General features: G+C 39.7%; 2 protein-coding genes across 2 annotated transcripts; one reads left to right on the forward strand and one right to left on the reverse strand.

Moving 5' to 3' along the window:
* Positions 1–8065: 8065 nt before the first annotated feature.
* On the reverse strand, positions 8066–13137 carry ppic (peptidylprolyl isomerase C). The gene is made up of 5 exons (XM_061259931.1): positions 12988–13137; positions 11660–11773; positions 10294–10387; positions 9049–9233; positions 8066–8724 (listed from the first exon to the last, which is right to left on the reverse strand). The coding sequence occupies exons 1-5, from the start codon at positions 13093–13095 to the stop codon at positions 8596–8598; spliced, it is 630 nt and encodes a 209-aa protein (XP_061115915.1). The 5' UTR covers positions 13096–13137; the 3' UTR covers positions 8066–8595.
* A 12247-nt stretch (positions 13138–25384) lies between these two features.
* On the forward strand, positions 25385–92657 carry prdm6 (PR domain containing 6). The gene is made up of 8 exons (XM_061261772.1): positions 25385–25502; positions 25962–26463; positions 29627–29934; positions 58184–58311; positions 64626–64750; positions 76992–77334; positions 87954–88130; positions 92361–92657. The coding sequence occupies exons 2-8, from the start codon at positions 25974–25976 to the stop codon at positions 92473–92475; spliced, it is 1686 nt and encodes a 561-aa protein (XP_061117756.1). The 5' UTR covers positions 25385–25502; positions 25962–25973; the 3' UTR covers positions 92476–92657.
* Positions 92658–101428: the final 8771 nt, after the last annotated feature.

Below are 101428 nucleotides of genomic sequence, written 5' to 3' on the forward strand. Positions count from 1 at the left end.
TCAACAAATTCCACAGTGTTAAATATGCATTCCCATGGGAGTAATCGCAATTGCCACGTGTGAGTTTGAAATCTGAGGTGAGGACTTGGATTATATTATTAACATGGTTTTACAAAGTGTTCATTTAATCTCTATTTTTAAATCTCACTTTCTACTCTCTCTATTCATTATAGGACCAGTACAAGTTTTTTTACTAATATTTCACAAATGAACTGTCCAATGTGGCTTAAATCAAAGCCACCAAATTGTCCGCTGCTTAAGCTTAATCCTATTCATTTTCCATTGGCTGGTAAAGCCAGAAAATGTACTAATTATTGTCATCATTAAAACCTTTGAACTTTAAGAAAAAGGGCCCAATGAACATGTTATACAGTGGCAGGTATAGCCACTGTCCCAGGAGGTGAGTGGGTAGAAGTCAACAAGCATTTGTCTGCAGGCCAAACTTTATGTTTAATTCCCTTCTGCGGGCATTTGTGAAACAATGTGATTCGGAAAAAATGAATACAAGCAGCGGAAAAAAAAAGAAGGAAGCATAAACATACCAAATACTATAAAATATCAAATGCATTAAGGTAAATGTCCTAAAGGCATCCCAGGCTTCAGGACATAGCATCCGAAGGGAAGCTCTCTCTGATCCTATAATATCACCTCAGCACACCCCAGCCAATGAGTGTCACAGGCTACACAGTACTACAGGAGAGATAACATTCACTGGAGAAGAAGTGTGACTGGATGAGCTAGCATTGAACTGAAAAGAGGTGTGTCTGGATGAGCTAGCAGTGACCGGAGAAGAAATGTATCTGAATGAGCTAGCATTGACTGAAAATTAGGTGTGTCACTGGATGAGCCAGCATTGAACAGAAAAGAGGTGTGTCTGGATGGGCTAGCATTGAACAGAAAAGAGGTGTGTCTGGATGGGCTAGCATTGAACAGAAAAGAGGTGTGTCTGGATGGGCTAGCATTGAACAGAAAAGAGGTGTGTCTGGATGAGCTAGCATTGAACAGAAAAGAGGTGTGTCTGGATGAGCTAGCATTGAACAGAAAAGAGGTGTGTCTGGATGAGCTAGCATTGAACAGAAAAGAGGTGTGCCTGGATGAGCTAGCATTGAACAGAAAAGAGGTGTGTCTGGATGAGCTAGCATTGAACAGAAAAGAGGTGTGTCTGGATGAGCTAGCATTGAACAGAAAAGAGGTGTGTCTGGATGAGCTAGCATTGACTGGAGAAGAGACGTGTCTCTGACTGAGATGGAATTGACTGTGTCTCCAGTTGACACTGACGCTGAAGTAGAATTATGGAGCATCACCAGGAGAAACTAATGCTGCAGTTACATGAGGAACCCTGCCCTACTTAAGCCCATACTGTACTTTGTGTGACTGCTGTGGTTCAAAACCCCAAGGCACCAAAAGCTACACAGACCGTTCTTAGAATGAGAGCTTTTCCTGTCTGAAACAGTTCCATCCAAGAATGGTCTTTTTAAAAGTAATGAAAGATATGGCCAGCTGGACACTATTGAATTGCACTAATGGTGCCCCTCCCAGTCCTGGGTGAAATACGTAATTGCTGTGGATTCAAATACTTTTCTGTGCTTGATTGATCTTGCCTAGTGCAACCAGAGGACCAGAAGGCGGAGTTAGCATTTTTTGAGAGTATTTCATGGGTTCCAATTCACCAGACAAGCCCAGTAAAGCATACTGTAGAAATGTATTGGAATCCAAAACTTTGACCCAGATCTGACAACCCTTATGCCATATCACTGTCATGACGCTTTGAGCCCTAGGGCACTTTCCAGAATATATATGACATTTTTTTATACATTTAAAAAACAATGTAATCAAGGCTACGCAAATGGAACCCAAAATGTGCACAAATGGAACCCCAATGATAAAAATGTCCTGAAAAATATCAGTTTCCAGTTTTACAACACATCCAAATACAGCAGAGAGATCATAGGATCTCCAAACAGACTAAATATCTACTTCATCTGATGCACTGATTGTACATCTACAGCGTGTCAGAACTGTCAATATGATAATACAAGGCTTAATTGTATAAGTCTGGGGAACTAGGAGCACATGGTTATAATTGTCAGACAGTATAACAGGGTTAGGCACTGTCATTACTGGGCAGTCAATATGGCAGAAACTGAAAAGTGATCTGTAAACGATTTCACTGTCAGAAACCTGTAGAACGATACAAGAGGATCCGAGCTTTTGAGTGTCCCGTGTTCAATGAGCACACAACATGGACGGCAGAAAGCAGTGTGGAATGATGAAGGGGAAATTGGCCTTGTCACCAGGGCATCGCAGTCTTGGCAGGAAACATTTCCACATGGAATGTGATCTCCATTACTTCACAATTTATCTCATGCAGGATTAGACATCTTTGAGAAATGTTCATTTGATGAAGCATTCGGTCATTCTAACGGCATGGCAAAGCTACTTGCAGAACTATGCTAAATTGTACCAAATATGTTAAAGTTATTTAAATATACATATATACATTAATGTATTACTGTGGTCAGTGACCTGTAACATTCCTCATAAATTGCCTGACTTGCAGCATAACTTTCATGGAAAACAAAATGGGCCTATGCTTTCTGCACTGACCGTTGTTTTCAATTGTAAAACTGTTGTAGAAGGTATTAGTCTTGCTCAGGCTGAAATATAATCAAATATGTGCTTAGAGCAATTCTATCATTGAACAGTATTCATACTGTTGGTCAAAAGTCAATGATATACTTAAATAATGGCAGCTAGTATCTAACTAATTCCAGGGATCACTATTGGAAGGATGAGATCTGAAACCCTTGTAATTTGTACATCACGGCTACAGAAGAATTTTAATGTGAAAGAATAGACACTGAAAACATGAAGGACTATGAGTGACGAATGGCCGTGTAAAACCATAATTGCGCGCTGAAGGGTTTCTGTTGGCCGTGCGATTCGCGCTGTTGTGTTCCAGGCCGGCCAGATTCAATCAGGCAGAGTTTAAGCTGCTTTCTGGGAGGCCAACCCGTCTGCTCTTGACCTTTCCAGTAAACTGTCCCATCAGCCTGTACGGCCGCTCCTGGGGGACCCCTATGAGCTGCTCGCTACCGACGGTAATGAAGCCTGTCATCCCTCCACGTCCGCTGCCAGCTGCAGTGGTCAGAAACCCCCCGGCTTCAGGCCGATCTTTTGTCAATACGGCACCTCTGCTCTGGACTGACCACAGCTCAGGCCACTGTGTGTCTCTCCTCTCTCCTCTACCATCTCCCCGGCCTGGCCCCCGTAGACCGGTCTGAAGACAGATCTGTCTTGGTTAGATGCACACACACTCGGTTAGACACACAAACACACGCGTACTGTATGCGCACACACACACCCACACGGACACACAAACACACACACACACACAAAACCTGTTCATTTACACTCACATACAAAACACACACAAACATGCACACACAGACACAAATGTTGCTTTACATTGTTATCAGTGAAAATAAAATTATGCTACACTGTTGTTAATATCATTTTATAAATGCCAGTATCCATGCAAAGAAACACTGACATTGCCTGTCCCCAATTTAAATATTCATCATATTTTCTGACTGCTTGAAGTCACTACTCAAGCAACAGTAATCACTATGTACTTGAACTATGAACCAGTTTGAGTAACATATGTGTCAGGTGTTTTCTTCCAGTTTCTTACACAGCATTTTTGGTAATTATAACAATGGCCAAGGTAAACTATCGTGCTATGCAAAACCACTGACTGTAACTCAATTGCTCACATTTAATTGGCCTTAAAAGATTATTTTTGGGTGGTCTCTGGGTGTATTAATAAAAATAAAGTTGCTCCTGCTTTTTAAGCTGGCATTCCCAGCTATTAGTGCAATATTAAAGCATAATACACCTCCGGATTGCACTTTATTTTCAAAAAGGGCTTCTATTAAATCTAACCGCAACAATTGTGTTCTTTAATTGTGGCAGAATTTATTAGGTGTTCATTTTTTAATTTGTTTTTATCTGGAGTTTAGTGGTTGCTGAGATTTATTGGAAAACAATGGATGGCCTTAACTGGAGTGGATAGTGATTGTGCCATTTTACAGGGTTTAATGATCGCATTTAATATTTGGGTTGAGAAAATAGTTTGCCGAACCCCTTGTGAGGATTTGCAACAGTGCTTTATTATATTAGGAAAAAGTAGGGTCAGATCAGACTATCTTTATGAAATGTCAAACGCCACAGCTTTATAACAAGTCCAGCATTCACATATAACAAACATGAACAATGTGTGATTAATTTAAAGCGTACATCATTCTTCCATTCTATTTTTTTCAATATGGAACAAAGCGAGAAGGATTAATGTCCAGGTGAGCGTCGGAGCGCGGAGTGAAAACGTCGCCGTCCGAATCCCGAGGCAGTCTCCGGAGAGTTCTCTCCCTCTCTGCATCTGACCTTTGTGTCCGTGGCTGTTTTCCGCCCTCCACCATCTCAACGCAGAGACAGGGGAAAGGAAAACAAATCGCATTGTGTTCTCATTAGTCCGCATTCCTGTCAGGACAACCTGTATCGCCTGTCAGTGCCAAACATTTAGTCAACCAAAGACACTCCACTATGAGAATTGGCCGTTTGGAAACCTCAAGTGTTATTGGTCCTTCCTGGGGAAGCAGCAGTGTAATCTAGTGACTAATGCGTGGTGATGCACCAGTCCATGTTTATTTGATTTGTTCATTTTTATTCCTCAACTTAATGAAAATGTTACAGAAACTGATACTCTGAAACATTAATGAATTGAAGGAATTATATTTTCATGTTTTATATTTCAAATATAAAATATAAAAATATGAAATATTACTCCCTCCAATGTTCTCTGGATGAAGAAATAGCTGTAAAGTTATAAAAAAATCATAATTTTAAATCTGAACCATTGGTTTTTAATTTCAAGATGGCTACATGGATAGAATCATAATACACCATTGTTCCATTCAGACGTCATGTTTTTGTTATCAATGTGGCCAGAGAATTAGAGATGTCCCTTTTTTAATGTCCAAATTATGTCCATTTTTGAAAAAGCAAGGGCTTGAAAATACAGCTTTTGAGATATAATTCTAGTGCTGTATGCACTGCATAGCATCTTAGGTATCCGACCACCCAATTTTTAGGTGAGCAAAAGTATTGAAACATAGAGCATGTAAATGAAAGTAAATAACACTTATTAGGCAGCATATCCCTTGGCAGGGTTCCCTTCAATCAAAGTCCTTTGTTGTGTTGACTTCTGAATTCATCCTGCTGCTACCATCATTATTATACCAAGTTATATCATCAAAAAAGATTAGTGAGCTCACTCCAGAAGCAGCCATGCAAGCCCAAGCCATGACATGTCCTCTACTGTGCTTCACAGATGAGCTCGTATGTTTTGGATCATGAGCAGATCCCTTCTGTCTCCACACTTACACTTTCCCTTTCCATCACTTTGGTAGAGGTTAATCTTGGTCTCATCAGTCCATAAAACTTTGTTCCAGGAGTTTTGTGGCTCATCTCTGTACGTCTTTGCAAATTGTAATCATGCCTTCGGATTCTTACTACTGATGAGTAGTTTGCATCTTGTGGTACAGTCTCTATATTACTACCTCAAATGGTTGATTGAGATACCATCACCCCTGCTCTGTGGAGATTGTTTGTGATGTCACTGACTGATGTTTTTGGGTTTTTCTTCACAGCTCTCACAATGTTTCTGTCATCAGCTGCTGTTGTTTTCCTTGGTCGGCATGTTCAATGTCTGTTGCTCAGTATGCCAGAGGTTTCTTTCATTTTCAGGACATTTTAAGTTGTTGTACAAGCTGTCCCCAATGAATCAGAATGCAATGGTTCTGATTTCCCTCTTTTCTAAGCTTCAAAATGGCTTGCTTTTCTCCTGAGGACAGACCTCTGGTCTTCATGTTGGATTATCTTTTGTAACACATATGCAGCACACATCTGGGAAAGAAGAAACACCTGCCAGTCACACGTTCCAATACTTTTGCTCACCTACAAATTGGGTGGTCTGATACAAAACGTTATATGTTCTAAGTTGTTAAACAAATCTAAATAAAAATACCAGGAAATAAAAGCTGAAATTCGGATCTGTCATAACATGTACATCTTTTGACCTCAAACTCCATTGTCTTCAGTGTATAAAAACAGTAAACACAATAGTAAAGTTTCCATACTTTTGAGGGGACTGTATTTTAACTTGCTATATATATCCTCAAAACTTGTATAATTTAGTAAAACAAAATGTCTGGGCCACAATGTCATTTACTTAATTTAAAGTGTATCATTATAAAGCATTATGACATTGTGTTTTTTATACTGTATGCTGTCATTTTGTTTCTACTACTGGTGGTATGATTGATTCCCCCACTGAGGATCAATAAAAATATTCTCATGTACAGTGCATACTAACCCATCATCTAAATCCTTGCAGCACCATATTTACATGCAGAATAATACTAAATCTGGACACGTCATTGAAAAAATACAAATAGACAGATATTTTTTAGTTGAATTGTTTTATTTCTTTGAAAATATTATTTCCATTTTCCCAGGAAAACTCTACCCATAGTTATAATAAAATTCCATAATATGGCTATGAAGTAAAATAAACCATCCTTGACGTCAATCTTGTTTTGCTCTGCTCATGGAAATAACATTTATTATTATTACTTTTTATAAATGAATATTACCTGTAGCTCCTGCTAGCCACACAGCTTCCCTTTACTCCAGATGTCAAACTACCTTGCTTGCAATACCTAAAACTTTGTTCCAATATTTAAATCAGTTTTTAACCTAAACTTCAAAATAAATGATAGTCAAAATGTCTTTATTAATTCAAGTAATGACACTTTATTGTAATTTCCTTACAAACCCTGGTGGAAATTCCAGCTTGGTTCCAGCCTGGTTTTAAGATGCTCCAGCTGAACTGAAGCTAGTTTGGAGATGGTCAAGCTTACAAAACATTGGTTAAGACAGCAACCATGCGGAAAATGTCCAGCCAGTGGGCCAGCATGGTACCGACAATGAACAATCACCAAATTTCAGCAGGGGCAGAAGCTGGTTACCAGCTAGACTCCATCTACCAAGGTTGGTAGCTGGACTTTCCACCACAGAATACAGTACACAGTGGACCTGGGTCTTATGCAGTACATACGACCAATAGAGCATTTTAATAAAATGTAAAGACATTTATGAAAATATCTGAAGTCTACGGTTTCTGGTGCACCCAACAGCAAATAAACATAACTACAGTCATGTGAATAAACAAAACAAAACAAAAAAACTGACAAAAACAGTCAGGTTTTTTTTTTTACTGATATTACTGATTTTTTTATAGACATGCAGCCCTTGCGTGAATGACTCTTGGTTCAACTAAAACAATTATATGCTTTATGTTGTACATTTATTATTAGCTATATTGAGATGGTGATTACAATAACCTATATCTTGACACAACTTGATGAGCCAAGTACCATAACCTACATTTTCTCCCCAAGCTATGGCTAGTTTGTGTCATCCATTTTCACGGCATATTTTAACACATTAATTCTCATTTTTGCACCATTACATAAACACTGCACTTAAAGGGATGCTGCAATGATAAAAATGGCTTACACATAAAATATGGCAATAGTTATTTTTTCCAGTTATTGTGCCAAGTACCTCGTACGCAATGCTAAATGAACTACACTGTACAGTATCTTGGAAAGCTCAGAATGAGGTCAGGCAAGTATACAGTAACTCAGAGATTAGCCGGCTGCCAATGTCACTTGGCAATCGTTACATGACAGGCAACATGTAGCAGGGGGTAGGATGTTGGGAACATTTGACTGAAGGACTGAATTTAAACATCTAATAATATACGTAAATCTAGCACAAGAAATTATGGCATACGGCACACAAGTTGTAGCAGGTCTGCTAGCAATGAACAACAGCAATAAACCCAGGTTTTAAAGCTTGTTGTATTTGTGCTTTTACATGCAAGTTTTCAGACATTATGTGCCAGTTTTTGTGGGGAGAATCTAGGAAAGAGAATTGGGACGGGGGGGGGGGGTGGTGCTCAAAGTCTGATTAGACCATATTCATTAGTTAACGTGATTACTCACATGAAACAAATATTTTTTAAAAGCTGTAAACATTTTCAATGAATAAACATAGTACATCTTTACATGATATGTTAATATGCATATGTGGCAAGTATTTTGTTGGCACCCACAATGCTTCCTTCCTGGCACTTAAATACTGCATTTATCCCAAAATGAATGAAAATAACGTACTTGCAGAGCATAATGTTTGTTAAAATACTAAATACTACTTTTCAGCATGTGTCACAATGGTAAAGTGCTATTTAGCTGATGCATACATGGGCATTTCCTTTTTGCTTGGAAAGTAGAATATAAAAAGGTTGCATACAGTACCTTAAAACTGGATCTTGCATGTGTCATATGTCTGTCTCTTATTAGAACAGACATATCTGCAAGCCTTCCAGTGAACCTCTGTAAAAAGCGGAAATTAGCCACGTCTATAGCAGGATGCTAGCAGGATTGGTGTTATGAGCGCATAGTGCTAATCCTACCAGCCCTCCACTTCTACCACAAAGGGCTCCTTGACTTCAATCTTCCCGCTGTTGACAATCACACATTCCGTATAGGGCAGGTTCCTTTCATTTGTGTCCTGGAGCTCGACTGTGTGAACCACAGACTGCAAAAGAGAAGACCCAACAATGAACATGAGAGTTCACTCAGAACTACCACAACACATTTCATTTAATGTCAGTTGGAAAGATGACACAGCTTGTCCATTTCTTGGGCCTACAAACACACAGGCTGGAGTTAAATCAGCATCTGTCCTTAACTGTGAGCCACAATACACGCACAAAAAGTTAACAAATCTGCCAAAACTATTTGACAAGATGTAGGTAATTGCTGATCTCACAAAAAAATGAATTTGTGAACCATTTCACTCATCTGTAAGTCAAAGCATTGATATACATTGTAGAGCTCCCAGGAGGAGCTGTGGACGTACCATGCCATCCAGGATCTTCCCAAAGACGACGTGTTTGCCGTCCAGCCAGGGAGCCCGGGCGGCGGTGATGAAGAACTGGGAGCCGTTGGTGTCGGTGCCAGCGTTGGCCATGCTCACCCAACCCGCTCCAAGGTGCTTCAGCTTGAAGTTCTCATCGGGGAAGGTTGTGCCATAGATGCTTCTGCCTGGAGCAGAAACAGGAGATCACAGTCCCGGGTATGTGACTCGATATGCGGGAGCCTGTGTTGAACTAACACTGAAATTTGACAAACACGGTCTAAAGAGTTCAGCTTGGCGATTAATAAGCTTGCGAATGTATCTGAAGAAAATAACTTGCCATTTAATCCAGAGTCAATGTGAAGGACAATTGTTGACAGAATCATGGCTTTTGTATGTGCTGACCTGTACCTCTTATAAGATAATTCGGATTGCTTATAACACAGTATGTGATACTTCACATTTCTGCTGTGACCTACTTTAGTTGTCAAGAACATCACTTGGCATTCCAACAGTACAGTACTTCTGATTTCCCAATGTATGCATCTCTGAATTACAGTACATCATAATGTCTCAAAAAGTAATACAAGAATTGCTGAATAAATAGATATATTTTCATTTTGTAAGGGTCAGATATTGCTCTGTCAACTCAGTGGTAATGTTACCATTTTAATGTTAGAGCAAATTTATCTTTGAGCACCAAAACCATTTGCTTTGACTGGTGTGCAAATCACCAACTTTTTGGAAGGAAAATTGTCTATTAATTTAAAAGTACTGTAAACATTTTTAAAATAGCTAACATTGAGCTTGGGTAAGATGGCCCTCAGTTTCAGTTTTAGCTAATGTGGAAGGGGAAATAGTACCAGGCTACGCCACAGGCTACTCACTATAGTCTACAACCACAATTTCTGAGTTAAACGTAGTACATTGTTACATGACATATTTTGTAACATATCATGCTTCCTTTCTGGCGCTTAAACACTACATTTATCCCAAAAAACAGTTCAGTAGGCACCAGTACAATTCAAGTATTTCAGTGACAAGTTAACTAATCATCTGCACATAAGAATGCTCGATTGTTTAGCTTTTTGTGTTAATTTCATGAACACGATTTGCATGTTCCTGCCTGTTCAAAGTACACTGATTAAGGTTTCGCATTTTAATATGGAATGACAAGTAATAAAGTGTAAGAATATCTTTCATGTTTACGTGCACAATGCTCCTTCATGCTAATGAAAATGTAGCTACCTCCTGTTCCGTCCCCAGCAGTGAAGTCCCCTCCTTGGATCATGAAGTCTTTGATGACTCGGTGAAACTTGCTTCCCTTGTAGCCATAGCCTTTCTGAAAAACAAGGTCTTTTTAAAGCACTCACACAGTGGCAATCAACACATTGAATCTAAACAGTATGTGTATGGGGTAGAGCGGGTTTGATCAATGCGGTGTAAAGCTACATGGAGGTATGCTGGATTCACTGCAAACAAGATGTCCAAAATGCTGCCTAGTCTTGAACAGCACTGGATTCATATAAAAAATCTAGGCTATGTGACTCATGTAATCATTTTTCTTCTCATGAGGTGTCCTTACAGTGGTGTCCCAATAAGTCCAGTTGCATTCAATGGAAAAATCATATCATATTACGAATAGCAAGGTAAGGAAGTGTTGCATCCCCCCTAGTTGCCTTCATGGAAATTGTTAGGAAGTTTGTAGTTATTTTTAGAATCATATCAAGGTAAATAGCAGGTTAGCTGCTAATTAGCAGTAATGTGCTGCCTTGCAGTAATACTCTTATAAAGAGAATAGTGGATTTGTTTATTTTATTTTCTGCACTTCGGAATTAAACTAGCCGGCTCTGGATGTGGGTGTCATAAAACGGCTTTGAAAATGTCAGGTGTTTAACTGACAATTACCGTAATTAGTTTCATACTTCCCCAGTCGAGGCAGTGCCTTAATGGGGTAAATAACAGTGTGCATGTACAGTAAACATAGCCTAACTCTATGAGGGGTGGACAGACTGTCTGACCGACATATCTGCCTGGGAACTGCTGCTACAGTATATTCACCCAAATCATTCTGAAAGTATGCACTCCAATTACTTCATAACATTTGTTGGACCAAGAAATATTGTGCCTCAGCTTATTTACACTTCACTAACTACAAAGCTTAAAATAGTATAAATTGGCAAGTTTTTCCGACTAGAGTACCTCCTTTAGCTAAACTGCAAGATGCCATAACATGTTGGGAACCTTTTCAAAAGTGATAAAGAACTATAAACAATAATTTCCAACTTTGTACTAAAATATGAATTACCTTAAGGACATACAGTACATTTTATCATAAAGTAAGTTTCCGAAATGTATGTCTTGAATGATCACAAGTCCACTGGCATAATTATGAGTCAGCAATGTTATTAGTGTCTGTCAATACATAATTGCATGTATCTGTGCACAAGTATACCGTTATTATACAGTTATTATACTAGTAAGAACACTTTTATCACTCCATTAGTGCATACTGCACACAGACATCATTCACTCCTTTTTGAATGAGATCCTCTAATGCAGTCTCGCTTTAATGAGTTTACATCACCATTAAGTCTCATTATTAATAAAATACCTCTCCTGTGGCCAGAGCAACAAAATTATTCACAGTCTGAGGAACCACGTCTCCAAACAGACCAATGACAATCCTGCCAACCTCCTGCCCGCCCACCGTTATATCAAAGAACACCTGAAAAAAGAACATCAAATGAAAACAAGGAATGTGCTAGTCTAATCAAAATATTATGTGCAAAATTAACCATTACCATTATTGCAATATTATTGCACTACAACTATTGCATTCAAACACAGCCCTTTCTCTAGAGTAGAACTTGGTCCCCATATTGAATCTGATCTAGCCATAGTTAAGTATGGGGAACTGGTGCCTGAAAGGGTACTAATGGTGAAAAGGTTCTGGATACATTACTTTGTATACTGCCCTACACCAATGAACAACTTTACAAATAAAAAGACCCAAAATGAACAAATAAAAGCAACTGTCTACTGTGAATGTGTCCAGCTAATGGGCTTATTTTTTCCACTCTTATCATCACGATTCACACAACTACATTTAAGAAGACCTACCCAAGTATTCATGATTTGCATCTAGCTTTCTTCATAATTATCGTTTGATAAATAATGTCACATACTATAAAATCATCAGCATATTTAATATAATTGGCCTGCTCATATTTTTTTAAATAAATCCAATAGCCTACTCACCTTATTTTATCAAACAAAATAAATTATAAACTAGTTTTTTTTTTACTAGTTTCTTTGGTTTTAAGTAAATCGGTGTAATCTGCCTTTAAATAAAAATATGTCGTTCATGTCGGCACAGGAGTTGTGGAATGTTTGGAAAATACCCGTTTAATTGATCCATCCATGCATGTCTTGCTTTACTTAGTTGCTACTGCATTGCAAAGATGATAGGCAAGACAAATAACAGATACACAAATACAAAACAACGCAATTAATCTCAAACAATCCGACAATATATTTTAAATAAAAATATATGCTTATTGCAAACACGACATTAGAGATACGATTCTATACCATGGCCAGCTCAAAATTGTAGCTATTCCCATGACAGCTTACATCATGCCCCTGACGCCTATTTCCCAATATAGATGCGATAATTCAAACTGTCTTGTTTTTCAAAATAATCTCAACAATAATTTTAGACGTGGAATCACTGAAATTAGGATTTACAATTCGATTCACCGAGTTCAACCCGCAAAAACGTAGCCTACACTTAGGCTACGTCAGCAAAGGCTACAGGAGCGATAGCTACGGCTAGCAAGCTAATTGTATATTGTAGAGTAGGCTGTTGTGGCTCATCGTCCTGGTCTTCCTTACACAGAATTACAGAGAAATGCGACAAGCGCAGGATGTAACGCCTACCTTTACTGTGACTTTTGGTCCTCTCCTGGTTTTGGAACATTCAACATTTTCAGAGAACGAGCCTAAAAAGAGGAGCATGAAAAGGGCTAACATCGTTCGAGGCTCCATTTTTTTTTGTGTGTAAAATAGCCGAGGTGGAATTTTGCGTCTCAAGACAAAAAACTAGCATGTGCTTCCTGTATTCCTGAGGTCCCTCCCTAAAAAGGGCAGCGGAACGTAAATGACCATCATTCACTACTATGATCAGCCTAGAAAGGACTAGAATAAAGGACCCGCTGTGCAACTTTATAAAGTCTACATTTAGGAGCTGACAACGGCAGTCTTCCCTGCATGACAGGCATACATATTTCAAAGTCAGTCTTAAAATAATTTTGGGTTAGGAAAACTCGATAGCACCCTCGGACCCTATGGGAATGTAAACGGGATGTAAATTTTTTTGTTGGTTGATAAGACCATGGAAATTGAAATTTGTAGGCATACTATGCAAATTGAAGTGTTAGGCTATGTGCCTGTTCGGTCAGATATTAGGTTAAATCATGAAATGAAAAGTAGCCCGCCTGTATCTAACCTAGAACTGACAACCAACAACTGTTTTTTTTAATTAACCACCGCTGAAGACTTTTTCCCATCTAACACCATCAAAACAACGGAAAATCTGAAACTGTATCTGGTTGTCATCTGCAAAATGTCCTTTCATTCACGTGTAGATATGTGTTCTTTGGACAGTGAGCCAGCCAGGTTATCTGAATCTGACATGCTTACATTAGTCAGACTCTAGATTATATTAAACTGAATTGCACAGCCTTTTACTGTAAACCATACTTATATGGTTCATATTTTAAAATGTCTAAATGTCTTCACCTAAATCTGCCTATTTAAGTTCAGCAATGCAGGGACAAGAGTATATGACAGTTCTCATGGCTTTTGTCAAGATTTATGTGCTATTGTTTAAGTACTTAAACTTCCTCACTAACACTCTGTCTGCACACTGTTTTGAATAGATAATGTATTTGTTTTGGAGCGTTGATGGAAATCTTTACTTTCCAGTTTTGTTCAGCCTTGATGGACTGAGAAGCCAAAATACTCATGCTTTGTACAAACTATGCATATTTGACTGTCATTTTTAGTGTGCAATTACAGGTTTGATGTATAATTAATGTTGGACTGAAACTTGGCAGAAATGTGACACATTGGCTCACTTACTATTTTATGGCAGCTGTATACATTTTTTTTTTTTTTGCTTTTTCACATCAAACTGTACAAACCCAGATTAAAATTAACCCAGTACCTCATAGTTATTGTAGAAATTTCCATTTAAAAATCTTCCGACCGCAGAAGTTGCAAATAGGTTCAATAGGTTGTTGGAAGCCATTTAACTTTTCTAATCTTCTACTATGTAGTACCCTCAAAAAAAATTAATTGGAATGTGACTTCAGAGTAAGGTCCAGTGTAATACAAAGCATTTTAAATGGAATGGTCCAAAGCAATGTAGCCTGCTGTTAGTACAGTACTGCATATGGGTGTATGGAAGATCAACATTTAGGTTGTAGATACTATAACCAATGGGGGCTGTTATCTGAGTTTGAACTGTTACTGGAACAGGAATGTTTCTCCATATTGTATACTTCATCCACCCATAGCAATTTCTCTGAACATAGTATTCCAATTAATGTATGAGAAATGGTGACAATACAGTGCTTTTTCGGCACACAGTGGGATAAGGAAAATAATCCTTGTGGAAGAAAACCGTCCTCCCTCAGTAACACTGACATTACCTTCCAGGGCTCCTGGCCTGAGTCACCTTGGGCATGATCAGGATTGAACATATCACTGCAGCATGACTGTAGCTGTCAGTGCCACCTGGGAGTTACACCGTGAGTACCTGGGCAATATATACACTCAGTGAGCACTTATTTTTTAGATGTATACTGCTGTAGCCTTTTCACTTAGAGCTATGATGTGTTGTGTGTTCAGAGATGCTCTTCTGCACACCACTGTTGTAATGTGTGCTTATTTGTGTTACTGTCACCTTCCTGTCAGCTTTGACTTTGTCTGCAGAACTGCTGCTCACTGGATTTTATTTTTTTTGCACCATTCTTTGCAAACTTTGCAAAATCCCAGGAGATCGGCAGTTTCTGAGATACTCAAACCACCCTGTCTGCCACCAACAATCATTCCACAGTCAAAGTCACTTAGATCACATTTTTTCACCATTCTGATGGTTGATGTGAACATTAACTGAAGCTCCTGACCTGTATCTACATCATTGTATGCAACGCACTGCTGCCACACAATTGGCTAATTAGGTAATCGCATGAATAAGTGGGTGTAATAAAGTAAAAATGTTCAAAATAAAGTGCTTGGTTAGTGTAGGTCATGTGTGCTGTATGGATATGTAATGTATATTCCAAAAAAGAAAGGTCAGGGCAGAAAGGGGTCTGAAATGGAGCTAGTCATGCACACCAGTGGTTGGTTTGCTTAATTTACAAAAGAACATCATACCAAAGTAAAACATGCTAGTGGATCGTTTATATAATAGGGACGGTTTGCATATGTACTTGTAGTAGGTAACTTTTTAAGGCCAATGGAATCACAAATTACCTTGAAAATCTACGGGACATTTTGACAAAACACCCGATTCTCTCCCTTGCCAGGAAGTTCAAACTTGTCTGCAGATGGATCTTTCCGAATGAAAAGGGAGTTAATATACACTGTCAGCTTCCATATCGGGTGGCCTGTATAGGAATTAGGGCCCTTTTCTATACATAGTCCCCCATTTCAGGGCACCATAATATTTGGGCCAAATGGATTCTCACGTGTTTCCAATTAGTACGTCATGTTCAATTGCTTCCCTAGTGCAGCTGCAAGAGAGCTTTCAATAGCTTGTCTCAATTCAAGGCTTTTGATTGCCTTTGTAGTCTGTTATTGGTATTTGTCAACATTAGGAACAATAGGCGTATGAAAATAAACACCTGTCCGACAGATCAGAAACACTCTTCAGTAGGCAGCCTTCGATGTGTCAGTGACTACTTAACAAACAGAACTGTAGACGCTACACTGCAAGATGCAAACCACTAGTTAGCTGCAAAAACAGGATTGGCCAGGTCTGTAACCTAGAAGAAGTACCTAAAAGAGCCTGCAGAGTTCTTGAAAAATATATTGTGAACAGATGAGAAAAATAATTATTTGTATCAGTGATGGCAAGAGCAAAGTGTGGAGGCCAAGAGGAGCTGCCCAAGTTTAAAAGCACCCCCCCATGTCTGTGAAACACGGTGGTGGGGGTGTTATGATTTTGCATTGCATTGCTGCCGCAGGTGCTGGCGCACTTGTCTTCAGTGATTATGTTACTGCTGATAGCAGCCGCAGGGTGAATTCAGCATCTTATCTCCTCAGGTTCAAGCAAATGTATCCAAACTCAATGGACAGCATTTCATCCTAGAGCAAGACAGTAATCCCGAGCATACAGTATTACTGCAAAAGCAACAAAGTTCAAAGCTAAAAACGCTAAAAATTTCTGACTGACCAAGTTTTTTACTTGATCTGAATCCAATTGAACATGTGTTGCATATGCTGAAGACAAAACCTAAGGCAACTAGCACCCAAAACATGCAAGAGCTGAAGATGGCTGCCATACAAGGCTGGTAGAGCATCTCCAGATATGATCTTTAGCACCTTGTTATGTCTAGGTATGTGTCAGACTTCAAGACTTAAAACATGACTGCTTTAATTTACATGACATTAATATCTCCCAAAACATTATGGTGCCCTAAAATGGGTGTGGGGGCTAGGTATAAAAAGTGCAGAAATTTCTGTGGTGACATAAAAGCATATAAAAATATCCTTTAATAAAATTTGAGAATCTGTACTTACGCGGTAACCACATTTAATTATTTAATTACTAGTCAAAAATTGTGGAGTACAAAGCTAAATCAAGAAAAAAATAGGACCCAAACATTCCAAACGTCATGGAGCTGTATATTTCACTGTATAACTTTTTAATGAATACCCCTTTTCTTGTTTCAAACTTTGTCCCAGCATTCAAGATTCCCAGTAGATGGCCCTGTGATCAAGAATGAATTTCAGCAAGAAATGTCTGCTACAAATGACAAAACTGACCCACAAAAAATATTTCAATGTTCTGCCTCTTTGTACTTAAATCTGATTACACTGTGTATTATTGCCATGCATGTTTGAATATTTGTTTGGCGCATGATTGAATTGATGGTTGTGTAGTGCATGTAATTTGCACATTCAACTTGCGTGTTCCGATTTTAGACGCGTCTTCAATAGCAGTTCAATATTTTCAAGTCCAATGAACTGATGTTCTAATTCACACTGATGCATTTAATCATTACTCATTCACAGTAAGTATAGATTAACTTCAAATTGTACTATTTGTGTTTTATACTCAACTTAGGTTTTATAGTTTAGACACCAAAATAAATAGTCTTGGAGAGAACATTAAACTTCACTTCACATTAAACGCATTGCTTCTCTATTGCAGATCAGCAACATAGAGAAGAATTCATTCTGAATTCATTTTTCAGGGAGGGGGTGGGTTGATTGAGCACATTTTGCAGGATTAGCAGTCCCCCTTCCCTGCCTATCCTAACCCCACCCCACCCTACCACAGAAGTAAAAAACCCAAACATAAAATTTGCACAGAATGAAGAATGAAGAATGAAGATAAATGAATGATACAACCATTTCCTGCCTTTGTGCAGAATCCATCTGTTTCCCCACAACTCTCCTCTTTTCCACTAAGCATGTTCTTAATGGATTGGGAGGGTTCAAAGCCCTTGGTATGCCCCCATAACCTGATATAGTCAAACATAAAAGTATTTTGTAAACCAGATTGGAAGTGATCGCGTATGATATTGTTAAGTTGGGGGTACATAGGTTGATTTGTCTCTAACCAATTATGATATGACTGTATGAAAGGTATTTATTTGATTTTAGGCCTGGCATACACCGATGTGACTTAAAGGTACAATATGTAAGATTTTTGTGTTAAAATATTGTTACAAGACCATTATAAATCCCTTTCTATCATTGAAAAAGGCTCACTGACATGTTGTGGCCTGCGTTTATAGTCCTTAAATTCGTGTTTAAAAATGTGCAGTTGACGGGCCGGCATTCTGTACCAAATCATTGCATAGCTGTACAATAATTCAAGCTCATTGTTTGAAAATTGGTTCTAATTGCCATAGCCAATGGCTTTTCAATGTCAGCACGTTCACAGAGAAGGGGTGGGATAAACGGCCCTTCGTGTTTGTTGTTGTTCCTCTCTTGACCGTTAGAAGTCCGAAATTACCTATTGTACCTTTAACTCAATGGGATTCAGGTTGGACTTTGGTCAGGGTTGTGCACAGGTAGTTAGATTACTGGTCCCATTAGCTAATATTCTTCATGTTGAATAGAGCACATGAGCTACCATCGGTGCATTTATTGAGGATAGGTTGCTAGTCAGGCTCATGGGCAAATTCACGTTGCTAGCTTTGGTTGAACATTTTTGCAGCTTTAAAAAAATGAAAAACATTTGGGGCCTGATTGAGGAAATGTCTGTGTTGCATGACCTAACCAGTGAAAGCATTCTTAAAACAGAACCATAAAGCCCAAATCTTGGCAAGACATTGAGCATCATATTGGAATACACAGCAACTAAGTATTACATTGTCTGTGTACTATAAATCAAGACAGTGGGCCAAAAATAAACCGGAATCTTCTGAACTGTTATATTTAATCCCAGTGATGTCTGTGAGAGGTAGGCTGTATAAACCCATATACTGTAGTGATATTACTCCAGTTATGCTTCTAGGAAAATGTTTCAGAATTGAATACAGCTGAAAAATGAAAAAATAAAGCCAAACAAAAGAAACAGTGGTCCAACTAGTTTCCTTTCCCTGAAACTTAACACGCAAGCAGCTAGGTCTTTGCCCACTCAGTCTAAAACATATTTCTATTCCATGGAATGTTCAGCAGCAATAAAATTAAAACAACTTATTTTCTAACTTCCATTCTTTACACAGTTCTTAAGCAAACAGTGGAGCCATGTCTTGCTGTGTTCAATATTATGTTTCATGGAACTTTGAAATGTTGTTTAATGCCCATACTGAACATGCTGAAATGAAACATTGAAACATTCAGCAAATGCTGAACATGGCTGCTTAACAAGACAAAACTATTGTTGTGTAGTTGTGCTACAGTGAAGTGTACATCTGATGTGTACAAATGTGTTACTTAGCTGACACTTTATCCAAAGTGACTTACCATTGATTAGACTAAGCAGGGGACAATCCCCCCTGGAGCAATGTGGGGTTAAGGGCCTTACTCAAGGGCCAAACAGCTTTGCGGATCTTATCGTGGCTACACCAGAGATTGAACCACTAACTTTCCAGGTCCCAGTCATATACATTAGCCACTAGGCTAAAGGCTGCCCTAGTCCTTTGTTTTGTTCATAATTTTGAGTTTTGCATTCCTTGGAAAATTGTTCGAATTGTGAACACATTTTCTATTGATATTATTAAATAATTATTTTGCTCTTAGGGAAATAAGTAAATTGCTTATCACTGATGCAATGTTTCTGTGGTTTGCAGTGTATGAATAGTTATTACATAGTTGAGTGCTATGTCAGGCCTTTGGTACTGTGTGGAGCTATACGTGGCGGTACTAAAGGGTAATAACATGCTCGTTCTACTAATGGATGGGTTGGCTGTCCTATAGTTGAATATTTACACCTGTCATTGCCAGTTGCTTTCCCACTATTGTCTACAGAGTTGTTCCTTAGTTTGACATCAGACAGTGCTGCAACTTCAAAAACAAGTGTCTGATACAACTGACAACATTATTAAGTAATGATCATAGTAACCACATGCCAACTGTCGGCTAGCAATACATTTGTTGAATGCCTTGTTATACAGTGGCTGTGTATGGTTTCATACATAATTGCATAGCTAGCTTATAGAACACTTTTTAGAAAAATAAATGGATGGTTTGATGTAAGTAAGCGAGAAGGTCCAGTACCATTGCATGGTTGAGGTGTCATGCTGGAACCCCTTGATTGCTAATAGTGCAGTGTTTTCAGCTAATCTATATCAGGTTTCAAGTAAACCTTCAGTTCTGGCGTCTTAAACAAATTTACGTAGCCTTACTCCAAGGTATGTGGAAAATACATCATAAATTGATATGATTATCTTCAGGATTGTCACTGAGAATATAAAGACTTGTCATCAAGGTGCATCATCTATATTCAAACCCTCTCCATCTTTGTCATTTTTCCAGTGAATAAAAGATTTCATTTTAGAATTAGACGTGAACTCTAAAATGTGAAGTCCTGCTTATAGCGGACAACTGGGCTACTTAACCTTAACTTCTTGAACCTGACTGTTGATCTGAATTGAACATCAGTTTGTAGTTTATCTGCTATAAATCATTTGAGCTGGAAATGTGTTGTGTGATACCACTAATATGAATATGAGGGAATTTCTTCTTTTTAAACTTATTTCTTGGTCAGTAGTACAGTACAAGCCTATAACACGATTCGGTTAAAATTTATTTTATCAGCATTGCAACCCTTCTGTTTACACATGACTTTACCGGTAAACATATGGCAGATGACTATATTACAACGACAAGCCTAGATACTGTACGTGATTAATTAGAAGCTCAGTCTAACTTAATCGATTGAGCCTACTAAAACGAGCATATAACGGGGGTCTGAATAGACCAGGATTGAGAAACAAATGATTAACTGTGTTTAGGCAAACTGAAACAGAAAGACTCGCGAGTTAAATCTCAGTCAAATAATCTTTCCCAGTTCCAATGCAGAGTGCAAACAAACAAATCAAATTAAATTAGAAACAGAACTTTAAATATCAAAACATATATTACACTAAGGACTAAAGGAATTACCGTAATTCTCAGAGAGTCTTTTCTGAATATATTTGTCCCATGTGCAGTGTACTGGAACCACCCTCACCATGGGATACCAAGTGACCAACTGTAGTTTGCTCGTCAAATAAGTGGTTTATAAGATTCCTGGGTTGTTTAATCTCCATATGAGTGTAGTGTCCAGAAGACAAGATTCTCCCTTGTGCGTTGTTTGAAGGGGCATCGTGGTCCACTCAGGAAAGTTTTATTTGACAGTGACACTCAATTTGATTGATTCTCCTGACTCTGAATATAATTTATTCCAGTCTCGTGGCCCCATTATTTGGAAACAATTTAGTTTTTACATTAGTCAGAATTTCCAGATCCATACGGGATCATATAGAACAATGTAATGTTGTCTTACAAATAAAACCAGCCTTGTTTAGATAAGAAAAAAGTCACGTCTAATAATAAATGGCATATTAATGGACAATCAATGGTAACTGTGGCTTTCTAAGAGAAACATTGGATTTACTGCATAGCAGTGAGGATCAGCCAAAATGGTCAGTTGGAAGGCTTGATGCTGCTGTTTTAGTATTGAAACCTTTGTCCTCAGATTTAAAGGTCCATTAGTTCAAATCCTGGATAGCATACTGGTGTTGCTTCTTTAACATGTTTGAATGCTGCCAGGAAAACCTTGTTTTGTAAACTTAAAATATAGGTTCACCTTAAGAGCTGAAGTTGCTTTGGCAAATTATAACATTACATTAATCTTACAAATCAGCCATCGAATATGCCAAGACACATGGGTCATATGAAATTAAAATTATGATGGATAGTCACATTCAGCAACAATCATTGTATGATTATATCCTTAATTTGAATAACATTCAGTAATTGTATTTTTTTAGAAAGGCTGTTTCCTGGTTTTAAAATGTACATAATCCTGTACTAGCTAATAGAAATATGTGACTGTATCATCTCACAATTGTAGTGCCAACTCTCTCTAATGCCAGTAGTTATCTGTGGAAAGGAATATACTAGAAGAGACAACATCCCTCTCATCTTTATGAACTGATATGGTTTTTGATGTTGATATAATAATATATTTGTTTGCCATCCATTACAAAACAAAATACACATACAGCAGCATTAGTAGTATAGCAGCAAAATAATTACTAGTACACTTACAAAATGAGCAAAAATATATTTGTGTATATTATCAGAACCCACTTGTTATTGTAAATAAGAAAACATGCTACGTTTAAAAAGGTATCACTGGATCTGTTTGCTGCAACTTGTCGAATGCATATCATTTATTTAACCTGCTCATTAACTGACATAAAACTATCAGCGAATGTGATTTCTTTAGGCTTCCTAATGTCTGGCTCTGTAGCGCTGAGTAGAGGGGTAGCTGCGCCCTCTTGGGTTTCCCAGAAAAGATAAGCGCTGTTGCACCGGCTGTCAGTACATTCGTCAGTTTTGCAGTCAGTCCCATATGTGTCTGAATATGTGTATGCAATGTATGCATTCACCAAATTTGTACTCGTCCTTAAAATATTGACGCAAATATTATGTGTGATCTTTGTGCTTCATTATTAATGTTTGTCACATTATTATAATGGACATTTTGCACTAAAATATTGCCTGCTATGAGATCTAATATTTGCATTATGGGGACAGCAAAACTAACGCAGTTCGATTCCATGTAAATTAGGAGTGAGTTTAGGCTCGCCGACCATATGTCAAAAAACAGCAGTGACCTTAATTCATATTCTGACAGGAATCGATGTAAATCCTAATCAAAATATTTGATTACTTGCGGGGTCCACTAGTATTTTAAAGACATATAAAGTTCAGGACCATGACATACAAGAACAAATATAAAGAATAGAATAATATCCCAATAGTTCCAAGATCTCTTTGCGGACCCTCTTTCTATATTTAAAAGGTCTAAATACGGAAAAGCGTTGTACTTTCATATTGCACATATCATAAATTAACAGTCACCTCTGCACATAAGAAACATTGAAAAGGTATCCGATACATTTTTTTCCCGTTTATACCCAGCAGCAGTGTCGGCTGGATACACAATCATCAATGCCACAAACTACCTAAATTATTCCCAATAAATGCTCAAAATATGGTTGAAGTGCTCTTTAGACGGTCAAGTTGTTCTAAGTATTAAAAGGACATTTATTACCTGCTTCCAGGACAATTTGTTCTGTGCAACAGAAGTTAAGGCCAGATGATGCCAAATAAATAGCGTATCACCAACTCCCATCTGAATATACGTCTATATTAATGAATTATATACCCGGCAACCCGTGACCTTAGAACCATAATCAGGAGACATTCGGGGCACAGGGAGAGGCTGTTGAATTCTTTATCGGACTCCTGTCAAAGAAGGCCGTCCATTTGTCTTGCAGCCATCAGGCGAATTAATTAACAAGAAATGTAAACGTTTTAATTGAATGTCAAACGGAATACAGTATGCAAATACTTGGGACACCTATCTTGGCTCTTTCAAATCACGATTATGCAAATGTATAACAGGCTTCTCCGCTGGAGATCTAACAAAAAAAAAAACGCCTCAATAATTATATTATTTTTCCCAAGAAAATGATGAATTTCGGCACCTAATTTATTGATCGGGGCTCCCACTCCAACGTGTTTTACTTTAGCGGTCATTAATCAATGAATAAAAACACCAATGCGCGTTTTATAATTGCATCTTATTTTTTTCACTTATAGACTAGAATGTGGTGTATGAACAAAACTAAAAATATAGGATTATTTTTAGTTGATTATTTTAAATAGGATTTTTCTATTGCCACTGTTTTTGTGTCAGATGTGTAATGACAAATACAAAAGGTCTGTACTCAAAACAAAGCAAAGCTAATATCTTTAAAATATGTACAGAGAATGTATATTTAAGCATCAGTCACATAGCCTATATTTTATACATTATTATGATTTGTATTCATTACCATTAATAAGTGGTGAACCAACAGTCTATACAAAGTATTAATTGCAAAATGTCCACATTGTTGTGTGAAAAAAGAAACTGAATGGCCAAATATATCGAGTTGAATCTGGTCGAATTAATGGACCACAAAGTCAGCGATGGACACTTTGATGGACAAGTATGTTATGAGTCATCGTGCTCCCGGAGGACCAAATTTAATCAGACAGCTAACGGTCCATTTCACAATTTGATTCGAAGTTTGAAATCTCGGAATTTTGCGCTTTAGTAGATGTTTATGAACACGTTAACGATTGAAATCTGACTGGCCGTATTTAAGACTGCTTATGAGTGGATGGACTGTTTCGGTTGTAATTAGACAACGACTGGAACAGGCTATGTTGCTTAGACTTTAAACACGTATTGAGCGTTTATGCTATTAGTTCTGGAAAGCCCAGGTCTAACCGCTTCTTACTGTGCTTGAAGTAGCCTTCTGAAATCGTCATGCTGAACACAAATAATGGTGTGGTAAAAGTCATAATAACAGTCCCAGCTATATAAGGTTTTAATCCCTTATTATCCTATTAATTAGCCTAAATACAGTACTAACTCGTTAACAAAGGTAAACAAAGTTGTACCGCTTAACCGAGGAATGTCTATTTTAAGGGACAAAGACCTAACTTATAAGGAATATAACTATAAAATCACATTTAGACATACGGTACTAAGACATTTTGTAGGCTGTTTTTATTCACATTCTTTTACAGTGAAATGGTTTCTTCGGCTAGAATTCATTTTCAGACGATTATGTTTGTGTTTTGGTTTGTTATCAATCTGAGGGCCCTAGATGACGGATGGCCTTGTCAAAATGACGCCAGTCAAAACATTTTACTGCCCTTCTGGGTGGAATTGTGTAAAATGCCCTACATTTAGATATACAGACACTATCCAAACAGCAATAACTTTCTCAAGCGTCTGAGAGAGGGTGGGAAACACCAGCGCTGGATAACAAGTTGCTGCAACAATGCCATGAAGTCCGTTATCTTGAAGAGTGCCTCTTTAGCTAATAGTACGAGACCAAATATAATGGCAAATAAAATGAATACCCAGCGTAATTATTTCTTTATCACGCAGCCATGTGTAAAAATGATTAAAACAAGCGTACAAGTATAAAAGTCATTCGTAAAAATAAAAAAAGCGAATTCGATTAAGCATGCAGCGCACCTTATTGCGCTTTTGTGTATTTTTCAAAAAAGAAAGAAAACTTGAGCACATGCCCGTAGGCTATAGCATGCATATACCATCGATATATTATTTTAGCGTTAGCATTATTGGTCCACTGTGTCTCTTTTATAGAGGTGCTTAAAAGTTTACGTTAGTTTTTTAAAGCCCAAAATCTAAGAATAGTTTTGGCAAAGACAGATGTTCGAATACATTTTTGGGCCAGTATGAACTCCTTCGTCCCTTGTGTTTTATGCTGTCGTAAAACCCACGTGCCCTTCCTCTAGCCTGCGAGTGCTCAGAGGGCAAGCGAGTGGGGGGAGCTGAGATTGTTCTTCGTGTGTAGAGCTGGATAACGAGCACGGCGTATCCTCCAGTCAATACTATTATGGTGTAGGAGTCTGGGAAATACTATTTGGAATCACCGTCAGGGACAAAGCTTCTTATTTGCGTAAACTGGGTAAGTCTATTGCTGTGTTGTGGGTTCATATTTTCATAAGATTAAAAGAACTTGGATGTTTAACTCATAAAAGAAGCGCACCCCCGTTAGCATAGGGACTGCTCCAATGATTCTAGGGATGATAGCGGAACTAAAGCGCTGAATCTTATATGATGGCATTACGAACACGTGTGTTTGTTTAATGCGCAGCATATACTGTGCATTACATATAAATGATTAAGCCAGGAGGCATTGCTTGATTTGGTATGAATTCTGAATGGAATGCGTGACTTTGCGGTTTGTATTTTCTTGTTCCTTTAAACATGTCTGTATCTGACAAAGTTATCCTATTTCGAAATGACAACATTAGTAGTCTTGCGTAATGATGAAATTCAACTTGCACCGAAGATGCAATAAGGCACATGAGTGACCAAAACATTCCAAAGACCGTGAAAACTTACTATCTGTTGTACGTTGCAGCCGCGTATAGAGATGCTGAAGCCCGGTGACCCCAGCGGATCTGCCTTCCTAAAAGTGGACCCGACCTACATCCAACACTGGCAACAGCTTTTCCCTCAGAACCAAATAAAGAACGGAGCCCTGGCGCAGCTCCAGCCGCTGGAGAGAGCGACCCTCTCGGTTGAAAGTCTTCGTCAGCGCCCTAATCTGATCTCATCCACGTCGTCTTCGTCGGCTTTAACGCCATCCTCGACCTCCTCCACCTCATCGGCTTCCTCGCTGGCAGGTTTAACTCAACTATCCGTGCCGCAAATTGCACTTTTTGGACAAGCATTGTGCACCGATATCCCTACATCAGACAGTGTTAACCCTCAAGCGAAAGAACTTTGTTTGTCGTCCAACTGTAAAAATGACAGAGGATCAAGGTTTAAATTTACCTCAGAGGAGTTAGACTACTACCTCTACGGACAGCAGAGGATGGAAATAATTCCATTGAACAATCACACCGGCGACCCCAATAATCGTACGTATTCTCTCAAGAAGACTTATGGATCTTACCTGGGTCCATATTGAAAACGCATGTTTAATATTTTCCAAAGCAGCAAGTAAAGTGTCCTCGCACATGCAGTATTACGTTAATTTCTGCTTTAAATACTACTACCCGGTTAACAACAGGTATATATTCACCCCTCTCCACCCATTGCCCAAACTTATGTCGTTTTAAAGTCTGAAGATGACTATTTGTTACAATGTTGGAAGTTTACAAATATTGTGTGGAATTTTCATCTTGTTCATCAAAAGTTCTAAGAAATAGGCTACATTCGACTTTTGACTAAGAAAAATCGTAGGTTTTCGCTATGTAGGCAATACCAGCTCCACTGTGAAAGTTCCAAGATTGAGACCTTGCTTTAAAAAAACTTGACTTGTGTATGTGCTCGTGTTTGCGCGCGGGCGTGCGCACGATTAACTGCGTTAGAACGTGGTAGTTGTAGAATAGTGTTTTGGTTCAATTTATGAATAATTCAGGTAATTATCCGAAATAGTTAAAAAACATGTAATCCACTAAAACTGAACAATCTCAACCATATATGGTGCAATGGAAATTAATTACAGTATACACCTGAATTACTCATTTTCATTCTTTGAAAAACATGGATATTCAATTATAGACTGCTGTAGGCAACACAAATAAGGTTTTAATGGTCCATAGACGGTCACATAATGTTTTATTTCCTCAGAAAGAGCAAATTATATGATAAATATGAGCGGCATGACATTATTGTTTCATAGAAGTCCGAGTAGTTATGATCTCGGACAAAACATGTGATATTGATTGCTGTTATCTTTCGAGCTTTGGGGATGTGCAGTAAAAGAAAAACAAGATTTGAACGACTAAGTTCAATGAAGTGTGCGCCAACGTAGATAGCCCACGCATTAACAAAATTGATTATTTCCCTTCTTCGATTTAGGCTCACATACGTTTTTTTTTCTGTTCTATAATACTACATTTAAATAATAAAATGGGATAAATAAACTAACCCGGTGAGTTAATTTGTACAATAGAACTTTGCTTTTGCCAACAACCCTTTCGCCGTCGCAATATTTATATTTAAGTCAGACGTGCCATGCTGCAGCCTACGTTTATTTACAAGAAACCCAAACACGTGATTGTCAAAAAATATTGTATCATATCAAGGTGATTGCTTTTGTCAAATCATGATTTGTATGCGTCTAGTCTGGCTGCACAAATATGGCGATTTAGATTTACGGCTTTCTATATTTTCTGTTCAACTTCAATATAAAAAATACGATAAACATATATAAGAGGTATAACCCTATATATTAAACCAGGGTTTGAAAAGGTGGTGACTGTTTATTTAAGGTGATAAAACGGCCCATCAGCAGTAATCTCCATCGATATATGCCACAAGGAGATGAAGGATGGGGGGACAAGCCACAATTAATTGCTGTATAGTTTTGTAGAAGAGAGTGGAGTGAGTGTGCATCAGAGATCGATCTTCTCCATTGGCCGCTATTCATCATCCGAACATGGTATATGGAAGTCTCCCGGGGACAGTGAGAGTTCTTTATCTACATTCAGTATTCTCTCTCCCATATTTCAAACCAATCTTGGTCATTTATAACACAGCCAAAGTGTGTATTAGACAATGAAACATATAATTCGGACTAATGTTTTGTATTTGCGTAATTACCACCGTCTCTATGAAAAAATAGGATTTTTTTTTTTTTTTTTGCATATACCAATATATAAATTGTAGCGTTTACCTCTGGGAATGGGAACTAGATTAGACATGTTCTTAGTGGAAAGCAGTCCAAATTGAATTCAGTTAAATGAAATGTTTCGCTAACGGTTAACACCAGCTTGACAAAGATAACACAATCAGATAACGGTTTAGTGGCGGCACTTTAGGGTATACACTCAAAATGCTTCATGATACACATATGTTCTCCTCGTAAAATTACTAGGCCTATAGGCTACATTTTGTGGTTCATTTTTTATTAATTAAGTGAAATGCTGGTAACATATGGCATTAATAGTTTGTTTTAGAACAATTTTGTAGATTAAATTGATTAAATTGTTCCATGTAGCCTAAACTGGAACCTACATCTGGGAGCGCTTTGTGAGATAAACTAATTAAAATTATTTTTTACAGATTTTTCTGCACCAACAACAGTTTCTCATCCGAGAGAAAACCATGTTTTACCAACATTATCATCCTGGAAGGAATATTAACCCCACCTACTAATATACAATTTACAACAATATATTTGACACCTTGGTAATGCAAGAGAGAACGTTTCAAAGTATTAATATTGGGTTTAATTAATTAACTTTGGACGTAAATACCAAAGAAGCAAGCCATAATTAAATTAGAATACACGCACCGAAACAACTTTTTTTTTTACTATACATTTGATGAGCATTTACCACGTTTTCCTTTACCTGGATTTGTTACTTAACGTATGTCGTCGAGCGAAGTTATGTCCTACTAATTTCTTTGAGGCGAATTCCACACGCACTACGAAATCATCCCATTCATTTGTTTTACCTTCATTTAACACATTGTGGGCAAATTAAATTAAGTGTTAATTTTAATGTTATTCATTTACTAAATATTTTCATTAATTCCATTCTTTTTTTGAAACTGTAGCATGAATCTAACGTTTTCAATATTCAACAGCCCGTTTTCTGGTTAATATCGTTCAGAATGTTTTGCTGGACGTTGTAACATTCTGATATTTGCATGACGTAAATATTTGCATATTTCTTTTCAAAGCAGGAAAGCGTGAAGGTTCACTCGAATTCAGCGTCCTGAGTGTAGATGGGACGCATTCCTACCCAGCCCTGCGGTTTGTCAGATAGCATAATGTCCAAAACATATTTGAACCTTGTGCAGAAACTGTCTCAAAACCGCCTACATTTTCTGACTCCTGCATTAGGCAGTCTTTCTCCTCTTCATTTTAAAATGTCACAGTAGGGCTTGTCACAGTTTGCGCCCTCACCACGTTTAACCCAGTCAGACATGCACTAGTGCGGGGGGGTGCTCCCTCCCCCCCCCCCCACGTAAGGCCCGGCGTAGCCCCCCTGTGCGTGCTGACCGCTCCCCGCCGTAGCCCCCCTGTGCGTGCTCACCGCTCCCCGCCGTGTGCCTCTCCCCCCGCAGGGTGCGACATGTGTGCGGATAACCGGAACGGGGAGTGCCCCATGCACGGGCCCCTGCACTCCCTGCGCAGGCTGGTGGGCACCAGCAGCGCCTCGGCCCCCGTGCCCCCGCCGGAGGTGCCCGACTGGCTGCGGGACCTGCCCCGCGAGGTGTGCCTGTGCACCAGCACGGTGCCCGGCCTGGGCTACGGCATCTGCGCCGCCCAGCGGGTCCCCCAGGGCACCTGGATCGGGCCCTTCCAGGGAGCGCCGCTGCCGCTGGAGAAGGTGCAGGCGGGCCCCGCCCGGAACACGCGGCACCTGTGGGAGGTGAGTCTGACGCCGGGGGGGGGGGGGGTGGGGGGTCAAGTGTGTATTTCCTGCACTGAATCATTCCAATGTAAATCTTGTGGCGTATTTTTAGTCGCAGAGACTTTTGATTATGTATTAACTTGAGATCGTAATGAATTACACTCATTTTTTTATTTTGAAAGGCCAAATTGAAAGTCGCTTTGAGAGTGACCCGGTGTACTGAGAACCGACTCCGAGAATCTGTGGTTTTACGTCCAGCTTTGTACATTATTGATTCCTTAACATGCTCCATACTTTTCACAATATTTTCGTTTCTACAGAGCTATACACACATATACAACCATCATAATGACTTGATAATATTCAAATTATCACTAGAAAAGTAACCCATTGGCGAGATGCATATGCGTTGTTGAAATAACGTTAACTGTGATGCTGTTCCTAGGACCCCAGTTCACTCCACCGCTTCTAATGTGCAGATGTATTGATTTTTGCTCTCATATTCATGATGCAGAGTACACTGTCACCACCTGTATTCAGAGGGTCAGATGGTCACAGTTCTAATTTGCATTGCCCTGCTTGGGTCAAGAGCGAGCATTATGAGTGAAAAATACTCGTGTGGATGTCCTGCCAAAATTCACCATTCTTTCAGCCAACCAGCAACAAGCCTGTTGGTCACCGGTACTGACCATATATACTTATGTTACTTGATTCATTTCAGGGTAAAGAGAAAAGACCAGTCTAGGATCTAGAACATACAAAGTATACTATAATTACTGCCTGTGATAATTACGCGTTTTTCACAGCGGTAGCGTCTGTTTATCTGCAGGTCAATATGTCAAAGCAGTAAAAGCGCAGCTTGTTATTTTGACAAATCAGCACGACCTTTCGCGCAAAATTATCACCTGAAGTAATAGCTTTTGAAGTACAAATGGACGGTGTCAGTCCTTTTAAAGCGCTGTGTGGTGTTTGACTGCTGTGACCTTCATACACCTCAGGGCGGCTGTTCTCCAGGCCCCTAAGGCCGAATAAAACACCATTACGGTTAAATATGTTCTGTGTGAGAGGGCTTTAAGCGTGGACTCTGCCCAAGAACACTGTAACAATTCCTTCAGATTAAACAGGCAAGGTGGGCGGAGGGGATACCTCAAACTGCAATCCAGCCTTCGCACGTTGCCTGCAGTTCTCTATCGCCAGGAAACACAGCCCGTGTTAAACTGTCCTAGAAATCATTATTGATAAAAGGGCACACGGTTCTTGTCAGAACAGCTCTGTGTTATAGACAAAACAAAATGAGGCAAGGCTCCTGAATTTAGTCACATTCTTTACCGGCCCAGGAGACATGACGACACCGGTGTGTTTTCGTTTGGTTACGAATTTTGAAAAATGGAAGGTCCTTCCTATCTTACTACACAAACCTTCAGATTCGGGGAGTTGATACTGTACGTTTTGAAAATGGCAAGGGAGATATTGTCTTCGCGTGATTCTTTATCAAAAACTTTTCAGACTAGTATTTCACTTTTCATGGTTATTCAGTCATGTTGTGAACAAGCATGCCATGTACAATGTAGAGAGGGTGCCAGACAGATTTTTATCCAGACGGATTAAAATGGCTGAACTTTAAGAATTTGACAAAAAGGTGAGGTCAGGTTGATATTAGTTGATGTATGACTGTGGCCTTGTGGAGACAAAGCCAAAAGATTTAAGGACCTAATTTATTTCAGCATGGCTTGTTTATCATGGCACAAGGCTTCCCACATTTGGTGACAGTATATGGTATATGTTTTATTGTAGAGTTCATATATAATTCCAGACACAGTCTGGCCATTGATGTGACATGAGAAAACCTGTGTGTTTAAGTGCCCGTGAAATGTGTTTTTCATTGGAATTAAATCACCGTGCTAATTGTGAAATGCAACAAAAGAACCAATCGGCTTCACTAAATCACTTCACAGCTTTGATCCGGCCACTAATCAAAATTGACAAAACTAATTAATTGACCGGTAACGTTTGGCGATACTGACCGGCAGCTTTGCAACAGCGTATAAAGCCAGCCTTGGTGAAGCGGTTTATTTTTAATCAGTGGGTGTGCCTGAGTTTTTGATTAATATCCAGTCCATAGCACTTCGGACACCAAGGTTATTATAGCTACAAACTCTTTTCACATGACATCATTTAAATACAAGCTGATCTGCCACAGATTGACTTCTGGTGGACTGGAGTTGACCCCAGCCCTGCCCGACAACTGCAATGGCCAGCCGTGGTCCCAAAGCGCCCCGGTTCCTCTGGGTCTTCATTTGATCTGAATGGTGTTTTTTTTTTTAAACGGCGGACTGAAATTGCAGCGTACTTAAACTACCGCACAGCTGTTAGCCGTTGTAGTGCCCTGTTTTAACTTCATATTTTTGGTTTCGAGTCTGCTAAAAGTGTAAGGAGTGTAACCAAAAAAAGGTAATGTTTTCTTTAGCTTAGCATTGCTCAAGACTGATTAAAAGGCTGCGGTCATAGGGTTTGATTGCAGTCTGTTTTCATTGATGAAAATCTGGGGGTGATGACGTTGAATACAAAAGGCTGTGCAGGTTTAGATTAGACGCTAATAAGAAGTTACAATAAGGGGCATCCTAAGTTGAATTTTTGCCATAATACGATCATATTTTATTATACAGTATGACTCCAATTGTCTGAATGTCCCAGTTCTACAATGTAAGAGGTATCTATTCTCCTTTCAATACAACTATTTTCTCCTGGTTTTTCAGTTCATATTCTGGGCATTCTGGTTTTTCATCTATTAAGTCAATACCAGTTGTCTTACTTAACAGGGGTTGAGCACATTTCTTGCTTAAACCAATTAAAAGTCTTAAACATTCAGGATGTTGTCTTGAGCATTAAAACATAGAAAATAGGATGGCTTGAATGTACACACATATTGTATCTGTACTTTTTTCTGGTTGGACCACTATGCGGTCATATAATAATTTTCCTGGCACTATTTAAACCTAGAGGCTTTAATTTACGTCATTCAGACTTTTAATTTTAAATTTTTGCCGTGTTCACACATAATGAAACAAGACAGTTGCATCTCCCTGGCCCGTGTCTGTATGTGCACTTATTACATCTTAAATGGCTATTTTCAGAAAGTTGGAGTATAAACCCATCCTTTCCTGCGGTCAGATCACAACTTTAGCTAAGCTCACTAGTCTTAAGTCAAACAACAGACTGTGACATACTTCTTAAGAGCACACTAATAAATGTAATAATTATCTGAATTTACTTATGTGAAACTTACTTTGACATTCTTGCAAAACCAAGGATCGGATCTAAATTCCTATATGAAATGTCCTTGTGAAGAAAGTGTAAGAGACGAATGGTTTGCGAGGTGAATCGTTCACGTTTGTTCTCATATTTGTACGTGCCACCTGTGCTTGCGTCAAATCACCAGAAATATTTTAAATATATGAATTAGCTTGCATGAGATGGGCATAAACTTTAGCTTACATGACAAATGGAACATGAGGAAGCAGTGCCCCATAAACAAGCAGATTGTATTGCTTGCTATGTTTTTAAACAATTCTGCTGATTGAGTGCAGTTTTCCCAAACGTTCAGGGATTTACTGTATATCTACTTTGCCTTTATCGCTGTTTATTGATATACTGTATCGATAGTAAGTGTAATACTGCATTTTAAATACAGTATGCTTATTTTCAGTAATATGTTTAAAATGGCACAGGCTATTTTCAAAGTTTTTTCTATTGCAACAATGTTTGATATCATTTGCCTAAATAAATACATTTGATTAGAATCAGTTTATTTTTTGATAGTTTAGTCTATAGTTTTATTATGATAATAATGTAGGCCAGGCCAAAGTAATGGACTTGGCAAACCTAGTGCATACATGATGTTTGGCTTGCTGTTCTAGTGTTGGCTGTCTGATTTTTTCATAAAGGGTTTTTTTCATTTCAAAAATATTCTTGTGTGATGAATGTGAGTCACTAGAAAAGAATATTATTCGCATTTTAAGATTAGCGGAAATGGTTCTTTTTTTGCCAAATATTTTTGCAGCATACTACAGTTGATTCTCACCATTGTCATCCCCACAATCATTAAATCAGGTCTCTCAAAATAGAAAGGAAATTAATGTGTTACATTCCAGAAATAACTAATATCCTGTGAGTCACTTGAGATGTATTGTGCATATAAAGATTGACATAAATAGTTAAAACTTGGCTGAAGATGGGTATTATAATAAGGATATTAATTATGCCAACACAGCAATACTTCTCACACATGTTTTCAAACACGGTGTACAGTAAATGTTTTTTCTGTGGGATTAAAAGGTCATATATGGTTATTTTTTCTGCAAGTCTTTCACATAAAGGATATAAGTATATAGTTAAATGCAAAAGTATTTGGACAGTGACACAATTTGTTTTTATGCCTCGGTACTCCAGCACATTCGAAATTAATGAAAACGGAGAATATGAGGTGAAAATTCTGTCAGCTTTTATTAGAGGGTATTTACATATATATCAGGTGGTTAATGTAGGAATTATATATACTGTCGTGCCCCCATTTTAGAGGTGTACAAATAATTGTCAATGCCAGTAAAACATATCAGGCACAACTTTTGACATTGCTTTGCATTATAAAATATTGTGTTGGTACTATGGTGCTGAATTCATAAGCAACACAGATATGCATAACATATGTAACTTTAGGCCGAAAATACTTTGATTCAGTATGATAACAAGGTCAAATTGTATGATTTGGACCTCAGAAATCCTGGTTTGATATGAAACATGTTTGGCACTGAAATACATATTTATGAAGAAGCAACATTGTGATGAAGACTGTGAAATAAAATGTTTTAATCCAAAAAACATCCTAATTATTTTTCCAGTCATCCTCCAAGTTGTGGTTATTTCATTGAGAAGTGCTATAGGTACACGTTTCCTTATGTGTTAGCAGTCTTCAAATTAATTCTGCATAAATACAAATTACAAATATTCACAGCCAAATGATCCCTGTAACATTTCGTATAATATTAAAAAATATATAATCCCCACTAGATGGATATGAACTGTGGGAGACTGATCATTTTTTGCCTGTATTGCATTTGTAGGTGATCCTAAGCATTAGTTGAAGCTTACTGTAGTTATATACGCAGTGAGTATTTACAGTTAAACATTCTTTGCAGAATATGCTTGGTAGATAATTCCCAAAGGTGTTGTCTATTAAATGTTGAATGGATTGCATCATTCAATAAACTTTAAAAGATAATTTACATAGTTTTTAGAAATTCTGGCCATTGGCCATTCATAAACTTATTATTTAGCTGCTACATCTTTATTTTTCAAATTTGATTGATTACATTACTTATATTTTACAGAAGGTCAAATATAGAAATAAACATTTTATGCAGTATTTCAAATTCCAGCGAAGATAGCTAGCTGTTTAGTTTTTTCTTTCTTTTTGTTTTTAATGTGAGCAAATGCACAGACTCAAGCAGTGGTCTTCTTCAAGGAAGAAACTCATTCTTTCAGCACAGGAAGGTGATGAATCACCTTTTAGCTATGTGAGCATGCTGCTGGAGAGGTCCCTAATTGCAGAGATTATAGCCATTGTTTTTGTTTCTCATTGGCGCACAGTAGCTAGCTCATTGTTTCTGGATATCCCCATTAGCCACATGAAAACAAACTGCACATTTTCACTCTGCCAGATTGCTTTTTGGAAATTGTGAGCACACGCTTCAAAATTGAGCTTTCGAGGAAGCCGTTATTAGCTTAAACATCAATCACGACTAAATCGTGGAGTCTTATCCACAAAAAAGAGAATTTGTTCCCTTGTTGTTTTGGTGGTTGTTGTTTTTGATTTCCTCACAAACTTGCCAGTTGCCTGGTTTCCAGCATCACAACCAAACATGCAATGCAAATGCATTCCACCACAGCGCTTTCCTTTCAGTCCCTGCTTACACTTGTTTGGATAATTTCCCTGCCACTCCAGATGATACGTCCAATGCAAAGTATTTCTGAATGGCTTTTGAGGTGATTCATTATTGTGATATACCATGTATATATTCTCTTTTCTCTTTGTTTTTTTTATTTTGCTATGGGTGCCAGCACTAAGCTTAGATGTGGTTACCGACCGCATCTGGTTTGCTTGCTGTCTGATGAAAAAAGTACAATCCTAACCAAGTATGACAACTTGAATGTGGATTAAATCAAATGTTTGATCCACTCGCCACTCGGAAACCACAAACCCATTGCAACTTTTTGACTGCTTGTAATGAATTGACCTCTAGATATTTGACAAGTATGTTCTGAAATAATTATTCAACATATCAGGGACTTAACCATGGTAATAGTTTAGTCTGTAGATAAAAACTACTGTAGAAATCCAGTTGAGGTGGAGAATCAGATAAAGAATGCTTATAGACTCATGTACTGTGGGCTCAAGAATTATTGGCACCCTTGATAAATATGCACAGAAAGCACTGTAAACTAAACAATTACTGTTATTGATATACACTTTATCTTCCAACATGTGTAAAGTAGTGTGACTTGTTAATGATTCAATGTAATCAACCAAAGTCTTACAGTTTTCAAATTTAAAAAAAATTTTTCCCCAAAAAACAAGTTCCAAAGTTACTAGCACTCCTGGTTTTATAATTTGTGCAAAGGTGACAGCCATGAGGCTTTTCCTATAATATAAGTTTAAAGAAGACGTTTGGATAGATTTTTGACCATTCCTCCATGCAGAACTTTTCAGAATCCTTGGGATATCCCCCTCTTCAGACCACATATTTTTCATGGCATTTAAGTCAGGAGACTGAGATGGCCATCACAGAACATGGTTGTGTTTTTTACTTAACATTTTTTGTGTGGATTTTTATCCTGCTGGACAATCTACCCATGACCAAGGCCCAGCTTCCTAGCAGAGGCAACCAGATTTTCTGCCAAGATTTCCTAATACTTTGTTGAATTCATTGTGCCATTGATCTTAAATAGTGCCCCTGCACCAATCGCTGCAAAACATCTCCAAAACATCTCCAAAACATAATGACCTACCGCCATATTTGACAGTAGGTATGAGGTGCTTCTCCTTGTGTGCATTCCATTCTGCCACCAAACATGTTGACGGTGTGTACGGCCAAAACATTACATTTTTGTCTCATTTAATGACAGCACTCTCTTCCAGTCATAATTCCAATGAGGTTTGGCAAACTCAGGATAGGTTTTCTTTATTCTGCTCAGTTGACACCCCTCCAAAGAGTTAGTTTATGTTTTTTAGACCTAGTGACCCCAAGACACAACCAATCTCCTTGGGATACTTATGGCCTCCTTCACCATCTTAAGTCAGTAAGGATAATATGTACTTGCATCCTCTTCCTGGCAAGTTTGCAACCATTCTAAATGTTTTACGCCTTTTTATTATTACCCTTACAGTACTACTGTAAGTGGTACGTTTAACCATTTATGTATTTTTTTGGTACCCATTACACATCTTGTGATGGTGAATTTCCATTTGTGTCTTCTGAATTGACAGTTCTTTGGCTTTTCCCATGCTGATGGTTGACAAAGAGATTTTTGTTTTTATTTTTTATGAAACAGGTGATGGAATGACACAGTATAGTTCCTTCAGACTGAGATTAACTAAATTAATGTAAAAATGTTATTTTTGAAATTGCCATATCACTTTGTTTGATTTTATCTACAATAATTTTTAGGGGTGGCAATAAATTTGGCACCTGTGGTTTTCATTAATTACAAAACATTGAAACATGAGAGTAAATGTATTGAAATAAAATAATATAGTTTTCCTGTATTTTTGACATAAATTTAGATCATTATCCATGTTGCTTATTATATGAAGGCTTTTTCCTACATTTTTGTTAAAGGTGCCAATAATTCTGGAGCCCACTGTGTGTACTGTAATATGATAACTTTAGTTATAGTATGACAGATTTTCAAACTTGGCTCTTCTGATCTGCACATTTTGTACCACAAAAAACCCAGCGGACCATGCATCATTTGCTTTAGCTTCCAGTACCTGCTTGAATTTGAAATTTGGAAATCATTGCCTCCTGAAGAACTCTTTCTACTCTTGCCAGGTTGTCATTGTAAATACGATTCTGATCTTATTTGACCTGCCTGGTAAAAAAAATAAAGGTTAAATAAAGAAAAATGAAATTAGGTTGACCATGAACTCGCTTTTACACAGTCATAGCCCTACAGTTGTTTCTTTTAATAATGATGTCTTCCTGAATGGAGTCCAACATGGTCTTGAATTCCTTTTTTATTTCGTTTTTGGTTTTACACATCTGTCATATTCGCCCGAGTATTTGTGCAGTTCTTTCTTTTCCGAGAAAGATCACTCACTCTTCTCACCGTGCTCCTATTAAACCAATTTTAACACGTATATATATATATATCTTTTTTTTTTCCCCAACTGGGAATGTTCAGTTGTGTTTGTAAGTCCGTCTCATAGCTGCAATGTTGTCTGTCAGTTCAGGAGAGCAGAGGAAAGTCGGTCTCCTCTGACAACCGCTGCCTCTGCTTCTTTTTACTCAGCAGTCCACCGGCTCAGCTGCAGTCCGCCGGGTGAGCAGCAGTCCCCCCCCCTGAACGGGGGGTACACCTTCTGCGCGAATAGCAGGCACTAGATTGAGGCAGGTCGTCCTGAGGAACCGTGACGATCTCGCCAATTTAAGCCCTCCTTTTCCTGGGTGATCTTGTGGCCTGGAGGTGCTAGCCCAGTGGTCTCCAACCCTGGTTCTGGAGAGCTACAGGGTCTGCTGGTTTCCACTGTTACTCTTAATTAACACTTAACTCAACACTTAACTCACCTCACCTCACCTGGTTACCTAGGTCTCAACATGGTGCTGATTTTAAGGTGAAAAGAAAAACCAGCACACCCAGTAGCTCTCCAGGACCAGGTTGGAGACCTCTGTGCTAGCCCGTGGGGTGGTAGTCAGGATCAGCAAGGGTACAGAATCAATACCAGACAATGGGATGCATCCACGTACTAGAACTGAAGTGGTTGTGGTTTTGTTGTTACGCCAGTTTCCGGTCTGTCTATGGGATCTATACCCTCTTTGTATGCATTTGAACTTTGTTGCAGGGGTGTAGAGCTTACTATGACAGTGATTTATGATGTAAGTGAAGGATTAGTTAGTGTAAATTAGTGTAAGATCTGAGGTTATGAATTGCCTGTACTCAAAGGAGGGTATAATTATTCCTTACCTTCAGCATTCGTCAAATGTAATGCCTGTCTTTTTAAATAAGTCATCATGAATGTGCTCTGTGGTATCGTTGTAGAGCTACAATAACAAGCTAGACTTTTTTGGAAAAGAACAGAATTTTATGAAGCACAGATATCTGAAATATAGTTGTGCTCTTTACTTTAAAGCAGGAACGGCGATGGCCTCCCGTAACATCTCTGACAGCATCGTATATTTCCCAGGCCCGCCGCGCGGAAAGTGGCAGATTTTGAAAAGACAACAAGGATGAGCTGAGCTGAGCCAAAGAAACAGCCGCAGAGCTCCGAGTGCTCCTCGGCTAATTGCCGTGGAGGCAGGAGAGCTGAATGCAGCTGGCAGCCAGTGAAGGAAGGGGGAAGCTCAGAGTAGCTGGGAGAATACCAGTCAGCCAGTCAAGTTTGAATGAGTTGGAAGGTCTGGATAGCGTTGACGGAGCAGCCAGTCAGGCGGCATTTGTTAGTAACCCAGATGAAAGAGGATTGTGGCCTGGACAACAAGCTGGGCGGAGCGCTCTCTCCTTCTGATATTGATCAAGAATAACCAGACTGTTGGAGAGTGGACACAGTGTGGTGAATCTGAGTGCTGTGTGCAGCATTGATGCAAGGTTCGTTGTGGTGTGGCAGGGAGTGACTGGGATTTTTGAGGACTTTTTGAGGACGGGGACAATGTGCTGTTTCACTGGGAATTCAGCAGTTCAAACCTGGGGAGGTTTATTTAGGTGATTCATCCAGTTAAGATTTGGTTTTTGGAAAAAAACATTTTGTTTAAAAATTTGAAGTCAGTTTTTCTTGAACTCTTGTTGCTTTCAATTACCAGTGGTGATTGTTACATCGGCATTATGGGGCGACATTGGCCCAGGAGGTAAGAACAGTCGTCTGGCAGTCTGAGGGTTGCCGGTTCGATTCCCTGAGCAAGGCACCTAACCCCCAATTATTCCTGACAAGCTGGTTGGTGCCTTACATGGTAGAAAGAGGGTAACTGATAGAGAAGGGATTGCATCTCCGAAGGTGCCATGGTAGGTATAGGGCTTCAGAGATGGCCACCCTAGACACTGCAGCACACTCTGCCGGGGCATGCTTTTCTAATTGCTGAGATTTCCATAGGCCCCTACCATTAATTTAAATTCCACTCATTTCTGGTGTAATTCAAGGGGGCTGATTTAGAATTAGCTAAATATGCAGTTGTGAAGTTTGGACAGATACTTGCTTAAACCACTAAAGCTTGTAAGGATGTATATTGTGATCATAGTTCTTAGTAATTGTACTTGTACAGTCTTTATTATTTTTCAGGCTTAAATGAAGGAAGTGGCTCTTATACTAGCATTCTTGGATTATTCATTATGATAATATAAGGCACTGGCATTTATTTAGCACAAAGTGCTTTAAAGGGAAGGTGTTAAGCTTTCAACCACCACCAAAGTGTCACAGGAGTAAAGCAGAGAATGGTATGGCTGCTTGTTGGTTGTAATCTACAGAGTCCAGCGAGTGAAAGGGTTCAGAGGACCGATGATGACTGAGATTGGGGCATACGTCTATTTCCCATACACTGAGGCTGTTCCAAAAGTACAGTTAGCCTTATAGAATATTCACAGTTGGAGTTGCCCTGTTGACAGTTACCCAGCCCTGTGAAAGTAATATAATAAATACAATTGTAATTCCCATTTTGTTTATTTTGTGTGATTGAAATGTTATATTTGGGGTGTTATGGAAGGTTTCCTATTTCCACCAGTTAAACAAATTCCATAATATCCTGATAGTTTATTGAAACTTCATGAAATACAGCAGGTTTTTAGAAGAAAATGGACTAGAAAAACCATCCAATGTTGCATCATCTTGACCTGATGAAAGTGGTATATATTGTTACGTATATGAGTTATAATTTTTTAAGTCCTTCATAGGAAATGTGCAATATAATCTTGTCACCTTTTTCATGACATTGTACTTTTGTTTATCATAATTAGCAAAGGGACACCTCTTTGGGTAAAAGGTTTACTGTGCCTACACATCATTTGCGAATGAGGTCAATGTCATTGGGCAAACTGGCTCAATGTGGTATCTGAGATTCAAAGTACACACGTGTGATATGATGACCTCAGAATGATTTATTTTACATAAATGATAAAATAAATAATAAAATATAAAATATAAAATTATTTTATATAAAATCCAAGTGAAATTGACAATACAATTTTACTGAATTTAGTTAGTCTCAGTCTAAAGGAACTATATTGTGTTATGCCATCACTTCCTGTTTCACTAGAGCATAAAAAGGAGGTAAGAAGCATGCATCCATTTGAAAACCATCAGCATTTATTCTTTGAAAAATGTAAGACTTGGGTTGATTAATTTAATCATTAATAAAGCACACTACTCTATTTTACACATGTTGTAAAATAAAGGTCAATAACTATTATTTTTTAGTTTACAGCATTTTTTGTGCATATTTATCAAGGGTACCAATAATTCGGGAGTATATACAAGTGCAGTCCGTATGTATTCAAACAGTTTTGGACAGGCTCTGTACATTACATTACATTAATGGCATTTTGCAGATGCTCTTATCCAGAGCAACGTACAACAAAATGCAAAGTACCCATACCCATAACCAGGGATAACCAGGGAGACCCTAGAGGGAAGTACAATTTCAACTGCAACTCTGTAGTCCAGCACATTGAATTTGAAATAAAACAATAAATGTGAGGTTAAAATGTTGGTAATGTTCTGGCTTCTCTGAAACTGGAGTATCAAACATACTGTGACACATGAGCGAGCCACCTGTTAATGCTATGATACGTGAAATGCCCACATTAGGAATAGCTGAAATATCTTGAAGGGAACTAATTTCATTTGAATTCTAACAAAGCAGGTCACCATGAGCCAGTATGCTAACACTACCCAGGCTATGGTAACAGTGCTTATGTCAGCCTACTAACTATGGCCCAATGTAAATAATTGAGATGTCACAAGCAGGAATATGTACATCTCTGCCATGTTTACATGTATCCAAGACCTGCTTCCTCCTCTATTTCTGGCTCCCGTTGGATGGCCCTAAATCCATGTCAGCATGGTGAGGATTTGCTTTCAACATGCAGATGAATTGGCACAATTAGTTAAATCTTCCATAAGCCAGAGGAAAGCAACAATTACGACTCGAGTGCCTGTGTATTATGGTGTAACGTAATGCAACACTGCTAAGGCAAGCTCTGAGGCTGGAACTGTATGGTGAGCCTCCAATCGTTGTTCCAAGTTTACAATAAGGCATGCCATATGCTGTTGGAGAGCTTATACTGTCCTCTACTGGGTAAGAGATCTCAATCTCAAAATTATTTAAAAATATTGGAAGCAACAACCCTGTATACAATGCAAACATAGGTGACGCTGAACTGTAACCATTTTCACAATTACAGTGAATGTTAGAGAACATCCAAGTATTTATAGTAGTTCAAAGACTGTTTGAACTACTATAAACCCTTTTAGTGAAGAATGAATCCCCCGTAAACCCTTGAATGAATGCCTGCCTGTCTACAGTGAACGGTACACTTTTCCAGTGTTTTTTAGTTAACAGTATTAATTTACATTACATAAGAATTACGTTTCTATGAATGGCGAAATATGTTTGAGGTTACCGATGGCATCTACTGAAAAAAAATATGAGCTCAAAAAATCTCCCACCCACACCCATTACCTGAATATCTGATGGCATCAGTCATGACTGATGGAAATGGTTGAACACTAAAAGTCCATATGTAAATATACAACAGTATATTGTATCTATGAAATTATAGACAAAGCAGTGTAAAAACTCTCAGGTTATTAACGGTACGTGTCTGTGGTCAACAGCCAAGGCTGTGCAGCATCTCTTTGCTGATGTGACAGAGTTCCATGACATCACTCCCTTGGCCAGTACCAGTGGGTGTTCTTGGGAAATAATAAAGTGTTTAGGCCACAGGCCAGGATAATTATTTTTATTTTCTGTGAGCCAGTGTGGAGGTGACATGTTTAACGTAGGTTCACTGACTCAGAAAGCTACATAATTTGTCATTTCAGTTATTTTATGGGCCATTTCCTCTCTGATCGTAGACTCTGTTGTGTGAGAAAGCCATTTTAAGATGGAGCCATTTTGTTTTTAAATGCGCCGGGCCACGTAACCAAACATACTCTTTGAAAAAAATTCCAATTAGTTTCAAATTTATTTTTCCAGTAGTAAAAATTTGAAAGCTGGAAGTAGGTCTGATTGAAATAAATTGGAGCGTTTTCATTCTACATTTACAGAGAAAACAAACATTGTACGCATTTAAAAGCAATAGACATTTATTCCATAATTAATTTGTATTTGCTTTTCATATGTACTTATTCAAGCATACTTTCAGTGCTTGCGTATTACCACATTTTCTGCTTAATTTAAGCAGCGGCAGTTCGTAATGATGTAGCTTCTGGAAAATATGTCGCTGACGTGTAGCCTATAACGCTGGTACCCTACTTACAATGAGTTCAGTCCTGCACTCAGATTAAGTGAATGGCTTACATGTTGTTGTTGTTGCTGTTGTTGAAGCAGTCTACAGGTGTAGCCTGTACTGAGCAAAGCTCTTTTGATGTTTTTCTAGGTCAGACATCTGAAAATAAAAGTGAAATAATGTGTTCTACTGCGCTTTCTCGACTGTGATAATTCCCTTAAGTGACTCCTCTAAGCCTTTCTAACCTGAGGATCAGTTTGTGATATTCAATAGTAAATTGAAAGTGTTGTAGCCAAATGACACCATGCAAAAAGCTTTAAAGAGACTGATATTTGTGTGCTGACAATGAGCTGCACTGTAATGGTAAATGTTAGTGTATTCTTTTATTTATTTGTGCCATGGTAAATGTAAGTAACAATGTAAATGCAGTAGTCTTAAGATTATTAGTATTTTTTCTAATTTGTTCACACATATTTCTGCAAATTTTTATTTCCTGATAATACACTGGGTTTCTGTTAAAGACATGCAGAGGGAGGGATAGAAGGAGGGAGTATATAGGTCTGCAGGGTTGTTCCTGTCTCATTGTGTAGGAGTGACTCCAGTGGCCAGTAGAGTGCCTTCACCTAAGGCTCATTCCAATTGCTTATTTTTATCTACTTTCCTTTTCTTGCTCCTGACCTGGAAATCGATCGAGCTCCATCTTTAAGAACATTCCAACCCCTTAAATGTTACTCCTAGGAGAAGTTAGAATTAGAAGTTGGGAACTCTAGGATTTTTTCTTTGAGGAAGAAAACATCAGAACATCCTTTGTGGAAGTATATTTTCGTAAAGCCTCACGTATAAATGATAGACCTGTGGATCCACCTCTGCCCGTCTGCCACATCTGTAACTGACGTGGCTTCGAACTGACGTTTGAAAGAGGGCCTAATTCACGTTTTCTCAATCTCGTCTTCTCCTATCCTCTCCCCTTGGGTGGAGCTAGGGGCAAGATAAGGAGAAAAGAAAAGGAGAAATGAGAGATTGGAATGAGCCCCTAGTATATGTGAAGGGTCTTCCTGCACTATGGCTACACTAATCAGCTGGGGCACAGTAAAATGTTCAGTGTTAAATCAACACAGGGTTTATTTGAGTCCACTATGGCCAGAGTGGACTTGCATTGACTTATATACTTGGATTAACTCTGGGAATTTTCCTGTGTGGCTTTGGAGGAGGCCACATTCTTGTTGCTGCTCTTCTGAACTGTCAGAAGACACTGCAGCAGCGAGACGCTTAAAGAAATAGTTCACTCGCTGTTTTTTTCTTTCCTCTCGTTTTCTTTATTTAAGTTTTAGTGTTTGTTTTTGATTGGCTCAGACAGTTTTTATATGCAATAAAAGATATTTTAGAAACTTACTGATGACCAGCCAGCTTTATACTGATGAGTATTGGGGCATTTGGGGACTTGTGGCCTAAAGCTAAGAGAAAAAAAATGCACTTAAAGCAACTCCAAAGCAGTTTGTACAACAGAGTTTCCAGAGGCTATACATATGAACAGATTAATTTATAGTGTTTATGCACAATTATAAACATGAATGTCAGTTTGTATACGGTGCCAGGACTTCTTTCCTTGAGTGCAGAGGTCTGAGGTTGTATGTGCTATAGGAAATAGTTCCAACCAAAAGAAAGACTGAAGTATTTTTTGGGTAAAATACACATGTACAACTGCTGGAGGCATAACATTACTGTAAAAGTGCTTTGGCGTTACTGTCTGTGTTCCTGCTTTAGACCACAAAGTCCTGGATAGATTTATTCCACCCACTGTAAACACAACAGGTCATCACAAACCCTCTGTAAATGTCTACACTATCTTTAATCACACAGAAACTGTTTATAAGAAACCCAGTAAAAAAATCTATGCATCTCTTTAGGAATATATTTGGGCTTTCCATTGGGAGAAATTAAAAATGTATGGATGAAAACAAAAACAGTTTAAATGTCAATATTGGCTCACATTGTCAATTATTGTAATTTCACACAAAAACTGTGATTAAAAATAACTGCCATCACAATGTGTATGCTGCAATATCGTATTTTACTACTGCAAAATGTTTCTTTCTCAAACAAACTTTTTTCAGAAAAAACTAATCCAAGACATACAGCCACTACCGGCTTACAGCAATAAAGAAAAATGAAAACAATTTCCACAAGTGGTTACACTGGTCAGGTGTGCATGACTTCAGTTGGCTATGATGCCTTGTCAGCTGAAAACATGGAACATAGGTTTAGCACTGAATAAATTAAACTTCAACATACATTCAATATTGTGCTGAATGTGGTGATTTTGCATTTTGAGAGCATGCCTGTAAAAATAAGTGAAAAGTGTTTTTCCTTGTGAACTTTGGAAACTTTCAGTTCCAGTGTATAAACAAATGAGGAAAACCATCACTCTGTTGTTACTCTTGTTGGAACAGCAGTATGACCGCAACTACCGGCCATGTCCGAGGGCAAGCAGTGGGCCACAGTGTATGTCAGGAAAATATTCATATTTTCAATTAATGTTCAGAATTTGTGATACAAAAACCACGTTACTGTTACATAGCAACACAGATTTGCATGGTGTTGGCTTTTTTGCTGTTCTCATATGTTTTTCAGACTTTTTTTATATTTCTACAGTAAATCCTCTATAAAATATGCAGTTTGTGAAAAACCAACTTTGAAGCATGCGTAAGTACACTCAAGCTGAATGTTTTCATTGAAATTAGCTTGCAGACCGTCTTATTCCCGCTACCATCCCTAATATAGATTTATTTGTGTTTTGATGGGGGATAAAAAGTGGCTTTGAAATGGTGCCGTAACGCCGTTGTCAGAAACAGAATGTGTGGAGTGTGACCTTACGATGACAAAAGACAGGGGCCTGCTTGAGTGTGTGGTCAATCTTCCACGGGCACCAAGCATTAACAGACGCATTATCAAAACCCCAGAGGGTAGCTTTCTGCCCAGTCGCCCCGACACTGGGCAGGGGATTGGCTTTTTCATACCAGGGTTCGATTAAAGCAGAAATTAATGTTTTCTCAGACCATTCATCATCCTTGTCTGGGGTGACACTTGGCAGCAGTATTTAAAAACACATTACGCTCTCCAAATGCCAGCAGCTGATTGGCTCCCGAAAGATGACCAGACACTATGACAGTATCACTCAGTGGTTACCAGTCTGCATTAGTTTTTTTTGTGGTGCACTTTCCCTTTAAAAGAATGTGTGTGAGAACAAGAGAGGCTTATGGTGGGAATGGACCTCGCTCCTTCGATGTTTATGTTACACTGTTAGACTGAAGTTTTGTTGGATGATTTAAACCCGAGGTCCTGACCCTTACAACATATTCAGCAACTGAATTTCAAGGCGAAGACCCAGTTTGGGTCTGACCTCCGGGTGCTTTTCACGCACTTGGATAACAGTATTAAGCCGCTTTTATTTTTTTACTACACAGTTTGAAAGCAACTGAAAATAACAAAACGGCATTATGAAAATAGCGCAAAAATGTTACATATGCCTAAAATAAATACCAGAAGTACTCACAGATGAAGCAACACTTGTATCTTAGATTTTATGCGTGGTTTTGGAAATAGGCTGTTCAGTTCAATTTAGTTAATCTCAATAGGAGTTTATATGTATTACATAGGGTAATTCTGTGTGATGAAACACAGTGGTGCAGAAATAAAACCATAAGTACATAACATGAATGCAATCTGCACAATCATACATCAATGTTGCACACTGGTGCATAACATATGTTATGACAAGAACTGAAATGATAGGAACAAAAAGTTATTATAAAAGAGTTATTTAAGATTTGTCTCATAAATTAGATAAATAAGTACAGATTATGCTTGCTGTTTAAGTTTTAAAAAGAACAGAAACTGAAATTGGACAATTAAATGCCATTGATCAAAAGGCTAGCTGCATTGATTTCAGCAATAAATTGTTGACATGGAATGTAATTTTTAGAAATATCAATATGTCTAACACTGGCAACATTGATAATTTTATTAAAATAAAATCACTTCTTATGAACTAGAGTATGGTCCCAATAATTACTTTACAATACCATAGATATCAGCAAGGGATCCCACTGTTTTTATGATATTCACACGTCCTAGTCTCATCACATAATCGGTTCACAATGAATTACAGATTGCGTTCTGTTTAAACTCAACTGCACTAAGCAATAGATACTGTAACTATGACAGATGGCACTGTGTGAAATGGCTTATTTATTTAAAGAGATGTAATTTCTCTGGTAGCTCTCGTGGAATTCGGCCGGAGGTAATGTCGTCCATTTCGAGACAATAATAAAGCAGGCCACCCTAGTAAATCAGCCTTCCATTACACTTGGCCCAACGCGTTCCTCAGACATGTCCATGTCAATCACTGTCTTTCCCAGCACATTTCTCTATTGTTTTTTTTAAGTGCGGAGCAGCGGTCGAATGGTACGTTGATATTTATGACGATGAACACGAGCACCGGCTCCGTGGCTCATAACAGAAGTACGTTGCCGGCGTTGTTTGGACATGGCGGCTAAGTGTTTCCTCAGATAAGCACGCAGAATTCCATTATCCGGAGTGTTGCGCGTGCGCGGCTTCGGGTGACCTCCCCCGGTGCGGGGCCAGGCGGGAGAGGGGCGCTGGGCTCCGGTCTAATGGCTTGGGGGACTGATTTACTTGCCGTAATAAGGGCACGGGGTCAAGTGATTGTCAGACAGGCTTTTCCAGACTCTCCTCGCCGGAGCATCGACACGCAGCCGTTCAGGGACGAGTTACAGCCCCCCCCCCCCCCCCCCCCCCTCCCCCCTCCCTCTCCGGCAGTGACAGGGGCCAATCAGCGTGCCGTAAATGTCAGCGTGTGGAGATTGAGCAGTAAGTAAAGCAGTGGCCGGGGGGCTCGGCGGAGAGACCGCGTTAGCCTCAATCCCTCCCCGTTAGCGGTCGGCTAAAAAAGTAAACATGAAGGGCTGGGAACGGGACAAATATGTTTTATATCTTCTTCTCTTTTTTTTCTCTCTCTCCCTGTCTCACTGTTATTGTCTCCCCCTCCCTCTCGCTTTCTCTCTCTGTTGCTCTCTCGCTCTCTTTGTGTCCTCCTCTCTTTCCTTCCCTTGATTAATTCCTCTGCTTTTTTTGCCTTTTCTTTCGTCTCTTTTTCTTTCCTCTTGTTCTCCCGCTCTCCCCCCATCAGCTCGGTCTTATTCCATCGACCACTTTTCTCTCTTCTTTCCCTTCTTTTGTTCTGTCTTTCGTTCAGTTCTCTCTTCTTTTCATTGCTTTCTTCAGGTTTTCCCTCTCCACACGTATCTATGGAAATGTGTCAGTGTATTAGATTAAATCTTTGGATATTAAACTTTTCCATTGCTAATAATTGTATTGTATCTACTCAAACAAGAGTTACAGTCTCAAAAGGTATTTTTAATTATTCCATACATCACAAAATTGTGTGGCATAAAGTGCTTTCTCTAAATTCCTTCAAATAGCATTTGAGTACATTTCCAATGTATGCAAAATAAAGTATGTTTTTGTAGTCATTATGCATAGCCTGTGTGAACTTCTTAGCATTATTTGCAGTACATGGTGTCTGGTTTCCTGTTAATTAAAAAATTATCCAAAAGCCATCATGTGCAGTTGACCGAAGGAATAATGAACATCGAACAGGTGGAAGTGAGTGCATGACAGAAAAAATAAATAATAATGAAATAACTCCATGTTACGTTACTCCCACGAGTGAAATTATGTTTTACTTTGCCATTATTCACAATTAAAATATGTGTTTAGGCTGGACATATTGTGAATATTTTCACTGTGAGCACATGCAGGAATCCGAATAGCAGACTGCGGAAATTCTAATGCTGCTTTTTCGAAAACTGAAGGCCTCTTGGATAAGATGGGAGGCAGTGGTGCTGACCTCCCTGTGGTCATATATGGTCTTATCCACTAACATTATGTTAGCCACAGTCATGTTCCAAATCTGGCGTAGGTAAACCCATCCATCCAACCATTCTAACAAGTCAATTGACATCATTGCCTCTTCAGTAAAACTCACACGTCACCAGTTCAACCGACTGGTGATGGATGAAAGATTCTGCCGTATATAAAGTCGTGTTGATAAGGATGATGATTAAGTTGACTAAGAAAGCAACGTTTTTTATTGACATGAATATGACAAAGTTCAATAAAAGTTCAAATTTGAAGCCTTCTGCAAGCAGCCATTTTGTGAGCTGAGAATTAGAAGGTTCTATCTCCGTTCTGTGTGGTTTTGAGATATTTAGTCAATGGGCTCCAAGCAGATACGACTTTTAAATGTAACATATTTATGGCACTAACTCATCTTACTTACTGAATGTGATATAACGGTGTATTGACACTCAAGCCGTAGCTGCCTGATCTGCTCCCATAACTGACCCGCCGAATGAACTTGTAATTGTATCTCATGATGAGTTCCGTACGGCCTCTGTAAGCCGTTCTGAGCAACTTGTAATGCAGCCATAGGCAGACAAGAGACTGTCTGGAGCCTACCACGCCGTAGTGTTTTTAATATTAATCCTCAGTTAATCTTCTACATGATATCAGCTACCAAATCATTATGAATTAAACGACAGAGTTCAAATAGACAGACATTGTATTCCAGTTAATGAACAGAAAAAATACAACATATAAACACTAAAAAATATTTTGATATAAAATGAATTATGGGATATGCGGTTCAAACTTGGCCAGCGTATGAGGCTGTAAATTAGGTACAATTACTAAAAATTGTTGCCATTAAAGTGAATCTCCAGTGCACTTTTTGAGCGTTGTTGCAAGAGACATTATTGATGAGACCCTGGAAATGGTCCAAGCATCTGATTAAATCCAGTCTGTAGGCTCCTTCTCGTGTGCTGGCTAGTCTTCCTCGTCCGTCCAAAGAATACAGCATTTGACCACTAGCACGCTACCGTAGCAGGCAGAGCAACAATTCACTTAGCTTTTAGGGCCATCAGCACTTGCTTTACAGGATCATTAAAATGCTGTATGCAGAGATTTATAAATTAGGCAATTTCCTTGATTATCGCAATCATTTACAAGATCGATTGGTTCAGCAAGCTATAGACAGATTTCAGCAACACTATTGACAGGGTTCACCTCTGTAATATACAGCCCTCCTCAATATAGTGTGATGTCTCTACACAGGGGGTTATCCAACCTGCTTAGGCATCTCAAGGGCACATATTTTCCAGAAATTAATAAAACATTTTGTGGGCGGTGAAGACCTTTTGAAAGGTAGTTAGCGCGTGTTGTGAAAAACATGCATAGAAAGTATACCTACACCTGTAGAATCAGAGACTGAATTTTAGAGAAAAAAATATATATATTTGTCATTTTTTGGAAGAAGCATAGCGCTGGTCAAGTATACCGACAATGCGCAGAGCTTCCGCGGCCGCTAACATTTTAGCGCACCTTTATCGGATCTGCGGGCAGCTCGGCCTGCATCGGCAGGTGGGCTGGTCAGTGTCAAAAGGCTGCTCGTTCAGGTCCGACCCATCCTGGGGCCGAAAAGCCAGCAGAGTCCAGACAGTATAAATCCACTTTATGGAGTGTTTACAGTAATTCTTGCTTAGAGCTGTAACAAACCTGCCCCACTCAGTAGATTAGAGTACAATGACGGTTATCAATCAAAGTGTGTTTTCTGGCTCGCCTTCCCATATATTACCCTTTCTCCTGGCCAGGAGCGAGGATGGTCCGAAGGATTCCTGTGGGCTGAGGCAATGCTTCACTGTTTCTGGGACCAGTGAGCTATCTCAGCCCCGAGGCCATATTGGCTATTTTGCGCTGAACACACAAATAGTTTTCCACACACTCCTCGCTCTGCAACCCTCCTATTATGTTTGCGGTCAATTTGACCCCGTTCAGTGTTTGACATCTCTTAAAAACCAGTTAACCTTGTTTCATATTGATGCTGTATGATGTTTAAAATTTTTTATTTTGGTGGGATTAAATGGTAAATGTACAATAAGCATAATGCTTTGTTTTCAGAAGTCCTGTACCAACATGTGTTGTACGGGCTGACTTGGTAACTGTATAAAATGTCAGAACTTTTATTTTATTTATTCTTTGTGGATGATTCTGGTGGCATTACAGGCAGTGTTATTTTTTATTTTGCTTTAATTTAATTTTGTTTTAACTTATTTAACTGTTGGAGAAAATTTTACCACAAACATAAAAGTGGTCATAAACTCTTAACATAATAGGAGGGTTAAATTCTACAAAGAATCAGATGTGAACAGCAGCACAATCGCAAAGTGCGTTTGCCAATATTGACATTTAAAAAAAATAAACGGGTGACAAATTGGATGCCTAAAAATGATTTTGTCTGCAAGAGCTGCCCAATTTGAGCATTTGTGTCAAATATAACAAAAATTAAAAGACAGTGAAAAGTGGAAAAGGCTAGCTTATACGAAAATTGATATACCGTACATGGAAAAGTACAAGGAAAATATGTGTCTTGTTAAACGTTCTGCTGCTCATTGTTCTACAGATCTGACATCTCAAGACAAGTAAATCATTTTCTAACATAAACACTATCGTATCTATAATGATATTGTGTCTATAAGGCCCGTTTGTGATTTATGTAAGTTTAGCTGTGTATTTTACTTCACATTAATGTTGCATTGGAAAATTCATATCATGATGAAAGTCGAGAGAGGAAACTATTTGAATATTCTAAAGTCTCAAATGTATTAGTGTTGAATAGACTGCACGTCATCAGATAGAGATACTTCAGTTATCATCCGTTGTGATGGCTGGGTGGAAAACTCATAAACATTTCTGTATCTTCTCATGAACAGTTTTGGACAGCAGATTGAGTAGCATGAACAGCAGAATGACATGAACGTTTGCTCTGTGCAGTCATTGGCTGCAGAACTTACAGTTGCTAGGGAACACGACAACCGATGCCAAAAACCAGGAACTGTCTTGTGCAATTTTCTGCAAGCGTAAAGCAAAGTCTAAACACACCTTCAGAAGTCTCTGTTTTTGACACCAGACCCATATGAGAGTGTCTTGCTTTCAAATGTAACTTGTTTAGAACTGACAAGTATTATAACACTTGCGTTCCTTTGGATCATACCCGTGTTGATCTTAGAAATGATCCATGGCGATGAGAAGTTTGCACAAGCATCTTTTGTTTATCCTTACATTCATATTTTTAAGTCTTTCCAGGTCAGATTTGTGAATGTGTTCAATTTGTTTAAGGCAAGTGCCATTTTTCTACTCTCCTATCATAAATACGCAGTATGTTCTCCTTATGCAATGAAGAACATTTCAAATCTGCCATGTTGCCTTGTGACCTAACAAGAAACTCTTTCTGAAGCGTATTATTGATTTCTGTTGACTACTTGTCGTGTTTACACTGGCCAAATCTGGACAGCGGGCAGCGGCGTGACTTCAGACATCGCTCCTGGTAGTCTGTTGAAATCCAGAGGAATACGTCACGATTGTGAGGAGCGCCTCTCAAGTCCTCTCCCGTAAACAGGTTTTTGAATAATGGCAAACAACAGCGAAAGTTACAACGGAGCGTTTGCGGTAAATCTTGTTTGCTGGAGTTCTGGAGACTTGGGGGGGGGAGGGGGCGGATGGGAGCGTTACATACAGCAGCGGGGGGACAGGAAAACCTCCCTTTCGGTCCGAGGAGAGGGGCCTGTCCTCAGCAGGACACCCTGGAAAGGATCCAACATCAAAGAGGGTGGATCTGGAGAGTCAAACACTGCACTGCTCCGGAGGGCAGGGAAATGAATGGACTGTCAGGAGTTTTTCAAGTGGGGACATTTTTTTTCCCAGCGATGGGGAAGTGAAGGGTTCAGTGTCTCCCTCTGATCGCCGAGCAGGCCCCGCTAATGAAAAGCTGATTTGCGCTCGTCGTCCGCCTGTGTGTATGTGTGTTTGTGTGTGTGTGTGTGTGTGCTGTGTGAACGTGTGTGTATGTTTTTAAGTATATGTGTGCGTGCGTGTGTGTGTGTGTATGTGTGTGTGAACGTGTGTATATTTTTAAGTATATGTGTGCGTGTGTGTACTGTATGTATATCTGTCCTTGTGTCTGTGTGTGAGTTGGTGTATATGCTTTTGTGTGGAAATGGTGCATGTGCATGCAAGGGTGTTTGTGTGTATGTGTAGGGGTGTAGGGAATGCATTCCTTTCCATATACACTCACAGAGCACTTTATTAGGAACATTTGTACTTTATTACACCTACTTATTCATGTATTATGGAATCAGCCAATTGTGTGGCAGCAGTGCAATGCATACAGTCATGTAGATACGGGGCAGGAGCTTCAGTTAATGTTCACATCAACCACCAGAATGTGGAAAAAATGTGATCTAAGTGACAGAATGGGTGGTTTGAGTATCTCAGAAATTGCTGATCTCCTGCGATTTTCATGCACACTAGTCTCCAGAGTTTGCAAAGAATGGTGCAAAAAGCAACAAAAAAATCCAGTGAGCAGCAGTTCTGAAGACAGAAACGCCTTGTTGATGAGAGAGGTCAGAGGAGAATGGCCAGACTGGTCAAAGCTGACAGTAATGGAAATAACCACACATTACAAAACGGTATGCATAAGAGCATCTCTGAACGCACAACGGATCATAACTCTAAGTGCATAGGCTACAGCAGTCTAAAAAGTCTAAAAAAATAAGTCTAGTAAATACCTAATAAAGTGATTGGTGAGTGTGTATTACTGTTTTGATGCATATGTGACCGTATACACATGTGACTGCCAGAGTGAGTGTGAAGGCAGTTATGTACAGTAAATGATGACCTGCCTCACAAAGCCCTCTGTGTCCATAGTTCAGACCTCTTCTCTCAAGACACACCAGCTGTAAACAGTCCAACTTACATTACAGCCCTGTGTGAGGACGTGGGTGTCATTCTCTGTAAAGGTCTTTCTATATAATGTAAACTGAAACTGTGCTTTAAGCTTTTGCTGTTTTTGGGAAACAGTAAGGAATAACAATAAAATCACCAGAGGATAGAACAGTCTGATAGCTAGTTACAAGATGACACACTTTTAACTTAATTATATATTTTCTGCAGAGCTTGACCATAGAAAAGCTGTAATGAAAATACTTTTCGCGCAGGAATGCAGGGATATCTCGTGTATCTGAGTCTCGGGGCAGGTTGTGACCTTCCTTCAGTGTTTTTCAGTTCTCTAACCTTTGCTGCTTTCCACGTGCTCATGCCTCAGAGTTTAATATCGCTCCCCACTTTTCGAGAGCTACAGTGTCAGCAGCTGCAGTGTCTGACGAGCCAGCTGAGAAACGTCAAGTCGAGCACGTAAAGTAAAACCGTTTTCAGAACCAGTCGCACAGTGTCAACACGGCAAGCATTTGTATATGTCAGAACGTGCTGTAAAAAGTGGTGTGGGATTTTTCAGCGAACAAGCTGTTAGATGAGCCTCCATGTCACTGGAAGCCCTGTGTTTTTCCATGTTGAGTTATTTTATAACATGTAGAAATGTGCAAGCACTGACTAATTTTGAGTTATGGCTAGATTTGTTATGCATATAAATAACAGCGACTCGATAAAATAAATAATGAATTATAATTTTGTGTTGCCTTGTGTATGCCATAGATTATAATAGCACTTATGTATAGTTGTTTTAGTACTCGGGTATTCTAACCATGGTATGCTAGTTGGTAAGTTGATGTACTCTTCAAGGGTTCTAGTTGTATCTATGTGATCATGCTAGGACTCGGAACTGTACTTCCCTCTCAGGTCCTCAACGTACTTATCCCTGGGTTTGATTTGCACTTCATTGTACGTCGCTCTGTATAAGAGCGTCTGCTAAATGCCTTTAATGTAATGTAATGTAATGTAATGTAATGTGTTGGCTGCCATGCAACATGTGATTAGTAAAGACCGTTAAATCTGCATGTCACAGGGGAGGTTTGAACAAACAACAGCCATAATGATACCTCTCAGCGTCTTCAGCATCGGTATAATCGCCGTATTGTCATCCCCGTGAGGAACGCTGTTCCGTATCTAGACTTCAGGTTTTTTGATGTCGGAAATGTGAAGCGTTTGTGTTTTCTTCTTTCTGAACTGTGTGCCGCGTAACACAAGACTGCATCCGTCCAGCGATGCGAGCCCTCTTTCCCGCTCGCGAAGAGCGCGGACGTTCGCTTAAAAACGAGGGCCTCTCCTGCCCTTGAGTAACAAACCGCTCTAGTGTAGGCCATGCCTCGAGTATTCTATCATGCTGTCAAGGAGGGTGGAGGTTCACTAAAAAAGTCAGGAGGACGAAAAAGAGGGATCACCACAGACAAACTAGATGTCAGAGACTCGATGGGGTTAGCGGGGTCCTGAAAGCTCTTGCGTTCGGCAGGAGAGCGGAGACCAGCCCTGGGTGTGTAACATCCAGACCGGCCTGATGAATGGCCTGTAAAAGAGGTAGAATTGTTTTGCACTTTAAAAAAATGGCTATTTTGACATTTCACATTCCTATCGTCTGTGAAAGGAGCTGTCAACCAATTTGTTTAGCTCATTTCGCGAGTGTTTTGTCATATCTGGCTCTCCGCTTCAGACCAGAAGGTAAGTTATTGTGTGCTGTAAAAGTAAACCATTACACGTGTGATTGTAATGTTTGAATTGCAGAGGGTGGCAGCGATGAGAATGTTTCTCTTGGCTTCTCCATTTTTCAAGGGCCCATTAGATTTTAATGCAGCTGAGCTGTGTTTAATGTCTATAAGCTGTAATCATATGTCTGTCACTCTGTTATTCTACATAAATTAAACTTTTTGTTAATAAAAAGGCATAAATACTAATGATTAATATGTTTGCTTGACCTATGTCTTCGACTATTTTTAAAAATGTCTCAGCCTAATAATGGCTTCCTTGAATTTCTGGTCTTCATGTTGACAAACACCAACAGACTCCAATGACAATCAAAAGCCTTGTATCAATACTAGATACTGAAAGCTCTTTTTGCCTGCACTTAGGAAGCGATTGAATACACCTGGCTAATCAGAAACAGCTGTCCAATTATATTTGGTCCCCTAAAAAGGGGGGGGGGGGGCGCAGAATGTATAAAAAGGGATGTAATTCCTGCACGGATCACTCAATATGGATAGTCATACCCTCAAATTACATGTTACAGTCTGCACTTTAACCTCATATTCATTGCTTAATTTCAAATCCAACCTGGTCGAGTGCAGAGCCAAAAGAACAGAAATTGTACCACTGTCCAAATACTTATCGACTGCGCTGTATATTTCCAAAAAGACTTATGTAAATATACTAAAGAGACGGTATGGAAGTGCACAGTTCACTGTAGGGGTATGAAGCAGACGTATGAGGAACAGAATGTGCATACCAAAGAGATGTAGTGGTGCAAACAATATTCTGACCTGCATATGTCTTCATTTTAATTAAGATAATGGCAGATGTCTGTTTCATGGTGGAAATAAATATATGAAAGCATTTATAAATGAATGATTGGCAGAAGCAATCAGATTTTTCATACAGAAAGCTCATGAATGGAAAAAATATATATATATTTTGAGACTGCAGTAAAAGTGATTAAGAATGCTGATTGGTGCCAAGATGAAAACGCAATCCAAAAAATATACTATAATAGTCACTGTAAACTGACAACCTTGCTTTTTGAAGCTTATTGTTACATTAATTCTCCATTACACTGCACCTTTAAATCTTGGGTTGGCACAGAGAGATAACCCAATCTCCCAAGGGCTCGACATAACATGGCGAGCAAGCAAATGTTCTCATCATCCTCTTGGAACTTCCCCTGCAAAAAAAATAAAATGCAGTCTCCAGACCTTATCCAACTGTGGGAGATTCCAGAGATTCTCTGCATTACAGATAGCAGCATGCTGGCTGGAATGACGATTACAAAACCGCATTGGAATAGCCAGTTCCGAAGAACCACCCACAGTGTGTCATTGAGTCAGTGTCATTGGAGTTATAGGATCGTGTGAAAAAACCAACCACTTGAAATGCCATCCTTTTCTCGCACGTGTTCTTCAGTCTCCTGGGCCCTACTCTGTCTCATGCATGGAGTTCAGTGAATTTCTGTCAGGCTTAGTCCGTGTTACTGATGGAGCTTTGATTATGGAAGACTTCAACATATATACTGAATGAGAGGATTATTCCCTGAGATGGGCTTCATGTCCATATGCAAGTCCATTGTCTTTATCCACTATGAACCTCAACCTTCTTGACCGTGGTGCTTCAGAAGAAAAACAGAAGATACTTAATTGTGATACTGTACCAGTACTGTTCCCATCAACTGTCGGCAAACAACCATTACATTACGTTACAAATACTCATGACTAAACATGAGATTAAACATTACATTCTTCAACGTGACATGTACAGTTGTCTCATAAAGTGAGAGTAGTCAGTAAAAATGAAATGAAATTTAAGTTTGATTTTCTATGTTATTGATGGTTGTAAAGAAAAAAATATGAAGAAACCAAAACAGAAACTTAACCAAATCCATCTTCACAGCCTGCAGTAATGAGCCGCCCTCTCCCTTCCCTTTCAGATCTACGACCAGGAAGGGACCTTACAGCACTTTATCGACGGCAACGAGCCCAGCAAGTCCAGCTGGATGCGGTACATCCGCTGTGCTCGGCATTGCGGAGAGCAGAACATGATGGTGGTCCAGTACAGGTACCGAGAGCATGCGAACCTACGACCTTTACAGGCCATTGTAGTGCCTTTTGGTTCTACATTGCATACAGTGCATAAACAGTGCATATACAAATCAGTATATGTGACCCGCTCTGTCATAATCAGTCGCAAGTCGCGACGACCAATTTCATGAAAATCGATGTCGATATAGGAATGGTTCGGTGGCACTCAAACTGAAACGGGACACAACACCCTTGTTATCTGGAGTAGAGAGATAACGCTACCTCTTTCGAGTAATTCATTTTGGGGCCAATACGACTGATTTTGATGGAGCAGGTCGCATATGCAGACAGTACACTCACACTCATATACATAGGTACAAATACCCACACATTGGGCCTCATTTATCGATATTTGATATATTGGGATCTGAAAAAAACTAACAACTTTCGCCATATTCATGAAAGGGGTGTAAACACAGCTTTTTTCATATCCACATGTGTACGTTGAAAAATACCAAGTAATCGTAAATCAAGGGCACGTGCACAAAATTTGTGATTAGCATAAATTGAAGCCCTAAAAACACCATACATACCTGAAACAGAGATTGAAGTTCTGTTAATGGAAGTACAAGAAGCCAAAAACATACACCTATCAGCCATAACATAAAAATCACCTGCTTAACCACCGCCATATTTTAAAATGCATGGGATCTATTCCGACATGCGTTTCGCCACATGCAGTACCGTGTAATTCCAACGGAGGGAAGAAGGGTGAAACTGATGTAGGATTAGATGCCATGCATTTCTAAATATGGCGGGTGGTCATTTATTTTAAAATATGACATCTGTTAAGATAGATGTCATCGTGAACACCAGTACGTACCAAGATACTTAAATAACAAAACAATGCACCCCCCTCCCTCCCAATGAGCTTACAAGACTACCATTTTCATTTAAAAATTAAACTTTTGAATACAATTCACTTATGATTATCTGCTTATATAAGAACACATATCATATAATGACATATTAAGTGATTACAGACAAGTGTAGCTATACAGCATTTATAATCATGAAAAACTGGTTCATCAGCAGGTGCATCAGCTACATGTCATGCCACTTCTATAGCCTATCATGATGTTAGCAGGTGTAACATGAACTTGAACTTACCGTTATAGTTTGTTATTTTGTCAGCGTAGTAGGCTACGCCATGCCAAATACGTGTTTTGTGGAATTTATATTATTTATATAACAAGGGTATATTGCCACATAAGCATTAATTAATCAGGATTACCGGAATGAAACATTACCCATTGAATCCTGATGCGTTTTTATATGATATGAATAATTATAATATCCAATTGGCATATTCAAATAATTTTGCCACTCTAAATAAAATAAATATTTTATATATAAACAAGTGGTCGTACTGTACTGTACTGTTATTTATATATAAATACAATATTAAGTAATGGAATAATAAAATAACAAAACACACTTTGCAACCGTGATCTTTCATTTCCTCTCACAGTACGTACAGCTGAGACTACTTGTTTGTTCGGCTCCTACGAAAAAACTGACATCAAAAAACTTTGATAAATCCAACATCCCACATTTGTGGAAATGCATTTCCGATGGATTTACTGTGAATTTAGTTCAGCTCGCGTGTGTTAAATGAGGCCCATTGTATGTCAAATCTTTATAGGTATGACATATGCTTATATTTATGTAGTCGTAAGGGGGGGGGGGAATAGTTCGGAGAATACATGGAGTGGAATAGAAAGAATTTGCAGTAGCTGAGAAGTTGCAAAAATGTACACATCGCTAAATAGGTATCGCAATGAACATATGTAAATATGGCAGCCAAACGCTTCTGCCAGACATGTGATCAAACAGACTTACAGCAGCACCCAGGAACTTCAATATGTCATGTACATTAGTGCCTGGATAAAACAGCGAGGCATAGTACTGCCCAGTTATACTGAATGACAGCAATGTGCCCTGAAGCCTTCGCCTCTATAATGTCAGCTGTTTAAATCAATCAGTCTGAGCTGATATGTATAATGTCTGTCATAATGTTGCTCTGCCTGTTACCTCTTTTATAGCCACGATGTTATAAATGCTTGGGTTGAACCAACATTTGTTGTTTACTTTGACTGCATTAAGTGCAATTGTTTCACAAAGAAGAGTTTGTTCAGTGAGAGTTTTCTGGCAAATAAGATAACAGTAACACAACAGAGAATAAAGAAACCCATTTTCTCCGTAACTAATGACATCCTAGCCTTCTCGTTGACTCCATCTTGACGTGTAGGTCATGGTGTTTACATCTGATGTCATGATGGCCTGCAATGACCTTTTCACTTCACTTCAAATCTGGACTTTACAATTTTTCTTTGGCAAAAAATGTTAGGTTAAATCTAAAATGGCAGCCGTAACATCATTTAATTTATGTTTGCAAAGGCAGCATAGGGGGTAGAGAAGGATTAATCTCACTAGCGTGACTGAGTGTTAACTATTTTTTAATGTAATTTGGACTGTGGAACAAAAATGAGCGATACTGAACATGGTTGTTTAAAATCTCATTCAAAACATAATCAGAATGGAATGGAATTGTGGTTTCTATGTGTAAAATCAAAGACTGTTTTATAGCCATAGGGACGTTTGGGTTTTCTTGATGAAACAATTCAGTCTCATCAAGGAGAGGGCCAGAATTGTGATCTTGTTTCTTTTAACTCCAAATTCAGAAAATTGGAGCCGCTCTTCCAGAAGTGTTGCATCTGACCTGAGAGTATGCATAATCAATTTTAACCCTTTCTTACATTGAAAAAAATTAAAAAATGTGAAAAAAAAAAACCTTAAAAATTAATGTCAATCTTGTACCTTTTCCCAGCACTTACAATTGTGAATGAAAGCCAAGCCATATTTTGTGTCATGAAGATGCTATGGTGTTATTTTATCAGAATTGTAACCTTTTTTTGTCAGGACAAAAACTGTGCTCCCTATTGGCCTGGCTGTTGTAAATCCAGACTATATTGGTAGCAAATAGCTAGGAGTCACATTTCACTGCAACAACAGAGAAGAACACTACCTTGCCCATTAGCGACCCCTATGGTTGATTGGATACTCGCAGTCTGCTTGCATCAGCTGTGCTCGGTGCGCATCCCTCCCAGTGGATTTCAGAATTACATTACATTATTGGCATTTGGCAGACGTTCTTATCCAGAGCGACGTACAGTTGATTAGACTGAGCAGGAGACAATCCTCCCCTGGAGCAATGCAGGGTTAAGGCCATTGAGTGGGATACATAAGCATTCACAGGAGATTTTACAATCGGCTTAGCCATCCCAAATTGGTTTACAACAATGGCAAATGTGTCTGCTGTTCCCCGGGCACATGGACAGGGTACTTTGGATCATGCTGTATAGATTACATGATAGGAAATATCAAGCAGGTCTGTGCTCGTTTATGCCTTACAACCAGCAGTTTTGTCATTGAAGCAATTTGGGTGTATTTTTCATACATTAATGTGTTTTTTTCATTGCTGTTTAGGTTCATTTACCTTCTTAGATTTCTCATCTTCATTATAAGCTTTATTATTATTATTATTATTATTATTATTATTATTAGTAGTAGTAGTAGTAGTAGTAGTAGTAGTAGTATAAACCCTTTGCATTTTGTATAGCTTCAAAATTCTAAGTGAATGTTATTGAACTTTCTTGTTTTTGATTGGCAGTAAATTGTTACATTGCCATTAGAATGTACAGTTAAGACACCTTAAAGGGTTAATATCATTGCTGTTGCTGTGTACATGTGTTGGGAGTTGCTTGGAGCATCTCCAGGTCCCCATTTGTCTCCCATCAGCTGACTTGATTTACAGGAGTCGACATGACGTAGGTCGAGGACTTTCTGTGCTCAGTGAGCTCTGCAATTGAAATACCCAGTAATATTTCTCATGAAACTAATAATTATCCGAAATGTGACATTTTAATAGATGTTTGTCAAGTTTTAGTATTGAGTGTGTCTGAGTTTTATAAGATGGCTTGGGAAACACAATTCATCGTGGTCCTAATGTCAATATTTGTACATACGAAGGGTGCTTTTAATCAGTGTGATAAAAAATGAATTTAATAGCTTTGAGAATGCTGTTGAGACCCAACACTAACAAAATGAAAACCGGACAGAAAATAAAGGGCAAACTCTTTCGATGCAAATCCTTAAATGGCTCAGAGCCACACATTGATGGCAAGAAGAGAACGCCCTGGCATGGCGGGGTCTAGTTCAGGGCCAACTGTCTGCTGGTAACGACTACTTTCCTGGTAAAATGTGGTGCTCCTGAGAGGGTACACCAGCAGTTCAGGAAATAACAACCCTGCTGTAAAATTCTTGAGCTGCTCAAGCTGGTCATAAAGCTGGTCTGGCTGGGTATGAGTTGGTCAACCAGCATGACCAAGTTGGTCATAAGCTGGTCTAGCTGGGTATGAGCTGGTCAACCAGCATGACCAAGCTGGTCATAAGCTGGTCTAGCTGGGTATGAGCTGGTCAACCAGCATGACCAAGCTGGTAATAAGCTGGTCTAGCTGGGTATGAGCTGGTCAACCAGCTTGGCTAAGCTGGTCATAAAGCTGGTCTAGCTGGGTATGAGCTGGTCAACCAGCACAGCCAAGCTGGTCATGAAGCTGGTCTGGCTGGGTATGATCTGATTGACCAGCTAGTGTTGGCAGCTTACCTGAGCTAAAACATGCCGGTCCTACCATGTCAAGCTGGTCTAAACCGGTCAACCAGCTAAACCGTGTCGAGCTGGGAGCCGGTCTGAACTGGCCAACCATCTACCAGCTGTTTCAAAACCTAGCTTGAGCAGTATTCTTCAGCGGGGAATCACCGCCGCAGTCACTGCTGCGGCAGGAACCCGTGAGGTAAGACCGCCGACCGCGTCTCTGGGCTCTGCGGGCCCGCCGTAACCGCGGAGACGTAACGGAGAACCCGGAACACGGCGGTCGCCGCGGCGGCAGCGCGCCGCTCATCCCGGCGCGGGGAGGATGTCCTCTCCCCGCGCCGTCAGCTGGTTTGAATCCCGCGTGTTATGATTCGCTATATCGAAAAGGAATTCTCTTCAAAGCGGCCCGTGATTGATTGACCCTGGGATGGCTGTTTTGTTTTCGCTCTGACAATAACGTCCACTGGCGTGCGCTTCAGTCAGCCTGCGCCCGGGACGCCCCGCGGCCCTCTTTTATGAGTCATCCAACCACAATACTAAATACATGTCAGCAAGGGAAATATTATCCGAAACGAAAAAAATGCCTTTGATGTGCCTCACCGCGCTGAGATCTGTGCGAGTTTCTGGAAGCGGAGCGGCGGAGGGCTTGTAAGAAACGGTATACATTTACACTCTTTCACCCCTCTCCGAAAGAGTGAGAGACCACCCATCGCTCAGAAAACAGCCCTCTTTCAGCAGCCAACTGAGTCATTTAGTCCAAGTACATTTATTTGTGCGCTGCAGTGTTTATGTTAAGTGAAGCCAAACTGAGAGACGAAATGTTACAAGGATATAAAATACATGGTGTAGTCCTGTGTTTTTTTTTCTCAGGTTATGAGATGTGTGTGATTTGTAGGCCCCGTCCTTGTTTTATTTTTACGTCGCGGTGGAAAGAATTAATAAAGTTCACAGGCTTCGGCCCGGCTGCTGAGACCAAAGCCCAGAGTTTTTTTTTGTCAAATATTTGTAGAATTTTGGTTTTTATTATTCTTCGTATTATTGCTGATATATTTTAAAGTATATGGGGGTTAAAAAAAACGTTCTGCTAACCCAGCAAACGTCTGGGAATCGCAGCATGGCTACACATGTAAGGACGCAGAAGATAAATTTAATTTTTGCAGCTGCAAGTAAAATATTTCGATTCTGCAGTTTATATTGATCTCTGTTTTATCACTGCCAGAGGTCATTTTGCAGTGACGGAATATCTTCACCCGTACATATCTCACCGCCTCAAGAATGTGGCAAAGTCTTCTGTTCTCCCACCGCTCCAGTAAAAAGAGTTGCATCAGTGCTGACACTTTTTCTTGGTAAAAAAGAAAAATCTTCAGTTCATTGCCTGCAGAGTTTTTCCAAGAGTAAAGAGAAAGAAATTCTGTGATTTCTGGGCATGTACTTGATTACATAGTACTTCTGTCAGAGCAGATGGCCCTCTTGCAGACAGTCCTTTGCATTGCCCACATATGATTTTTATTTAGTACGGAGTAGGATATGTATTCATACTTATACTCTCATTTGTGGATAATATTCACTGCTACTCTGTAGATACGTACTGCGTTATGTTATAAATGCTAAGATACGTTTGTGTCTCCTTGGTCCAGGTCGTGTATATTCTACAGAGCGTGCATGGACATCCCTCGAGGGACAGAGCTCCTTGTCTGGTACAATGACAGCTACACCTCCTTTTTCGGGATCCCCCTACAATGCATCGCACAGGACGAGAACTGTAAGAAACCTCTGCTCTTCTCAGACAGCCCCACACAACCTCCCCTGTACATCTCCTTCCTGTCCTCTTCACATTGCACCTCCTCTTACTCAAACTTCCTTCATCTTCCTCCCTTTTACGGCGCCTCAATCACCTCTCGGCAAACATCGCTGTCCTAATACACCTCTCTCCCAAAACTCTCTGTCCGTCACACACCTCCTCTCTCCCAAACCTGTCTCTCACACACCTCCTCACTCCCAAAACTCTCTGTCTCTCACACACCTCCTCTCTCCCAAAACTCTCTGTCTCTCACACACCTCCTCTCTCCCAAAACTCTCTGTCTCTCACACACCTCCTCTCTCCCAAAACTCTCTGTCTCTCACACACCTCCTCTCTCCCAAAACTCTCTGTCTCTCACACACCTCCTCACTCCCAAAGCTGTGTCCCTCACACACCTCCTCTCTCCCAAAGCTGTGTCCCTCACACACCTCCTCTCTCCCAAACCTGTGTCCCTCACACACCTCCTCTCTCCAAAAGCTGTGTCTCTCACACACCTCCTCTCTCCAAAACCTGTGTCCCTCACACACCTCCTCTCTCCAAAAGCTCACTTTTCTCACACACCTCCTCACTCCCAAAGCTGTGTCCCTCACACACCTCCTCTCTCCCAAAGCTGTGTCCCTCACACACCTCCTCTCTCCCAAACCTGTCTCTCACATGCCTCCTCTCTCCCAAACCTGTCTCTCACACACCTCCTCTCTCCCAAACCTGTCTCTCACACACCTCCTCTCTCCCAAAACTCTCTGTCTCTCACACACCTCCTCTCTCCCAAAGCTGTGTCTCTCACACACCACCTCATTTCATCCAATCCTTATAGTTCCTCATACTCCTCTCTCCTGACGCTCCACCATGTTACTGTGAGATCAGTCATGTCTGCTCCTCTGGCTCTTTTATATGGCAGTATCTGTGTCAAGCTGTTCTTTTCTGCCTTTCATTTGCCTGGTTCTATTCATACTTCTTTCAGTGTCATTTGAATTTTAAAGAGAAAACACATGCACATGTAAGCGTGAGCGTACTCAAACCTACCCCTGGATATCGTAGACTACATACTGCGTATCACCATTCAAACGCAGACATAAACAATGCCTTATAACATTGATTGTTTTGTGAGATGTCACTGGAGTTTAAACATGGTATTATATCTAGTGAAATAGACTTTGTGCTAGGCTAGCCCAGGGGTTGGCAACCCTTGTCCTGGAGAGAGCCGCAGGGTGTGCTGGTTTTTGCTTTCACCTTAATACCAGCAACCAAATCAGACCCAAGAAAACAGGTGAGGTGAGTGAAGTCTGTAATCGAGTGCTTTAGTCGCCACACACCCTGTGATTCTCCAGGACCAGGGTTGCCGACCCCTGGGCCAGCCTGTAGGCGTACTCGCTGTGTGGTTGGTGGAGATATGCTTGGAGGCGGGACTTAGAGTCAGGTAGTTGTCTTTGAAAAGCAGATGGCAGCTGAGTGTTTATGGCTTGTCTGAGACCGATTAGCTGTGTTAAGAACAGTCTCCCTGTGATACCTGCTGGCCCCTGGTCATTTGGGTGTTGTTTTTTCCAGCAAAGGGCAGCAAGTATCAAATTGCCCTTTTTAAATGAAGTGAACTACTGTCACTAAACAGTTTTTGGAAGAATATTCTACTGTGATCTGTAGTTTGGGATTATATCTCTGTAAATGGACGCTTTCCTTCACATTCAGTTTTTTTCTGAAAGGGCACTTGCCTTTTAAAGCAAGTTTCAGTCAAGGATGTTAGTTTAATTGCTTGTCATCCTTCTGATTAAATTATACGAATGGAACATTTTACTGTTTTTAAGAAATATGCAGTTATAGAAGAGTGGAGCTTGATGAAAACCAGAATAGCTCTCATGTGTGCACTGATGTTGAAGCAATCATTGTGTTTAGTTGTGGTCATTTTTTTTTATTATGGGAATAATAAAACCTCATTCTCATCGCTAGATGTAGCACAGATGAGTGAGCTGCACATTCTATTAAAGTTTTTGTATTTCATGGGAATATTTTATATCTATCAGTAGGCAACAGTTTTCTGCAATTTTCTGGATCTGATGTCTTTGGTCTACACATCTGGATTAATTTGTGTTATATGTATCTCCATGTATGTACTTTAACCAGAGTGTATTTATGACAATACTGGGTGCACAGCGACCTTACACCATTATCTATGTTGAGCTTGCACCACAGGGTAAGCCAATGCACGTGTTTCAGATCCTGCATAGACAGCTCATCCTGAAAACCTTTCAGCCTATACTTTATAGTCTAGAATATTTCAGCTAATCACATGAAGGCAATAGCGTCAACACATTTGGAAAGCTGCATTAGTTAGTAGGTGTTTTGGTTTCGTTTTTTTGCAGTGGCTTTAAGTTGTTTAAGTCACATGATCGGCATGAATAAAAGCAATCCAACTGACCGTCCGGAATGAACAATTTACTGTAGGTATACAGCTTACAGTGACTGTAACCATTTACAGACAATATGGCAATGCATGTCCAACAGAGACAGAATGAGATATTACTGTATACGATATAAAAGACGTAAGAGGAAACAAGACATTCGCCTCTTAAACTACAGATGGATGATCACAGTAATATGTAGTTCAAATAGAATTAAGTGACTTATTGATTTGTCATCTCATTGTTGCCTTGTATCTGGTCTGCTGATTGCGAAATCTTAATTGCTCAATTGGCGGAAAAAGAGCTATTTACGAGCGATTAACAAACGCAGATTTGAATGCCTATGAAGTACGGCACAGAGGTGTTCTGTGGTTGTATGAAGCATACAGGGTTCCTCAAATGTGTCTATAATGAAGAAAAAGGGTAAGAGGGAACTTAAACAGTGTGTTGTACTGTGTGCTCTCTGTGTATTCATGACCAATATCCACTACGCCAATGGTCCTCACTCCTGGCTCTGGAGAGCCGCAGGGAGTGCTGGTTTCATTGTTAGTCATCACATAATTGACCGATAAAAGCAGTTAATTACACTGTTAACTCACCTCACCTGGTTTCTTGGGTCTGAATTGGTTGCTGATGTTAAGGCATAAACGAAAACCAGCACACCCTGCTCCCCAGGACCAGGGGTGAGGACCACAGCACTATGCAGTTGAGCCAGAGGGATCTGTTGTGACAAACCTGGCTGTTGGAAAAACTCCCGGTTTGTCATGATTTTGTGTGCGTTTCTATGGGAAAACACATAATATTACTAATAGATACCACTACTGGTGTACTCTGCTGTGATATTCAGACTCTCTTTTTGTCTTAAAAGACTATGTGTGTGTCTGCATTTCAGTGTTAAAACCAGACTGGCAGTATTGTAGCATGTTATATGGTTGTCACAAAAGTTGTTTATAATTCATAGGTAACTTGCTACTTTTTATTAGACCCACTCGATCAGCGGCGCAGTCAATGTGCTGAACGACTGCTCAGCAGCCTACAGAAACCCCCCCTGACCAGAAGAGTTTTTATCATGCTAACAGGCAGGGAATCCCCTGAGGACCAAAAACCTCCCTTCCCAGGCCATGCTGTGGTCAGAGTAGCCACCGGCATGTCTAGCATAGCACGTTAATGTTCGGTATTTTTGTTTGCCTTGATAGCCTCATTGAAATTGAATCTTTCCATGAGTTCGCTTCATGCCTTTGATTATATGAATTATCACTTTCTAGTGATTTAACAGCCTATTCTTGTGTGTATACTGTATGTGTTCTGTAATGGTTAATTCATGACTTTAAATGAACTCAATTAAATTATGTAAGTGGTCATATATTTTTATAATGTAAATAGTGTGTACTCTGCTGCATGACAAGGTTTTCTAAATATATACACTCCCCTTAGAGGTCCAGGATAGCTGGACACAGGGAGATACAGAAATTCCAGTTTTCACAGACTTTTTATTAGAGAGAGAGAGCGAGTTCTTAAACAAACAAACAAAACAAAGATCTTCACCGTTCACCGTCACGGGATCCTGGCAGAAATAATAAACTAAAATAACAAAGACAAATAAATCAGAAATCTGTCATCTCTTTCTCTCTCTCGCTCACTCCCTCCCTCTCTCTCTCCCTCTCTCTCTTTCTCTTTCTCCCCCTCACCCCTCGTCTCTCTCTCCCCCTCTCTCTCTCTGCTGTGAAAAGAAGCACACTCTTAAAGCTTGGGCTAACAACCCAGGTGCGTGTGCCCACTTCACCAGCAGGCATGGTCCCAGACTTCCCCGATTCCCTCGAACAGACCGAGCTCGGCCACAGTATGAATATTACTACTATTACGAAAACACACTACTATTATTACTACTATTTCAGCTTGTGATGGGGCTAACAGCCCACCTTATGCATACTCTTGGGCCGTTTATTATTCAGAAGAAAAAGTATTATCAAAAACTGTGGCCATGTGCAGGTCTGCATCTGCACAGTATCAGCTCATCCCTGTCATGACTTAATAAGTAATAGATATATCTTAATATGCTCATACATTGTCAAATATTGTATGTGGGAAATGTGGCCTGCATGTACCAGTTTTAAGAAAGATCCGGCCCTTGTCGAACTTTGATCTACAGTACATTACTGTACGTGTTCTGTGCCACAGGGAACTGTTACTTGAGCATGAATGAGGAGCCCATCAAAATGATTATTTTAGGGTGACATCATCAATGACATAACTTTATTTTGTGAGTGAGTTTGGAAAAGCCACTCTTTTTAATCCATTGGCATCAGTAAGCACTTCCTCCTTGATTGGTCAGAAAACTAGTCAGTAGAAATGGAACTATGCTGAATATAGGAGTGTGTTGAATATATTGTTAATATTCAGCTTAATTCCATAGTTAATTTCCTGCCAATATAACTAAAAACAGTGTGAAGATGCTCTGTTCTTAGTAATGCTCTAATAGACATTTCTAATATGCATTTTTCTGTCAGCCAGATCATCACTACAAGATATTTTGAAATTCACCAGACAGCCCCTTACTCGAAACAGACATAGGTGTGTTTTTAATCAAAGATTTATGCAGAAAAAGTATTAAAAACATTCCATTGTCATTGAATGCGTCTTTCTTTGCCCGTAGAACAATTGCAACAACAAAGTGTTTATTGGAACAGCAAACAGTATGCGATGCCATTTCAAAGGTCTTTAGAAAACTCAGTATGTTTGCTTTTTATTACAGTGCAAATTTGGATTATTTTTCCAAGCATGCAGTGGTTCTTTTAGAATGTCTTTTTTCAATATTCCCATGACTGGTTGCAATCAGAGAGTTTGAGAAAGAAGTACAACGGACTGCAGTATTGGACCACATTATTCTGGCTGATCAGAGATGGCAGTAAAACTCTTTTCCTGGATCAACTAATTAGGAAACTGGGATGTCATATCAGGGATCAAATTTGGGTCCGTATCATGTACACATTGTGCATATTTACAATTGTTAATATATTTAACTTATTGGTAAGTCAAAGTTAAAGACCAAAACATTGCTTCAACCCAAGCCAGAGGGAGATTAACATAGAGAGACTTTTCAATTTGTGGTATTTTGACAGTGCCTTGTCAGGGTAGTCTGAGACATATTCCGTAACATTTATTTCTGCATCATGTTGATTGGTCTTGGCACCCTGATTGATGATACATGTCTTGTTTTGTGTGAAAACAGCTGAATATCATTCGGAAAAGGGATCAAATGCGGTTTGATACGACCAAGAATTGAACAAAAGCGAACGACACAGTGTGGTAGCAAATATGTGATGCCGCAATGAGTATTTTCATTGTTTTTACCATGAAAACCATTTGGAAAATTATATTTGTCCTACTGAAGGCAAGACACAATGTCTCCTTGTAGCTACTGTAATTATCGGTGTTTATGCATAAGACTTTCAATAACTTTCATCGAAAGTATAGAAAACACTTAATTGGGCACTTCTATAAATCTATAAATGGTTTGTAGTGGTAAAAGAGGTTTACCTTCATGAGACAAGCGTCTTCTTGACAGCAAATTTAGAGTATGAATTAGTAAGGCTCTCAATGAGCAATGAATGACCGTTTCAGTGCCAACCAACATTTTGTGCCATACTGTTCCGTCTGGCCTCTCTGAAAGTTGTTGGCTAGTGGAGGTCCTGAATCCCTGAGTCTGATGGAATTGTGTTTACATGTTAAACATTTATTACCTATGTCTGGTCAAAGTTAAGTTTATTCAACTGACTTTTTCTGTAAACCTTCATTCCAAAATTGTTCAGTACATAAAGATGGAACAGTAACTCAAACCCCCAGCCCCCACCCAAACCAAACTGGCCACACCCAACCTCCTTCCCCCCTCATGCCATCAAAATGCAGTAAACAATGAAGAAAGTAGCGTACAGTGCTCAGACATCAGCATATTCAGCTTAAATCAATAGTCCCATGCCTCGTCTCCTTTATGGAGAACATACTGCTCGCTATTTTGATTTATGCATTATGGTCCCATGGTAGAGGGCTCCACAGGCAGTTCTGTTTAAAAAATGACCAACGTGGCTTACCATGGCTTTGGGCTCTAATACATTTCCTTTGTCATAGCAAACCCATAACCATTCAGAAACACTCTAACATTTTCAGGCTTTCAGACCGAAACACTGTCCTCTCGATATCTATTTGCTCTGCGAAGCTGCAGCAAGCTGGCATTCGCTGACACTGGAACTGTCCGAAGCTGTCAGCAAAACCAATTAGCCTGGGCAAATCCATTTTTTCCACCTGATGAGAACAATCCCTTTCTGGGAATAAAATACTGTGCTGAATACTGATCTGGGTTTAATTGTTAAAGGCCCACACACAACAGTGTTCTCTTCCTGGTTTGGGTATCTAAAACACCCACAAAATGTTTGCAAAGAGCAGTGAGGTAGGTTCCCTAACCCTGCCCCCAGAGCCCAATCCCCCCTCCCCCTCTGCCTCCTGTGGTCTGCTCTCTTTGTTAAAATTGTCCAATAATGATGCTAAAACATGTCATATCACGTGGGAAATCATTTTACAAACAGCTCAGAATAATAGCAGTTTGACTCTAAAATATGAGTACTTCTACCAAAATTGCAATTGTTTTATTTGGTTCAGTATGGAACACAAATCAAAAGCTCCACGATGGTATGAGAAGCTCAAAAACATGAAAGATATGTGTGGGGGCCTAAATATTGATTGACAGACTTTTGTAACTGAACGGCAGGTGTTTTCAGATGGGCACAATGCTTTCTCCAGGTGAGGTTAAAATGAGCATATTTGGTCAAACAAATATTTTGCTAATTCAGTATGTTAGTACACATGCAGGTGCCCTAATTTTGCAGCTGCCAGAGCAATATTGGCAGACATGAGAGAATGAATACAGGCAATGAAAAACTCAGTGAAATATGTTTTAGTCCGTACTGTATGTTCAGCCAGTGGTCACATCTCCCTGAAGCTCTGGGAGAGGTGATGATACAAGGCCTCTCTCAGCATGGAGCTGGTGTGGTTCAGGGAACCACCAGATGTTTAGCCAGCTATTTGATGACTGTTTCATACAGAAACAAGATTTCTTTATACAGACACCCCTTCTTCAATGGTATTCAAAAATGGTGTGCTGTCAAACATTTCTGTCTTTTAAAAAACGGTTAGTAAATATAATTGGAAATAAAAATGGCTCATGCCTGTTCGATGCATATATTTAATCTTCTGCAAAGCAAATATACTTTTTTACACAATGTAACACTATACAACAAGTATTACACAATGAGTTAGGAAAGAGACGACAGGATGTAGGCAGGTTGGAATTTTATGATTTATTGTTTAATTTGTACATTTGTGTTTTTATTTTCAGATTTTTAGACGTTTTGAAAAATATCTAAAGACAGTAAGTCATTGATTGTTTGTACTTTGTTGACATTAAAATAACTAGATACATATGACAAACTTTGCTTTGGGTGTCATTTGTATAGGATGTACTGTAGAGTCTAGTCTAGTTTACTCTTGCCACTGGCAGAATGATTATGATTGCACGTGATCTTAACAGACTGAATTTAACACTTAAGCTCAACATAGGCCCAAGACAGAGGCATTCAGCTGAGATTACCTGGAGAACAGCCTAGAGCAGGGATCATGAAATCCTTGATGTTCAAGAACTTCTGGTTTTCCACCATCCTTTTACCAGGGCGTCAGGTGTGAAGGCAGTCTGGCCAATCAGTAGCACTGACTGTTGAGCTAACAACCTGGGAGAAAAGAAAACCAGGGCTGGATTGGGATTTGAGGTCCAGATATCATGACTGCTGGCCTAGAAGCTCAGTCTTGACATTTGGCTGGTTCGATAGTGGAAGTAGCCAGCACAAGACAAACCAACCGATATATGCCAGCATTGAAATACTTCAGGATGAGAAAACCAGAAAGACAATACCAGGAAAGACCAGGGATGGTTGAATCACAGGGCTTCTCGTTCGCTTCATTGACATATAATGGGACGTAATGGTTTGCAGCATGACGGCTGGACACATCTCACCCTTGGCTCAGAAACCTCTATCGGTCAACTCATTCTTGGCAGCCCTGACAGTGACTGGATTGTAACACAGATCCACATTGTTCATCCTGACAGATATAACCATTGAATTAGCAATGGCAATTGAATGTTTTTTGTTTTTTTTTCCTTTTTCAGTTCTAAGCGTATTTGGATGGATATTGCCGTGCTATCGTGCTAGTTCTGCTTCATTGTTGAGAGATGCACAGTATCCTGCCATCTGGTTCTGTGCTGTATAAATACGGCTGAATGTCGTGTTGATAACGCTGTGCATGTGCCAGCATTTCAGCATTCAGACAGAGCTGTAGTAAGCGTGTCCTGCAGTAATATAGCAAAATTAAATGTAAAATTGTTTTTTAAACAAGCACAGCATAACGTAGCAAATGTAGTAGTCCCTGATTTGTGTGTGTGTATGTATGTGTGTGTGTGCGTGTGTGTGTGAGCGCATGCCAGTACGTGTGTTTGTGTGTGATGGGGCAGTAAGATACAAGTTCAATTCGGATCTGCTTCAATTCGTAGCAATAGCATGGGGAGGGGTCTATTTCACTATGCTGCACCAAGAAGGGGGGGGGGGGTTGTTAAAATTTCTGCACTGAGATAGGAGTTCTGGTTCCATAATATGATAATATGTAATATTTATTTATGCTCAATGAAAAAATATTTGGGCGGGTGGGATTTTCAGTTGCAGATGTAATGGAAACACACCATATATTTTCTGTGGAATAAATAACCGTATATAATGTAAGATGGTCAATGCATAGGGCAGCTATAACAGTTGTAGGCAAAGAAGTTATCTATAAATAGACAAAGAAATTAAAGATAAATTTGTTATAGTTGTAATGTCCAATTGTGGTTATGTTCAAAGACTCTTATACACAACAAAGCATTAAATCAAATCTGAGTACATTTTACACTGACAGATTATGTTTTATTCCTTTTATACTCATATAAACTCTGGTAAAGTAGAAAAAAACATATCACTTTGTACAGAGAATACCTAATAGTGTATGATGTGCTCTGCTTTATGTCTTTAATTATAGTGTACTAACTTAATTAGGTTTATGTTGTGTTCTTGCATGAGACATAATAGACATTCAAACAGCAGCTATGCATATTGCAGTGCTATCCAGAAGACGAAGATAATAGTAAAAGGAGTTGTGCATTAGTGAGGGGTAGTCACAGAACTGTGTCTCTTTTATAATGAATCTTTCTGTTAAACCTGAGGAAACATTGAAGGTTCTTTCAACATCTGTTGCTTATCCACCTTTGAAACAGTGTAAAACATCTGCATCTGTGCTGATATCAAATCTAACACATGTTCTGTTTCATATGTAGTCACATTTCCTGCTCACTCTGAAACTTGCTTTGCATGAAGGTGATGTCCCAGTCCAGTTGATGATGTTATTTACAATGGATGCTGAAATACTTGGGGCCAAATTTTAAACTTAATTCTGGCTTAATGGGTCAAATGTAGGAGTTGGGCAATATTTGAAGTGATGCATCCTTCCTTTTAATTTTCTTAATCTTTTTTGTATGTGCACTTACTGTTACTGTACATGCACTTTTTCCTTTCTGCTTTTTTCCTTTAGTGTTCATAGACGTCACAGCAATATTACACACAGAGAGATTTTTATTACATTAGATGAATTTTCTTTATTAAATAAGAGTGCCCTACTCAATGTCCCACAGGTATCATATTACGGTTTTGTAAATTTGTGTTTCTGTACACAGCATGTTGCAATACAAAGAATGTGGGATGTGGTTTGTCCACAGTTGAATTATTATGGCTTTGACTTCTTAATATAGTGAAAGTTCAATGTGAAACAACACTGGAGAATCTTCATGTGTTTCTTATAAGAGCATTACAATAAAATGTTCCCCTCTTTGCAGCTGGTTATGCTTAAAACACATCAAGCGTAATTCTTAGTGATCCAGTAGCTAGCTGAGATAATGTGGCATTGTAGGCCTTGGCTTATCATGGCCTGACACCACCTCGATGGCACTTATTGTTGCTTTCAATCCTCTGATTAATTTACATGGTAGAAGGAATAAATACTCTCACCGAGCACTTTCTTAGGTTTAGACTTCATTTTTAGACTTCTACTGTAAGTAGTTTGCTAGCCTATCCACTTAGAGTTATGATGCGTTGTGTGGTCAGAGATGCTCTTCCGCATACCACTGTGTGGTTATTTGCATTACTGTCACCTTCCTGTCAGCTTTGACCAGTCTGGCCATTCTGCTTAATGTCTCATTAACCCTCTGACGGTAAAATTAGGACAACTGGTGACTGTGCCATGCTCTGACATTTGTGTCATTTTAGCAAGGCATTTCTGTCTGCAGAACTGCTGCTCACTTGATTTTTTTTGTTTTCTTTTTGGCATCAGTCTTTGCAAACTCTAGAGACAAGTGTGCGTGAAAATCCCAGGAGATCAGCAGTTTCTGAGACACTCAAACCACCCTGTCTGCCACCAACAATCATTCCACGGTCAAAGTTATTTAGATCACATTTTTCACCATTCTGATGGTTGATGTGAACATTAACTGAAGCTCCTGGCCGTATCTACATGATTGTATGCATTGCACTGCTGCCACACAATTGGCTGATTAGATAATCGCATGAATAAGTAGGTGTAATAAAGTAAAAATGTTCCTAATAAAGTGCTCAGTGAGTGTAGGTTTGTTAGTGGGATTTGTGAACCAAGAAGAGTCTGCATCAGCACTAGCAACAGGACAGAAGCCATACAACTTGCTCAGTCAGTGTCAATGCTTAGAATTGGCACAAACCGATCTGTTGACCATTTTTTCTTCAGCAGACTAATTGCAAACAGATTTGGTTGCTTATGGTGTGTGTAGCAAAATTAATTGAAAATACGCAAGAAGTTTAATGCAAATGTCGATAACAGCCACGGGCAACTTACAAATGACATAATTATCCATCTCCGCATAATATCAGTATAAGATCAATTTAGCATGTTTGCATGCCACAGGAGACGAATGATGTAAGAATTGGGTAGTTCCGTTTGTCAGCACACGTTACACATGCAAGGGTTAGGGCAAATGCATAAAAAAGCAAAAAAAGCACTGCACTGTATTCAGTAATGTAATGTATAATGAATGCAACATTTTGAAAACAGTTTTTGTGAATTCCAGGACAGCATCACGAATAATGTCGCAACGATTTACCACACATTCATATTTTACCATTAGAATTATGGGAAAAAACTTCGAGAAAGAAACCTCAGCAGTTATTTTGCCAACCATTTTTTTCTATGAAAAACTGAAATGTAACACAAGGAAGCCATCAAGCTTTTGTAAGACCCATTGATGCGCATAATTTTACACCATGTTTTATCAATCATGCTAAGCTGAATGCATTTAGTCTTGGTTATTTGCCAGTCAAATTGATAATATTAGCTTAGCTAGCTACTGGAGGTAGCTATGAATTGTGGTTGAAAAGTGATATGAAATTTCTCACCCTTCTCGTATATTCAGGGTTTACATTTACATTTAAATCTACCAGTGCACTTGGAATTATGAGCTATTATCTTTACCTTATACACAGTGAATTCAAATTTCTCACCAAAATATTTGTCCTTGACTTTGGCTTACAAGTTGTTTTCTTCACAGAGAAATAACTAACATTTGCCTTCATTTTTTTAGAAAAGGGCTGATTGAATCAAAGCCATTTCCCCCCATTAAAGCTGTACAAAAACCAGTTGGTTTCTTCCAACAGTGAATGTCCCCACCACAGTCATGGAAGCCATGTCCAGACAGGAGACCCTGCAGCCGTTCGGCAAGACGGGCAAACCCCCGTCGGCGGTGCTACCCCGCTCCATGGTCTTCCCCCACTCCCCTTGCGCCAGGAGCTTCTCCATGATGGACAAGCCCGGGCACACAGAGTCCGGCTACAACCAGATGAACGCCAAGAACCAGCGCGTGCTGGCCAGCCCCACCTCTACCAGCCAGCTGAGCACCGAGTTCAGCGACTGGCACCTGTGGAAGTGCGGCCAGTGCTTCAAGACCTTCACCCAGCGCATCTTGCTGCAGATGCACGTGTGCACGCAGAACCCTGACAGGTAACGGGCGCCCCCTCCTCCCACTTGCCTGCTGTAAAACAGCTACGCCAGCTTGATCAGCTTGACAATTGGGCTGGTCACTCAGCATGGCCAACCTGGTCATAAAGCTGATCTAGCTGGGAATGAGTTGGTCAACCTGCATGGCTAAGCTGGTCATAAGCTGGTCTAGCTCGGTATGAGCTGGTCAACCAGCATGGCCTAGTTGGTCATAAAGCTGGTCTAGCTGGGTATGAGCTGGTCAACCAGCATGGCCAAGCTGGTCGTAAAGCTTGTCTAGTTAGGTATGAGCTGGTCAACCATGACTGGCCAAGCTGGTCTTAAAGCTGGTCTAGCTGGGTATGAGCTGGTCAACCATGAACTGGTCAGCCAGCTACCAGCCGTTTCAAAACAAAGCTTGAGCTGTTTCTTCAGCAGGGTTTCACAGTAGTAGAGCTACAGCCAGACCATGCTCTGAGGTGTGTTGTGAATCAGCTGCAGGGTGTGGTGTGGCATTAGTGACAGTGGTCACGTTTTCTAATATCATCCACTGTTATTTGGTAAGCATGTACTGTAGTGTGAACATGTTAGTCTGTTTTTGTAGTAGAAGGATTTCTTAGGCTACTTACTGTACAGCATGTAATGTTCATGTTTGAATACAGACTTAGAAAAAAAATCCAAGATAGTGTAGGTCTTTAAAGATTAGGGGGCTTTGCTGTTCAGTGAAGCGTAAAACTCCGATTCCAATCACTTTTCCCGCTGGCCCCCTTGTTATGTGGAAGGTTTTGGTGAATTTTCCAGGTATTTTGAAGTGGATATGATTGGAATCATACATCAAATCATAGGTTTTGAACGGTGATCCACAATGACATGAAATGAAGGTGCTCTATCTGTAGTATGTCTTCAGGGCATCCTCGGACATCGTCTTATGAACTGCTGGCCTGATGTGGTCGATATGCTTGTCATATTTTACACAGATGGTGATTAGAAGTATAATAGCATCATCAAGTGACAAATAATGACAGCCGTGTTAATTATTTATTACCCTAATACATTCTAATTATAGGTCCATTAGGAAACCATATAAACAAGTCTGCTTTTTCAGCAATGTCAGACATGCAGAAAAGAAAGAAAAAAAATCTATAAAATGGAGTTGTCAGCCCCAAATATCTGTTGGTAATTAAACCATTTTGATAGATAGTATTGGACATATGACTTTGTGTATTGGTTTAATTTTCCTAAACCGACACAATGGTAATTAGAAAATACTGATCCATAGATTGCGGTTGTGTGTTAAAGTTCATTAAGTAGATTTCATAACTACATTATTTTTGCTTACGATTATTACTGAAAGTGTTTTGGTGTTTGTCTTAGGATACAGTTAGAACAGTAATATGTACGCCATATCTTACCTGCATTGTATGAAATGGAACAACATAAGAGCTCTTTCGATCGTTGGAAAAATGTGTCGGTTACGAGTCTAATTTCATTTGGCACTTTGATGCAACTTTTACAAAAGGAGGAACAATATATTGTGATGCAATCATTCGTATTGTGCTGTTGAACTGGACCCAATGTTTAGACATTTCCATTGGCGCATAAGGTATTTGTGCTAAAAATACTGATGTATTTTTATAGTGGCGTGAGTGTAAATGTTTATATTGTGGGGTAACTGGTCTGCAACTGCACTATGCAGTGAGGAAACAGGGAATTACAACAGGTCATTTTATTACAGTCAAATATTAGGCTACCACAAAGAGTAAGAACAGAAAATGTATTGTTAAATAGGCTACAGGATCAGCTCAATCTACCTGAAATTATGTGTAGGCTATGGAAACTATTTTCATAAATTTTACAATAACACAGCAAACGAATTAGCATTAATACAACAAGCTTTATCAAAGAATTATTCAATGAAAATTAGTCCAGCAGAAGGGGCAGCGTAAGCAATCTTAATTTGTTAATTTTTTCTGCTAATTTTCTGAATTAATCTTACTTTCTGTGGTGAGATTTACAAAAGCACCACATTGTGCTCGTCTAGCTAAAATGTAAAAATAGGTAGTTTCAAAGGATTTGACCAAGTTAGTTTAGCCTACCACATCTCGACGGGAGATCTCTGATCCTTTCCTGCTTGGCTGATAGGGTTTTCAACCTCGTTCTTCGTGATATTTGTTAGGCTGGCACAAAAGTAATCTAGTTATAAAGAGACTGCTACAACAGCTACAACTACAATGAGAATATAGCCAATTGACGCGGGCGTTTATGCGGGCGTTACTAGACATGGGGCCGAGGCGATCGAACATATAAAATCCTCTATGACATACTCAGAAGGGGTTCCCTGTCATACTGCCAAGGCTATTGGTTCTGGGGCTGGCCCCACTGACACATAATTGGCAGCATCGAACACTGTACACTACAGTACAGATTGCACAAACTTTTTTTTTTTTTTACTTTGAGTGCATTTTAAGAGAGGAATTACGGATAATATCTATCTAAGGTTGAGCGATTCAAAACCAATTTTCTTCATTGAACTGCAGTGCTTCAGAGATAAGAAAGTCAATGAGAGATAAGAACGCAATACCACCAACTAGTACCCTACTGGCCCCTAATGTAGAGAGGCCACTGTTTAACGGTTGTTCCTTAGAAGACTACAATATATGTGGTTACTTACAGCACATCGGAAATCCAGCTTAGTCATTTTAATTTGATCTGGATGTAGCTCCACCTACGCTGTGACTTGTTTTTAAACACACGTAGGTACCCACAAGGACAATCCCAGTGCATATGAAGTTCCCCTTTAAGCAGTCTGCATTGCTATCAGTGTGGTCTTGTGCTGTCAGGCTGCTTTCAGGGTTCAAATACAGTGTGTAACATCTCTGAACTTAATTAAATACGGCAGGGGGATGTATTGGAAATTTTTGCTTAGCACTATTTTTCTTCAGAGCATTCAGACCTATAAATCAGCTGCAGCTGTCACAAAGAAATACCTACCCTAACTGTGATGCGGAGGAAAACAGATGCCACTTATTCAATAAACTAATATTCATACAGAAGAAAAATGTTGCCTGGATACCTAGGAGTTGAAGTCAATGTGAGTGTTTGTCAATATCCAACTTTATAGCCCTCGGTCGCAGATAAAATTTAGCTGAACAAGGGAATCGGGATCTGGTGATATTTGGAAGCACAGCCTTTTGCACGCAGTAAATGATCCAATACATCTATTTAAAAATGTTCCATACTGTTGTTTATGGCTTTTTGGCTTATACATATTTATTGATATGTACTTTATATGTAAGCTCATCCAAAGATGAATTCCTATTGTATATTACAACTTGGAAAAATCCTTGTGCTGACTGGTCGCTTGGATGTACTTCAAACACGCTGCTTAAAAATGTTTTTCATATTTATTTCCAGTATGACTATTGTGTAGTTAAATTTGGCCTTGACAGCAAAATCACAGTTTAAAAATCGGACTTGACTGACGCACAGCCATTTGCGTAACTCTGGCAATGCAGGCCGACAGTAATGCGTTAGTAAATGCGTTCCGGGTCCTCTTATGGTCGTATTACATTCAGGCTGTAGACTCTTACAGAGAGAGATGCTTATCTTTGCTATAGACCTGCCACAGGTTGGACCTTGGCAGACTGTCACTCAACCTTGAGGGTTCTCAGCTAACTGTCAGAGTAGTGACCAGGGCAGGAAAGAACTACAAAGCCCAGATGTACTGTGTGGGGCTCCATTAGCAGTTTGTTGCAAACTGAGTTGCACGGCATTCCGGAAATGTCCAAAACCTACTGATTTCACTGAAAAACCAAACGGAAACGGCAGCGAATGCTGAATGGAATTCATTTCCAACAATAGGTCTCCTTCCATTTGCTTTCTTTTTTTAGTTCCATGCCCAATGTTTACTGCCCAGAAGACTCAGCCTCCCACTAATGCTGGTATTGATGTTAGTCACATGTGGAGCCAGTGGAGCGTGAGGGCTGTGTCGCTGCGGAATGAATCATCATACTGTTTTAATCAGGTATGGCGCATAGACCAGGAACTGGGTACCAATCTTTATTTTCGTCTTCCTCCACGTTCAGATTTCTCCCTCTGATCAAAAGCGGCATATGTACCGTATATTTTTACATTGTTTTTTTTTTGTATTTTTCCATGGTTCATCCAGCATGTTCCTATGTGCAGTTTGGCCCAATTTCTGTAGAATACAATGACTTGGGTATCTACGTACAGTATGTCAAGTCTTGTCGTGTAAACTCGGCTGATGTAAAAGCCCATGTTATGGAGCACATACTTTTGGTTAAAAAGGGTTTATCTTCCAAATTTGTCCGCATTTTGCTAATACTATACCGTAGGAGAGCTGTGCATATAGGTTGATTGTTGCTAGTGTTCAGGGAGGGAGGTTTTTGGAGGGAATGAGGCAGGAATCACCAGGAACTCTACAGAGTTAACATTGGAGAGAAAAGGTGGTGTGTAGCAGAGAAGGGACTCAGTAATGAATATTTCAATACTCTTAATCAGTGGTGAGCGAACATGATCCTCAAGGGTCATGTTGCAGCTGGCTTTATTGCTGCCTTTCAGAAAAAAACAGCTGATTAAGACCTCAAATAACGGTAAATTGGACAATGAATTCAATTAAAACACGAGGCAAAAGAGATGACCGAAACCTCTGTGACAGTCTTCCCAGGCACGTATGGAGTATTAAGTCAACAGTCATATTCTTTGCTGCTAATGGTCAGGCATCTGGAGATCTCTCAGTCTCTCAGCATTGTGAACCTGTTGAAATGATGCAGTGTTATTGAAAGACAAATAAACGTGACTAGTGCTCGGAAGAACAGTAATGGTTTAGCATCTCAAACCTAATAATGACCAGAAGAAGTGCCTCAATGGGCGTTAGTGTCTGCTGTGTAGGTTTGAAGTATTGTTATTTTATTAAGTGTTCATCTGAATTGTATGCTCTCCAACAGAAGTGTTTTGAATACATTAAGCGGATGGCATATGAAAACGGCTTTGAAAACGAGTAAGGCATTAGGAGACCTGATTAGGATTAAGAAACACCTTTAAGCTTTGCCAAGTCAAGACGTACGGTATGGCAAGTGCTTATTTTCACGTGGTGGCGGCAGAAATTGTGTTCTGCGAGTGATCAGCAGAAAGCAATACTGGATTAAACCAGTCACTTGAAGATAAAGACTCGGCAAATTATGGCTAAACTGAATCTGGGACACAGCCAATACAGATTACAGTCTGCATGTTTATTCTCCACATGGTAAGCCAAAAGTGGAAAATGCTAATCTGCGCTCTGTCTTTGTGTTTACGTTCAGGTCATAGCAATAAGTCAAGAGTAAGGTGTATGCACACCCATACACAGTAAATGATAAGATGAAATGTAACTCTCTCACTGCTGTTGCTCTTGAATGTAATGCATTCAGGTCATCGGGTCATATAACTAACTGTGGTCATTCCTCACAAATAAATTAAGGTTGTTTAATTAATAGGACAAACTGAACATGTGGGGATTTTTACATGAAAAGATGTATACATGTAAAACACCCATACATTCAGGGTATACTTTAAATACAACTATAGCTATAATTACAGACATGAAACATCTCTTACATAAAACTAGAGTGTCTGGTTTTTACAACAGACACAATTCTAACCAGTTGATTTGAAATGGAAATTAAGTAAGATTTTAAGCTGCTACCATGATTCTATTTTGTCTGTTATTTTTGATTCCATCTTACAAAAATGTCTTTTTAGAACCTTGTAGGATGTTCTTGTAATCCAGCTCTGCCTAAATGAATGGCTTAGATGGTCTAGATCTGTAGCACGTCTTCCTTGATATGAATCTCCCTACTGCAGTAAACTGTAACAGATAGGCAATGTATTTCCAGTTACAGATTTTTCTGGAGTTTTGTTTCCCTCATCTATCTTTAATTACTGCAATTTCTAAATGAGTGTCAGTATTTTACCACTAGCTTTTAATAGTTCAGTCAATACCAAGAAACCAAGACCTTTCAATATGCAGTGTACATATTTTCAGTAGAGTAATTTTGTAAATCATTGATCACATATTGACATGTTCAGTGTGAGGATTTACGACCCTAATGTTCAAGGGTCATTCTTTTATATCTTAATTCATCATTGCACTTAACCAAAGGCAGAAACCAAGACGCGCTCATCCTTTCTTGACCATAAGATTAATGTAACAAATTGTCATATGAGATTGTTTATTAAGAAGTTTTGAATGATTGCATGTTATTAGTTGATGTGTATCTGCAGTGGTAGATGAATATGCATATTGCATCCTCCCATAAGCACTCAGGGGTGGAGAAAATGCACTGCTTGCCAAAACTCTTTTAAGCTAACAGGGGGGAAAGGTTTGTGTGTAGTCCAATTAAGGTAACATCTCTGGGAAATATCTGAAGAAAACAGTTTCTGGTGGTCTCATTGTGACATTGATTCTTTAATAGTTCCCAGAGCAGCAGCGGATTACCGATATTTGTGTAAATACTGCAAGGGAGATGGTTGAAATAAATCTTGTGGAAACTATTTACCAGTTTAAGATAAATATGCCTGAGGACCCAAGCTTTATGACCATTTCTCTTAGTATCTCAGTATGAGTTTTACTATCATATTGTTGCTGTATTCTTTGTATTTTTTTTTTACCATGGACTACATGGAAGGTGTATAAACAGCAAGGGATTCATTTTGCACATTGAACGCATTTGCAAATTGGTTTGGATCAAGGGCATATGCCCTATATTGTTATAGTGCATCTTTTCAGAACTGTGCATGCATAGTTGAATAATATTATTTTATTATGGACTTAATTATAAGCAAATTATCATTCTAGCAATTTTGTTACACAGCCCCTAGATGAGAGTACATCATCATTGGTCCTTAACTTACAGTTCCTTTTTTGTAAACAAGCATCGGTCAGTTCCGTAATCACCAGAAGCACTGAAAGAACACTTTTGTTAGAAGTTAGCCAATTATAGTTGAATCAATCCTGTGGTAATATAATTTAAATGTTTGTGAAACGACCTCTGCTGTACTTTTTTTCCCCTTAACTTATCAAAACATGTATGGCACACAAACACAATTACAAATGACAGCAACAGAAGTCTTGGTGCAGTCAATACAAACTAAACGCCTCATACTGTTTTTTATTCTATTTTCAGACCACATTTGTATGGTCGTGATGTTCATATAAACGCATAAGTTCCCCCATAATAGCACTGGAGTTAGCCTAACGTGTAGCCTGCCCAGTGACTGACAGCAGGTGCTGATCAAACAGAGGAGACACCTCTGCCAGCCAAAATCCTTCCTCTCTGTGCACTACCCCGGGGGACTGCCACAGTCAAATCCTGTTTTCATTTTAAAACATACATTAGCACGTACTTACTCATTATGCTAACCCCCGCGAGGAATTGCTGCAACATTTCTAAACCGTTTGCAAAAAGTAAACCCCGTAATAAAAAACATGCTACTTTAGTCGACGTTTTTGTGTGTGTATGCGGCTTGAATGAATACAGCGCTCTAAATTAGAGAACAAAAAGAAATGATCAGAGAAATATAATACATTTTGGAAAGCATATACAAATGTCATCATAGGTTATATTATTCATGTGCATTTACTGGAGTCGTATTTGTTTGTAGCCTCACATTTTTGGCGAGGTCCCAGCGGATGTCCAATTTGCTGTCCGCCATGGGGAAATGTCTGCTCGTGTGATGAGTTTATGCCTTCTGTTGCACATGTGCAGTGCATTGACAATACATGTATTTTTACCCAAAGAAGGATGCCTTGTTTACGAGGGTGCAAATAATGACATGACATTACATTACATTACATTACATTTAATACCATATATGCTGTTCTTCAGTGACATACTGTACGAGAACTAATTATTAAGTAAGAAAAGCATGTTATAGTACCAGACCTCTACCATTGTTTTCAGCATGTATCATACTGGTATTCACTCAGGTTTGGATCATGCCATTCAAAAGGTGCTAAATTTGCACATCCTCTAATTTTCCACAATGCACAAACAAAACGTTGAGTATCAATTTCTAATGTGAGAGTTATCTATTGTTATAAACAGAGGAAGTAGAACATACATACACATACATTAACAAAAATAAAAGAAACGGCATTTAAAACTGCAAGGACACAATTTAACTTAAAGGTACAATAGGTTAGATTTTTGTATCAAAATATTGTTCTAATTGCCACAGTCAATGGCATTTCAACATCAGCACGTTCACAGAGAAGGGGGAGGGATAAACAGTTTTGTGGTTTGACAATGGTTAACTATTGTACCTTAAACTTTTGATGAACTTAACTAGCTGCTAGGGCGTGTGTGTGTTTGTGCTGGGGTGTGTGTTTGTGCTAGGGCATGTGTGTGTGCGGATGTGTGTTTGTGCTAGGGTGTGTGTGGGGGTGTGTGTTTGTGCTTGGGTGTGTGTGGGGGGGTGTGTAGGGTTGTGTGTTTGTGCTAGGGTGTGTGTGGGGGTGTGTGTTTGTGCTAGGGCATGTGTGTGTGTTTGTCCAGGAGTGTATGTACATCATTTTCTGTGCATGTGCACATATGACTTGATGACAAATGATGTCTGCGTCTGTATGTGTGTATATTTACACCCTTGTCTTGGTAAGCGTGTGTGTGTGTGTGTGTGTGTGCGTCTGTGTGTGTGTGTATGTGTGTGTGTGTGTGTGCGTCTGTGTGTGTGTGCGTGCGTGCGTGCGTGCGTGCGTGCGTGCGTGCGTGCGTGCGTGCATGCGTGCGTGCGTGAGTGTGTGCGTGTGTGTGTGTGTGTGTGTGTGTGTGAGTGTGTGTGTGTGTGTGTGTGTGACTGCAGGTGCTTTAGCTGTAAAGGGTTCTCCCAGGCTCTGCAATAAGCAATAAACTGGCATTAATCACAAAATGTGAGTGTAATAAACAATATCCGCACATTAATCACGTAAAAGCATCTATAATCAATGCCCCACTTCATAGAAAAACTCCTAATAAATTGTGTTCTTAGTCACTAAGGCTGAGGCATAAAAAAGGATTTGACAAATGAGCAGTTCGCTCCATGCTGTTTTGCGTGTTTGAATTTGTGCAGGGCATGTAAAGCTTGTGTTTCCAGGTGTAAAATGCTCTTCAATAACCAAATGATAGTTTTACATACAGGTTTTCTGAGTCTATAAAGAATTAATATTCCTGCAGATGTATAATTAAGCATTAGTTCGCTGTTGCCTTTCTGAACCCATTCAACTTAAAATATGAACCGCAAAGATATCATATGGACTCAATGCACTTGAGTAGTCTTAATCGTATGAAATGCTGCCTTCCATTAAATCAGAACTTCAAAACCATTAGCATTCAGCAGTCGTTGTATCATGCAAGCAATATTTTAAGCCCTAACATTTGAAGCCCTAATCATGGTTTATATTAAAATCTGTAATTTCATGTACACCATTGCAATGCTGTTCTTTTCAATAGAATGCATGGACTCCCAACCCAAATTCATTCCATTGCATGAAAGGCACCTTAAAGAAACCTGGAATCAGGAATAAGACTTTTAATGACATGTGCCGAATAAGACTGGACCCTGCTTAGGTAAACAACTTTGAGACGTTGTTTTCTGTTATGTCTGGGGAATTATCTGTTGAAAAACATAGGAACCCAGTCCAGTACAGTTAACCACGCCTGAAGTATCTCAACTTGTACTGGGCCAATCTACCACCTTGCCCCTAATCCAGTCGAGTGTACTTCTGTAATCAGTACCTCTGTGTCATATCCTCTACACCACGGGTGGGCAATTCCAGTCCTGGGTCACAAGAACAGTCTTTGACTCCCATTAATGTATTCATGAAGAAATGTAGCTAAAATGTCAGATGGTGTAAATGTTAGAGCTAATTAAGTAATTAAAGGCAGCGGTTGGCATGAAAATCAGAAACAGATAGGCCCTCATTGCCCACCTCTGCTCTACATTCTCCCTCAGTCCAATTCCCCAGTCCCCCCACCCAGAGAAAGAAGAAAATACAAAGAAGCAATTACTCTTCTTAAAACAATAAGTTCAGTCAGTTTACCACTATTACAAGATATTGTCAAAATAAGAGTGTTTAAAAATGGAGATGTGAACACACCTGAATCAAGGTGAAAAAATGCTTAATTGATTGTTAAGTAAAGATATGTGGAACTAAAATCTTAGCATAACATTAGACATTGCAGATTTGCCTTGTCTTTTAAACGTGTCTCTTCAGATCTATATTAAATTTTAAAAAGCAACGACAAGCATTCTTTTGTTTTTAAAGCGTTTTATTTAACTGTAAAATAATGTGATTGATGGCACTCAATTAATTTGTCAATTGCTCTAATTACTCCTGTACACCATTCCTTTTTAGCCTCTGCATATCAATATGTCATCTGCTCTTCATGAATAACTGGGAAGTGTGTGATGACAAACACAGGTCATTAGAGCTCTATATGCAGACGGGGGAAATAAGAGCAAGTATACAGTAGAGCCTGACCATGCTCACCACCGCCGCTTCAGACGCGCAGTGATAGATGGGTCGAGTCATCGGCCACGCCACGTTGTTGATGAGCTTGTGCTGCCATGGTAACCCCTCCGCCCCCCCCCCCCCCTGTCTTCGGCAGGCCTTACCAGTGCGGCCACTGCTCCCAGTCCTTCTCCCAGCCCTCCGAGCTGCGCAACCACGTGGTCACGCACTCCAGCGACCGGCCCTTCAAGTGCGGCTACTGCGGTCGCGCGTTCGCCGGGGCCACCACGCTCAACAACCACATCCGCACACACACCGGGGAGAAGCCATTCAAGTAAGTAACAGTGAGTACCACCGATTCCTAGATCCCCATACTGAAAACTCAGCTAGCGTCGCATTGTGTTACTCTGCTCTGCACCAGGGGTCAGCAACCCTGTTCCTGGAGATCTACTGTCCTGTAGGTTGTCACGCCAACCCACACCCGATTCTACCAATTAGCAGCTTGATGGGTTCTCTAGCTGTTGAATGAGGTGCGCTGTGCTAGGGTTGGAGTGAGAGCCTACGGGATGGTAGATCTCCAGGAAGAGGGTTGGTGACCCCTGCTCTGTACTATATCCAACTGCAAGGGACCAATGAGCATGTACCATACCGAGCCCTCACTGATGTCATGAACTGTCAGCGTACTAGAAAAAGGCACTCATCTGCAATTGCCTAATTTAGTATAAAAGGTACCAGCTTTCAGTTTGGATTGGCTAATACCGCCATTCTACTACAGACCTGCGAATGGCAGCGTTCGATTCCCCACCAGACGGTTTGAGCCACAGGGCTGGTGGAGGAGGTGTCCTCTAGACGAGACTCTTGACTAAGAACTAGACTTAACTATTGTCAGTGAGGATCCCTGGGTGCTTATCAAACAGAATAAGGGTGTTAACCTTTGACACTGTCGTAAGGGCTCAGGATGCGGCTACACTGGTCAGCAGAGCAGAGCTTTGGGTCAGCACCCCTAGCTATCGTTTCGTGAAATAGATTTCTTGAATTGATCCCAATTTAACATGCTCATCTCAAATTATTACAATTAAAGGCTGAAAATCACTACGATGGTCGTAATAATCGTTGTAACTTTAAGAACATTTAGACCAATCTGAGCATGAACCACTTGGATTATAAAATTTTTTTTAATATAATTTTTTTTTAATATGAATGGATGACCTAGCTGTGTTTTGTCATGAACAATTTTATGTACACCCCTGTGAACTGTGTAATATACTGTATATTCTCCTAAGACCAGGCAGTTATATTCCCGCCCCTGTAAAGGATATGAGTCTCTGTGAATCCCAAGGGCCATCTATTCTACTATGCTCAAACCCACACTAGAAGGCACATTCAATAAAAAATAAAATAATTAATATTTAGAAAATATTTTTACTCCAACATATTTTTGTCTACCGAGACGCTTGTCAAAAAAACTTTTTCTGCCCGGTCTCAGGAGGATATGCGTGTTCTGTTTATACTAAAACTCAATAAAATTACACGCCCGTCCCTTTGAGAGAAACTTTAACTCTGAAAACAAGAAGCCTATGCCTTTTCGATCTCTCTGCGACTGTCCCTGCCTTCGTGCCGCCGTCTTAGTCAGTAGGCCCTTTAGCAAGAGCGCTTAGTCACGCAAATCCATCCCAGCATATTTCCCACTGTCTGATTGATGTTGTGTGAGATACAGTGTAAATAGATTTCTGTAATTAATTGAATAAGTTTAAGGGTCAGAGTGGATAATAGATTTCTTTTAATTTAATGGCCGTTACTTACGTGTGACCTTGTTGACTCCAATTTTTTTCAACACCAAACGTCTGTCATGTTTTCAATAAAGCCACCATGCAACTCTAATTAAAGCTATCGGAGTGCTTACTGTAACCATATTTGCTGTGCCTACAAAGGGTAAATCCTGTCACGTATTACCAAATCCTGTAATCCATCATTTTAAAAACAATTATTACAGCTCTGGAAAGTAGAGAAGTGGTCAGTTTGGCAAACAAAATAAATCAACATATAGAAATTAATTGTTAAATCAAGCGATAATAAAATTCCTTCTAAAATTAAAATGTTCTACTGGCTTAATATATGCTTCAAGCACACTTATTAGCATGCATTAGACTGTACATATTAAGCAGACAGAAGAACATGAGAGGGCGTGACCCTCTTGTTATTGTTACAATGATTAACACTATTATTCCATCAAATGTGGGCCTGACACAAAATCTATGGGGAATGAATTTTAAACATAGGGCCTCATGTTTAAAAAGAATAAGGAAAAAAAAAGGTCCTGTAATTACGCCTCTTAAAATAAATGTTTATATCTCTCTGGAATTAAAGAATGGTTTGCTTTTGTTTAGTACAAAAATGGCCTTAAATTACTTATAAGAGCGGGGGATGGAATATGAAATCAACTACTCTTTGACCGTTTTGCAAGTTCTCATGTTCCTTTAAACCTAGTTGGCAGCTCCACTGAATACACAGCAGTATTTGATACATAACAGTTTTTCTCCTAGTTTTGCTGTTGATACCTGGACAAATAACAGCACAGTCCTTTTGCGGAAAAATAAACAAGATACCTGTAACCATACATATCCAGCTACATAAATGTGCTCCGAAATACACGATGCTCATGCAGATATACTTGATTGAATATAATTGAATTTGCTTTAAAATACAGTGTAGGCACACACACACAGGAATTGTAGCATTCAATATCTCTACCACAAGCCTACAGTATAAGGTTAGAAATCCTGTAATACTGTACGTTGCGCTGAAAGACTATAGTGAAGACTAATGCAGTTTCTGTGCTGGTCTCTCAGTGAGGGTCACGGTGCCAACGAGTCACACCGTCACCCTCGGACCTCGTCACCGGTCCAAAGGCCCGCGGTGTAAAGAGGTGGTTTGTTTGGGACAGGCCGATCCAGTAACAAATCAGCTTTCTAATAAGCAATCAGTGATACACAAACGTGTCATCAGCACTTCAGATGCTCCAGAGGGGAAGAGGCGCACAAAGACATTAATGAATACACCGCAGAAATCTTTAGCCGATCAATACGGCTGAGTTATTTTCATTGAGCTGATATGCTTGATAGATTAAAGCTGGCATTTCACGTTTGTCAAGATTGCAGAATAATTTTCCACTGCAAAGCATCACTTAGATAATTCCGGACGATGTCTGCAACTTTGGCCTTTCGACTCGTCCGCAGTCTCGTTTCGCCAAGCCGTTCTCCGCCCGAAGGAACAGCGGAGAAACACCTTGTACTCACACAATTTATATACGTGCTCACACTCTCTCTCTCACACACACACACACACACACCACACATACATACACACACACACACACACACACACATACATGCAATCAGTCACGTAGGCACTTTACATGTATCAGTCATTAATTCAGGACTAAATTAATTTAGTATGAATGTTAAATAACTTGGATTACCATAAAGTCATTATAGATTTCAGTCTTCCATCAGCATGCATATTACCCGGAGAGAGAAGATTAGCTTTGACTCCATTCTGTCAGGTTGAAATGGCAGCTGAGTAAATCGAACAACAGAAGTACTAAGCAAAGAATAATAATAATAATATTATTATTAATAATAATAATAATAATAATAATAATAATAACTACTTTATTTCACTTTCGAGCACACAGTACAAAGTGCTTTACAGCAGTAAAAACAAAAAACATAAAAAATGCAAAATATTAGAAGGTTCTAACTGACATTTTTGACAAAAAATGGTGTCATACATGTTATTTACAGGGCACTAAATATACATGTGAAGTTTTATACAAACATACGGTTTAGAAGTAAGTTGTGTCCTTTCCCCTTGGAGGCCATTCACTTTGGAATCTTTGAAGCTCAATAGCTCAAAACTACTCAGAACATAGATAGAACCTTCTAATTCTCAGCCCACAAATATAAAGGCTTTTTAGAGGCACCAAAGCAAAGAGAATCGTCGAGAGGCCGACTGAAATGATCTAATAATTTTATAATAATGACCCGCATTAATGAAATATCCTGAGCAGCAGATGTGTCGACAGTAAGCACTGCGCTAGCTCGTAACCGTAGCTACGTACGCACGCGGCAGCCCGGTGAATCAGAGGTGTCCCACAATGCACCCTGCGGCCGCTTGCTCCGCGGGGCCAGAGAGCACGGGCAGACGCTCCCTTTGATAGCCGGCCTACCGAACATCTCTTTTTGTTCTCCGTCTATCGGAGGCGACAGTGACGCGGGCCTTATCTGGACAGCCCCCGCCCCGGGGGAGCCCTCCCCCCGGCGGATTATCGACAGGCCTCTGTGTTGTGAGGCGCGCGGGCCTTCGCCCATCATCGGCATCAAGGCCGGGGGAGCGGCCGCCAATTACCGCCCCCCACCCCCCCCACCCCCCCGGCCCCCGGTCCGTTCCCCGCCGCTTTCAAGTGTCCGCCGCCATTAGGGCGTCGGACCGAGGAGGCGGGCAGGCGGGCGGGCGGGCGGGCGGAGGAGCCGAGGGGCTGAACACTGCGTCTCGTGTTGCGCAGGTGCGAGAGGTGTGACAGGAGCTTCACCCAGGCCACCCAGCTCAGCAGACACCAGCGGATGCCCAACGAGTGCAAGCCCATCAGCGAGAGCAGCGAATCAATCGAGGTGGATTAGCTGATTGACTGGCCCGGAATTAAACTGCAAGGAAAATCATGATTAAATGTCACGGACACTTAAGCAAAACCAAAGATTTCCCTCGGAGAAACTCTCAATCAGCCGCAGAAAACCAAAAGCAGTAATAAAATAAGTAAGATGTTAAAAGATATTGATCCTGGCACAGATAAGAGACTGGGATTTTGTTGGGATCAGAGGGGTTGGGGTTGGGGTTGGGGTTGGGGTGGGGGGTAGGGTTAGGGGGTGGGTGGGGGGGTGAATAGGTTGTGGGGTCGGAAAGGGGAGAAAAGATTATTTATTTATGACCAGGGACCCCAGTGCTTTAGGAGGAACTGAAAACTGGGACTACAAAGAAACCAAAAACCCTCTGTCTTTTGCTTTATATCTCAGTTTCTTATTCTTTGTAATATAATACCAAAGGGAAAGGACTACAGGGGTGCTGTGTCAACACCCCTTTACTGAGAATGCACAATTTCTGTTCGATCGCACCATTTCTACAGCATGGTTTTTAAAAAGGGACAAATTGCTTCGCCCTTCTCGTTTCGTCTCGATGTGATACGCAAAAACGACTCTCGATATAAAAATGTAAAAACACAAAGATATTTATCTTCCATTGCTCTCTTATCATGTTTTGTGCACTTTTTAATAATCCTAACTAATTTAAGATTTCAGCACAATTCAGTGCTCCAAAAATATAATGACGGAGTGTATTTAAATGCAAAATGAAAATAGTTTTGTGTAAAAAAAATATATAATGAATACTTAGCTCCGTGTAAACAATTGTACCGGTGCCAAGGTGGTAAACCGGAGAGGGGGGGTTACTCTGCATTTGTCAAGCAAGTGAAACAGCTCTGCTATGGCATTAAGCTGTACACAGTATTTCAGATAATCCCTCTACATGAATTCCATGCAATTCTATGTTGTCATCGTGCTTTTTTAACCATTTTTATTTCATTTTGAAAAATCTAGAGTTGTACATAATATCAACGTGGCATACTTCTAAAAGATATGAAGTAAACATTACACACACAAAAAACTTTATATTTTGCCTGAAATGGGAGAATTATACCATTTAAGTAATTTTCTTACAAACAAAGCAAAGAGTCTTTCTCTGTACCAAATGTTGTTCAATCAGAATGTGTGCCATACTTTTGAATGGATTTTTTTATTGTGGGACTAATGGTTTGAGTCGAAATTAGCCAAGCGATTTGACTCAGATTCATTTTAAGCAGTAACATGTCTATGATAATCATCACATCCACTGTATATGAAAAATAACTTTGATTCTGAATAGTGTGTTAAACCCTAAGATTAATCAACATTTGACTCTTGTTTGCATGATTTCAGCATATTGCCTTTTTTAAATAAAATGGGCCAACACCAAACTGTTATTCCATGAAAAATAAAGTGCTAAATCTGTTTCGATTATTTTGAGAATTTGTAAATATAACATATTCCATGTATTATTTATGTAAAAGTTATTTGTTGCTAGCAAACACACACACCTGTATTTATGCATTCAATATCATATTTCAGTGCATTTTGTGTGTCTGTTTGAGTACTGGCAATTCCAGAACTACACACCCAATTCAAAAACAACATTAAAAGTTATTGTCAAATTTTAATGGTCTGAAACAGGTAAGGACAGAACACTGACCTCAAACATGTAATTTCCTATTAAAGTCATCAGACAAAATCTTGCATCAGACTGAATGCAACAGTACAGATGCAATGATAAAAATGTGGAACTCAATAATAAACCACCAGCCTTAATAAACATTTATATTACAAGGACACATACTGTAGCATACACATGGATATATCCCATATAACTGCACTGCATACATCCAACACATACATATAGCATAGCATAATACCCACCAATACCATACCATGCATATTATGGAGTAATAATCACCATCAGCCCATTTACCAATGAGGCACATTGCTATTACTTTTAAATAAAAATAACAGTTGAATCCCCAACTGTTAGAACACAGCTCAGGTATGATGCTGATATAAAAAATTGTACATTCAGTACAGATGTTGCAGTATGTTATATTAGATGTTGTAAAAATCAGTTGCTCTTCATCAATTGCCATCAGTTGAATATCTCATTTCATTTTTTGATCTTTTATTAAATGACAGAGATGCAATTGTTTTAGGTATTCTGTATGTTGGAAGTAGTCAATATGCAGCTAATTGATATCCAAGGTATGTTTTCTGTAATTCTATTCCTCAGCTGTGAGGAAAATAAGTTCTCAAAAACCACAAATAATATTGTGCTACCGTTTTAGATGCAGCAGTATACACTTAGGGGTATTCTACAAAGATAGAGCAAACTATTTTAAAAGTGATCATTCACATTAAATGAATCTGAATTACCCTACATTTCTGATTACTCTTCCAACACTTAAAACAAACTTGATTACATAAAAGCTCTTATTTGGAGAAACTATTTTATTATTCCTAATGGTCACCATCACTAACGCCACAGCATGGTCATTTATCCTCACTGCTATGTAGGAACGTCCCATACCCAGTTTGACTTAAAAGCGTATCCTCAAGCCTGTTTTAGAGATACGCTGAATGCCTTAAGCCCTGAATGTCTTAATTCCTAATAATAAAATCAGAAATAGCACCAGGAAACTGGGCCTTATGAAGATGGACACACTGGAGTGATTCCTGCAGACTAGCATACGTTCAACCTGCTCAAGGCATCTGGTCATGGTGCTCATTAAAGACAGGATTTGTTGTTCACAAACATGTTGATATAATGGTGAAAACAAATAGAGTATTATACCTCCAAACAGGTAAGTATGTTTACTTTTGAGTACAAATTGCTATAGTGTTGATTGAAGATTGAAAACTCATTTAAACTGATCATATTGGACCATACAGTATCCTCTGTATTCTGACTGAGTAACAATAACATTCACCACTAATACACTAGCAATATTTTATAGATATCATAGAGGAATGTTCTTATTGAAATGGCCATGGTGATACTGTTATTTTTTTGTTGTTGTCAATCTTCGATTAAAATTCAATTTGATTATTCTATACAAATCTCATACCGTAGTTTATACCAAAACGATGCTACAGTGAGAGTACTCACTCGCCTGGCTGCTTTAACACTTAATTACTTAACTCTTGCTTATAATTCCAAAATGTCCTGGGATTTTAAAAAGCATTTAAAGTTCGCTGACTTAATTCTTTCCCCCTTCGGTACTGTAAGCGGACATCCGAAGCAGCGTATGAAGAGAGTTCCGGGCCGAGGCTGAGGCTTTTTCTCGAAAGGCTTTAAAATCCATCTTTGCGGGCGGTGATGTATCAGTGCCTCGGCAGGGTTTGCTTTCAGCCCCTGGCCCCTGCGGTGTCTGTGTGTAAGGTCACGTCCCCTGACTCCTCAGCTTCTTCTGCTTGGGCAGCTGTCGAGGGGTTATGGATCTGACCCGAGGAACATGAACTCGCCAGAGCCTCCGCGCTGGCTCCTGATTTATTAGTCCGAGCGTACACACCTTTCAGACGCCATCTTTTTCCGCGGCCTGGCTGAAATTGTGAAATTAAAATTTGGAGGAAGAAAAGGCAAAGAAGGCGGTTTAATAAACCTTTCGTAGTAGCCCGTTTGTGCCGGGTAAACGCCTGTGCTGCCTTGCAACATTGAGTGTAGCTTCAAATACACTTTTTATAATATATATATTTAATATATGTAAATTAAATTAAATAAACACTGAAATGCACCTTTGACATCTGCTTAAGATCGGGTTAAGGTTTCCACTGGTATTTATGCTTTTGTCCTAATTATCATATTAAAAGCTAATTCCAAAACAGAAATGTACAGTCTTAAAATGTTTGGCGGTGGATTATAAATGTTCGCACGCGTGTAAACAGTCAGAGTGAGAAAGATTGGCTTCTGTCACCAAACAGATCATCTGCATTCCAGGAGCAGTATGACAGGCAAGTGGTTCGACTGTTATGTGGAAATATAATTGTTATTTTAACATTTGTTTGGATCATACTGTCATTTTTTGTATCTCCACTTGGCATACTATAAAACAATGAAAGGCATACGTTCTAAAAACGTACTGTAACTGCTTTAAATGAACGATTGAATACTAAAAGCGAACCACATTTTGTTACTGTATTTAACTGTGTACTAAGATGTCTAGATATATATTGTAGATAGTATATGTCATTTATATGGATAAACACAACATTGGCTTATATTCTTATATGATTACTTTGTCTGTTACAGACTATACGGCGAATTCAGCGAATACAGACTAGTGTCCCTGTGCAAGAAGGATTTGAAATGTTATTATTGCTACAAGTTAAATGGTAACATATTTATCTAACGATGAGTTTCCCTTCTTCAACAGATGATTTTTGTTCCTGCTGACAATACACATTCCATGTCAAAATAATTTTTAAAATCTATTAGAACGTTACCTTGAACTCAACATACAAAATACTTACCAATTTTCTTCAAGTGTGTTGAGAGCGGTCACAATTTGGAGTTAATGAAAACAAAATTGCCAGCCTTTTGAGTGATTTAAGGTAATTATCCTCCAGGGAGTTATACAAATTTGTTAAGCAAATACAGTTAAAATTTTAGACATCAATCACAATACTTTGCCATGGGAACACGGACCTGCGAAATGCAGTTTCGCCCAGAGGCTAAACAAATGATCACACGAAAATTATTATTTTGAAAACATACATGCGAAATGGCCCTGGGGTTTAAAAGCCATAGCGGTTTGCTTTTCGTGGAATTTCCTGCTCGGGAAAATCTTAAGCAGACAGGGGTCACACTTTCAAAAGCAATTAGTGATCATGCCTGAGTTTTTCTAACTTCTTCACAGAGGACTAATTGGAAACATATAATGTCGTTTTTTAAAAAAAGACTGTGAGAAATCTAAGTTCTGGCTTGACCTTTTAAATTACAACCGCAGATTATTAACATGACAAATGGGTCTCAACCAAATTATATTTTTGGAGCATGTATTTCTTCATTATGTGCTTGGCAGCCACCGTCATCTAAAATGGTGTAAATGTCTGAAAATTGTGTAACCCCTTTCAATTACTGTTAGGTGAAATACTGTTTATGAAATCCACCCGGAATCTCACAGAAGGAGACCACTAAGTTCTGCAGCAACTCCATCCCGCATACTATACGACTCCACAACTACTGCACATTCAAGTGCTCTGTCAAACCAAGATTGCTCTGCTTCACAACAGAGAGCAAAGCATTGATAATATCTAGTATCTGCAGTCGGAGCAAAACAAGTCCCATATACCTTTGAAGGTAATGATAGATTTCTTATGTGAGGGTGATAATATCATTTCAGGAACCTGTATGATGGTGTGTAGTGATTTTAGGAGACACACAAGCATTGTTCCGGCTGCCTGCTTCAGTTATTTTTTAGGCATTATCTCTTGAGTCGCTAGAGGGTGTTTCTGCCATTCTGATAATTCGTTTCACTTTGGCAATCAGCTGCACTCAGGTAATTAGTACGCTCGTGCTGCCTGTTGACTCCGATTGTCTTCCGGGCGCGGTCTGATTCCCAATTAATGGCAGCTGTGTGTCTTTCTATTTAAGCCCCTGTGTTAGGTGTGCTACTGATGATACTCACCTACCTGCTGTGGTGAAGGGTATGGGAGCTGAACATGCAGCGACGCTGCCCCATCATGGGTGGGTACAGTCTGTCACACTTTCACCTTCACATTTTATTTTGTGCAGAAATGTCAGACATGTGACCGCCGTTGGAAGACTGGATTCCTCTTGGAGTTGAGAGCCATTCAGAAACTTCCTTCAGCATAGGCCCAGCATTAGGGTTTGAGGTTCTGCGCACCCTGTTCTGATCTCTTGTTCTCATGCTGTTCGTCCACCTGGTTTTATTTCTGCTTCAGTTAGAGGCTACCTTTATCAAGTTAGGAGCTTTAAAGACTGCCTTTGTCAAGTGAGGAGTTTTTGGTGGACAGTTTAAGTACTGAGGCCCTCTAGTAATCAAGACTGGCTGAGACTTCCCATAGCTTGGCGCAAGTGTACGGGATAAGGCAATGTTCACCCTCTCTGTATGTTGAACTTTGTCTTGGCGCTGCTGTGTCTTTTCGCCATGGCGTGCTGTTTCCAAGGTTGACAGCCATTTTAATTCAGCGAGGTGTTTGTCACTTCCCCAAAGCTCAGTGTCTTCGTTTCCGTCTTAGTTCATGTCTGTTATTAATTTATGTATTTCACTAAGTCTAAATACACGGTTGTTGGAGTTAACACCCCTCTCAGCGGAGAGCTTTGCTAACTCCTGATAGCACTGGGCTCTGTGTCTGATGCCGTTGTGGCTGGTTGTGTACTTAACTTGCTCTCTCATAAGTCTCCTGCATCGTCAGTGGAGCAGAGATGCTCACTGTCTTCGTTTCCTTCTTAGAGCATGTCTGCTATTATTTTATGTATTGCCCCAAGTACTAAATACACGGTTGTTGGAGACCCCTCTCGGTCGCGTCTGGTCCTCCAACCCCCTGCTCCCTTAAAAGCATAAGGGCTACATAAAATCCATACATGGCTGGCTTGTGTTTTTGTAGGTGGAGGTGAACATCAGTGACTTAATAGTGTTAAACTAGGCTCTTTTAAAAACTACCTGAGATGCTTTAACAGGTGTACCTTCCTACCATTACATGTGACATCATGACTGGGACCCAGAAGGTTGATGGTTCAAACCCCGATCTGCACCACTATTGGACCTTTGACCAAGGCCATACCATATTGCTCCAGGGGGGATTGTCCCCTGCGTAGTCTAATCAACTGTAAATCACTTGAAAATATAAGTCTGAGCTAATTAACAAATTGTAATATTTTACCAGTATACAGCAACAACATACTGTATAGCAATGGGTATATTAATATTTGAGCCATAATACAGTAATACCAGTTAATAACCACAGAGTGAATATCCTTTACGGAATCAGTGACAAATGGTGGGAGTTTAGGCCAGGGGTTTCTCTAAAACGTGTTGTGACAACGGTTTGTAAAGCCTCTTCGGCACAGCTTGCTGTGAAAAGCGCTATACAAATAAAATGGAATTGAATTAGTGAAATGTTCTATACAAATACATTTTTATTTCATATGATAGTTAATTGTGGTGGACGCTGTAGATTTTTGTGCCATACTCAAGGCAACATATACAGAATTTTAAAATCAAGTCAGTGACAAATGGTGCTCAGTCTTTTCACCTTGCATGGCAGGATGAGCGATAGTTTTTACACAGTACCTGTTGCAGCGAACATGCTTACGTAACCAAGATCTCGGAGGCATGTGTGTAGCGGAGGCAGTAGTGGTCAAAAGCGCACAGACGACAGGGGGTAGTTATCAAGTCCCAGACGGGCATAAATCACATGGCTGGGCCTAGCGTGAGCGTGCCGATAGCGTGGGTGTCTATCAGCTGTGTAAGCTGTGGCTGACGGGCTGTCCTCATAAGTATAGTAAGTGTAGGGGGCTCAATCAAAGATGAGGGAGAGTGTCTAAACGCACCACCAAGTCACTATCTGCCCGAGCCGGTTTTACAGACGGCAGCCCGTAGCGGACCCCTCGCGATAACCCGCCCCAGGAATTCGGACCCCCTCTCCAGACGCGGGCACGGGACGCGCGCACCCCCGCTGTCCTCGCAAGCAGAGATACCGCGCCGCTTACTCACCGTGCGACTATGCAAGTGCGCAATCTCCCCGGCAAGTAGATGACAACAGAGACCTGTTCGGCGTGTGATCCAACTCCCAGCACACAGAGTGGTTAGATAGCCAAAAGTATTTTCATGAAGAGGCCATTGAACTCTGTACTTATGTGTGTGTATATGCACGTGTACAGAGAGAGAGAGACACACACACACACACACACACACATTTCCATACCGTATGTTATTTTGTTATTTGTCAAAGGCGAGTTTGTACTCTACTTCCGGTATGCATGAAAGTATTACACCCACATAACAGACACATATCTGAAACGATCTCTCCCCAGACAGGGAGTGATGGTCATTATAGGATCTTATGGTCCTTGGTTAACCTCTGCTCTCTGTATACACAATTGATCTCTGCATACACAGTTCAATTGAAAATTAAAATACCATGTTTCCACTGGTGCAAATTCCGAAACAGAAGTGTACAGTATTAAAATGGCACACATTGTATTTGAGTGCCCTGATATACAGTCAAGCACAACTGCATCTTACCAAAGCAGAGACATTGAGTTGTTGAACGGGCAAAGCACTGGTGGGGAGGGTTGGAGGCGGCTGTAAATGTTTACACCTGTATGTAGTCAGAGTGAGAGATTGTTGCTAGCCAGCATACCTACATTGTGCATTTTCAGTAGGGTTCGAGATCACACACATTAGGGAACACAAGGTCCCTTCAACATCATTACCGAGCCATGTCCCAGCATGCATTGCTGTCACAAAGACTATGATCACAGGATCATTATACTCGGGTGAGACCATTAACTAAACACAATAACATTCATGGAAAATTATGATACCCAGTTGGGTAGGACAAAATAACAAAAGCAAGAAAACCAGGTAAAATCATTAACTGTATACAGCCAGTAACTCTAAAGAAACCAGAGAGATTTCATGCCAATTTCCTTAGTCTCTATGCTTGACAAATAACATGGAAAACACATAGTCTGTTTAGTTAACTCCTGTCACATGAATTGGAACAGCAATTATCGTTTTGGGTTTTGGCCCAAGTCCGTTTCTGCACAGACACCTTCTAAACGTCTGGGTTCTGTTTCGGAGGATAATCTGTCTTACCAAAGTCCTCCAGCTCGTGGTCTTGACACAACGGCCAGCTCTCCTCCGATCAATATCGGGCATTTTAGTTGGATTGAGATGAGTCATTGAGCAGGCCCATCAGCAGCAGATCCATTTTACTTCTTGAGGAGTTACAGTTGATTCAGCCTTTCGCCAAA

This window comes from Conger conger, chromosome 11 (genome assembly GCF_963514075.1).
Source record: "Conger conger chromosome 11, fConCon1.1, whole genome shotgun sequence".
Lineage (NCBI taxonomy): Eukaryota > Metazoa > Chordata > Actinopteri > Anguilliformes > Congridae > Conger > Conger conger.

What these genes read in the sequence shown, in the direction of transcription:
- ppic (XM_061259931.1), bottom strand. Translation starts at nt 13,095, where the DNA reads ATGGAGCCTCGAACGATGTTAGCCCTTTTCATGCTCCTCTTTTTAGGC. An exon ending in TTGCTCTGGCCACAGGAGAG is followed by an intron (nt 10,388 to 11,659) that starts GTATTTTATTAA and finishes CTTGTTTTTCAG; the next exon opens with AAAGGCTATGGCTACAAGGG. An exon ending in GGAAGATCCTGGATGGCATG is followed by an intron (nt 8,725 to 9,048) that starts GTACGTCCACAG and finishes TCTCTTTTGCAG; the next exon opens with TCTGTGGTTCACACAGTCGA.
- prdm6 (XM_061261772.1), top strand. Translation starts at nt 25,974, where the DNA reads ATGCTGAAGCCCGGTGACCCCAGCGGATCTGCCTTCCTAAAAGTGGAC. An exon ending in CACCGGCGACCCCAATAATC is followed by an intron (nt 26,464 to 29,626) that starts GTACGTATTCTC and finishes CTCCCCCCGCAG; the next exon opens with GGTGCGACATGTGTGCGGAT. An exon ending in CATCGCACAGGACGAGAACT is followed by an intron (nt 64,751 to 76,991) that starts GTAAGAAACCTC and finishes TTCTTCCAACAG; the next exon opens with TGAATGTCCCCACCACAGTC.